The sequence below is a fragment of the Ranitomeya imitator genome, chromosome 4 (assembly GCF_032444005.1).
Source record: "Ranitomeya imitator isolate aRanImi1 chromosome 4, aRanImi1.pri, whole genome shotgun sequence".
Classification (NCBI taxonomy): domain Eukaryota; kingdom Metazoa; phylum Chordata; class Amphibia; order Anura; family Dendrobatidae; genus Ranitomeya; species Ranitomeya imitator.
Window position 1 is genome coordinate 66413935 of NC_091285.1, and position 144179 is coordinate 66558113.

Consider the following 144179-nt stretch of genomic DNA (forward strand, 5'->3'; position numbering starts at 1 on the left):
GAAGGGGTACTGAAGGTTAGATTCACTAACCTCCCCAGCAACATCTTCCTGTGGGGTCTCCTCTAGGGACTCGGGACCTCCAGATGGCATGGGAGAAGATTCACGGGTACAGCTACCGTGAAGGAGTAACTGATTCTCCCACAACTGCCAGAAATAGGGAAAATCCCTGCCCAGGATTACATCATGTAACAATGCGGGAACGAGTCCCACTTTGTGCTGCACTGACCCATAGGGAGTAGAAATCCATATGACCGCTGTTAAGTACGAGCGGGTGTCACCATGCACACACGTCACAGAAAACTTGTCAGACGGACCAGATGGAAGTGCCACCAGACTAGCTTTCACCAGAGTCACCACACTTCCAGAGTCTAGTAATGCCACAACATTTTTCCCATCAACAGATAATTCACACAGGTGTTTCACTGTATCATTTTGACCCGCATTCACACTCACTAGCTGTGTAACCAAAGACATGCGTTTTCTAGAGTCTATAACGTCGCACTGCATGGGTTCAGCGGTAACAGCACAGTTCGCAGAAACATGACCCTTCTCATGGCAGCGGAAACATCTAACAGGTCCCCTACTGAGACCACCGTCCAATACTCTTGGTCTCGGAGTGCGAGCAGTCCCGGACTCCTCCCCCACAGTTTTAAGCGATTTTCCTTCACACGCGGTCCCTGGAACAGTCTTACCGGTTCCACGAGGAGGAGGCACAGTCCGGGGTTTGGCGGTGTCGTCGGGAAGTCCTTCTGCCACGGAATAACGCTCGACCAACTCCACAAGTTGATCCGCTGTCGTGGGATTTCCTTGGCTTACCCACCTTTTCAGCGCTGGGGGTAGTACTCTCAGGTACTTGTCCAGGACAACCCGCTGGATTATTTCGGGTAGTGTCAGTACCTCGGGTTGCAGCCATTTCTTTGTCAAGTAGATCAGGTCGAACATCTGAGACCGTGCTGGTTTATCTTGCTGGTATGTCCACTGATGTACCCTCTGTGCACGGACAGCCGTCGTCACACCCAGCCGGGCCAGGATCTCAGCTTTCAGCTTCTCAAAGTCCTGAGCGACCTCCGGGTCCAAATCATGGTAAGCTTTTTGGGCCTCGCCGGAGAGAAACGGGGCAATCAAATCGGCCCATCGTGCCTTCGGCCACTTCTCTCTCAATGCCGTCCGCTCAAAAGTTGTCAGATATGCCTCGACGTCATCTTCTGCAGTCAGCTTTTGCCAGTATCGACTCACATGGATCCTTCTGGACTCTGCTTCCGGGTCAGCGTCAGGCATGCTCACCAGGCGCTGCGCCACCTGTTGGAGAAGTTGGCGGTCTGCAACCATCATGTCCAGTAACTCCTTCAGCTGTGCGGCCATCAAGCGATTAGCTTCGTGCTGTGCGGCAGTGGCCTGCTGCTGTATGGCAGTGGACTGTACTAAGGCTTTCACCACGTCTTCCATGCTGTCGCCTGTGCCACGGTATGCCCGCATTCTCCACCACAATGTGACAAAACACTCTGGTATCGCCTTTGCTGGGGTCAAAGGACACGTGGTTTGTGCATTGAATCTGAGGCGTACAGCAGGTTTCTGAGCAGGCTGACCTCAGGTCAGATTTATTAACGTGAAAGCAACACAAAAAAACAAAACATAAAAATAAACCCTAGCCTGTCCGGCACTAACTAAACAAATACGTTGCTATCTCAACAACTGGGGGGGCTTCTCCCACCCAGCTAACATCATACAGATCTTGAGCAGAGCTCTTCACTCACGTTTGTCTCACACAGGCAGGCAATCTGTGTGCCCCAGGCAGACACTGGAAACACCCAGCTGGTCATCTTTTATTCCTGCAATCATTAACCCATTAGCACCCTGAAGATACTGAGTGGCCTAATTCACATAGGACAAACACCTGGGCGAGATATACCTGCCTCCATCTACCACACCAGCATGAGTCTTACAATATATATATATATATATATATATATATATATATATATATATATATATACTAGATGGCAGCCCGATTCTAAAGAATCGGGAGTCTAGAATCCATATATACTTTATTTATTCAAATGTAAGAATAATACAATTAATAAATAATAGTAAGAAAGAACAAAAATAATAGGCAGTATATGGAGAAAACACCAAACAAAAGTTCAAAATTGGTGTGAAAATGTCACTGAACCACTTCACAACTAAATATATATAGTTTTGGTAAATGGTATTATCATTTTTTTGACGAAATTCGGCAGGAGCTTGAAGAGCAACGTCACTGGGCCCGCCTCCACGCAGTAGAAACTTGCTGTGAGGTAAAAATTCAAAAATCACACCAAAATGGCGGGCGGAGTGTGTCACAGTACGGCACGTTTCTGATTGGTCGCTCGCAGCAGGCGGCAACCAATCAGACACTGGACACTGTTGACGTCACTTATCTCCGGACATTAGCTCCGGACATTAGCTCCGGACATTAGCTCCGGACAAAGCCACGGAAGTTGGCACAAATTGCAGGAAGTAGTATTCTAGGCAATTATATATTAGATATATATATATATATATATATCTATATATACACACACACACACACACACACACACACACACGGCATACATGTTTACATACAATTCTCACATCCACCATATACTCATGCATGCACCTTACACCATCAATGTGGAGATTTCACACTTGTATACACACAATTACACATACATTGACCACATGAAATAAAAAAACCTCTTATTTTCTAGCACATAGCTTCTTTCAGCAGTTAGTTTCTCTTGCTGGCTCCTGTCAGCCTGCTTGTGCTTGTGGAGACAGTGGGGAAGGTGCACCATCACTACTCCGGCAGGCTACAGAATCTCAGTGCTGGATGGTGTGAGCAAGGGAAACAAGCAGAGCTTTTCCTCCAGAAAGTGGGATGAAGGAGGAAACCCAAGGGTAGCCCACTAGGACTACCCTGGAGGAACCTTCAGCTGAAGACGGCTCATTTAAATGAGAGGCTGGTGCCAAGAAAAGGAGCTTTTCTCTCACTTGGTATTTGCCTTGTTAATAATTTTTTGGTCAAATTTTATTACATCTGCAGTTAATCTAAATAATAAAACCTTTGGTGATAGGTTCTCTCAGAGACAAGGGACTTGGAGTCTTCTTTAGTGGGGATGAGACCAAGATATCCTTCCAGGAATTTATTTCCTGAGGTAAAGCCCATGCCGGCTGATCCAGCATCAGATGTGGAGTCTTGGGAGCTGCCCTCAGTATCCTGAGGCAGGCAATGATGGTGTTGCTTCCAATTCCATGTCTGCACCTTTTTTTTTTACCAATTCTTCCCTGTGAACTGATTGCCGTTGTGACTTTGGTGGCCTAACATCTCCGCTAATGTGGGCTCCCGTTACAAGATACTGGTCCAGTGATATTAGATGGGCCGTGGTTCTCCGAGCCCTCCGTAATGATTCAGCTTATCTCTCCTCCTTCGCTTTGACCTGTGTGTTGTACACAGATATTGGATTATTTTCTCTCTGGTGACGTTGAGGTCTGGAACAGCACTTTTATGTGGCCATCAGGCATTTCTTGGCCCAACCTCTAGATCCAAGTAAACTAATATTTGGGCAGGTGAAGCCTTCTGGAGATTGAATTTTGATTCAGTGAGAAAGGTGAATATTTATATCTGGGGGTTAAAAGTCAATAGTTTGATTACAATAAAGGCCACAAGTTGGCAGGAGAGCTCAGCAAATATTATTATTTATTATTATAGTGCCATTTATTCCATTTACATGTGAAAAGGGATATACATAATAAAGACGAGTAAAATCAGTTTTCCTTAGGGATTGTCTGCAGGCTTATTTCACCTCACTATTATGTAAATGAGGTCCTGTTTCTATTTCTTATCTTATTTCCTCTATTGTTTTCATTATGTGGAGGAGAAGGAGGTGGATGGTGAGGTTGAGGCCCCCAGACAGGCTGTTCTAGCTTGAGTCTACTAAGATGATGTCTTGTAAGATGGCGTCTTTGGCGCCAAAACCAGCAGTTGTGTGGAGAGGAGATTGTGTAGAGTGCCCGGGTCGTATATCTCACACCCTGCTCCTGCACAGAGATGTCCGATGTTCTGCACTGAGACTCCGGTATTCGGGGGTCTCAGGCATTATCTGTTGTGCATTCATGGTTTGTGTCAGGCTCAGGAGTCACGGGAGGCTGGTGGGAAATCTCACCTCCGTATTCAGGCACCGTGGGTTATGTCACTTCTCTCTGTGAGGGGCCGGGACAGGATCGGTCCTGTGTGCAGGGGAAGGGGCGCTTTAGTCTCTGTCCCTCCGTCAGTGGTCAGGTCTCAGAGAGACCCCCTGCGGATATTCTTGGCTGTTGGTACGCTGGTAAGACCACAAGGTCACAGGGGTCCGTGTGGGTGGTTTAGGGCACTTTTATCTGGGGAAAAATACTTTTAGAAAGGGTTAAGCAAGGGAGCTGTGCTCATGCACTTCTTCCCTACTTGGAGCCTAGGCCACGCTCCTCGTTTTTCTTTTTTTTTTACATTTCTCTATTGTTAAATGAGATGATAGGAGAGGTGATTCAAATTTGTTTTTGTTTTTTTTAACTTTTTACTTTATTTGTTAATATATTTAGCAGAGTATCATCTGATCACTTGTAACAGTCTTCTATGATGCCCAGCCACGGTCAACGTCACAGTCGAGTTCACATGGCAGGCACGGGAGTCTTCAGCTGGCCCCCGGCTTTCACAGGAAACCATCAGCTCCCTACGATCAAGTCACAGAGGGACGATGGGCACCTAACCTACTGTCTGCCAGATTGTGGCGCTTAAATGCCACTGTCAGCGATTGATAGTGGCATTTAAGAGGTTAACAGCAGATCGGTGTATTCAAATTATGCCCCATAGTTCGGAGGGTTTAGTTGAGATGATAGAGAAGCGTTCTAATATCAATATTATATTCTGATCTTTTTCTGTATACATATTTTTATTTCCAATGATATGCCTGTTTGCATAGTCTTTCTGCAGACTTGCATGTTTGAGCCTAGTGAATTGTTGGGATGATATGTTTTATTTTTTGGCTCCTCCACTCTTTTTTTTCTGCTGTATTTATTTCCTTTGGTACTTTTCTTTGTACAGACATAATATATTTGTATATATTTTTTTCTCCATGCGTATATTTAGTTCCATTCTGATCCTTGAATATATTCACAGTCTGTATTTTTACATTGTGGTACATATATTTTTTAATGTGGAACGCAGATGTAATGGGGAATGATCATGTGACTAGGACGTCACCATTATGTGTTATATTGTAGTAGTTTGGGATTTGTTCTTTGTGCCAGTCATTGCACTAGTTACCTATCCACTCCAGAATTCAATATAAACTTATTACCCTCACCCACAAAGCGCTCCATGGCTCAGCACCACTGTACATCTCCTCCCTGGTCTCAGCCTACCACCCTACCCGTACTCTCCATTCTGCTAATGACCTGAGGTTAACATCCTCATTAATCAGAACCTCCCACTCCCGTCTCCAAGACTTCTCACGTGCTGCACCAGTTCTTTGGAATGCACTACCCAGGATAATTCAATTAATTCCCAATACCCACAGTTTTAAGCGTGTCCTAAAAACGCATTTATTGGCCTACCACCTCAATGCATTTACCTAACTATCCCTGTGTTGCCCATTCAAAATGTTCTTCATAACCAGGACCCTTGTATCATGTTCTCACACGCTTTATGCATCTAACAGCCCTCTGTGTCAGAACTTTTACACATTCTGGTTGGTAACTGGTTCAAGCAGCTTTACATGAAGACCTGATCCTTACACTATGGCTGGTCAGAACAATGAAAGCAATTGTTACCATCCACCTCTCGTGTCTCCCCTTTCTCCTCATAGATTGTAAGCTTGTCAGCAGGGCTCTCATTCCTCTTGGTATCTGTTGATTATGTGATTATTTTTATGCTGTAATGCCTATTGTCTGTACAAGTCCCCTCTGAAATGTAAAGTGCTGTGGAATATGTTTGTGGTACAGAAATAAAATTATTATTTAAATTATTAAAGTTATACCTGATGAAGAAGTCAGACTGATTTCGAAACGCGTTGTCTGGAATAAAGATTCTTTAGTTTTTCTACCATCATGCCATTTTATTATCTTTATGTAACACTGACAGCATCCAGTTTCTTACTGCTATTTTCTCTATGAATTTTTGGTATATTCTCTCCCCAGGAGTCTGTTTCCAGCTTGGTGGGTGCGGCAGCAGTCAGGAGAGTCTACATTCCTATGCCAATCACAAAGTTGTGTCTGGTCCTGCACAACCAAAACAGATGAGCACACTGTGCACTTCATAAGAATCATATAGTGTCAGGGTATGTGCCGATGATCAAGAAGTGGCAGTGCTTTGGACACCGTGCATGTTCGCTGCGTCCAAAGTGCTGCCATCTATTGAATGGAGGTGAATCCACATGTGATCACTGAACCATCCAATAGATTGTACTGGTGAAACTTCTCTTGCACAGACTCGTGTCTACACAAGAGAAATTGACATGCTGCAGTTTGGAGAGACGCGGCGCATGTCCGTCTCCGCGGGTGAGCCATGGGGTCTCTGAAAGCATAGTGGACATGGGATTTCTTGAAATCCTATCCACTCTGCTGTAACATCTGGACGCTGAACAAGTACGCAGCATCCAACCCGCAGTGTTTACTGATCGTATGCACATCCCCTTAGAGTTGGAAGGGACCTCAAGAGTCATCGTGTCGAACCCCCTGCTCAATGCAGGGGGTTGTTAACCGCCTACATGTTTGCAATAGGGCTTTACACTATGGAGCGCCCCTTTCCTTGTTGTGTAGGATGCTGATCATGTCATTGGAGAAACCTTTTGTACGGTGGAGCCAGCAAGGATTACACATCCAGAAACTAGGACATATAGAAAGGGTTTCCTGCGATCCCCTGCCATGACTCACTCAGGAGCGAACTATATAAAGCCTTTGGGATCGTTATAGCCCCAAGATAACATCACGCACCGTGACTGCACTTCATTAGGTCACCTACATATTTGTGAAATCAGACCCTGGTGACTCCATTTCCTGCTGTCACGTATGTCTAATTTTATATGACCTAGTATCACTGGATCCAGAGGGAGGAAGGATGAAGTAACATACCTGCCTGTGGGCCTATTGCTGATGAATAAATGCTCACATACTATAGACAAAATCATTTTAATATGCACACAATACAATTCACAATGTTGTCTATTACAGCAATACATACTGAAAATGTTACAAACCATCAACTTACACATTGCCATACGATTTCTCAGTATTGGCTACCCTGCTCTACATGTATGTAGCCTCATCGGCATCTACTGAGCATGCCACCGCGTGTCTGTAAGAAATATACAGTATTTCCTGTAAGCTGAAAAGAAACTTGATTTCTCAGCTTTAAAGGGAATCTGCCAGCAGCTCTTTGCTCTCCCATCTGAGAGCAGCATGATGCAGAGGCAGAGACCCTGATTCCAGCGACGTACGGTATCACTTGGCTGGTTGCTGTTAAGTATTCTCTGCTGCACATCTAGCAGTTCTCTGAATGCTGAGCTCTGTATAACTCCGCCCAGCCCACTGATTGGCTGCTTTCTGCTCACATTGTACACAGACAGCTACCAATCGGTGGTGGGGGCGGGGTTATGCAGAATACGTGAATATGCTTGACGACCTGGTAGTAGATTTACTAGTCCTCTAAGGATAATCTCCTGCTAATAAAACAGTCATTTTAGCAAAACAACAGTAAGCAGCCCAGTAAGTAACACATTGCTGGAATCAGGGTCTCTTCCATTCAGTTATGCTGCTCTCAGATTAGGTGACACAAACCTGGTAACACATTCCCTTTTAAGTGGTTGTCCACTACTTAGATATTGGTGACCTGTCCTTAGAATGGGTCGTCACTCATACAGCACTGAGAGCGGCGGCTATAAGCACATGACAGAACTTTGATGGACAGGTGCCCTGCACCGCAATATAAATCTATTTACACCAAGCACAAAAAGCAAATGCAACGGAGAAGAAATAAAAAAAAACAAAGGTGCTGATTTTCTATAAAAATATTACTATTACTGCACATTCTTTATAAGTGCCTCCATTGCACCTACAGAAAATTCACTGCAGATTTATTCTGCTCCTCTATATACAGACCTGGACTTACACTAGATTTTAGAGTGCAGCTCCAGACATAGCTGAATGTCAGGGTTTGTCTAGCGTTACCGGACCACCCGAAAACCCTGCCGCTCAATGCAGCTAAAAATGCACAAAAGTTATCACTATTCCCTCAGGGAGTATTTTATATGCAGATTTGCAGGCTACGTATGGTAATATTGCTCAAGAGTTTTCTTATAATGATGCCTATTGTCTGGTTTTCTGATAGTTTTTTACAGCCTCTGTGTATCACAGTACATAGCCAAGCTGACTTCACAGTTTACAAGCCTTATTTTTAATCTCCTGAACTATCTTCTAAGTTGATTTATCACTAGAGTTGAGCAAATATGTTCAGAATCGGTCGCCGAATCTGTATTTGACATACTCGTGCCATATTGGTACCCTATTCGGGCCAAATTTATGTTTGATGATCGGTTGTGAACATATTCGGTCATTTCTACTCCCATTGACTCCAATGATCTGTTCGCCGAATATTGCAAAAACAATATTCGCCGCCGATCGTAATCGGAACCGAAGTTTGAAAAATTGGCTCAACTCTATTTAAGACCACATTCATTTGAAATTTCAACAGGTCATAAATGCGCTTAGACGATCTTTAGGACGAGCGACAGATCCTGGCCTGAAGAAGCTCAGTGACAGATTCACTGTTTACTAATCTATGCACAGTGATTCACAGAGGCTGTAGAAGCCAAACAATCCAACATTTTTTTTTAAACCCTCTAGCCCAAAATACATTCTTTTTGTTAAAAAAAAGTGGTCTAAAATGTCCACTAGAAAAAAAAATTAATATACCTTAGACTGCAGTCTGGTTTGATAGAGAATTTCTTCCACCCACTTATTAGCATTCCCAAGCATTACACAAATGGCTCACTGACTTCAATTGAATACTTAAAGGGACTCTGTCAGCATAGAATGACCAACCGAACCAAATATCATGGCATGACCAAACATTTAAGTGCGCCTTACCACCAACTTGTTTCCCCCTATCTACACAGCTAGAGCTTTTAATTAAGGCAGCCTCATGGGGATTTTTCTAAATAGCACTTATTAGCGAATGTGACCAGAAAGGCCCCTAATGCTCCCCTAAAGTACCCAACTTTCTATGGTTCTGAACATCTGGGTTTTGGGTATCTGCAAATCTTCATGGCCCTCTACACTGTGAAAGAGTAAGATTTCACGTTATCGAAATTTTTTGTTCTTTGGGCGAATTCAGGGCTGCTGCAAACCTCGCTATGAGGCCACCGAAAAGTTACAGCTTAGGCCTCTTTCACACTTCCGTCTTTGAGCTCCCGTCGAGATACGTCGTTTTTTGAGAAAACAGGACCCTGCACTTTCTCATAGACTTGTATTAGCGACACATGGCCACACGTTTCGTCCGTCGTGCACTGGATCCTGCGGAATTTAACGGCCCGTCGTTTGGAAAAAACCTTCAAAGGAACGTTTTTTTTGTCTGCAGTGGAAAAACATGCCTCTCTCTCTCTCTTCCCCAGAAATGTCTCCATTGAAATTCAGGCAAGAACACAAATGACGCATCCGTCAAAACACTGGATGCGTTACACAGGTTTTGCACTATTTTCAAAACGAACGTCGATCCGTCGCAACAACGCATTACGACGTCCGCCAGAAGACGGAAGTGTGAAACAAGCCTTAGTGAGCGAGGAGGGCCGTGGAGAGTTGTGATATTCCGCTGTGCAATCCCACCACCAAAATTGGGGATAGGTACTCATTAATGTCTACTTTCCTAATAGATTACAGATGATGATAGGGAGTTCCAGAGGGACAAACTGCCATTAGTTTATCATCAAGGAATGAAGAAGAAGATGATTAAAAGGGATTTTACAACGTGGGCTACAACTGCAAGGTTAAAGGGAGTCTGTCACCTGTTTTTTTTGCTATGTAATCTGAGAGTACCATGATGTAGACGAAGAGACCCTGATTCAGGGATGTGATACTTAGGCTATGTTCACATGTCCAGTAATGATCCGTTAGAACGGATCCAGCAGAAATATGTTAGGAAAAAAGTTGTGCAGACACAATTTTTTAGTCCGTTATTTACTTACTGATCTCTGCTGGATCCATTAAAAGTAGACGAGAGCACATGCCGCATTAACAGATCCGTTGCCCATTGACTCCAAAGTTACAAAAACGGATCCAACAGATAGCGGTTAGTGAATAACGGACTAAAAAGTTGTATCAGCATAACTTTTTTACTAATGGATTTCTGTTGGATTCTCTCCTAACAGATCATTACTGGACATGTGAAAATAGCCTAACTGCGCTGCGTTTTGTGTTTTCAATACAACCAGTGTTTTATTAACAGGAGATTTTCACTACAGGACAAGTAGCCTCATGCCTCCTAGTCCAACCACGCTCCCAGCATTAGCTCTCCGTCACCATACAATGTACACAGAAAGCTGCCCATCAGTAATGCTGGAGGGGATTATACACAGCTCAACATATGAGCTCTGTTAAATGTAGCTGAGAACACTATGATTCAATCATAATGCTGCACCTGGATATATCACTGGAATCAGGGTCTCTGTCCCTACCTCATGCTGTTGTCAGACTAAAAAGAAAAAAAATCTGCTAACAGATTCCCTTTAAGGTCCATTTACACCGCACAGTTATTGTGAACAAGCATGTATCATTTCCTGATAATTATAAGTCTCAACAGGCTGCTGATCATGCATGGGAAAAACAAAATGCTTGTTCATCTGGTTGAATAAACTTTTGGCTTGTACAAAAGATCATTGTTCGCAAGCGTGTAATCCTGTATAAACAGAACCTGTGCTGCTGAGAACACTGACAGACTAAGCGCACAGGATGCGCATCTAAAGCGGACATCGATCGCTAAATATCAGAGGTTAATTAACACTGCAAAGTTGGATAATGTATGGGCACCTTTAAAGTGCAGGTATACTTCAAGCATTTCTATCTAAAGCTGCAGAGACCATTGGGGGCTGCAAAACCTCCGTTGCCAAAATTATATATGGTACATGCCCTAAAAAATGTATTTTACATTTAAAAGAAACAGTAACCTTAACTATGGTAATTATGAAACACAGAGATGAAAATTACTAGCATTCAAGAACATTAAAAGAAATTGCTGTTAAATAGCCCAAGACATGGAGTATGTCTTCCAGACAAGTTACACTGAGTGTTTCACAAGAGCATTATTGATTGTACTCTCCTATTGAATTTACGCATTCCACCTGAGACAAAGCAACAATTAAAGACGTTTTCTGGTTTTCAATGATTATCATTAGTGATAAGCGAGTATACGCGTTACTCGAGATTTCCTGAGCAGGCTCGGGGTCCTCCAAGTATTTGTTAGTGCTCAAACAGTTAGTTTTCATCGCTGCAGCTGACTGATTTACATCTGTTAGCCAGCATAAGTACATGCGGGGGTTCCCTAGCAACCAGGCAACCCCCACACATGTACTCAGCCTGGCTAGTAGCTGTAAATCATTCAGCTGCGGCGACGAAAACGAAATCTCCGAGCACTAAAAAATACTCGGAGACCACCCGAGCGTGCTCGGGAAATCTCGAGCAACGAGTATATTCGCTCGTCACTAATCATCATCCATAGCTTAGCAGAGGTGATCAAACAGAATAAACTGAGCTGACAAACGTCCACCCGGCTCCAGAACTGCCTCTCATGATGAGATCACTGCAGCCACCCGCTGGGCTGAACAGCTTGTACCGCTGGGAAACAATCACCGGAGCGGCGGTGGAGAGGCAGCCCTCGGGAGCTTCGTTTCCTAGCCTATGGATGATAACAATTCCACACCTGTAAGTACCCCAGCGGGGCGCTCCAGAAGCCCTTTGAGCAGTAAATGACAACATTCCTTAGTATATGCGTAGCCATGAGGTGATGAGTCTGGTCATTACTTTTAATTTAGGATCTTGAGGCTTCAGGCTATAGATTCATGCACTATGGAATTTTGTAATGAAAAATTTGACATAAAGCCTGTTCCTGCTAAAATGATTCTCGGACCCTACATTAAACACGAATAATTAACTGATTCGTAATACTAGACACTAAACCAATCTATCAATAGCAGCTGTATAATTATAAACCATATATTAATTGCTGTATATCTGATGCAGAGGGTTAAATTATAATGTTGGTTTTGAAATGACTTCACTTGGTTTGTTAAGACGACATTTTATCTACCATATGTAACTTATAATTGCATAGCAAGCAAAAGTAAGACGCATCCTAGGTCGTGGACTTCATTAGTCTACCAAGTCGGCATCATATCCGGGAACCACATTCTTCCAAGGTGCTTGGAAACCTCACAATGAATTTGCTCCAGGTTGTACTTGTTGTCTGGAATCAGTACTTCCTCCATAATAGACAGCTGTGTCAGTCTTCTCCCACACATTTTGACAAACTCCACAAACGCACTGCAAGTCACTTCACACTCTCCCAGGCCAATGGCAGTCAGGTTTTTACAACGGTCAGCAATACGAATCAGCTCATCATCCAAAGGCTGAAGTCCATTTGCGCAAACCACCAACTCAATCAACCGAGGGCAGTTCATGCCTATACGACCCAGCATTGCCTTGCTCACGGCCCGGCCAAAGTACAAATGGGTAACTGGTGTCTCCTCTCGGAAAAATGCATCAAATTCCTCTTCGTACAAGAAGAAGTACATCACAATATTGACTTTTGGAGAGTGCTTGATAAGGGCATCCCAGCTTTTTTTCTTTATGGTGTGAAATTGTGTTTGACCTGGATTTTCACTGACTACATCAATGCGTAGATGTTCAAGGCGGACATGTTTTTCAGTCGAGAGGGCCAAGAGTAATTCATCGCTCAGAAGATGGTAATTCAGGGCAAGTTCTCTAAGCCCATGACACTGGTCAGCCACGCATAAAATTCCTAATGAGGATAAATCAAGATGTACAATTTTGTTAGTATTTTAATCAGCATTGGTTAATATTACTGCTTAAAGAGACTGTCTTGCCTCAGGCTACAAGTCTGCAGTCACTCTATATGGCTGCAGACTTGTGAATTCACCCATCACACACTACACACTGTGAGGATTATCTGATGCAAGAAGTGGGCGGTCATGTGACCGCAGGTATATTATTTGCATACTTCCAGCCACATTCCGACTAGACATGTTCAGTTTTGCTCAATATACTTGCACTGAGCGAGGCAGCGCACGTCTAGTCAGCATGTGATCGCATGTATGCAAATCACATAGTCGCAGTCATGGAGGAAAATCCTCACTGCGATGCAGTGACCTCAATATGGTACATTTCAAAGTAATTTTCAATCAAACATTCAAAAGGGGAAATGCAAAAACCTGGAACTTTAGGACAGGTGATTTCAACAAATTAAGGGAAGAGCTTAATCATGTAGACTGGGGCCATCTCATGGTAACTGGAGATACCCACCATAAATGGGGAATGTTTAAGGATATACTACTAGAATCCTGCAGAAAACTTATACCATCTGGTAATAAAATGTCCAGGAATAAAAAGAAACCATTATGGATAAATAAGATACTACAAAGTTTAATCAGACTAAAACAAAGGGCATTCAAAATCCTGAAGGCTGAAAATACAGAAATAGCATTTCAGGAGTATAAAGATTTGAGTAAGAAATGAAAGAAAAAAAAAAGAAATTAAGCTAGCAAAGTTATCCGCAGAAAAACAAATTGTCAGTGACATTAAAATAAATCCCCCAAATTGTTATAAAGACATCAATGCCAAAAAGAACAAAAAGATAGTATAAGCCCCTTAAGAGACTATAATAACAAAATAATAATAGAGGACAAAGAAAAGGCTGAGATATTAAACACATACTTTTCATCCGTGTTAACCAATGAAATAACTGTTCCAGAGATCATTCAACAAGGCAAAAATCAAAGTTCACCACCTGATATAATTATTTTAAACACAAGAAGTACTCCCGTGTCTGAGCAAATTAAATATTGACAAATCGCTTGGCCCAGATGGCATTCATCCACGAATACTGAGGGAACTGAGCTCAGTAATTGACAGACCGCTGTATCTCATATTCTTAGACTCTACTTTGTAACAGGGGTGGTGCCACAGGATTGGATGATGGCTGATGTGGTAGCAATAGTAAGAAAGGTAAGAAGGTGGAGCCAGGCAACTACCGTCCAATAAGCCTGACATCAGTAGTGTGTAACATTTTTGAGGGCATTATAAGAGATGGCCATCAGAGATAAATTGCAGAGAATAATATAACTGACAACCAGCACAGATTAATGAAAGATAGTTTGTGTCTAACTAACACGTTGAAAACTGGAGAATTGACGCGGTCTAATGGGAGCGCTGAAGACAGAGGCCACTGGGGCCGTCTTCTTCAGGCGGCTACCTGCCGTCAAAACGCGTTGTGAATAAAGCATTCATCTTTAACATTGCTGCCCCAGTAGCCTCTGTCTTTAGCGCTCCCATCAGAACGCATCAATTCTCAGTTTTCAGTGCTCATCCCTCCGTTAAGGGTATGCGGCGGGAACTGCAGCAGACAAGCCACCTCATGTCTAACGAAGCAGCAGATGACTGATCAAAGGATCGAGGATGAGAAACATAAGAAGCCTATAGAAGCAGACCAGAGAAGCATTGATACCGCAAGGTAACTGTGAAGGAGTGATGTTAAAAGCGCTTGTTTCCTAAATGTTTTGCTGTGTAAACAAGGTTCCAATACGCTTATTCATCGGGAGAAATGGTCTTTTATGAAGCACAAGAGATCATTGTTCTCGGCGGTGCATCATTCTGTTAACAGGAATCGCGCTGCCAAGAACAATGGCCGCTTATATGCACTGAATCAGGTGGTATATATCTCTAAGTGCTGATCGTCTACTGAGGAAGCCTGTGTAACCAGGCATTTATACGACAGCTGTAACAACTCTGCTGGCATTACGTCATGGCCTCACATCTCTCACAAATTCTTACCCACTGCTCCAGGCCATGATGTGGTTTCTGTTTCATGCCAGCTCCATGTTCTGTGTCTCTGCTCTCTGCATGCTTCATGGCTATGTGTATAGGGGGCCGGCGCCTGAACTCTCTGGTTCTTATAGGAATCAGGTGCATCTGTCTAATCAGTTCCTGACCAATTACAAGAGGCCTCCTGTATATAGTGCAGCTCCACCCTGTGCTCTGGGCCTGTGCAATGTGTTAGCTCAGTTTGTTTCTTGCTTCTGAGTTTGCCAGGTCCTGTTCTGAGTTTCTCCCTCGCTGGAGGCTTTTCTCTGTGCTATTGCCTTGATCTTGTTGTCCGCCCTCCAGGAGGCAGTATATCCTGGTCCCTGTGTCTTTGTCCCTGTGTCTTTGTCCTTGTGTCTTGTTCCTTTGCCTTGTCTGTACTTAGTCTTATCTCGGTCTCCTTTTCCCTGCTGTGTCTTTCCTTGTGTTCTCAGTCTGTTTACACTCCACACTCTTGCGGCTCTGCCTGCTCTGTATCTTGGTAGCTTTACCGCTGCTCCGCACTCCTGCGGTTCTGCTCCGTTCTACTCTGCTCCGCTCCCGTTGCAGCAGAAACCTCTTTCTGCAGCTCCTCTCTGCAATTCTTGCGGTTCCACTCTGCTTAGCTTCTGCAGTATCTCTTGCTGCAGCTTCTCTCCACATTCTTTGTGGCTCTGCTCAGCTTTTGTTGCTACGCTATCTCTTGCTGCTTTTCCACTCCTATCTGCAGTCTTCCACTCCTCTCCTGTGTGAACAGGTCCCTACCTGTTTCTTCATACCTCATTCCTTTCTGCTTGTTTCCTTTCCTGCACCTCCTGTGTGAACAGGTCCCTACCTGTTCCTTCATATTTCATATCTGTTCCTGCACCTCCAGTGTGAACAGGTCCCTACCTGTTCCTCCAAACTACATATCTGTACCTGCACCTCCAGTGTGAACAGGCCCCTACCTGTTCCTCCAAACAACATATCTGTACCTGCACCTCCAGTGTGAACAGGCCCCTACCTGTTCCTTCATATACCACATCAACCAATCCTGTGTTCCTGCCAGTCCTGCCGTTCCTGCCCTGCCTTCCAGTCCTGTGTTCTCTGCAGTGCCTCCCAATCCTGTGTTCCTGCCAGTCCTGCCGTTCCTGCCCTGCCTTCCAGTCCTGTGTTCCTGCTGTCCTAGCCAGTCCTGTGTTCTCTGCCGTGTCTCTGCCAGCCTACTCGTCTGTGTTCCAGCTGTGCTCTTCTGCCAGTCCTGCCTAATGCCCGCACCAATCCTGGTGTTCCTGTCTCCCAAGTGGGATCAGCAGCCACAGCCAGACACCACCCTGGAGTAGCACCTGGCAGCTGCCTGCTGCACAAGCCTGACCTCACCATCAGAGGCTCCAGTGAAGACCAAGGCAGCTGTCATAGTCACGCCCCTTCCAGGGTAGTCTGGTTTGTGGCACAGTGGGGCCACAAACCCCCCGAGCTCACGCCCACCAGTCAGGGCGTGAGCGTGACAACAGCCAAATGGAAAAAATTTACCAAATGGCATTCCTATTGTGCCGCTGGTCAGTCAGTGTAATTGGACCCTAAGGCCACGTGTTTAGTGTTTGTTGAGGTTTTTTTACCTCAGTATTTGCAAGGCAAATCAGGTGAGGAACAGTCAGAGGAGAAGTATAATAGAAACACCTCAACCATGTCTGCATTTCTTACTTACTCCTGGTTTTCACTTCTGGTTTTACTTCCTGGTTTAACTCTAGATCGTAACGAGTTAATTCAGCGATCTTTGCTCACATGTGGTGGAGTAACCAAAGCAGGACCTATTCTGGAGTCTGCTGACTAGTTGGGGGACATGTTGATTTTATAGTTTTGTCTACTTCTGTCCAGATTGGAATTATTGCCAAACATAGCCAATAGGTATGTGTCATGGAGTTCACTGTAACTATCAGATGTCTGAAGAATGTTTTCTAACAGGATGCCTTAATAACAAATGATGGCAGACTATGCTTCATCAAAGCCTGCCGAAGGAAAAATATCACATCAGCTCATCCTGCCCAGGTATCGTTCAGTCTAATAAGGGTGAAGTGCATGGACAGAGACCATGGCCAACTCCGGGGCGAAAACGATCAGGTAGACATCCAGCAACCACAATGAAAAGAAACAGAAAAACATTGTTCATAAGTAACTTTTAAAACATGAAAAGGGAAAAAATAAAAATAAACACCCTAGGTCTACGCGTTTCGACCATGAAAACTTACTGCCTGAAATGCGTAGGCCTAGTGTGTTTATTTTAATTTTTTCCCTGTTTATTTTTAATAGCTACTAATACGTAATCTTTTTATAGTCGTTTCCATTGTGCTTGCTGGATGTCTCCTTGCCATCTACCTATGCATACCTGCCTAAGAGTGACATATAGCACAATAACACTATCAAATCAGTACAGTACAATATATAGACATTGACATATGCATCAGGAGCTGAACTTAGTGTCAAATTACGATATTAACTGAGTCTTAAGGTTATGTGCACACAAAAAATATTCACTGCGCACATTTTTGCACCATAAATGTGTCTCTTGCCTTTTTTGTTGCATTTTTTATGCATTTATTTGAATGGGTGAAAAACGTTGCAAAGAGCGGAAAGAACTGACATGCTGCAGATTTGAAACTGCTTGAAATTGGCAAGGGAAAAATAATCTGTGCGTGCATGAGACTTCTGGATACTTGTTCACTTTGCTAGTACAGAAAAGTGTTGTGTTTTTCGTGGAATAAAACGCAACATGTGATTAAACCCTTATTCTGTTATTCACATTTCCCAAAAAGGGTAAGTACGCTTCAAGATAAAAAAGACCGCAAAATACTAACAGCTAAGATGGAAAGAGTATAATGGTAAGAAATGATATTGAGACGATACAGCTATGATGTAGGAAATGGTCAGACTCCCAGATTTGGGGATTAATCTAACCAGATGTACACTACTTTAACTTACCGGCCGGTGACACATGAGGGCAGCTGCTCATTTTTAATAGCTTCAAGGTGTCGCTGTTGTTTGCAACCAAAACCTTTAATGAAGGGTCGTCCACGGGAGTATCATCAATCTTTATTGAAGACAATGACTTTGAGTTGACAAAGACTACAGTGAGGGCAGATACGAAATGAGACTGAAAAAGAGAAGACATTGATACTGATTATAGAATGTCAGATTGTTTTAGGCATGGGTGAACCATGTGACCACATAGGTAAATTTATGGATTAGTTGGAACTTCACCCATCTAAGTCTCAAAGAACGATGAAAACAATGTGCACGTACAGGATATGCAGAGTCCTCTAGAATCAGATGCTGTAGGTGTGTATAGGGGGAGACCAAGCACTCAAGTGGAGTGTGGCAGGGAGAGACCACTGTGGACCCGCTTCGCTAGTCACCCGAGCGGCATAGTTCCTCTGACAGCTTTTAGATGTATATATACGGTAACGGTTATACAGTGGCATGTAAAAGTCTGGGCACCTCTGGTCAAAACTACTATTATTGCGAACAGTTAAGCAAGTTGAAGATGAAATGGTCTCTAAAATGGGCTAAAGTTAAAGATTACATATTTCCTTTGTATTTTTGACAAAAAAAAAAATATATATATATAATATATATATATATATATATATATATATATATATATATATATATATATATATTTATATATACATATAAATATAGTCATTTTTACATTTTAAAAATTACAAAAAGGAAGATGGTCTCCTGCAAAAATTTGGGCACTATTGGAGATTTACGTGCTCACATAACTTTGACCAAGATTTCAGACCTTAATTAGCCTGTCAGGGTTATGGCTTGTTCTGTATCATCGTTAGGAAAGGCCAGGTGAAGCTAATTTCCCAGCTTTATAAAAACCCAGCCTCCTCTAAACTTGCGCCAAAAAACTGCACCCATGGGTTCTGCTAAGCTGCTGCCTAGCACTTTGAAAATAGTGGAGGTCCACAAAACAGGAGAAGGCTATAAGAAGATAGCAACGCAATATCAAATTGCCCTTTCCTCAGTTTGAAATGTAATTGAGATATGACAGTTAACATGAACAGTAGAGGCCAAGATAAGGTCTGGGAGACCAAGCAAAATTTCAGTGAGAGCTGCTTGTAGGATTGTTAGAGAGGCAAATCAGAACCCCCACTTAACTGCAAAAGACTTTAAGAAAGATTTTGTAGACTCTGGAGTTATGGTACGTTGTTCTACTGTTCAGAGACACCTGCACAAATATGGCCTTCATGTAACAGTCATCAGAAGAAGACCTCTCTTGCGTTCTCACCATAGAATTCAGCTTCAGAAGTATGCAAAAGAACATCTGAACAAGCCTGATACATTTTGGAAACAAGTCCTGTGGACAGGTGAGGTTAAAAGAGTACTCTCTGGTCACAATGATCAAAAGTATGAGTGGAGAGAAAAAAGCACAGAATTTCAGGAAAAGAACATCTCGCCAACCCTTATGCATGGGGGTGGATCATGTTTTGTGGTTGTCTTGCAGAAAATGGCACGTGGAAAATTTCATGGGTAGAGGAAAGAATGGATTCAATAACATTTCAACAAATTGTTGATGCAAACATAACATCATCTGTGAAAAAGATGAAGTTGAAAAGAGGATGACTTATACAAATGGATAATGATCCTTAACACATAACCAAATCCACAATAGACTACCTCTAAAGGTGCAAGCTGAAGGTTTTACAATGGCCCTCACAGTCTCCTGATTTGAACATTCATTGAAAATCTGTGGCTAGACCTCAAAATAGCAGTGCATGCAAGACGACCCAGGAATCTCACAGAACTGGAAGAATTTTCCAAGGAAAAAAGATTGAAAATCCCTCAAACAAACAATGAAAGACTCTTGTCTGGCTAGAAAAAGCGATTACAAGCTGTGATACTTTCAAAAGGGGGTGTTACTAGGAACTAACCATGAAGGGTGCCCAAAGATTTGCATTGGCCCATTTTCATTTTTGTAATTTTTAAAATGTAAACAATGACTATATATATATAATATATAAATTATATATAATTTTTTTCCCCCTAAAATACAAAGGACATGTGGAAATGAAGGGTTATTGATAAATACAAAAATACTTGGTTGTCCAAAATGTACCATAGATGAATTAGATTTTTATCTGGGCAATCCAACCAAAAATAGTGGTAATGTTTTGGTCCTAAGGTGAGGCTTTTCATCAGACATCGATTGCTAATGTGATGCAGGGAGGTAAAGTATAGATGGAGACATTGCTGAAGAAATGCAATCTCGATCACAAGGTGCACTGCACCTTACGATCAAGACCAAAACATTGGGACCGAAATGTTACTACTATTTTTTGTTGGATTGTCAAAATAAAAATCCAATCTACCTACATTTTGGAGTGCCAGGTATCTTTGTATTTTTGACTTTTAAATGTGTGTTTTCTTTGAAACGCTGCGGTATTTCAGATTAATCATACATGGCTGACATGATGGAGCCAGTGTCTTCTTCATGCTTCCTGTGGTTAATCAACTTTAGAAGTGATGATCAAATGAGGCTGGAAGTGTTATGAACAGGTCTTAGCACTTCCACAGCCTCAGCTCCCAGCTTCAGTCTGAGCCTAATTGTGCCCTTTACTATATTATTGACAATTAAACAGCATGTCAATCATCTACTGGAGGGCGGAGTTAGGCTGTAAATGGAGCTGGGAGCTGAGGCAATGGAAGTGCTCCCTCCCACCCTGAGCACTTCCAGCCTGATTTGAATATCACTCCTAAAGTTAATTCCTCTGTAACAGAGCAGTGCCTTTGTTTAGTGAAGGTATGGATTCACTTGCATTCCTCTAAGGCTAAGTTCACATTAGCGTTGCGCCGCTGTTGCGTCGGCGACGCAGCGGCGACGCGCCCCTATGTTTAACATAGGGGACGCGTGCGTCTTTTTGTTTGCGTTTTTCGCCGTGTGCGTCGTTTCCGACGCTGGCGTCGGACGCACGAAAACGCTACAAGTTGCATTTTCTGTGCGTCCGATTTTGGTCAAAAACGACGCACGCGTCGCAAAACGCGCGCGTTTTTGCGCGCGTTTTTCGATGCGTTGCGTCGCCGACGCAGGGCGGCGCAACGCTAGTGTGAACGTACCCTAACCTACACACATATAATTGGATTAGGGGGTAGAATGAGCAAACGGATTCCTTTTAACAATCAGTTTTTTAATAGGGTTTTTGAAGGTATGTTGTCTAAAGGAGACAACCCTTTTCTTCATGACAGTGCTGGGTAACAACCAAAATGCCATTGGCACTAGTTGTAATGTTCCTAAACTTGAACTTTCTTTGACTTTAACTAGCTCTGGGAAGATCTGGATGCGCGATCCGTTGTGTGATGGATAACACCAGGGGTCCCCAACTCCAGGCCTCGAGGGCCGCCAACAGTGCAGGTTTTCAGGATTTCTTTAGTATTGCATCGGTGGCAATGTGATCATCTGCACAGGTGATGATTCCAACCCCTGTGCAATACTAAGGAAATCCTGAAAACCTGCACTGTTGGCGGCCCTCGAGGCCTGGAGTTGGGGACCACTGGATAACACTGATGCCCAAGGGGCCATACTAACTTATAGTAGGATCCATCTGGCTCTCTGAGAGCTTGTCATTTTGATGGATGGAAAAAACAGTGCAGCCTGCAATGCTATTTCTTCCATAAAAAGTACCAAGACTGCAGAATGAGCCCCTGACAGCAGTGTGAACACAGGCTTATATCGCGCTTACCAACATTTGCTAACCCTATCATGTCTAACAAAGCGCTTAAAGAGAAAGATGGGTATAAACGGCACCGAATGACGTGGAGATATATAGGTATACTAGATCCTTTGAAGATCAGGACGTTCCGAGGCTAGCTACAGACATGGGTGGTGTACCACTATGGCCTATCATGTCTAATACGATGGTAGCTGCTTTCTGGGGGAAACTGTGTCTCTGAGATTTGGGGAATTGATGTCAGTTAGTCAAAACCACATACATTCACTTGTTGCAGAAACGTATTACTCTGTAATTTGACGTGTTTTCTAAACTTACTTACTGGCTCAAGGAGGACATTGCTAGCCTGCAAACACTTACTGGGATGGCACCCTCTGATTATAAGGACAGGAGCCAGTATAGAAGTGGAGAAGGAGAGGGGTGCATGAGCATGGACAGCCACCTCCATGTATTGCATGGAACGGTTTTCGAGGCACTGTGGTTGACTCTTTTGATGGGGTGCTTTATTACTGCGTTCAGGTATCTAATAAAAGGGCTCCGTTATAGGGTCCACGTGGCCCAATGCAATGGGATGGTAACAGCTTTTCCTCATACGCATCCCCAGAATTTGGGAGATATGAGTGTACACAAATGTCCTTCCTGAAAGGCCATTGTATTGTTCTCCTTGGATACACAGAACTCTTGTGCACTTAAAGCAAATCTACAAACTGAAACTCCATTGATAATCCTGTTATTTTTACCTTGGAAACATTCATGAAACTGGGCTTTGCTGTTGATATTAAGCCAAGTGTTTTAATGGAACAGTTTACGAGCTGAGAGAGGATGTCACAGGCTGCTTCTGCCGATTCTGTGCAGCTATCCACCTGAAAAATAAGGAGAAATAAAAGGAACAGTCAGATTTCACTGATAATAATTCGCAAATTTGACTAAAGTGTGCTCCTGTTGCTAAATTTGGTGGATTTCACTCCTGTGAACTTCAGTTTAAAGGGAACCTGTCGCCAGGATTTCTAGATCTAAACTGCTGCCACCTCCTGCTGTGTCACGTAATTACAACCCGACTTTATACATCACCCACACCATTTGCCTTTGATTGATGGGGTGGGTTAACAGGCTCACTGCAGGTGCCAAGGGGGGTCTCCTACAGGGAGAGTGATGTATAAGTTCATTTCTCCAGAAGAGCTGTAAGGATCGGATCGCTAAAACAATTTTCTTTCTTACTTAATTGTATGCAGTTGGGACTGATCATCAGGACCCGTAGAAGCGCGGCAGCGCGAAACGGCCGTCGTCCTTTCTGTCCACGTTCTCCCTGTTGTCACCTGCACATGTTCTAAATAAAGGACTGGCGTTTTTCAGGACCGGTGAGTGCACTTCTGTTTTTTCTTCTTTTTGATTTTGTGACTCTGACCATTATACAGGTATGACAGGTTCTCCTGCTCCTGTTAGTGCATCTTTCCTCACAGACTGCACAGTTCTCCACTTCATAAAATGGCCGCCAGTGGAGGAGCGTGTGACCAGAGCTGTCTTCAGCCTTGTCCAATTGGAAACCTCATATGAGAAAACTGCTTTTTCTATTGGAGGAGACTGATGGACATTGCATGAAGCCATTGACATGACATGACAGCCGTTGTATGAAGTGGAGAACTGTGCAGCCTGTGAGGAAAGCTACAGCAACAAGAGCAGGAGGAGAACCTGTCACACCTATATAATGGTAAGGGCCACAAAATCATGTCCACAACATATACTGCTGCCAGCAATAGATGGGGTAATAGAGGCTGTTGGTCTAGATCTAGGACATCTGATGTGGGGACAGGTTCCCTTTAAGACTGGGATAGGAGTTAAACACAGAAATTCCAGTTGCCAGCAGCCAACATTTGAGGCAACTTTGCAGTTTAGTGCATATTGCTTTATTAAAGGGAACCTGTCACCTGAATAAACGCTATTAACCTGCAAATATGGGGTTAATGTGCAGGTTAATAGTGTGATTAACCCCCCTGAGGCCGGCACTTAGCCAAACACTGCGGGGAGAAAATGAACTTTATTCCTCCCGGCAGTGTTTGGGTTTCAGTCACGGGGGCGAGGGTTCAGTCATGGCGCTGAGAATACAGAGAGGCGTCTGTAACCGCGCCCCCGACTCTGACTGACAGTCGGCCCCAGTGCAGAGTGAGAGTCAGTCCGGGCCGGGGGCGCTGTTACAGTGGCTGCTCTGTATACTCAGCTCAGAGCGATGGCTGGACCCGCCGCCCCGTGACTGAAACCCAAACGCTGCCAGGGGGGATAAAGTTCATTTTCTCCCTGAAGCATTCGGTTGATTGCAGATTAACACTATTAACCTGCAGATTAACCCCATATCTGCAGGTTTATAGCGTTTTTATCTGGTGACAGGTTCCCTTTAATGAGCTACATATATAAAAAAAAGATATGCAGAATTTTACTATTTAACTCTGTGCAGCGAATTTACAGATCTGCATCAGAAATATGGAACATCAGGTATAGTAAGAAATACATCAGAACAGAATGTTGGACCTATTTAGGTTTTAAAAGCAAACTATGAGGGTGGTCAATCCCTTTAAAGGTAATTTTTCGACAGGTTTATAGTGAACTACCTAAGGCCAGTTCTTAAAAAAAGGTTTTTGCTAATGTATCTGAGCGCAGCATGACGTAGGGTCGGAAACCCTAATTCCAGGGATGTGTCACTTACTGGGCTGCTTGCCTCTGTTTTGATAAAATCCCCGTTTTATCTGCTGTAGATCAAACAGTGCCCTGAATGCTGAGCTCTGTATAACCCCATCCAAACCACTGATTAACATCTCTCTGGGAACACTGTGCTGCTAATCAGTGGTGGGTGCAAGTTTACACAAAGTTTATGAATATGGAGGACTACATGGCAGCAGGTTTACTAGTCCTCCTGTGATAATCTCCTGCTGATAAAACTGTGATTTTATCAAAATTACAGCAAGCATACTAGCAAGAGACACATCACTGTAATCAGGGTCTCTGACCCTACATTATGCTGCTCTCAGATTAGGTGGTAAAAAAATGGTGAGAGATTCTCTTTAAAGGGTTGTTAGTTTTATGAACAATACCTTGAAACTAACATACTGAAGATGGTCAGCATGTTTTTTAATAATTTGCTGGATGAGGTCAGGGTGAGTAGATTTTAGGTATGATGTAGCCGGCTGATTTAGTTCAAACTCAAACTTTCTCCATAACTCAGGGATATGGAAAACTTCATTCCAACGTCGGCAAACCGATGAGGCACGAGCCCTGTCCACAAGTGTGAGGTACTGAAAGACGTGCAAGACTACGTGGTGCGGCAGACTCCCCCAGTCCAGCATGCAGGACTGCATTTGAGACGTCTGGAGCGTAGGTGACGCAGAGTCCGTTTTTTGCTTCTTCAACCGTTTTGGTCCCTCAACAACTTGGCTGTCAATAGTCACAGTCAGTCTACCTCGTTTCATTCTGGAGGGAAATAAGAATGGGATAAAAGTAAAAATTAGGAAAACACAAACAAAATTGTAAAGTACTCGTATGTCGACACATTCTGTAGGACACCAGCCATTATTCCTGTTATTACTACTGAAAAAAATCAAGTTGACTTCCAGAAACCATGCCTTGAATCCATGCATGTGTATGAGGAGATAGTCCTAGGGGTGGCTCCACTTTTGCTTTTTCCTGGCTGTCAGGTATGGACTGAAGGTATCCAGCTATCCTTGGTGTCCTATCTACCATGCCCAACTGCACACTACTCCCCAACCTTTCTATACTTCACCCATGAAGACTAGGACAACTAGAACCTACCTACTCTCTGCCACCTGGACAGCAGCTACATGCCTACACGTCCAACCTAGTCTCACTGGACTATAGATGCTTCCCTTCCCACTGATCACTAGTCCTAACAAAGCTAAACACTGGACACAAAGGGCCCGATTCACCATGGCATGTCCGACAGTTTTTTTTGGCATGACTACTAGTGATGAGCGAGAATACTCGTTGCTCGTGTTTTTCCGAGCACGCTCGGGTGGTGTCCGAGTGTTTGTGACTGCTCGGAGATTTAGTTTTTATAGACGCACCTGCATGATTTGCGGTTGCTTGACAGGCTGAATACATGTGGGAATTCCCTAGCAACCAGACAACCCCCACATGTACTCAGGCTGGCTAGCAGCCGTAAATCATGCAGCTGCGTCAACAAAAACTAAATCTCCGAGCAGTCACAAATACTCGTTCCCCACCCGAGCGTGCTCGGAAAAACCTGAGCAACGAGTATACTCGCTCATCACTAATGACTACCTCTCAATCAATAGCTTTGTGATTTGTGACAAACTCATCAAACGATTTGCGCCTTTTTTCGAGTTGTCTTTTGTGGTTATGTTAGTTTTACGATGTCAATGTCAAAGTGGCTTTTCCAGATATTTTAGAAACTTTTTAAAAAGTCGCAAAATTTTGCGCAACCGCACTCCGTTTTCTCACTGGAGTGACTTTATTGTATGGCAATTAATTTGACGTCACTTTCACAACTTTTTGCAAAATATGCAAATGTTTGTTCTAACAAGTTGCACATTTTATTTTTTGACAGAATAAAGTAAAATTTTGTCTTTGCGCAATATTCATGAACCACAAGTGTCATTTTCGTTAATTTGGCACAAAAAAACATCATCAAATACCTCAAGTCAGAAGTGAAAAGTGATGTAAAAAAACGCAAATGATGAATCGGGGCTAAAGTAGCTCCTCTAACAGCGACCAGTAATCAGTGGACATCAGACCCATCTAGTTTTCCAAAGGATGTTAGGTCACGACCTATCACTGGGAACCCTCCCTATCAATAATCCAAGAAAATAAACCAACTTAACCCGCAGGATAATTTATAGAGGATGTGAATGTGTTGCAGTTAAGTGGATCCAGTAAGGGCGTGCTTTCAGACACCCACATAAATTGGACCAAAATCGGACCACAATGTACAGATTGGCCTGCGGATCTCCTGACCCAAGCGTGACAGCATACAAGCTGTCACGCTCAGGTCGAGAAGCACGCCAGCCAGTCCATGCAGTGCGGCTGTCACGCTCAGGTCAGGAAGCGCACCAGCCAGTCCATGCAGTGCGGCTGTCACGCTCAGGTCAGGAAGCGCACCAGCCAGTCCATGCAGTGCGGCTGTCACGCTCAGATCGGAAAGCCCGCCAGCCAGTCCATGCAGTGCGGCTGTCACGCTCGGATCGGGAAGCCCGCCAGACAGTCCGTGCAGTGCGGATGTCACGCTTAGGTTGGGAAGCCCGCCTGCCAGTCCGTGCAGTGCGGCTGCCACTCTCAAGTCGGGAAGCCCGCCAGTCAGTCCATGCAGTGCGACTGTCGCGCTCAGGTCGGGAAGCCCACCAGCCAGTCCGTGCAGTGCTGCTGTCACGCTCAGATCGGGAAGCCCGCCAGCCAGTCAATGCAGTGCGGTTGTCACGCTCAGGTCAGGAAGCCTGCCAGCCAGTCCGTGCAGTGCGAATGTCACGCTTAGGTCGGGAAGCCCACCTGCCAGTCTGTGCAGTGCGGCTGTCACGCTCAGATCGGAAAGCCCGCCAGCCAGTCCATGCAGTGCGGCTGTCACGCTCGGATCGGGAAGCCCGCCAGCCAGTCCATGCAGTGCAGCTGTCACGCTCAGGTCGGGAAGCCCGCCAGCCAGTCCGTGCAGTGCGGATGTCACGCTTAGGTCGGGAAGCCCGCCTGCCAGTCCGTGCAGTGCGGCTGCCACGCCCAAGTCGGGAAGCCCGCCAGTCAGTCCATGCAGTGCGACTGTCACGCTCAGGTCGGGAAGCCCACCAGCCAGTCCGTGCAGTGCTGCTGTCACGCTCAGATCGGGAAGCCCGCCAGCCAGTCAATGCAGTGCGGCTGTCATGCTCAGGTCAGGAAGCCCGCCAGCCAGTCCGTGCAGTGCGAATGTCACGCTTAGGTCGGGAAGCCAACCTGCCAGTCTGTGCAGTGCGGCTGTCACGCTCAGGTCGGAAAGCCCGCCAGCCAGTCAATGCAGTGCGGCTGTCACGCTCAAGTTGGGAAGCCTGCCAGTCAGTCCATGCAGTGGGACTGTCGCGCTCAGGTCGGGAAGCCCACCAGCCAATCCGTGCAGTGCTGCTGTCACGCTCAGATCGGGAAGCCCGCCAGCCAGTCAATGCAGTGCGGCTGTCACGCTCAGGTCAGGAAGCCCGCCAGCCAGTCCGTGCAGTGTGAATGTCACGCTTAGGTCGGGAAGCCCGCCTGCCAGTCCGTGCAGTGCGGCTGTCACGCTCAAGTGGGGAAGCTCGCCAGTCAGTCCGTGCAGTGCGGCTGTCACGCTCAGGTCAGGAAGCCCGCCATTCAGTCCGTGCAGGGCGGCTGTCACGATTAGGTCATGAAGCGCACCGGCCAGTCCGTACAGTGCAGCTGTCACGCTCAGATCGGGAAGCCCGCCAGCCAGTCCATGCAGTACGGCTGTCACGCTCAGGTCGGGAAGCCTGCCAGCCAGTCCGTGCAGTGCGGATGTCACGCTCAGGTCGGGAAGCCCGCCTGCCAGTCCATGCAGTGTGGCTGTCACGCTCAGGTCAGGAAGCCCGCCAGCCAGTCCATGCAGTGCGGCCTGATCGGGGTCAGATTTGTACAGTCGTCTGATTGCACCCTTCCACCTCATTCCTCCACATAATCTGGGAAATAGTTACCAGTCTTCCCTAAATTGAACGCTGCAGCTTTAATTGAACCAATGTTGTTTCATTTATACGGCTGTACTGAGGATCTATATATTGAAAGGTTATTCTCAGCTGGGCGAGTTTTCACATAGATCAGTAGAGCTCTTAACAATTCCATCAAGGCTATAACCAATACATGGAAAGGCAGCATCCACCACTTCATTCTAATGGAGCAGGCCTGTTTCCTTGAGATTGCTGGGGATCAGAGAGGTCAGAGGGGAAGTCATTACCTATCTTGTGAATTGGTTTATACCATGCCAGATTGGGAATGGCCCCATCCTAACACTGGACGACTAGACTAGTATGTCCTATATCGGGTCCCCATATAAGAGGCAGCCTCAGGAGTCAATCAAACAATTGCAAGTTTAAGTCCCCAAATGGGACTACAATTAAGAAAAAAATGGGAAAAAAATTTGAATCATCCCTCTTCTCCCCCAGTGAATTTAAAAAAAAAAAACATCATATTTGGTATCTCTGCTTCCATAGATGTCTGATCTCTCATATAAAATCAATAAACGTAAAAGGTTATTATCAAACTGTTGCATTAACCCCAAAATAGTGTGAATAAAACTGTCAGTTCGCCTTGCAAAAAAACAAGCCCCAACACATCTCTACCAAAACAAAAACTTTTAGAGCATTGGAATATGGCGACACACGCAATTTTTTTTTTTTTTTTTTTTTACAAATTTGCATATTTTTTTCACCACTTATAATAAAAATTATGCACGTTTAGTATCAGCAAAATCAGACTGGCCTTGAGAATCACATTGCCAGGTCATTTTTACAGCAAAATGAATGGCGTAAAAATAAGACCCAAAAAAACAATTGAGGAATTGCATTTTTTTTTTTGCAATTTTATAGCAATTTTTTTCATAGTTTCCAGTACATTGAATTGTAAAACGAGTGGTGTCATCTCAGAACTACAACTCGTCCTGCACAATGCAAGATGTCTATGTTGACAAATAAAAAGTTAAGGCTCTCGGTAGAAGGGGAGGGAAAAACAAAAACGCAAAATCGCCCAGACGGAAAGGGGTTAATAGGTTGAGTATATACACTTTCTGTATGTAACCTATATTCACTATTAAAAATATATTATATGTCATTTTATGACCCATTTCCACAAAACATTTTGTTTAAATCAATTTACACTTAAAGGGGTTGTCCCATGAACGAAAGTTAATTTTTATGTGGTATGATCAGACCATGTTCCTGTACGGTCAGACACAGCCATTTCACAGTACACAGCAGGGCACATTTATAAGATTATCTCAGCACAGGAACATTTTTTTATAAACACATGCAATTGTGGAAACTTGTTATTCCAAGATCTATTGAGTAAAATTAACTTTTTTACATAAAACCCCCCAGAAGAATCTAAGTAGATTTCACAGACATACCCGACTACTATACTGTGTTGTGATCTGTAAATCTTTTTATGGGAATTGGATGAAGAAAAGATTGAAATCGATGGCTATAATACAGATCAGCGGAGTCAATAGCAGTTTTAAAATGGAAGTTAAATAACATTTTTAAATAGCAGCGGTATTTTTATTGTAACGTGGTAATTTATTACGGTATGTTTTTAAAGGCGATTTCAGGCTGCAATGTTTTTTGTTTAATTCTGAACATTTTTTTTGCAGATATTCCTATGGGAAAAATTCCCATAAAAAAACATCATATGGTACCTAAAAAATACCACTAGAGAGCTACAAACAAAAACATTACAGAGCAGAGATATGAAAATGTCTACAGTAAAATGTTGTCACCAAAAGCAACCAATCACCGCACAGCTTCATTTTTGAAAAGAAGAATATAAAATGAAAGCTGCACTGTGATTGGTTGGGGCAGTAAAAACCGTTTATCTTTTAGACAATTTCTACATTGGGAGCCTATCAGGCCCAATATGCTGTTAACCCCACATCTGAAGGTTAATCTGCAGGTTAACAGCGTTCCAAAGCTGCCTGGCCGCTACATTGAAAGCCTGGCTGTCGGAAGGAAATGAACAGAATGCGAGGGCTTTCAGTCATAAAGGCGCAGCTTCAGTCACTGCTCAGTACATAGTGAGGGGCAGCTGTGACCATGGCCCTGGCACTGACAGTCGGCTCAGCAACGCTTCAGTACAGAGCCAGCAGTCAGTCAGAATTAGGTTGTGTTTACAGCTAAAGCTCACTATGTACTGATCGGTGACTGAGCTCCACCCTCTATGACTGAAAGCCGGAGGACACAAGAATAAACTTCATTAGAAGTTATCCAGCACAACACTTTTAAAGCTGCGCTCCCATTAAGTTTTTTATTTCTTCTACTAAATCTGTGTATGTAGTGTAGTGTCAGTGCGTTAACATACTCACCTACCACTGCCTTCTCTAGCATCCAGCATCGTTCTTCTCCTCTTCTCAGTGACGTCACCACTCTTCAGATGACACTGAGCTCTATGTGTGAGCAATGTAGGCCCATGGATCCTCCTTTTGGCGCACCATAGATTTACATTGTAAAAGATGCTTCCGGGTCACGCATAGAGCATAGAGTGAGCCGGAGGGTCTGAAGGACGGTGACGTCGCTGAGAGGTGGAGCGGAATGGCTGCTAGATCACGGAGAAAGCGGTAGCATGAGAGTATATTAACGCACTCTACATTACATACACAATCACAGGTTTAGTTAAAAAAAAAACTTAAAGGGTCTCTGTCACCTGAATTTGGCGGGCTATGTAAATGCCCTGTTTTCGGTCCGATGGACAGTGTTTTTTCTTTTTTGCCTCCAGCTCATCCTTCCCCGCTGTCTGCAATATTTTCCGGAATTGGAGTAGGTTTCCTCCATAGTTAGCGCGTGCGCAATGCAATCTTGTCTTGCTCACGTGCAGTATGCTTGGTCCATCTTGAGGGCAAAGCCGAAAAGCATGCCGGCGCACTATGTCCCGGAACACAGATGGGCAAAGCATACTGCGCGTGCGCGAGACAAGATTGCATTGCGCAGGCGCAAACTATGGAGGACACCTACTCCAATTCCGGAAAATATTGCGGACAGCGGGGAAGGATGGGGTGGAGGCATAAAGAAGGAACAACGCCCATCGGACCGGACACAGGGCATTTACATAGCCCCCCAAATTCAGGTGACAGGGTCTCTTTAAGAGGGATTCTTTAACTTACCTAAAAAAAACAAATGCTGTAGTTCATGTTAAACTACAATAAAACAAGTGACAAACCTTGTAGTCACATCTTCCCCTATTTTCCTAGAGTAAGAAGTGCATTTCCATAATGGGAAACAAATTTCTTACCTAAAAAATGCTTCCAAGTTATAGCTTGTACTTGATGGATGAACTGAGGTAGCCGCTGCCATGGGGCATTCACCAGCATCCGTCCACTTTGACCTCCTACCTCAGCAGAATACCATAAAAACAAGCCAATCAGAATATATTAAGACTGGGACAAGACACATTTAACAGAGGCCACAACCATGCTATTAAATGCACACAAATGTCCAGGAATGGTCGCGAGGAGACAATTCAGAAATTACAAACATAAAAATGGTTAAAACAAGTAAAATAAAAAAGTGAAAAGATTTTCAATTGAATCAACGAACCAACCATTAAAGATCATATTAAATGTTGTTACAATATGTTCTGTACGATGAAGTGAATTGTGTGAGAAGAGCCTTATTCTAAACCAAGGGCCCCATTCCTTATTACAATTGTGCTTTTTGTCTAGATGTTGGTATTTTTCACCTGTTTTTTATTTGTGCCTTATTTTTCTTTTAATTTGCTCCTTTTTAACCATTTTTTGTTGTTGATTTTCCATCTACATTCGCCACTATGGGCCAAGTTTAAAGGGACGCTGTCACCTGAATTTGGAGGGAACAATCTTCAGCCAAGGCAAGATTGCCTTGTGCAGGCATGTACTACGGAGGACAGAGAATGAACTTCAATCCAATATTGCAGCCAGCATGCAGCCAGCGGGTAAGGAAAGGGTGAATCAAAAACCCCAAAACCCCGCCTCCATGGCTGAAGATTGTTCCCTCCAAATTCAGGTGACAGAGTCCCTTTAATATGCTTGGATACAACACTCTGTGAACAGCCAGCTTCTTTAGCAATGACCTTTTGTGGCTTATCCTCCTTGTAGCGGGTATCAATGACTGCCTTCTGGACATCTGTCAAATCAGCAGTCTTCCCCATGATTGTGGAGCCTACTGAAACGGACTAAGGGACCTTTTTTTTTAAAGCTTAGGAAGCCTTTGCAGGTTTTTTTGGAAATTATTCTTATTTACTATAATGACTTTTGGGTTTTCATTGGCTGTAAGCGATAATCATCAACATTAAGAGAAATAAACAATTGGAATAGATCACTCTGTCTGTAATGACCCTATATGATATATGAGTTTCACTTTTTGTGTTGAACAACTGAAATAAATTAACTTTTTGATGATATTCTAATTTAGTGAGAAGAACCTGAATCTGTTCGTAAGAAATACAGTGGGGCAAAAAAGTATTTAGTCAGTCAGCAATAGTGCAAGTTCCACCACTTAAAAAGATGAGAGGCGTCTGTAATTTACATCATAGGTAGACCTCAACTATGGGAGACAAACTGAGAAAAAAAAATCCAGAAAATCACATTGTCTGTTTTTTTAACATTTTATTTGCATATTATGGTGGAAAATAAGTATTTGGTCAGAAACAAACAATCAAGATTTCTGGCTCTCACAGACCTGTAACTTCTTCTTTAAGAGTCTCCTCTTTCCTTCACTCATTACCTGTAGTAATGGCACCTGTTTAAACTTGTTATCAGTATAAAAAGACACCTGTGCACACCCTCAAACAGTCTGACTCCAAACTCCACTATGGTGAAGACCAAAGAGCTGTCAAAGGACACCAGAAACAAAATTGTAGCCCTGCACCAGGCTGGGAAGACTGAATCTGCAATAGCCAACCAGCTTGGAGTGAAGAAATCAACAGCGGGAGCAATAATTAGAAAATGGAAGACATACAAGACCACTGATAATCTCCCTCGATCTGGGGCTCCACGCAAAATCCCACTACGTGGGGTCAGAATGATCACAAGAACGGTGAGCAAAAATCCCAGAACCACGCGGGGGGACCTAGTGAATGAACTGCAGAGATCTGGGACCAATGTAACAAGGCCTACCATAAGTAACACACTACGCCACCATGGACTCAGATCCTGCAGTGCCAGACGTGTCCCACTGCTTAAGCCAGTACATGTCCGGGCCCGTCTGAAGTTTGCTAGAGAGCATTTGCATGATCCGGAGGAGTTTTGGGAGAATGTCCTAAGGTCTGATGAAACCAAACTGGAACTGTTTGGTAGAAACACAACTTGTCGTGTTTGGAGGAAAAAGAATATTGAGGTGCATCCATCAAACACCATACCTACTGTAAAGCATGGTGGTGGAAACATCATGCTTTGGGGCTGTTTCTCTGCAAAGGGGCCAGGACGACTGATCCGGGTACATGAAAGAATGAATGGGGCCATGTATCGTGAGATTTTGAGTTTTGAGTGCAAACCTCCTTCCATCAGCAAGGGCATTGAAGATGAAACGTGGCTGGGTCTTTCAACATGACAATGATCCAAAGCACACCGCCAGGGCAACGAAGGAGTGGCTTCGTAAGAAGCATTTCAAGGTCCTGGAGTGGCCTAGCCAGTCCCCAGATCTCAACCCTATAGAAAACCTTTGGAGGGAGTTGAAAGTTCGTGTTGCCAAGCGAAAAGCCAAAAACATCACTGCTCTAGAGGAGATCTGCATGGAGGAATGGGCCAACATACCAACAACAGTGTGTGGCAACCTTGTGAAGACTTACAGAAAACGTTTGACCTCTGTCATTGCCAACAAAGGATATATTACAAAGTATTGAGATGAAATTTTGTTTCTGACCAAATACTTATTTTCCACCATAATATGCAAATAAAACGTTAAAAAAAACAGACAATGTGATTTTCTGGATTTTTTTTCTCAGTTTGTCTCCCATAGTTGAGGTCTACCTATGATGTAAATTATAGACGCCTCTCATCTTTTTAAGTGGTGGAACTTGCACTATTGCTGACTGACTAAATACTTTTTTGCCCCACTGTATCTGCATTTAGGTGACAATTTTGCTTTCTATTTTTCAATGAAGTCGACGACTCAATACAAAATAATACTATAGTAGAAATAGCAATCACCGGTGCTTGTAGAATTAGGACTCCAAGCTATTTTTATCTCAAAAGGTTGCATTATTAACCCCAAAAAAGCCTTTTCTAACTGAGTGTCCCAATTAGACTTTGGCATTGTGTGTCTATAAAAAATAATGTGAAGGAGAAGCAGACATTGAAAAATGAATCACGACCTCGACCTAATTACCAAGCACAAGACCTGGCATGTAAAATTTCACTTGCTCATGATGCAAAGAGAATGAGCAAGTCTCTCATGGCTTTCATTATTACCATGTATCTGACAAAATGGTTTAAATCTGAAGATTAATGTCTCTCATGAAATTGTTCTTTGTATTAAATCAAATGGGCTTATAATAAAATGACCTATTACATAAAACTGATGTCATCATTTCAAACATTTATCTACTGTGAGCTAAAAAAAATGCAAGTCGTCTGTTACATGAAAACGATGCAGACCAGATCCCAAACTAGACCCCATAAATTGACAACTGACCTTCTTTAAAAATATAGATCCTTCCTAACATAGACTTGATGTTCACCTAATACGGACACTATCCCACCACCTTTAATACAGACCCGGGCTTGAAATATAGAACCAGAGCCTTCTCCATATACTGTCATCCCAGTCCATATGCGTGTACAGGCTTATGTGTATGGGGGCCTTTGACAGTTGATTATCGTCGGAGGATTCAGAATGTCTGATTTCAGACTGCCAATCCTTTTGTTTTCGTAGACATATGCCACCATGTCTGGTTGTGGCTCTTAAAGAACTCAGTTGAGCAAGTGCTCCTGTGTATGGAAGAACTAGACCAAACGACTAGCGGCCATACAATCAACCAAACCAATGTTCGGCCCTAGATGGATTTTGGCCGAACAGTGGTTTGGTCAAATGTTTGGCCACTAGTCGTTTCGTCCTAGATGGTGTATGGGGGCTTTACATTCCACATTCAGTAACAACTTTGACCCTGATGGAACTAGGAAGGGTACTGTATTCTCTAAATTGGGTGCTCTGGAAAGAAGGTGTTAAAACAACCTTTTATAGATTGTAGTAATGCTATCAACAGCCCCGACTGCAGAGTTTAGAACCTTTAACTCTATCTTTTCTAGTTTTCAAAGTTTAGATGAAACATTGGGGACAGGTCTCTTCTATCAGCCCTCACACTTCGATCATGGCGGTCCAATGCTTTACTATGGCAGCCAGGGACCTAACCAAGTCTACAATTAGGCAAACCCTATAGTTTGTCAGCCAGTCCCCCATTCCAATACTATATATTTCAATGATTTATCTAATCAATCACATGATCACTGTAGAAGTGTCTTAAGGGCAGACAAAAAAAGTTTAACAAAGAATAAAAAAAATCTTACTCAAGTCAAAAACCTTTAAACAAATGTTAAAATAGTTCACTGTAAAAACAGATATATGCCACTGCCACAATCATAATGTAATGCAAAATAAAATTACAATTTCTTATTTGACTGCAAGGCTGATCAAGAGAATGAAGAGTATTTTTAAAACGAGCTACATTACAAAGTTGCTTGTCTTTACAAGAATTTCAGTTTTATCTATTTGTGAGTGTGAGAAAGTCACTTTAACATGACATTTTAACCCCACGGTGAAATACCAAACACTCCTCAGCAGAAAAATGTAATAAAAAATAATAAACCCAACCCCAATAGTACCATTGAATATACCACTCATTCTGCATCAAATATGCTTGATCACACCTATATCAATGAAAAGAAAAAAAAATTGTGTCTTGAAAAGTGACAATGAAAAAAAAAATGTTTTGGTCATTAAGATTTAAAACATGTGTGGGTAAAGGGATTTTACTCTATTTTGAAAGTTACTTTGTATCAAATCCATGTTTGATAGTTAATATAAAATTAAACCTGCACTCACCTCCCGGACCGGTGATGATTCTCCTCACTGGCCACCGTGTCTCCTGACGTAAACAATGTCACCTGATGGCTGCAGCCTTCACATTCCATGTAAACAGGAGTTTCCTGTTCCGATGAAATGCAAAGATTGCAACTGTCACAGCTGCTGGGCGGTAATGTGACATTGTTTATGCAGGAGACTGGTGGGGGATATTGGGCCCAGAGAAGTCGGGCAGCGTTGGTCCAGTACATGAGTACAGTTTGGGATCATACATCATAACGTTTAAAGTGAAAATCTTTTGAGCTACCACCACCACCCAGCCTTTGTAACCCACGAGTTACCGTGGTCAGAAAGTAGCCACTGTGGAATATAAGGAATCTGACAGAGAGAGCCCTCACTTTGTCACCTAATTAGACCCACCACAATGCAAATGTGAGGTGCCGACAGGTTGCCATGGCAACACAAGCTTAATAATTAGTGATGAGCGAAAGGGCTCAGATAAGGTGTTATCCAAGAATGCTCCTGTGCTATCCGAGTGTCTTCGGTGTGCTCGAATAATATATTCGAGTCCCCGTGGCTGTTCGACAGCCACAACACATGCCTAACAAGCAGGGAATTATTATTCGAGCACGCCGAAGACACTCTGTTAGCTCAGAAAACACCCTATCAGAGCATGTTCAATGATCACTATTAAAGGGAATCTGTCACCCCAAAATTGGCCTATAAACTAAGGCCACCGCCATCAAGGGCTTAGCTACAGCATTCTGTAATGCTGTAGAAAACCCCCCGATGTAACCTGAAAGATAAGAAAAACAGGTTATATTATACTCACCCAGGGGCGGTCCCTGTTCATTTCAGGTCCAATGGGCTTTGCGGTCCGGGTCCGGCGCCTCCTATCTTCATACAATGTCGTCCTCTTCTTGTCTTTCTGCAGCGGCTCTGGCGCAGGCGTACTTTATCTGCTCTGTTGAGGGCAGAGCAAAGTACTGCAGTGCGCAGGCGCCGGACCTCTCTGACCTTTCCCGGCGCCTGCGCACTGCAGTACTTTGCTCTGCCCTCAACAGGGCAGACAAAGTACGCCTGCGCAGGAGCCGCGGTAGGAAGAAAAGAAGAGGACGACATCGTATGAAGATGAGAGGCGCCGAACCCACACTAACTTGTTTTTCTTATCTTTCAGGATACATCAGGGGCTTATCTACAGCATTACAGAATGCTGTAGATAAGCCCCTGATGTCGGTGGCCTAAAGGTACATTTACACTAAACGACTTACCAACGATCACGACCAGCGATACGACCTGGCCGTGATCGTTGGTAAGTCGTTGTGTGGTCGCTGGAGAGCTGTCACACAGACAGCTCTCCAGCGACCAACGATCAGGGGAACGACTTCGGCATCGTTGAAACTGTCTTCAACGATGTTGAAGTCCCCCTGCAGCACCCGGGTAACCAGGGTAAACATCGGGTTACTAAAAAACACTACATACTCATATTCTGATGTCTGTCACGTCCCCTGCCGGCGTCCACAGGGTTAAAACTGTTTTCAGCAAGAGCGCTGCTAATGCACGCGCTGCTGCCAAGAGTTTCCCTGCACTGAGTGTGTCAGCGCCGGCCATAAAGCAGAGCACAGCGCTGTGCTCTGCTTTACGGCCGGCGCTGACACAGTGGACGCCGGGGGACGTGACAGACATCAGAATGTGAGTATGTAGTGTTCTTTTTTAACTTTTACAATGGTAACCAGGGTAAATATCGGGTTACTAAGCGCGGCCCTGCGCTTAGTAACCCGATATTTACCCTGGTTACAAGTGAACACATCGCTGGATCGGCGTCACACGCGCCGATCCAGCGATAACAGCGGGTGATCAGCGACCAAAAAATGGTCCTGATCATTCCCCAAGGACCAACGATCTCCCAGCAGGGGCCTGATCGTTGGTCGCTGTCACACATAATGAGATCGTTAGCGGGATCGTTGCTACGTCACCAAAAGCGTGACGTTGTAACGATATCGTTGACGATATCGTTATGTGTGACGGTACTCTTAGTTTATAGGCCAATTTTGGGGTGACAGATTCCCTTTAATAATGTCTTCTGGGTCTGCCAAATTCAGAAGCATATTATATCCTGCCACATGTGGGGTAGAATAGGCTACCAGCCAGTATTATACCGACAGGCAAAGATAGTACTCTGAACTACAATATAGTGCAGTGTATTAGAAAAGAAATAAACAGATTGCAGGTACAGATCTCTTGTGGGACTAAAAAAATCTAAACAGTTTTTTTAGTTTAAAAATAATCCCTTTTTAATAAATAAATGGTTTTTTTGGTGAAAAAACTATAAAAGTACTCTTGCATGGAGAGTAGTGTGAAAAAAAACAGACCCAGAATCGTTGTTTTTTTTTACTCTTGCCTCAAAAATATTTACACAAAATGTGATCAAAAACTAAAATGCATCTAAAAAAATAGTAGCAATAAAACTACTGCTTGTTCAGCAAAAAACAAGCCCAAAGGCCCAGTTCACACGTTCAGTATTTCACATCAGAACTTATAAGCCAAAACCAGGAGTGGGTGATAAATACAAAATACTTTTCCTGTGATTGTTCTTCTGATTTTGGCTTATAAATACTAATCAAATACTGAATGTGTGAATGTGGCCTTATGTAGCTTTGTAAACTGCAAAGAGAAATCAAACTGTAACTCTAATAAAAATGTGGTGACCAAAAAAATAAAAATAAAAAAAAGTCATGTCAATTATATCTCTATAATTATATTGACCAGTAGAATTCTGTTAGTTTGTCAAGTATACAGCACAGAGAATGATGCAAAAAACAAACAATTTAAGATTTTTTAAATAATCCATACTCCCAAAAATGGAATAAAAAGTAATAAAAAAATTCATAAGTACCCCAAAATAGTAATACAAATTCCAGCTTGTCTCAGTACCCCCCCAAAAAAACAAGCCCTTACATAGCTTCATTGACAGAAAAAAAATCAATAGGTCTGAGAATAGCATGACATAAAACAAAATAAACCTACATAAATTTGGTATCACCATAATCGTACTGACCTAAAATGAAAACACTTTATTTTTCTAGCACAGTGAATAACGTGAAATTTAAAATGTTAAAAAATGGCAGAATTGCTGTTTTTTCTATTCCTCTTACTATTATTTCACTTTTGTGCACTCAAAGTGAATCTTAAGGCAAACTTCAAACTTTCCAGCTCGATCTGACATCGGGGATGGAGAGAGGTACCTGAACTGTAGGCTAGCTAGAGCGAAACACCCCTTTAAGGCTTCTTTCACACTTCCGTCAGTACGCGGCCGTTACAAAGCGTCGGCGTGACGTACCGATGGACGTTGTGAAAATTCGGCACAACGTGGGCAATGGATGCAGTTTTTCAACTTCTAAAGTCCTGGAGAGGAGGGGGTGGAGTTCCGGCCGCGCATGCGCGGTAGGAATTGCAGGATCCGACGTACGAAAAAACGTTCCCTTGAATGTTTTTTCGATACGACGGTCCGCCAAAAGACGAAGCATCCAGTGCACGACGGACGCGATGTATGGCCATACGTCGCAATCTGTCGGCAATACAAGTCTAAGGGCAAAAAAACGCATCCTGCGGGCATCTTTGCAGGATGCATTTTTTGCACAGAATGACGCATTGCGACGGACAGCAAAAGACTGAAGTGTGAAAGAGGCCTAAGCCACCTCCGTGTGCAGGGTGTCCGATAGTTCTCACCTCAGTATTGCCCAGTGCCTCCATCCGAATCTTGCTGGAAGGTGCCACTTATAAACATTCATCATGTAAAAAATGCCCTGGTGTTGTGAGTGTGTATAGATGATGGACAGGGGCTTCCCGAGAAGACACCCCTACATTCCCTTCGGTCATGTGCACACGTTTAGTATTTTGGTCAGTTTTTTACCTCAGTATTACCTCATGGGGCAAAATGTACTCTGTTCCTGTTGTTTTTATGAAATATCTGTCTTTTCAAACAGGCACATACACATTTTCAGAAAACACTGTCATTGTAGTCCTTTGTTAAGGTTTGTCTGAATGCTATTTTTATAGTGTGAACAAGGCCTTAGTAACTGCACTGCAAGATAGAACTGACAGCCTATAAATCCAGTGAAATGAACCATAAGACAGACCTCCCCACCAGAAAAAAATATAGAATATTATTTTCATTAATAAACATACTCTACGTTACAACCCACAACGTAATCATAGACTTGGAAAAAAAAAATATGGCGCAGAGTCCAGCTGTATCCCTCACAACTGCTTATAGATGAACTTACCGGTAAGCCAAGTTCTCACTCTCTTTCTGTAAGAGATCACCGGTGGATTCTGGAAGATAAAATGGCACACCAATAAACTGTAGCAAATAGATATATTATGTTTTTTTTCTGTATACGGTAATTTAGGACATAGAAGTGCTGGAGAATTCCCCAAAAATCAGAATTCGGGAAAAATCTACATTACTCCGCATGCAAAATATTTGTCATTAATATTGGTATATACGCTGCTCAAAAAAATAAAGGGAACACTTAAACAGCAGAATATAACTCCAACTAAATCAAACTTCTGTGAAATCAAACTGCCCACTTAGGAAGCAACACTGTTTGACAATCAGTTTCACATGCTGTTGTGCAAATGTAATAGACAACAGATCGAAATTATTGGCAATTATCAAGAAACCCTCAATAAAGGAGTGGTTCTGCAGGTGGGGACCACAGACTACATATCAGTACCAATGCTTTCTGGCTGATGTTTTGGTCACTTTTGAATGTTGGTTGTGCTTTCACACTTGTGGTATCATGTGACGGACTCTACAACCCACACAAGTGGCTCAGGTAGTGCAGCTCATCCGGGATGGCACATCAATGCGAGCTGTGGCAAGAAGGTTTGCTGTGTCTGTCAGCATAGTGTCCAGAGGCTGGAGATGCTACCAGGAGACAGGCCAGTACACCAGGAGATGTGGAGGGGGCCGATGGAGGGCAACAACCCAGAAGCAGGACCGCTACCTCAGCCTTTGTGCAAGGAGGAACAGGAGGAGCCCTGCAAAATGACCTCCAGCAGGCCACAAATGTGCATGTGTCTGCACAAACGGTTAGAAACCGACTCCATGAGGACGGTCTGAGTGCCCGACGTCCACAGATGGGGGTTGTGCTTACAGCCGAACACCATGCAAATCTGATTTTCCACTTTGATTTTGAGTATCATTCCAAATCCAGACCTCCATGGAATATTCATTTTCATTTACATTAATCATTTTTATATTTAATTGTTCTCAACACATTCCACTATGTAATGAATAAAGATTTGCAACTGACATATTTCATTCAGTGATATCTAGGATGTGGGATTTTAGTTTTCTCTTTATTTTTTTTAGCAGTGTGTAATATCTATTCATCCATCCATCCATACACTTACGGTATATCTCATGATTACCAACAGTATAACATAAAGAGAAACTGTCATTGTCATTTTTACTTAATAAATCAAATAAAAAATGACCTATCTAGGAAAAGTAATCCTCTTTAAAACAATCATTTACCAATAAGCCAACTCTAAGGCTATGTGCACACGTTGCGGATTTGCCTGCGGATTCTCAGCAGTTTTCCATCCGGTTTACAGTACCATGTAAACCTATGGAAAACAAAATCCGCAGTGCACATGGTGCGGAAAATACCATGCGGAAACGCTGCGGTTATTTTCCGCAGCATGTAAATTCTTTGTGCGGATTCCGCAGCGTTTTACACCTGCTCCTCAATACGAATCTGCAGGTGTTAAAACGCAGGTGAAATCCGCACAAAAAAAACGCTGGAAATCTGTGGTAAATCCGAGGGTAATTCGCAGGTATTTACCTGCGGATTTTTCAAAAAACTGAGCGTAAAAATCCGGACAGAAATCCACAACATGGGCACATAGCCTTAGGGTAGGTTTACACAATTGTAAGAAAAATCAACATGTCCAATAATATCTAGGGCACTTCATCAAAATGTGACAACATATCCCACATCATTAAATGTATGGGACAAAGAAGAGATCCCAATCCATATAGAGAAATTCATCAATTTTTATTAATCAAACCAAAAAGCAATAAACAACCATAAAAAAACAATAACAAAAAAAATAATAAAAAGCAAAAGCAGGCGTCGAAACGCGCGTCGGGGTGAGGGGACGCCAGGACCATCCACACCTCAGGTAATTATTAACCTCCATATTCTGCCACATATTTCTATATTATCAGGGCATACTAGGTAAAAACATTGGTGTGCATACTGATGGAGATTATGTGATTATCCTTAGAGATAGATCTCCCACGTCCCTGGTTGATATTTAAGCCTGATTACTTATTATTTTTTGGTGAGGAGGCAGAATAGGTTGCGGTTTTGGAAAGAAATATAACATTTATAAAGGTCTTTCATATGAATAATTATGTATTAACACTATATACCACCAATCTGTGGATATAAAAATTGTCTGTAAAAATTGTCTGTATTTATTATTGTTGACCTTTTTGTGTGTGGGGAATAATCTGACGTCCCCTAGATGGCATTTTGCTTTTTTATTATTGTTTTTTATGGTTGTTTATTGTTTTTTGGCTTGATTAATAAAAATTGATGAATTTCTCTATATGGATTGGGATCTCTTCTTTGTCCCATACATTCAATTGTAAGAAAAAGTCATTATCATACAGAAATCTCTAAAGTTTTTTTTCTCCCTTGACATCCGTGTATAGTCCATATGTAATCCAGTAATCTGCACTAACCCATTAAATAACATTGGTCCTTGTGCTGTTTGTTTCTTTACGAACAGCACACGGACTGAAAATACACTTGCGTAAACGAGTCCTCAAAAGAACACAAGGTTTAAAGGGAACCTGTCACCCCGTTTTTTGAGATTGAGCTATAAATACTGTTAAATAGGGCCTGCGCTGTGTGTTACTATAGTGTATGTAGTGTACCCCGATTCCCCACCTATGCTGAGAAATAACTTACCAAAGTCGCCGTTTTCGCCTGTCAATCAGGCTGGTCAGGTCGGGAGGGCGTGTTCACAGCGCTGGTTCTTCCTCAGCTTTACGTTGGTGGCGTAGTGGCGTAGTGGTGAACAAGCAGCGCGCGATCTGCGCTGTCATCCCTTTCGTCGGTGGGGGCGGCCATCTTCCTGGGGCCGCGCGTGCGCAGATCGAGTGCTCTGCTGCACGGGGCTTCAGGAAAATGGCCGCGGCATGCCGCGCGTGCGCATTAGAGATCGCGGCGGCCATTTTCCCAAAGCCGAGTTTGCATCTCGGCTTTGGGAAAATGGCCGCCGCGATCTCTAATGCGCACGCGCGGCATCCCGCGGCCATTTTCCTGAAGCCCCGTGCAGCAGAGCACTCGATCTGCGCACGCGCGGCCCCAGGAAGATGGCCGCCCCCACCGACGAAAGGGATGACAGCGCAGATCGCGCACTGCTTGTTCACCACTACGCCACTACGCCACCAACGTAAAGCTGAGGAAGAACCAGCGCTGTGAACACGCCCTCCCGACCTGACCAGCCTGATTGACAGGCGAAAACGGCGACTTTGGTAAGTTATTTCTCAGCATAGGTGGGGAATCGGGGTACACTACATACACTATAGTAACACACAGCGCAGGCCCTATTTAACAGTATTTATAGCTCAATCTCAAAAAACGGGGTGACAGGTTCCCTTTAATTAACGAAGCGAAAATGAAACTGAGACTTCCTAAAGGCTCATTCTCGCTACTTCAATTGACCACAGAGGGCAGCACTTGTATGCAGGGATGTAGCGCGTTTTGAGAATTTGTGCCATTTTTCAGTATGCTCGCTGCAGTTTTCAAATTTACCATAGAGGGCAAAGGCTTATGTCGGGTGGGTGGCCACTGGGACATGTGAAAGTCGACAGTTCTTTGAGCTGGCTGTCAAGCTGACAGCCGGCTCAGTGAAGCTGCAGCACGCTGTCTCCCAGAATTCAATTGTACTCGCGTCTGAAAGAAGTTCTGACCGCTGGGTTAGAGTGAAGTCAGCAGCGTGATCAGGCCATGTGATCACATTGCTGACATCACTCGCCGATGCAGAGACCATTGGTGGTAAGTGCTTCGCCAGTCGTTACACTGGCTGCCCATTCATTACAGGATACAATTCAAAGTACTTGTTCTCACCCACAAAGCTCTCCACAGTGCAGCACCCCCTTACATCTCCTCCCTCATTTCTGTCTATCGGCCTAGCCGACCACTGCGCTCTGCAAACGACTTTCGACTAACCTCTGCACTAATCCGTATCTCCCACTCCCGACTACAAGACTTCTCCCGTGCTGCACCAATCCTCTGGAATGCTCTACCCCAAGATATTAGGACCATCCACAACTTGCATAGTTTTAGGCGCTCCCTCAAAACTCATTTGTTCAGAGCGGCCTATCACGTTCCCTAATCAAACTCATTTTATGTTTGTGTGTGTGTAGCCCATTCAGTATCTCCATCTACCCCCACCCCCTGAAGATGGCTGGACCATCATTGTAAATACATCATTGTAAATACACACCTGTACTTTGTATCTCCCCCACCTCATTGTAGATTGTAAGCTCTCACGAGCAGGGTTGTCTTATTTTGTCTTATTTTGCTTTATTACTGTATTGTTAACATTGTTACCTATGACTGTTGTGTTTGAAACTGTTAAACTGTAAAGCGCTGCGGAATATGTTGGCGCTATATAAATAAAGATTATTATTTGTTCTGTCTCCGCCATCTAATATTGTTACCCTGATTATTTGCTTGCATAATTGCAGTTTCCTCAGTATACAGTATTGATATATTCATGCCTTTATTCATCTGTGATGCTTTGGCTCCCTCTAGCGGTCAGAGTTATGTTGGCAGTTCAATCTTGTTTTTGTATTATCCATGTCTGATTCTCCTCCTCCTTTGCAATGCATTATGGTAGCTCAGCCTCCATTTCCCTCCATTTTTCCTTTCACTTTCTTCGGTTTGCCTTCAAGGAAAGACGCTTCACTTCATCCCCCTTGCGATTGCATTGCCGGTATGTCTTTATGCTTCCTATAGATATTTCTGCTCTATATTAGCTTAGTTTAACCAGTTGTACTCCTAGTTTAGTCACTAGCTTTCTAAATGTTATGCATAATGTATATCATGTGTATTATGTATCTTCTATGCCATGCACTGATTCTATGTATATCATTGTTCACAGTTTCACCGCATCAATATAGCACTACGTTTAATAAAGCACAGACTCAACCACAGTCTCCTTATTGGACCCCGGTATAGCGGTTTAGCTGACTGTATAGCTACGTATGAGCCTGCCTCAGCTAGTGAGGACAGAACAGTGAAACGGCAATCATCCAACTAGTGGGATTCATCAGTGAAACGGCAGCCATCCAGCTAGTGGGATTCAAGTCACCGGCTACTCAGAGACTAAATACAGCTGCAGCAATCTCTGCACAGCCAAGCACTTTCCCAAGACACCATGTCTCACAAATCACATAGGACAAGATCTGTTACTTCCGTCTCCTCAAAGACAACATCCATCAGCAGCGCAGTCGCCATTGCCCGCGCAAATGCTGAAGCCGCCAAAATACGAGCGAGCTTTGCTGACCAAGAGATGCAACTTAAATTAGAAAAAGCACACCTAGATGACGAAGAGAGAAGGTCACTCTTAGAGAGATACGAGCAAGAGAGAAGGTCGCGCTTAGAGAGAGACGAGCAAGAGAGAAGGTCGCGCTTAGAGAGAGATGAGCAAGAGAGAAGAATGCAGTTAGAGAGAGCCGACCAAGAGAGAAGAATGCAGTTAGAGAGAGCCGACCAAGAGAGAAGAACGCAGTTAGAGAAGGCACGTGTGGATGCCGCCTTAGAAAGCCTAGCAGCAAAAAGGGAAGCTGCCGCAGCCCTCGCCAAAGCAGTACGTCGAGTCTGGAGTTTCCACTGCAAGACTCACCACAACGCACATCTCAGTATGTTAATGACCTTCCTGATCCAAACTATAACCCTGAACCAGTACCAAAACCAGAATACGACACCTCCAGCGAAGTGAGCGAGAGTCGTCACGAGGCTCAGGACAGAAACAAACTTGAAAATGTGAGGCAAAACAACTCTGCTAATGACTACCTTGCCCCTCATCAGGTAACCAACGTGGATCACCCTGCTGACACACCGTACATCAAACCGAAGCATTACGATACCGGCTGGCGCCACCATGAGGACACTAACAGGTACGAACGCACCTCACATCACTATCAGGGCGACCCATCACGAGTATACTCTGCTGACAACCGATTCACGACAGAATTTGCCAAGTTCTTCACACGACGTGAACTGGTTGCCAAGGGACTCATGAAATTCACTGACCGAGCTGAAGGTTACAGAGCTTGGAAAGCTTCCTTCCAAAATGTCATTAGAGACTTGGGGCTACAACACAGGGATGAGATAGACCTGTTAGTCAAATACCTGGGAGAAGAGTCAGTCAAACACGCAGTAAGGATCAGAGACATTAATATAAACCGCCCTGAGACTGGCCTCAAAAGATCTGGAAAAGGCTGGATGAGTGTTACGGCTCAGCAGAAGTAATAGAAAGAGCCTTGTTCAAAAGAATAGATGACTTTCCTAAAATATCTATCAAAGGTCTCCAGAAACTTAGAGAGCTAAGCGACTTGCTAAAGGAAGTCCAAGTTGCCAAATACGAGGACGACCTACAGGGACTTGCATTTCTCGACACAGCCAGAGGTATTAATCCTATAGTCCAGAAGTTGCCCTACAATCTACAGGAGAGGTGGCTCACACATGGTTCCACGTACAAATACAAACACAGCCTTCCATTCCCTCCCTTCTCCGTTTTTGTAGACTTCATACACCAACAAGCGAGAATTAGAAACGATCCCAGCTTTGACTTTGCAATACCATATGCCACACCATCACCACCTGCAAATCCACGCAGAACATCTGTAGCAGTACACAAGACTTATGTTTCTTCTTCAGATTCTAATTACAGGTCTGCTGGCTGCTCCCAATCAGAGACAAAGGTGCAGGACCCTGACAAACAGTGCCCACTTCATCAGAAGCCTCATCCTCTCCTGAAATGCAGAGCCTTCAGAGGAAAATCTATGCCAGATCGCAGAAGCTTCCTGAAAGAAAACGGTATCTGCTACAAGTGCTGCTCGTCCACAGCTCATCTCGCCAAGGATTGCAAGGTCAGTGTAAAATGCACAGAATGTGGCACCACAGATCATAACACCGCTCTACACCCTCGCCCAGCTCCATGGAGTACACAAAACACGCCAGCTGACAGTGAGCATGGCGGGGAGGAAAGGAACACTGATACAGCTACGCCAGAGATCACTTCACAATGTACCAAGGTCTGCAAAGGGACAATAGACAGTAGGTCCTGTTCAAAAATATGCCTCGTCAAAGTATACCCGAAGGGCCATAGAGACCAAGCTGTAAGACTGTATGCTATCTTGGATGATCAAAGTAATCGATCCTTGGCTAGATCAACGTTCTTTGACCTATTCAACATCAAAGGGCCAAGCACTCCCTACTCCTTAAAGACGTGTGCAGGTACTGTGACAACAGCAGGCAGGAAAGCTACTGACTACCAGATCGAGTCTTTAGACGGACAATTCTGCCTACCACTACCTACGATCATCGAATGTAACCAGATCCCAGACAACAGATCTGAAATCCCTACGCCAGATGTAGCAATCCATCACGCTCACTTAAAACAAATAGCACACCTCATACCGGAACTCGACCATCAGGCCCAGATAATTCTGCTGTTGGGGAGAGATGTCCTGCAGGTTCATAAAGTGAGACGTCATATCAATGGACTCCACAATGCTCCCTATGCCCAAAGGCTAGACCTAGGATGGGTCATAATTGGCAATGTATGCTTGGGACGCATGCACGCCCCATCTTCTGTGACAAGCATGCTGACAAATACATTGGAGAAAGGACGTCCATCTCTGTTTCAACCTTGTAACAATGAGTTCCATGTCAGGGAACTGCCACACAGCATCCAACTACCTGATCGTTTAATAGACTTTACTCACGACAGCAGTATAGTGTCAGGAAGCTATGAGGATCAGTTAGGGTGCACAGTCTTCCAGAGAACTAAGCAGGACAACCAAGTGGCAATGTCGGTAGAGGACAAGTTGTTCTTTGAGGTAATGGACAAGGGACTCGTTAAAGATGAGACCAACAGCTGGGTCGCACCTCTTCCCTTCAAAACCCACAGACCACGTCTACCGAACAACAGAAATCAGGCATTACAACGTTTCTCCTCTTTCAAACGTAATCTGCAAAAGAAACTAGAGATGAAAGATCACTTTTTCTCCTTCATGTCAAAGATTTTTGAAAACTGTCACGCAGAACTAGCTCCCACTCTCAAAGACTCTGAAGAATGCTGGTTCCTACCCATGTTCGGAGTATACCACCCTAAGAAACCAGGCCAGATCAGAGTCGTGTTTGATTCCAGTACTAAATTTAATGATGTCTCCCTGAATGACGTTCTACTGACAGGACCAGACCTCAATAACAAACTACTGGGTGTACTTATGCGCTTCCGTAAGGATTCCATTGCCTTCATCGCTGACATCCAGCAAATGTTCCATTGTTTCCTTGTGAGAGAGAGAGACAGGAACTTCCTAAGATTCTTCTGGTACAGAGACAATGATCCTACTAAAGAAGTCACAGAGTATCGCATGAGAGTGCACATCTTTGGCAACAGTCCTTCACCTGCAGTCGCCATTTACGGACTCAAAAGGTCAGCTCAGGAAGGAGAACCAGAATACGGAGCAGATGTCAGACAATTCATAGAAAAGGACTTTTATGTCGACGACTGTCTAAAAGCCATGCCTTCAAATGAGACTGCCATCAGTCTTCTCAGGAGAGCCCAGGACATGCTTGCCTGCTCAAACCTTAGGCTTCATAAAATAGCCTCAAACAGCCAAGAACTCATGCAAGCGTTCCCTTCTCAAGACCTATGTAATGGTCTCAGAGACCTAGACCTGGGGTCAGACCCCGCACCAATGCAACGCAGCCTTGGGCTTCTCTGGAATCTACAATCAGACACTTTCACCTTTCAGGTCAGCCAGGAAGAAAGGCCTTTCACACGTAGAGGCGTCCTGTCTACCATCAACAGTCTGTATGATCCCTTGGGTTTCGCAGCTCCTGTTACTATACAAGGCAAGGCCCTACTAAGAGACTTAACTAGGGAAACATCTGACTGGGATGCACCTCTGCCACCTGACAAGAGGATCCAGTGGGAAGAGTGGAAGAACTCGTTAGCGGCACTCACCAACCTGCATGTGCCAAGACCATACACCCCTGTGCCATCTACTGAGATACAGAGCCAAAGACTGTACGTATTTGCAGATGCTTCTGTCAAAGCAATTGCCGCTGTTGCCTACCTCAAAACTGTAGACTCCAAATGTCAGTGCCACATTGGTTTCATTATGGGAAAGGCCAAACTCGCACCACAACCAGAGCACACTATACCCAGGTTAGAGCTTTGTGCCGCAGTCTTAGCCGTTGAGTTAGCGGAGTTCATCGCATCCGAAATGGATATCGACCTGACACAGGCCAAGTTCTACTCAGACAGCAAAGTAGTCCTGGGATATATCCACAACGAAACCAGGCGATTATCCAAAGCAGTGGCATTACATACCCACAGACCAGAATCCCGCAGATCATGCAACTAGAGCAGTTGACGCAAGTCGACTAGGAAGCACAACGTGGCTCTCGGGACTAAAACTATTGTACATTGAGGAATGTTTTCCAGACACCTTTGAACTAGTAGGAGAGGACTCAGATGCTGAAATCCGCCCTCAGGTGTCTACCCTTCATACAGTGACCTCTGTTATCCAGCTTGGATCTTGCAGGTTCGACAGATTCTCAAGTTGGAAGTCACTTACTCAAGCCATTACCTGCCTGACTCATATAGCTCGCTCATTCAGGACCACCAGAACTCGTGACATGGAAAAATGTAAAGGAGCAGCGAGGCTTACCCACGAAAGCCTAATCACCTTCTTGGCTGAAGCTGCAGCTATAATCAATGCAAGACCCCTGGTTCCAGTTTCTAACGACCCTGAGGAGCCCTTGTTATTGACTCCAGCTACTCTACTTACCCAGAAAACGGGACTGTTCAGTGCCCCTCCAGGAGGATTCGACGCTAAGGACCTCTACAAGCGCCAATGGAGACAGGTACAAAGTCTTGCAATTACTTTCTGGGACAGGTGGCGCAAGCAATATTTGTCTACCCTGCAGCCATGTACGAAGTGGCAATCTGCTAAACCTAATCTGAACATAGGTGACCTTGTTCTGGTGAAAGACTGTCAGATTCACCGGAACCAGTGGCCACTTGGTCTAGTTACCGCAACGTTCCCGAGCAAGGACGGCAACGTCCGCAAAGTTGAGCTAAGGATGACCAAAGGGAATGAACCTAAGACATTTTCCAGACTGGTATCTGAACTGGTCCTATTGTTGCCTTCGGAAGAAAGGAAGAAAGGAGTAGTGACATCCGTTGATGCCAGACGGGGAGTGTTCTGTCTCCGCCATCTAATATTGTTACCCTGATTATTTGCTTGCATAATTGCAGTTTCCTCAGTATACAGTATTGATATATTCATGCCTTTATTCATCTGTGATGCTTTGGCTCCCTCTAGCGGTCAGAGTTATGTTGGCAGTTCAATCTTGTTTTTGTATTATCCATGTCTGATTCTCCTCCTCCTTTGCAATGCATTATGGTAGCTCAGCCTCGATTTCCCTCCATTTTTCCTTTCACTTTCTTCGGTTTGCCTTCAAGGAAAGACGCTTCACTTCATCCCCCTTGCGATTGCATTGCCGGTATGTCTTTATGCTTCCTATAGATATTTCTGCTCTATATTAGCTTAGTTTAACCAGTTGTACTCCTAGTTTAGTCACTAGCTTTCTAAATGTTATGCATAATGTATATCATGTGTATTATGTATCTTCTATGCCATGCACTGATTCTATGTATATCATTGTTCACAGTTTCACCGCATCAATATACCACTACGTTTAATAAAGCACAGACTCAACCACAGTCTCCTTATTGGACCCCGGTATAGCGGTTTAGCTGACTGTATAGCTACGTATGAGCCTGCCTCAGCTAGTGAGGACAGAACATTATTATTATTATTATTAAGTGCTTCACGTTAGTGGAGCTGAAGACACCGAAGATTAGGGGGTATTTACTGACACTGAGGAGGGATTACTGGCATTACTGTGTGTCTGAGGGTATTTACTGCCGGGAGGGGGTGGGGGGTATTACTGCGTGGGGGAGGTATTTACTGTGTATATTGGGGGTATTTACTGTGTGGGGGGTATTAGTGTGTGTGTGGATGAATTTACTGGTGGGAGTATTTACTGTGTATATTGGGGGAATTTTCTGTGTGTGTGTGGGAGGTATTTACTGCCATCACGGAGGTGTTTACTGTGTGGGGGAGGTATTTACTGTGTGTATGGAGGGTATTTACTGCCATGGGGGTTATTTGTTGTATGGGGGTATTTACTGTGTGTGTGAGTGGGTGTATTTACTGTGTAGGGGAGCTATTGATTGTGTGGGGTAATTTACAGTGTGTGTGGGGGAGATGTTTACTGTGGGGGTGTCTTTGTCTGTGTGTGGGGGGTATTTTCTGTGTGTGGAGGTGTAGTGACAGTGTATAGGAGGGGGTATTTACTGTGTGTGGGGTCGAATTTAAAGTGTGTGGGGAAGATTTACTGTAACGGGCCTGGGGAGGATTTACTGTGATGAGGGTATTTAGTATAACGGGGGATGATTTGAGAACACAAGTTTGGAAAGCAAAGAAGTGACAGGAGCAGGCAAAATATGTGAGCAGAAGAAATTTGAAGACAACATATAGGGAGGAAGGGGTGAAATGAGGGGCATATATGGGGGGATGGGTGCAGACACAGTATAGTGAGTGGGGGTATGGGTGCACAAAATATGTACAAAACGAAGAAGAAAAGAAAGAGAACGACTCCAGCGACAACATCATCTATGAGGTACCAGGATGTAATTTTTTTTGTGATACTAATTCTTGTATTTTTATTTATGTTAGGAGTATTAAAGGGGTTGTCCAAGTTTGTGATGAGTCATTCTATGTGAGTGCAGACTTCTGTATTCTCACAGTGTACAGCATGCTGTCAGGATTTTCCAGCGTTGGCTATTTGTATACGTGCTGACTATACATGCGTATGCTCACTCAATGAAAATGAATTGAGCGAGGCTGGACACGTCTAGTCTAAATGTGGCCAGAAGTATACAATTCGCATACTTGTGATAGGGAGAATCCTAAAAGTGTCCAGTGCATGTGCTGTGAGAATTCAGAAGCTGCAGCCACCTATAGTGACTGGAGACTTTCATCTCAAACCTCCATGAACCCTTTAATTGCCCTGTAGCCAATCCTAACAGTGTGTAATATCCCCACTGGCAGGATTCCCAGCAGTCAGGGCCGGCGTCAGCACCCGGCGCACCCGGGCAAATGCCGGGGCCCTGGCGAGACGGGGGGACCCACTCGCGCTGGGACACTGCTGCACACACACACTGTTCAGCAGGGCCGCCGTCAGGGCATTACTGCCCTGACTGGCGTATGGGGCCCGATGAACAGAGGGGACCTGCATCGGGCCCTGTCTCTTCGGTCACATCCTGACCTTATGGACCCGCCATTAACTTCTCCCTCCTCAGAGTCCTCACTATTCCCCTCAGCGGGGGGAGGAGCGCACTCAGCGCATGGTGTGGCAGGGGAGCGGGAAAGGAACAGGAACAGCCCCTGGGAGAGAGGAGAGCTGGGCAGGGAACTGGTGGCTGTGTCCGCATCTAGCTCCGGTATGTTCCTCATCCAACAGTGGATGCCCAGCCGTGCACTATGGCGGCGGCTGTGGAAGTCACCGGGAGCAGCAGCTGCAAAGATAGGTTTACCTGAGCTCTTTTTCAAGACTTTATTCTTGCTGGACTTTTTTCTTTGAGGCAGGAGCGACTGACATTTTATGGACTTTAAAAAAAAATCTTTACAACGAATAAGAAAACAGTAGCTTTTTTTTTTTTTTAAAAGCCGTCACTCAAAGCACTGTGTTCTACATTACAAGCATAGTGGATGAGATTTATAGAAATCCCATGCCGACTGTGCTTCTATTTACCGCTGCGTAAACTCACTTCACTGAACACATGCGGATTTACCTGCATGATTAGAACACAGCATTTTGGATGCAGCGAAAATACTCTGTGTCCAAAACATTGCTATATCCTGATCGTGGGGACATAGCCTAACCTGTGGATTAACCCCATATCTGCCTACTATTAGAGTTTGGGGACATGACAAGTTCCGTCTATTGAGTATATCTGTGCATCATGAATTGTGGTATGTGTTAAAGGGGGAGGCCCACTGAGACTCTTTCGCCCGGGGCCCTCAAAAACCTGGAGCCGGCCCTGCCAGCAGTCATCACATGGCCGCTTCACTCATATGTGATTTTCATACTTGCGCTGTTACGTGACAACGAGCTTCTCTTCTGCTTCTCTCAGTTGTTCACTCAACACTGAATTAGGAAGAGCAGCTCAATGAGATGTAACTAAGTGTGCAAATCACATATGTGCTTGGGGGGGCGCCAAACTGAATTCTTGCCCCGGGTGCCAGAAAACCTAGACACACCTCTCATGGAGGGCAACACATCAATTTTTATGGAGTTCGGATACATTGTGTGACTGCAGACTTATGAAACTGTGCCCTGCGGGGATTTGCTGGTTTCTGACCTGGAACTAGATGATATGCATCATACATACTCCTGACCAGGGCTGTCAATACAATAGTCCAGTGGGTGTGGCCAACTAGAGGGCTTTCCTTGCTCCAAACAAGCATATGGGAACGAGGCCACTGGCCGGGAGTAATTAGTCTATAGAGAGCACCACACCGTAACACAGGGATGCGCCTGTGCTCAACATGACATGTACAGGAAAATGACAAAAGAAAAAGCTGTTCAAAGAACGGGCCTAAACAATTAATGGGGGCTTCAATGTGGAAGGAAACCCTTTATCTCCAATAGAACAAGACCCCTGAAAAGAGAGTCATAGCCCACAATAAATGAGTGGGCAGGGTACCAAAATGTCAAGAGAAGCAGACCCATAGACCATCGAACAGAACCCGGTGTAGCGATACTTAAACAGCCATATGGTGGGGGAGCCTGTGGAGATGCCCGATGCGTGTCGCCACCGCTAGGTAGCTTCTTCAGGGGCTGAATTTCTAGTCTGTTAGGTAACCATTATATATATATATAAATCAATCAAAATAGATAAGACACAGCTGTGGTAATGTTACCTGTTAGGCAAGGATATAGGCTTCCGGAATGCCAGGACAGGCTGCATGGACTGCATGCGATTACGTCACACACGGTGGACAAAAAGGGGAAGTTGCACAGCGTAAAAATGCGCATGCGCGTAAAAGGAGTAGCAAGTCGCGTTTGCGTAGTACAAGTTACCATTGCCATGACGAGAGGGCATGCTTCCTGAATACCAGACGGCTGCACTGATGTACAAAACTAAGTTTAGTCTGCGCATGCGCATAAAAGAATGTGAAACACAGCGTCTGTGCAGTAAAGGTTGCCATATTCACAGCCAGAAGGTAAACTTCCGAAACGCCGAGGAAGCAGAAATGCACAAACATACAAAACCCATAATAAGGACATAAAAGATTACTAGTATGACTGCGCGTGCGCATAAGAGAATGTAAAACACAGCGTCTGTGCAGTAAAGGTTGCCATAGTCACAGCCGGAAGGTAAACTTCCGAAACGCCGAGGAAGCAGAAATGCACAAACAAACAAAACCCATAATAAGGACATAATAGATTACTAGTATGTAGTTGTACGGGCGCATGGACAGGTATTTTGGATCACACTTACATAATGAAAGCCACCGTCGCCCTAGCAACCCCCACGGCGCCATACCACAATAGTGGCTGCAAGACTACGCATGCACATGAATAAGTGCTCAGGATCACGTTTCCCTGGTGAAGAAAGCCATCACCATAGGAACATGAGCACAAAATGTCACATAGACAGAGAAGCAGAAATGCATGAACGTGCAAAACCCATAATAGGGACATAGTAAACTGCTGGTGTATGATTGTACGGACACATAGACAGGTATTATAGATCGCACTTACATAATGAATGATCCCTGGTATTGGTCAGCAGCCTTTTCTTTTGTCATTTCACTGGCCGGGAGTATGTATAACTTATACATACCCTCCGATCCTGACTCAGAAACTTGCGAATCCCCCCAGCTCACAGTGCGTGCAGTGGGGGGATTCATAAGTTTGCAGTCACACAGAGTGACTGCAGATTTATCGCTCTGAACTGGACAACCCCTTTAAGCTTCTTCTACAATGATAGCATTATCAGATTTGCACTGCCCTTATTGTCTGGTATTGACCATGCAGTTACTGTTGCGTTCTTTATATACTGTCCTATTAAAATATAATTTTTAAATTGAATCTCTCAGCAGGTTGTTGCTATGTAATCTAAGAGCAGCATTATGTATGGGGCAGAGACCCTGATTCCAGCAATATGTCACTTACTACACTGCTTGGTATAGTTTTGATAGAATCCCTGTTTTCTCTATTGGAGATGTAGTCGTGGTCAGAATGCTGAGCAGTGTATAACTCGCTCATACCCCTGATAAGCAGCTGCCTGTGTACACTGCGCATTGTCAACTAGCTGTCAATCAGTTGTGTGGGGCTCCACAGATTAGCCTGACAGGCCTGCATGTGAGGCCAGGAGGAGGCTAGTGATGGCCTCCTGCTGATAAAACACTCATATTGAAACTACAACACACAGCCTTATAAGTGACACATACCCTGAATTAGTGTATTTTTCTGTATATTATGCTTCTCTCAGATTAAATAGCAAAAATCTGCTGTCAGATCACCTTTACCCTATACTGTAAATGCTGATGTACCAGAATTGCCATAACAATGCAATAAAAGACTTCAAAACATTGTGTCTAAAATTGCAATAAAATCTGCAGCTTATCATGCAAAAAATAAGCCCGCACACAACTCTATTGATTGAAAACTGTAAAAGTTACAAGTGTCAGAAAATGTGGACTCAAATTGGAGACAGATTTTTTTGTAACCACTAATTCATATGCAGCGGGTGAAATAAGTATTAAACACATCAACAGTTTTCCAAATAAATATATTTGTAAAGGTGCTATTGACATGCAATTCTAACCAGATGTCGGTAACAACCAGTGCAGTCCAACCAGGCAAATAACTCAAACCATAGCTGTCCATAAATTAAGGTATGTGTAATAAAGAGAAAAAGTATTGAACACATGAAGAAAGAGGTGCAAAACACCATGTATAGTCATGACACCAGGTAAAATCTGTCAGTAATTATAGTGCAATCCCGCCACTTAGTGAAAAATAATATCTGCTGGTTCAACTGATGGCATATAAAAAGGCGTCTCATTACCACGGTGCCACACAAGAAACATCTCATGATGATGGGTAAAACAAATGAGTTGTCTCAAGACCTTTACAACCTTATTGTGGGAAACCATACTGATGGAATTGGTTATAGAAGGATTTTGAACTACTGAATGTTCCAGTGAGCACTGTTAGTGACATAATCCAGAAGTGGAAAGAACATAATTTCAACATGAGCCAGCCACGACCAGGTGCTTCACGCAAGATTTCAGACAGAGGAGTAAAAATAATTAACAGAAGAGTTGTCAAAGAGTCAAGGACCACCTGTAGAGTGTGAGAGGGTGTCCCCCTCAAAAAGACGTTGAGGTAAGTAACCAAGAACTGATGTTTGATTATGTTGTTTTTGCATATTTGATATAAAGTGTATATTTAATCCTTTTGGCCGTTTTGTGTTCGGTTTTCTTGAGGCATCGCCTCATGGCTGTCCCTGGGGATTGGGGAGGTCTGTCAACTAGGCGAACAATTACAGACAGTAGCGTAGCTACCAGGGGGGCAGAGGGTGCGGTCGCCCCAGGCCCAGAGCTCAGAGGGGCCCACCTGGAGCTACGCTACCCTCAACTATATTAGCCTGCTGTGCACGCCACATAGTTGAGCTCTGCGGTAGAGCAGGGACAGAATCTCCCTGCACTGCCGCGGTCTGTTCTGTAGAGGAGCATGTGTCCGGGGACGCTGGGTGCCGGCACTGTACCTGCTGCCTCCAGCAGAGCATACTGCAGACACACACACACACATTTCCGGCTGTGTGGTGTCTGCTGAAGAGACTTCAGAATGCTGTTTCTTCCTTCCCTGAGCCCTGCATACAGGAGCAGCCGGACAGGAGATAGGATGACTTAGGAGCTCAGGCTGCAGGGAACTGGAGGTGACTGCACTGTGCAGTAAGGAGGCAGGACACTGGTCCCCTCCTGACATGTCCTTGAGGTTTCTTGCTCTGTCTCTGTCAGTCTCCCTCGCTCTCTGTCTCTCTGTCAGTCTCTCAGTCTGGCTCACAGTCTTGCTCTCTCAATCTCGCTCACTCTGTCTCGCTCTCTCTCTCTGTCTCGCTCACTCTCTGTCTCGCTCTCTCTCAGTCTCTCTCTGAGTATCTGCCTCTCAGGGTCAGTCTCTGTCTCTCTCTGTCTCAGTCTTTGTCTTGCTCTCTCTGTTTGTCTCTCTCTCAGTCTCTGTCTCTGTCTCACTCTCTGGCAGTCTGTCTCAGTCTTTGTCTTGCGCTCTCTCAGTCTCTGTCTCTCTCTGTCACTCTCTGGCAGTCTCTCTCTGGCTCAGTCTTTGTCTCGCTCTCAGTTTGTCTCTGTCTTAGTCTCTCTCGGTCTCGCTCTCTGTCTCACTCTGTCTCGCTCTCTGTCTCGCTCTCTGTCTCACTCTCTGTCTCACTCTCAGTCTCAATCTGTCAGTCTCTCTGTCAGTCTCTCTGTCAGTCTCTGTCTCTGTCTCTCAGTCTCTGTCTCTCAGTCTCTGTCTCTCAGTCTCTGTCTCTCAGTCTCTGTCTCTCAGTCTCTGTCTGTCTTTCTCACTCAAGGTCTCGCTCTCTGTCTCAGTCTCGTTCTCTGTGTCTTTCTCTCTGTGTCAGTCTCTCTCTGAGTCTCTGTGTCAGTCTCTCTCTGTCTCTCTCACTCTCTGGCAGTCTCTCTGTCTTTGTCTTGCGCTCTCTCAGTCTCTGTCTCTCTCAGTCTCTGTCTCTCTCTGTCACTCTCTGGCAGTCTCTCTCTGGCTCAGTCTTTGTCTCGCTCTCAGTTTGTCTCTGTCTTAGTCTCTCTCGGTCTCTCTCTCTCTCTGTCTCGCTCTCAGTCTCTGTCAGTCTCAATCTGTCTGTCTCTCTGTCAGTCTCTCCCTCTGTCAGTCTCTCTTCAGTTCCTGTCTCTTTGTCTCTCAGTCTGTCTGTCTTTCTCACTCAAGGTCTCGCTCTCTGTCTCAGTCTCGTTCTCTGTGTCTTTCTCTCTGTCTCAGTCTCTCTCTAAGTCTCTGTGTCAGTCTCTCTGTCTCTGTCTCTCTCAGTCTCTGTCTCACTCTCTCTCTGTTTGTCTGTCTCGCTCTCTCTCTGTCAGTCTCTCTCTGTCTCGCTCTCAGTCTCTGTCAGTCTCTCTCTGTCTCTCTTTCTCTCAGTCTCTTTGTCTCTCAGTCTCTTAGTCTCTTTGTCTCTCAGTCTCGGTCTCTGTCTCGCTCTCTCTGTCTGTCTCTCAGTCTCTCTCTCAGCATCTCTCTCTATCTCTTGTAATGTGGTCCTGTAGCCGTGGTCAGGGTCCTATCAGTCCAGTGTGTGTCATCTCATATCAGTAAATACAAGGTAACGAACATGAAAATGCCATTTATATAAACAATAAAAATCCCCATAAAGTTGAGGATAAATATATATGATGAAGAGCCAAATAGAATAAAAATGGAAACAGCCTATAGGTGAGTATAGATAATCACAATCACATATAGATGCATATGTATACTCTGAATAACAAGGCCCACAAATGGGGAGAAGGGAAAAAAAGAAGAGATGACATACAGGGGGGCGCACTTTCTTCTTTCATTGTGTGATGTTTTACCTCCCCCCCCCCCCCTTTCTTCTGCTTTCCTCTTTCTTTCCATTCACCTCTTTAGGGTCTTGTCCAGACAAGAGTATTCTTTTTAGGGTTACCTGGATTCATTCAGGGACCTATTCCCATATGATGGACTCTATACCCATTTACTGGTTGTTTTTATTTTCTGCAATTTGCAGCCCACAGAAAGGGACAGAGACCAGAATCCAAGGGAGATACAACGTGGGGGCTAATGCGGGGGCCATTATATATTTTCGATTACAGCAGGATCATCTGCTGAGGTTCCCCCTATACCCATGATTAAAGTGTGCCAACATAGTTGTAATCAAGGGTTAGGGGCCCACTCAGATGGTTCGCCCCCCCTGAGCTGAACCCTTAGCTGTGCCTCTGATTACAGAACATAGGGATATAGGTTACACATCACTCAGGAGGAGTAAATAGCTAGCACGTGGGTTATAGCTCAAAAGTTGGGAGGGGTAGAGCAGTTAGGAGGAAAAGCACCTCCCGTTTTGAGACAGTGTGCGTCAGTGGGTAGAGTGTGGAGAGAAGATGGAGAAAGCAGAACACAGGTTTAGTGTGTGGAATTACAAGGCTCAGCATGTAAGAAGATAGTTACAGAGGCGGCAAGACAGCACAGACATTTGGGGACTGCTGCGTCAAGAAAAGCTTAGAAGTCTGGGAAAAGCGCGGTCCGGCGGAAAAGGAGGACCTTAGGAAGACGGTAGCGTCCTGCTGTGAGCACTAAAACAGGAAGCTTAGTCTCAACGAGCGGCACTTTACATCATTGACTTGTATTGGTCAGTGTGCTGTCCGTATGGCATGCTTTTTGCCTATGGGTGTATAATGTGCTAGTCTTTTTTTTTTTCTTTAATTCCTCATGATCTGTAAGCAATGTATTGTATGGTGGTGTGTACTATGCACAATAATAATGCGTGAATGGGTGTGTGCATATTTCATTATATTGTGCTTAATATACTTATTACGGCTCGCTCACACTGCAGTTTACTCTATGAGACAATCGGGCCGAGTATGCCAATGACACTGTCATGAGTTTGAGCACACTGTCATCTGAGTGTAATCCCATTCTCTTGCCTGATAGAATCGCAGCACAGGTGCAGAGAAGACAGAAAACATCAATTCCCCATCTTCTCCACTGTCTCTGTGCGTGTGCATCAGACTGCACACTAAAAAATTCCTAAATCTGTGTGTTATATGGGGGGTGGCTTGATAGGGGGGCCCGGACACAAATTCTGCACAGGAGTTCTGCACTGTCAGTGTCCGCCAGTGAATGACTTGTATGCATGCCCACCACACAAGACTCCTTAGTTGCCTTGGCTGTGTGTTTCAGTTCACTGTCATACTGGAAGTCCCAGCAACGACCCATTTTTCAATGATATTACTGAGGGAAGGCGGTTGTTGGCCAAAATCTTGTGATACATGACCCCATCCATCCTCACTTCAATACAGTGCAGTCATGCTGTTCCCCTGGCAGAAAAGCACCTGAAAAACTATGATGTTTCCCCCACCATGCTTCATGGTTGGGATGGTGTTCTTAAAGTTGTACTCATCCTTCTTCTTCCTCCAAGCACAGTGAGTGGCGTTGATACCAAAAAGTTCTGATTTGGTCTCATCTGACCATATGACCTTCTCCCTTGCCTCCTCTGGATCAGCAGTTTTCCATGCGGCGTACAATACCATGTAAACCTATGAAAAACCAAATTTGCTGTGCACATGCTGCGGAAAATTCCACGCAGATTATTTTCTGCAGCATGTCAATTCTTTGTGCGGAATCCGAGGCGTTTTACACCTACTCCATTATAGGAAACCGCAGGTGTAAAAACCCAGGCGAAATCCGCACAAAATCTGCAGAAAACCCGCAGGTAAAACGCAGGTCATTTTACCTGCGGATTCTGCAGAATCAGTGTTGAAAAATCCGCAATGGAATCCGCAACGTGTGCACAAACCCTTAATGAAAAATTAACAGGTCTTTGAGAGCCTGAATCCTTGCTGGTTGATAGGTGATCAAAGACTTAGTTCATGCAATAAAATGCAATTTATTTATGTAAAAATCATACAAAAATAAAAATGTCATGGTAGCTGGAAGAAGAGGAGAAAAAAGTCCAAAAATGAAAAGAAACCTTTGTAGGAAGGACTTAAGTACCGTAATACCCCATTGTAGAACAATGCTAAGCACTGACATCACCCTCAACATACCTAGCCTTCCTTTAATGGATACTAAGCGCCTCTTGTATTGACATCACTTTCTACACCAGGTATTTAGTCGTTAGCGTCACAAGTTTACAATTCTATTTCAGCATCTTCAGGCTGTAATTTTGCACCATGTTTTCTTCCATGGAGCAGTCTTATAATAAATCCTCCTTGTCCTCTTGAGCTGCAGTCACCATGCTCCAGATACTTGGAGGGAAGGGTATCTTTATTAATCCATGCACCTTCTCCACGTGCGTCATATGTGACCCCAAACACATGGCCTGGTGAGTTTAATTGCTGGTGCGAATATGCTGTGGACGCTCCTCACGTCTGCACATGGAAAGCTTAACACATTAAGAAGCTCTGACAGATCTGAAGTGACAAGCTATAGCGTAGCACTCACTGCTCAATGCTCACACATATATACTGGGCATGTTTATATACATATATTTATTAATGTGTGCATATATGAAAATATAGATATCTGTGTACCTGTATATTAGATAGTATATGTATAAAGTATTAGAAGAAAACACATTATGATAAATGTATGAAAGTGTTTTACAAAACTTTGGACATATACTGTATGTACATATTTATAGGCAATAATATACGGGGAGGAAAACATTCAGCTATATACATAAACTTATCAAGTGAGTTTTCTTATCAAATTTAATACATATACTATAATAAAACTCAATTGATAATGGATATATAAATAATGTAATGAATGTGTTTTCTTACAAGACTTTAAACATATACGATGCACGTATATATACATACATATATACGTATAAATATATATGTAGAGATACATACACATATATAGATATATATAAATATAAACATACTGTATATATACACATCTTAATGAACGTGTTTTCTTACACGACTTTAAACATATATGATGTGTATATATATATATATATATATATATATATATATATATATATATATATACAGTATATATATATATATATATACTAGATGGTGGCCTCATTCTAAGGCATCGGGTATTCTAGAATATGTATTTATGTATGTATATAGCAGCCACATAGTATATAGCACAGGCCACGTAGTATAAAGGAGCCATGTAGTATATAGCAAATACTACGTGGCCTGTGCTATATACTATGTGGCTGCTATATAAATACATATAGTAGAATACCCAATGCGTTAATACAGGCCACGCAATATATAACAGTGGCCATGCAGTATATAACACAACCACGTACTATATAACACAGCCCACGCAGTATATAGCAGCCACGCAGTATATAACACAGGCGACATAGTATATCACACAGGCCACGCAGTATATAACACTGGCCACGTAATAAATAGCACAGTCCACGCAGTATATAGCAGCCACGTAGTATATAACACTGCCCACGCAGTATATATCAGCCACATAGTATATAGCACAGGCCACGTAGTATATAGGAGCCATGTAGTATATAGCAGACAAATACTACATGGCCTGTGCTATATACTATGTGGCTGCTATATACATTCATATAGTAGAATACCCGATGCGTTAATACAGGCCACGCAATATATAACAGTGGCCACGCAGTATATAATATAGCCACGTACTATATAACACAGCCCACGCAGTATATAGCAGCCATGCAGTATATAACACAGGCCACGCAGTATATAACACTGGCCACGTAAAAAATAGCACAGCCCACGCAGTATATAGCAGCCACGTAGTATATAACACAGGCGATGTAGTATATAACACAGGCCACGCAGTATATAACACTGGCCACGTAAAAAATAGCACAGCCCACGCAGTATATAGCAGCCACGTAATATATAACACTGCCCACGCAGTATATAGCAGCCACATAGTATATAACACAGCCCACGCAGTATATAGCAGCCACGTAGTATATAACACAGTCCACGCAGTATATAGCAGCCACGTAGTATATAACACTGCCCATGCAGTATATAGCAGCCACATAATATATAACACTGGCCACGCAGTATATAGCAGCCACGTAGTATATAACACTGCCTACGCAGTATATAACAGTGGCCACGTAATATACAGCACAGCCCACGCAGTATATAGCACAGCCCACGGAGTATATCACACAGCCCACATAGTATATAACACTGCCTATGTAGTATATAGCAGCCACGCGGTATCTAACACAGCCCACGTAGTATACAGCAGGGTGGGCACCATATCCCTGTTAAAAAAAATAATTAAAATAAAAAATAGTTATATACTCACCCCTGGGATCCACCAAAGCTCCGGCGATATGCGCGCGGCTGCCACCGTCTTCCGTTCCCAGGATGCATTGCGAAATTACCCAGATGACTTAGCGGTTTTGCGAGACCGCTAAGTCTTCTGGGTAATTTCGCAATGCATCGCCGGGAAGGGAAGATGGCGGCAGGAGCGAGCAGCTCGGCGGACTACGGAGGGTGAGTATAGCAGGTTTGTTTTTTTTAATTATTTTTAACATTACATTTTTTAACTAGTGATGCCACATAGGCAGCATCAATAGTAAAAAAGTTGGTCATACAGGGTTAATAGCAGCGGTTACGGAGTGCGTTACCCGCGGCATAACACGGTCCGTTACTGCCGGCATTAACCCTGTGTGAGCGGTGACTGGAGAGGAGTATGCGGGCTCCGGGCACTGACTGCGGGCAGTAAGGAGCGGCCATTTTCTTCCGGACTTTGCTCATCGCTGATTGGTCGTGGCTGTTTTGCCGCGACCAATCAGGGACTTGGATTTCCATGACAGACAGAGGCCGTGACCAATGAATAACCGTGACAGAAAGAAGGAAAGCCAGAAAGACGGAAGTGACCCTTAGACAATTATATAGTAGATATATACGCAAATTATATAGTAGATATATACGCATACACACACACACACACACACACACATATACATATATATATACACACACACATATAGACACATATATACATCTTAATGAATGTGTTTTCTTACAAGACTTTAAACATATATGAAGTATATATATATATATATACAGTGGGGCAAGAAAGTATTTAGTCAGTCAGCAATAGTGCAAGTTCCACCACTTAAAAAGATGAGAGGCGTCTGTAATTTACATCATAGGTAGACCTCAACTATGGGAGACAAACTGAGAAAAAAAAATCCAGAAAATCACATTGTCTGTTTTTTTAACAATTTATTTGCATATTATGGTGGAAAATAAGTATTTGGTCAGAAACAAAATTTCATCTCAATACTTTGTAATATATCCTTTGTTGGCAATGACAGAGGTCAAACGTTTTCTGTAAGTCTTCACAAGGTTGCCACACACTGTTATTGGTATGTTGGCCCTTTCCTCCATGCAGATCTCCTCTAGAGCAGTGATGTTTTTGGCTTTTCGCTTGGCAACACGGACTTTCAACTCCCTCCAAAGGTTTTCTATAGGGTTGAGATCTGGAGACTGGCTAGGCCACTCCAGGACCTTGAAATGCTTCTTACGAAGCCACTCCTTCGTTGCCCTGGCGGTGTGCTTTGGGTCATTGTCATGTTGAAAGACCCAGCCACGTTTCATCTTCAATGGCCTTGCTGATGGAAGGAGGTTTGCACTCAAAATCTCACGATACATGGCCCCATTCATTCTTTCATGTACCCGGATCAGTCGTCCTGGCCCCTTTGCAGAGAAACAGCCACAAAGCATGATGTTTCCACCACCATGCCTTACAGTAGGTATGGTGTTTGATGGATGCAACTCAGTATTCTTTTTCCTCCAAACACGACAAGTTGTGTTTCTACCAAACAGTTCCAGTTTGGTTTCATCAGACCATAGGACATTCTCCCAAAACTCCTCTGGATCATCCAAATGCTCTCTAGCAAACTTCAGACGGGCCCGGACATGTACTGGCTTAAGCAGTGGGACACGTCTGGCACTGCAGGATCTGAGTCCATGGTGGCGTAGTGTGTTACTTATGGTAGGCCTTGTTACATTGGTCCCAGCTCTCTGCAGTTCATTCACTAGGTCCCCTCGCGTGGTTCTGGTATTTTTGCTCACCATTCTTGTGATCATTCTGACCCCACGGGGTGGGATTTTGCGTGGAGCCCCAGATCGAGGGAGATTATCAGTGGTCTTGTATGTCTTCCATTTTCTAATTATTGCTCCCACTGTTGATTTCTTCACTCCAAGCTGGTTGGCTATTGCAGATTCAGTCTTCCCAGCCTGGTGCAGGGCTACAATTTTGTTTCTGGTGTCCTTTGACAGCTCTTTGGTCTTCACCATAGTGGAGTTTGGAGTCAGACTGTTTGAGGGTGTGCACAGGTGTCTTTTTATACAGATAACAAGTTTAAACAGGTGCCATTACTACAGGTAATGAGTGGAGGAAAGAGGAGACTCTTAAAGAAGAAGTTACAGGTCTGTGAGAGCCAGAAATCTTGATTGTTTGTTTCTGACCAAATACTTATTTTCCACCATAATATGCAAATAAATTGTTAAAAAAACAGACAATGTGATTTTCTGGATTTTTTTTTCTCAGTTTGTCTCCCATAGTTGAGGTCTACCTATGATGTAAATTACAGACGCCTCTCATCTTTTTAAGTGGTGGAACTTGCACTATTGCTGACTGACTAAATACTTTTTTGCCCCACTGTATATATATACACATACACATATACAAATAAATAGACATATATATACGGTATATATATACTAGCTATTGAACCCGTTCTATGCCCAGGTGGCGAGCATTTATATTGGTATATGGTCTCCATTCTGATATGTGTTGCTTCCATCCTGCGCCCTAATCTTGTCATGTGCTGCTCCCATCCTGCGCCCCCATCCTGTCATGTGCTGCTCCCATCCTGCGCCCCCATCCTGTCATGTGCTGCTCCCATCCTGCGCCCTAATCTTGTCATGTGCTGCTCCCATCCTGCGCCCCCGTTCTGTCATGTGCTGCTCCCATCCTGCGCCACCGTTTTGTCATGTGCTGCTTCCATCCTGCACCCCCATTCTGTCATGTGCTGCCCTATTCTGTCATGTGCTGCTCCCATCCTGCGCCACCGTTCTGTAATTTGCTTCTCCCATCCATATGCCCCATACGCTGCTCCATAAAGGTTGATCGCCCCCATAAGATGCTCCATATTATATGCCCCGTACACTGCTCCATAAAGGTTTATGGCCCCCATAAGATGCTCCATAGTATATGCCTCATATGCTGCTCCATTATGGTTGATGGCCTTCATAAGATGCTCCATAGTATATGCCCCGTATACTGCTCCATAAATGTTGATGGCCCCCATAAGATGCTCCATAGTATATGCCTCATATGCTGCTCCATTATGGTTGATGGCCCCCATAAGATGCCCCATAGTATATGCCTCATATGCTGCTCCATTATGGTTGATGGCCCCATAAGATGCTCCATAGTATATGCCTCATATGCTGCTCCATTATGGTTGATGGCCCCCATAAGATGCCCCATAGTATATGCCCCGTATGCTGCTCCATTATGGTTGATGGCCCCCATAAGATGCTCCATAGTATATGCCCCGTATGCTGCTCCATTATGGTTGATGGCCCCCATAAGATGCTCCATAGTATATGCCCCCGTACACTGCTCCATTATGGTTGATGGCCCCCATAAGATGCTCCATAGTATATGCCCCATATGCTGCTCCATTATGGTTGATGGCCCCCATAAGATGCTCCATAGTATATGCCTCATATGCTGCTCCATTATGGTTGATGGCCCCCATAAGATGCTCCATAGTATATGCCTCATATGCTGCTCCATTATGGTTCATGGCCCCCATAAGATGCTCCAGTATATCCCCTGTATGCTGCTCCATTATGGTTGATGGCCCCCATAAGATGCTCCATAGTATATGCCCCGTATACTGCTGCGATATATAAATAAAAAATAACATACTCACCTATCGTCGCTGGGCGCCGAGTGCTGGGGGCCCTGAGCAGGCGGGGACACCAGCGCGCTGTGGGGGTCAGGTGCCGGAGTCGCCGCTAGCTCAGGCCCCCGACACTTGCTATATTCACCTGTCCCGTTCCAGTATATCCCCTGTATGCTGCTCCATTATGGTTGATGGCCCCCATAAGATGCTCCATAGTATATGCCCCGTATACTGCTCCATAAATGTTGATGGCCCCCATAAGATGCTCCATAGTATATGCTCCGTACACTGCTTTATAAATGTTGATGGCCCCCATAAGATGCTCCATAGTATATGCCCCGTATACTGCTGCGATATATAAATAAAAAATAACATACTCACCTATCGTCGCTGGGCGCCGATTGCTGGGGAGCCTGAGCAGGCGGGGACACCAGCGCGCTGTGGGGGTCAGGTGCCGGAGTCGCCGCTAGCTCAGGCCCCCGACACTTGCTATATTCACCTGTCCCGTTCCAGTGCTGCACGCCGCTCCATCTTCCGGGTCCTCTGGCTGTGACTGTTCAGTTGAGGGCAGTGCGCATTAAGCGCGTCATCACGCCCTCTGAAATGGAAAACGTCACAGGCAGAGGACCCGGAAGATGGGGCGGCACACAGCGCTGGAACGGGACAGGTGAATATAGCATACTCACCCTCCTGGCACGTCCCTGCTTCTCCGTTGGAGACTGCGGTGTGCGTTCAGTGCTTACGCATACCGCGATCTCCTGGGCTGCGTCACTCTGTGGGGGCCAGACTGCGCCGGCGCTTGCGCTTGTGCAGTCTATAAGGGCTTCGGACAGAGTGACGCTCCCAGCGTTATATTATAGATATATACAGTACACACACATATATATATATATATATATACACACACACATGTTGTCTTGTAAGAAGTTAGACATGTAATATATGTATATAGGTATACAAACACACATACATAGATACACACACAGATACACATTAAACGCAGTAAATATTACCAGAGCACATAGTGGAGGAATATGCAGGTCTGCACTGGTATAAAGGTAGCAGAGCCAGTGAGAAAGCAGAGCTTGTGACCCGGGAATAGTTCTTGGTTCTTCTTCCAGCTTCTACATAAAGTGAGCTCGCAGCCCCAGTGGCCATATATCAGTGCCAGTGGCCATATATCAGTGCCAGTGGCCAAATATCAGTGCCAGTGGCCATATATCAGTGCCAGTGGCCATATATCAGTGCCAGTCGCCATACATCAGTGCCAGAGGCCATATATCAGGGCCAGTCGCCATATATCAGTGCCAGTGGCCATATATCAGTGCCAATCGCCATATATCAGTGCCAGTGGCCATATATCAGCGCCAGTGGCCATATATCAGCGCCAGTGGCCATATATCAGCGCCAGTGGCCATATATCAGCGCCAGTGGCCATATATCAGTGCCAATCGCCATATATCAGTGCCAGTCGCCATATATCAGTGCCAGTCGCCATATATCAGTGCCAGTCGCCATATATCAGTGCCAATCGCCATATATCAGTGCCAGTCGCCATATATCAGTGCCAGTCGCCATATATCAGTGCCAGTGGCCATATATCAGTGCCAGTCGCCATATATCAGTGCCAGTCGCCATATATCAGCGCCAGTGGCCATATATCAGTGCCAGTCGCCATACATCAGTGCCAGTGGCCATATATCAGTGCCAATCGCCATATATCAGTGCCAGTGGCCATATATCAGCGCCAGTGGCCATATATCAGTGCCAGTCGCCATATATCAGCGCCAGTGGCCATATATCAGCGCCAGTGGCCATATATCAGTGCCAGTCGCCATATATCAGTGCCAGTGGCCATATATCAGTGCCAGTCGCCATATATCAGTGCCAGTGGCCATATATCAGTGCCAATCGCCATATATCAGTGCCAGTGGCCATATATCAGTGCCAGTCGCCATATATCAGTGCCAGTGGCCATATATCAGTGCCAGTGGCCATATATCAGCGCCAGAGGTCATATATCAGTGCCAGTGGCCATATATCAGTGCCAGTCGCCATACATCAGTGCCAGAGGCCATATATCAGGGCCAGTCGCCATATATCAGCGCCAGTGGCCATATATCAGTGCCAATCGCCATATATCAGTGCCAGTGGCCATATATCAGCGCCAGTGGCCATATATCAGCGCCAGTGGCCATATATCAGCGCCAGTGGCCATATATCAGTGCCAATCGCCATATATCAGTGCCAGTGGCCATATATCAGTGCCAGTCGCCATATATCAGCGCCAGTGGCCATATATCAGTGCCAGTCGCCATATATCAGTGCCAGTCGCCATACATCAGCGCCAGTGGCCATATATCAGTGCCAGTCGCCATACATCAGTGCCAGTGGCCATATATCAGTGCCAGTCGCCATATATCAGTGCCAGTGGCCATATATCAGTGCCAATCGCCATATATCAGTGCCAGTGGCCATATATCAGGGCCAGTGGCCATATATCAGTGCCAGTGGCCATATATCAGTGCGAGTCCCAGTCGCCATATATCAGTGCCAGTCGCCATATATCAGGGCCAGTGGCCATATATCAGGGCCAGTCGCCATATATCAGTGCCAGTCGCCATATATCAGGAACAGTGGCCATATATCAGTGCCAGTCGCCATATATCAGTGCCAGTGGCCATATATCAGGGCCAGTGGCCATATATCAGTGCCAGTGGCCATATATCAGTGCCAGTCACAATATATCAGTGCCAGTGGCCATATTTCAGTGCCAGTCGCCATATATCAGTGCCAGTCGCCATATATCAGTGTCAGTGGCCATATATCAGGGCCATTGGCCATATATCAGTGCCAGTCGCCATATATCAGTGCCAGTCGCCATATATCAGTGCCAGTGGCCATGTATCAGTGCCAATCGATATATATCAGTGCCAGTGGCCATATATCAGTGCCAGTGGCCATATATCAGCGCCAGAGGTCATATATCAGTGCCAGTGGCCATATATCAGTGCCAGTCGCCATACATCAGTGCCAGAGGCCATATATCAGGGCCAGTCGCCATATATCAGCGCCAGTGGCCATATATCAGTGCCAGTGGCCATATATCAGTGCCAGTGGCCATATATCAGCGCCAGTGGCCATATATCAGCGCCAGTGGCCATATATCAGTGCCAATCGCCATATATCAGTGCCAGTGGCCATATATCAGTGCCAGTCGCCATATATCAGTGCCAGTCGCCATATATCAGTGCCAGTCGCCATACATCAGCGCCAGTGGCCATATATCAGTGCCAGTCGCCATACATCAGTGCCAGTGGCCATATATCAGTGCCAGTCGCCATATATCAGTGCCAGTGGCCATATATCAGTGCCAATCGCCATATATCAGTGCCAGTGGCCATATATCAGTGCCAGTCGCCATATATCAGCGCCAGTGGCCATATATCAGCGCCAGTGGCCATATCAGTGCCAATCGCCATATATCAGTGCCAGTGGCCATATATCAGTGCCAGTCGCCATATATCAGTGCCAGTCGCCATATATCAGGGCCAGTGGCCATATATCAGTGCCAGTCGCTGTTGTGAATTCTGTGGCTGAATTCACTCCTGTGGTCACAAGTGGTACTGCAGCTTCTGAGCTTCCTTCCTCAGGTGTTCTGGTGAGCTCGTTAACTGCTTCATTACTTAACTCCACCTGATGCTGCTATCCTTGCTCCTTGTCAATGTTTCAGTGTTGGATCTGAGCTTCTCCTGATTGTTCCTGTGACCTGCTGCTCTGTATAGCTAAGTGCCTTTTGCTTTTTTGGTTGCTTTTTTTCTGTCCAGCTTGTCTTTTGTTTTGCTGGAAGCTCTGAGACGCAAAGGGTGTACCGCCGTGCCGTTAGTTCGGCACGGTGGTTTTTTTTTGCCCCCTTTGCGTGGTTTTGCTTTAGGGTTTTTTGTAGACTGCAAAGTTCGCTTTACTGTCCTCGCTCTGTCCTAGAATATCGGGCCCCACTTTGCTGAATCTATTTCATCCCTACGTTTTGTCTTTTCATCTTACTCACAGTCATTATATGTGGGGGGCTGCCTTTTCCTTTGGGGAATTTCTCTGGGGCAAGTCAGGCCTATTTTTCTATCTTCAGGCTAGCTAGTTTCTTAGGCTGTGCCGAGTTGCCTAGGTAGTTGTTAGGCGCAATCCACAGCCGCTTTTAGTTGTGTTTAGGATAGGATCAGGTGTGCAGTCTACAGAGTTTCCACGTCTCAGAGCTCGTTCTTGTATTTTTGGGTATTTGTCAGATCACTGTGTGCGCTCTGATCGCTAAGCACACTGTGTTTCTGGATTGCCTTCATAACACCTGTCATTAGCAAACATAACAGTACAAGGAGCCAAACTAATGATTCTCAATAGAGGGAAAGAAAAAGTTCTGACATCATTTTTTTTTTTTTTCTGCTCTGTGTTCACTTTTTTTTTTTTCCCCTAGACATTTGGGTGATTCTGGACACAGGTGTGGACATGGATATTCAGGGTCTGTGCTCTTCAATGGATAATCTCGTTATAAATGTACAAAAAATTCAAGATACTATTGATCAGAAATCTATGTTAGAACCAAGAATTCCTATTCCTGATTTGTTTTTTGGAGATAGAACTAAGTTTCTAAGTTTCAAAAATAATTGTAAGCTATTTCTGGCCTTGAAACCTCATTCTTCTGGTAATCCTATTCAACAGGTTTTGATTATTATTTCTTTTTTGCGCGGCGACCCTCAAGACTGGGCATTTTCTCTTGCGCCAGGAGACGCTGCATTGAGTAGTGTCGATGCGTTTTTCCTGGCGCTCGGATTGCTGTACGATGAGCCTAATTCAGTGGATCAGGCTGAGAAAAATTTGCTGGCTTTGTGCCAGGGTCAGGATGATATAGAAGTATATTGTCAGAAATTTAGGAAATGGTCAGTACTCACTCAGTGGAATGAATCTGCGCTGGCAGCTTTGTTCAGAAAGGGTCTCTCTGAGGCTCTTAAGGATGTCATGGTGGGATTTCCTATGCCTGCTGGTTTGAATGAGTCTTTGTCTTTGGCCATTCAGATCGGTCGACGCTTGCGCGAGCGTAAATCTGTGCACCATTTGGCAGTACTGCCTGAGGTTAAACCTGAGCCTATGCAGTGCGATAGGACTATGACTAGAGTTGAACGGCAGGAATACAGACGTCTGAATGGTCTGTGTTTCTACTGTGGTGATTCCACTCATGCTATTTCTGATTGTCCTAAGCGCACTAAGCGGTCCGCTAGGTCTGCCGTCATTGGTACTGTACAGTCCAAATTCCTTCTGTCCATTACCTTGATATGCTCTTTGTCGTCGTTTTCTGTCATGGCGTTTGTGGATTCGGGCGCTGCCCTGAATCTGATGGATTTGGATTATGCTAAACGTTGTGGGTTTTTCTTGGAGCCTTTGCGGTGTCCTATTCCATTGAGAGGAATTGATGCTACACCTTTGGCCAAGAATAAACCTCAATACTGGGCCCAGCTGACCATGTACATGGCTCCTGCACATCAGGAAGTTATTCGCTTTCTGGTGTTGCATAATCTGCATGATGTGGTCGTGTTGGGGTTGCCATGGCTACAAACCCATAATCCAGTATTGGATTGGAATTCCATGTCGGTATCCAGCTGGGGTTGTCAGGGGGTACATGGTGATGTTCCATTTTTGTCGATTTTGTCATCCACCCCTTCTGAGGTCCCAGAGTTCTTGTCTGATTATCAGGATGTATTTGAAGAGCCCAAGTCCGATGCTCTACCTCCGCATAGGGATTGTGATTGTGCTATCAATTTGATTCCTGGTAGTAAATTCCCTAAAGGTCGATTATTTAATTTATCCGTGCCCGAACACGCCGCTATGCGCAGTTATGTGAAGGAATCCCTGGAGAAGGGACATATTCGCCCATCGTCATCACCACTGGGAGCAGGGTTCTTCTTTGTAGCCAAGAAGGATGGTTCGCTGAGACCGTGTATTGATTACCGCCTTCTTAATAAGATCACTGTTAAATTTCAGTATCCCTTGCCATTGTTATCTGACTTGTTTGCTCGGATTAAGGGGGCTAGTTGGTTCACTAAGATAGATCTTCGTGGTGCGTATAATCTAGTGAGAATCAGGCAAGGAGATGAATGGAAAACTGCATTCAATACGCCCGAGGGTCATTTTGAGTATCTAGTGATGCCGTTCGGACTTGCCAATGCTCCATCTGTGTTTCAGTCTTTTATGCATGACATCTTCCGTGAGTATCTGGATAAATTCCTGATTGTTTACTTGGATGACATTTTGATCTTCTCAGATGATTGGGAGTCTCATGTGAAGCAGGTCAGAATGGTTTTTCAGGTCCTGCGTGCTAACTCTTTGTTTGTGAAGGGATCAAAGTGTCTCTTCGGTGTGCAGAAAGTTTCATTTTTGGGGTTCATCTTTACCCCTTCTACTATCGAGATGGATCCAGTTAAGGTCCAAGCCATCCAGGATTGGATTCAGCCGACATCTCTGAAAAGTCTGCAAAAGTTCCTGGGCTTTGCTAATTTTTATCGTCGCTTCATCTGTAATTTTTCTAGCATTGCCAAACCATTGACCGATTTGACCAAGAAGGGTGCTGATTTGGTTAATTGGTCTTCTGCTGCTGTGGAAGCTTTTCAGGAGTTGAAGCGTCGTTTTTGTTCTGCCCCTGTGTTGTGTCAGCCAGATGTTTCTCTTCCGTTTCAGGTCGAGGTTGATGCTTCTGAGATTGGAGCAGGGGCGGTTTTGTCACAGAGAGGTTCTGATTGCTCAGTGATGAAACCATGTGCTTTCTTTTCCAGGAAGTTTTCGCCCGCTGAGCGTAATTATGATGTGGGCAATCGAGAGTTGCTGGCCATGAAGTGGGCATTCGAGGAGTGGCGTCATTGGCTTGAAGGAGCTAAGCATCGCGTGGTGGTATTGACTGATCATAAGAACTTGACTTATCTCGAGTCTGCCAAGCGCTTGAATCCTAGACAGGCCCGTTGGTCGTTATTTTTTGCCCGCTTCGACTTTGTGATTTCGTACCTTCCGGGCTCTAAAAATGTGAAGGCGGATGCTCTGTCTAGGAGTTTTGTGCCCGACTCTCCGGGTTTATCTGAGCCAGCGGGTATCCTCAAGGAAGGAGTCATTGTGTCTGCCATCTCCCCTGATTTGCGGCGGGTGCTGCAAAAATTTCAGGCGAATAAACCTGATCTTTGTCCAGCAGAGAAACTGTTCGTCCCTGATAGGTGGACTAATAAACTTATCTCTGAACTTCATTGTTCGGTGTTGGCTGGTCATCCTGGAATCTTTGGTACCAGAGAGTTAGTGGCTAGATCCTTCTGGTGGCCATCTCTGTCACGGGATGTACGTACTTTTGTGCAGTCCTGTGGGATTTGTGCTAGGGCTAAGCCCTGCTGTTCTCGTGCCAGTGGGTTGCTTTTGCCCTTGCCGGTCCCAAAGAGGCCTTGGACACATATTTCGATGGATTTCATTTCTGACCTTCCCGTTTCTCAAAAGATGTCAGTCATTTGGGTGGTCTGTGATCGCTTTTCTAAAATGGTCCATTTGGTGCCCTTGGCTAAATTGCCTTCCTCCTCTGATTTGGTACCTTTGTTCTTTCAGCATGTGGTTCGGTTGCATGGCATTCCTGAGAATATTGTTTCTGACAGAGGTTCCCAGTTTGTTTCAAGGTTTTGGCGAGCCTTTTGTGGTAGGATGGGCATTGACCTATCCTTTTCCTCGGCTTTCCATCCTCAGACTAATGGCCAGACCGAACGAACCAATCAGACCTTGGAAACATATCTGAGATGTTTTGTTTCTGCAGACCAGGATGATTGGGTGTCCTTTTTGCCGTTGGCTGAGTTCGCCCTTAATAATCGGGCCAGCTCGGCTACCTTGGTTTCTCCATTTTTTTGCAATTCTGGGTTCCATCCTCGTTTCTCTTCAGGACAGGTTGAGTCTTCGGACTGTCCTGGTGTGGATTCTGTGGTGGATAGGTTGCAGCAGATCTGGACTCAGGTAGTGGACAATTTGATCTTGTCCCAGGAGAAAGCTCAACTTTTCGCTAATCGCAGACGCCGTGTGGGTCCCCGACTTCGTGTTGGGGATCTGGTTTGGTTATCTTCTCGTCATATTCCTATGAAGGTTTCCTCTCCTAAATTTAAACCTCGTTTTATTGGTCCGTATAGGATTTCTGAGGTTCTCAATCCTGTGTCTTTTCGTTTGACCCTCCCAGACTCCTTTTCCATACATAATGTATTCCATAGGTCGTTGTTGCGGAGATACGTGGCACCTATGGTTCCATCTGTTGAGCCTCCTGCCCCGGTTTTGGTGGAGGGGGAATTGGAGTATATTGTGGAGAAGATTTTGGATTCTCGTGTTCCTAGACGGAAACTCCAGTATCTGGTTAAATGGAAGGGTTATGCTCAGGAAGATAATTCCTGGGTTTTTGCCTCTGATGTTCATGCTTCCGATCTTGTTCGTGCCTTTCATGCGGCTCATCCTGGTCGGCCTGGGGGCTCTGGTGAGGGTTCGGTGACCCCTCCTCAAGGGGGGGGGTACTGTTGTGAATTCTGTGGCTGAATTCACTCCTGTGGTCACAAGTGGTACTGCAGCTTCTGAGCTTCCTTCCTCAGGTGTTCTGGTGAGCTCGTTAACTGCTTCATTACTTAACTCCGCCTGATGCTGCTATCCTTGCTCCTTGTCAATGTTTCAGTGTTGGATCTGAGCTTCTCCTGATTGTTCCTGTGACCTGCTGCTCTGTATAGCTAAGTGCCTTTTGCTTTTTTGGTTGCTTTTTTTCTGTCCAGCTTGTCTTTTGTTTTGCTGGAAGCTCTGAGACGCAAAGGGTGTACCGCCGTGCCGTTAGTTCGGCACGGTGGTTTTTTTTTGCCCCCTTTGCGTGGTTTTGCTTTAGGGTTTTTTGTAGACTGCAAAGTTCGCTTTACTGTCCTCGCTCTGTCCTAGAATATCGGGCCCCACTTTGCTGAATCTATTTCATCCCTACGTTTTGTCTTTTCATCTTACTCACAGTCATTATATGTGGGGGGCTGCCTTTTCCTTTGGGGAATTTCTCTGGGGCAAGTCAGGCCTATTTTTCTATCTTCAGGCTAGCTAGTTTCTTAGGCTGTGCCGAGTTGCCTAGGTAGTTGTTAGGCGCAATCCACAGCCGCTTTTAGTTGTGTTTAGGATAGGATCAGGTGTGCAGTCTACAGAGTTTCCACGTCTCAGAGCTCGTTCTTGTATTTTTGGGTATTTGTCAGATCACTGTGTGCGCTCTGATCGCTAAGCACACTGTGTTTCTGGATTGCCTTCATAACACCTGTCATTAGCAAACATAACAAGTCGCCATATATCAGTGCCAGTCGCCACATATCAGGGCCAGTGGCCATATATCAGTGCCAGTCGCCATATATCAGTGCCAGTGGCCATATATCAGTGCGAGTCACCATATATCAGTGCCAGTCGTGATATATCAGTGCCAGTCACAATATATCAGTGCCAGTGGCCATATATCAGTGCCAGTCGCCATATATCAGTGCCAGTCGCCATATATCAGTGCCAGTGGCCATATATCAGGGCCAGTGGCCATATATCAGTGCCAGTCGCCATATATCAGTGCCAGTCGCCATATATCAGTGCCAGTCGCCATATATCAGTGCCAGTCGCCATATATCAGTGCCAGTGGCCATATATTAGTGCCAGTCGCCATATATAAGTGCCAGTCGCCATATATCAGTGCCAGTCGTCATATATCAGTGCCAGTCGTCATATATCAGTGCCAGTCGCCATATATCAGTGCCAGTCGTCATATATCAGTGCCAGTCGCCATATATCAGTGCCAGTGGCCATAAATCAGTGCCAGTCGCCATATATCAGTGCCAGTGGCCATATATCAGTGCAAGTCGCCATATATCAGTGCCAGTCGTCATATATCAGTGCCAGTGGCCATATATCAGCGCCAGTGGCCATATATCAGCGCCAGTGGCCATATATCAGCGCCAGTGGCCATATATCAGTGCCAATCGCCATATATCAGCGCCAGTGGCCATATATCAGTGCCAATCGCCATATATCAGTGCCAGTGGCCATATATCAGTGCCAGTCGCCATATATCAGGGCCAGTGGCCATATATCAGTGCCAGTCGCCATATATCAGTGCCAGTGGCCATATATCAGGGCCAGTGGCCATATATCAGTGCCAGTGGCCATATATCAGTGCGAGTCGCCATATATCAGTGCCAGTCGTCATATATCAGTGCCAGTCACAATATATCAGTGCCAGTGGCCATATATCAGTGCCAGTCGCCATATATCAGTGCCAGTCGCCATATATCAGTGCCAGTCGTCATATATCAGTGCCAGTCGCCATATATCAGTGCCAGTGGCCATATATCAGTGCCAGTGGCCATATATCAGTGCCAGTCGCCATATATCAGTGCCAGTGGCCATATAACAGTGCCAGACACCATATATCAGTGCTAGTGGCCATACATCAGTGCCAGTCGTCATATATCAGTGCCAGTCGCCATATATCAGTGCCAGTCGCCATATATCAGTGCCAGTCGCCATATATCAGTGCCAGTGGCCATATATCAGTGCCAGTGGCCATATATCAGTGCCAGTGGCCATATATCAGTGCCAGTGGCCATATAACAGTGCCAGTGGCCATATATCAGTGCCAGTGGCCATATATCAGTGCCAGTCGTCATATATCAGTGCCAGTCGCCATATATCAGTGCCAGTCGCCATATATCAGTGCCAGTGGCCATATATCAGTGCCAGTGGCCATATATCAGTGCCAGTGGCGATATATCAGTGCCAGTCGCCATATATCAGTGCCAGTCGCCATATGTCAGTGCCAGTCGCCATATATCAGTGCCAGTCGCCATATATCAGTGCCAGTCGCCATATATCAGTGCCATTGGCCATGTATCAGTGCCAGTGGCCATGTATCAGTGCCAGTCGATATATATCAGTGCCAGTGGCCATGTATCAGTGCCAGTCGTCATACCTCAGTGCCAGTGGCCATATATTAGTGCCAGTCGCCATATATCAGTGCCAGTCGCCATATATCAGTGCCAGTCGCCATATATCAGTGCCAGTGGCCATATATTAGTGCCAGTCGCCATATATAAGTGCCAGTCGCCATATATCAGTGCCAGTCGTCATATATCAGTGCCAGTCGTGATATATCAGTGCCAGTCGCCATATATCAGTGCCAGTCGTCATATATCAGTGCCAGTCGCCATGTATCAGTGCCAGTGGCCATATATCAGTGCCAGTCGCCATATATCAGTGCCAGTGGCCATATATCAGTGCCAGTGGCCATATATCAGTGCCAGTCGCCATATATCAGTGCCAGTGGCCATATAACAGTGCCAGTCGCCATATATCAGTGCCAGTCGCCATATATCAGTGCCAGTGGCCATATATCAGTGCCAGTGGCCATATATCAGTGCCAGTGGCCATATATCAGTGCCAGTCGTCATATATCAGTGCCAGTCGCCATATATCAGTGCCAGTCGCCATATATCAGTGCCAGTGGCCATATATCAGTGCCAGTCGCCATATATCAGTGCCAGTGGCCATATATCAGTGCCAGTCGCCATATATCAGTGCCAGTCGCCATATATCAGTGCCAGTGGCCATATATCAGTGCCAGTGGCCATATATCAGTGCCAGTCGCCATATATCAGTGCCAGTCGCCATATATCAGTGCCAGTGGCCATATATCAGTGCCAGTCACCATATGTCAGTGCCAGTGGCCACAATGGCCGGACCTACCTCGGCTGTGTGTCTCCGGCTCTGGCTGTCTGCAGGGTGTGAGCTCAGGCTGCCACATCCAGGCTCCTCACTCCCTCCCTGCCCGTGTGTTTCTCTCTGTAAAGTAGGTCAGTGTGTCGGTGAGGTCAGTGGAAGGAGGGGACCTGGCAGAGCCCCAGCACAGAGCCGCACAGTACTGGGGCAGGACACTTTATTTATAGTGTTGTCTATAGGCTGCTCTACCTATGTTCCTATACACTGTGCGGTATCTTTAGCTGAGAGCCACATATCTGCATATTATGTTTTTTCCAACAATTAAAATATTAGAGATTTGTACCAAAACCAATAAAATTAGAGCCCACAAGGCAGGGATGTAGTTTCTCACCTTTTTCTGTTTAATGTTATGTGCACACGTATAGAGCTCTGAAAATCCGCTGCGATTTTTACTGCGGATTTATCGCGTTTTCTATTGCGGATTCCGCTGCGGATTTACATCTGCAGTTTTCTATTGGAGCAGAAGTAAAAACGCTGCGGATTCCGCACAAAGAATTGACATGCTGCAGAAAATAAAACGCTGCGTTTCCGCACATTTTTTTCTGCAGCATGGGCACAGCGTTTTTTGTTTCCCATAGGTTTACATTGTACTGTAAACTCATGGGAAACTGCTGCGGATCCGCAGCAAAATCTGCATCGTGTGCACATAGCCTTAAGGACATAACATTTATGTTGTATCTAAAGGAGATGAGAATACAAGGAAAGGATATGCCATAAATGTGTGGCCGAAATGGCTCCTCCAATGGGACGTGCATGTATCCTTAGAATGGGCCCGTGGTGGCCTGCTGGGCATGGATTGCAGGGCAATTGGGAATTCTCTGGCTATACAATCATTAGACTTAAAGCATCTAGAAGTGAATTAAGGAGCTGCGTTACTTCACTATCTTCCACATCTACTTGGGGTTTCATACAGCTAGAACGTCATTCTACTTCTGTAATTTGCAAGATGAAATAGAAATGATGTAAATCTGTAGATTGTCCCTTTTCCCTCCAGGTTACTGCTATCCGATCATGAGCATTCCATCTTGATTGCTGATAATAATGTCTGCTGGCTGTGTATGTTTTTCTAAAACTTGTAGCTGTTAGGCCGGCGTCACACACAGCGTATGAAAATACGGTCCGTATATTACGGCCGTAATACGCTGAAAAGTCCCGAAAATAGTGGTCCGTAGCTCCTCCGTAGGCAGGGTGTTTCAGCGTTTTTTGCGCATGGCATCCTCCGTATGTAATCCGTATGTCATCCGTACTGCGTGTTTTTATCGCAGGCTTGCAAAACTGACATACGCCTATACAAGGGTATGAATTGGCTCGAGTTCATATGAGGACAACCAGCAGAGGGCGCCTCTTATGATCTCGAGCCTGGGAGCTTTCTAGGAAAGTTCCCACGATCTAGGAACAGCCAGCAGAGGGCGCCTCACCGCAAATGCAGGTAAATATAGGTCAATGACCTACTTTACCTTCATTCTCCGGGGTTTTGCAGACATGAGCAACGTTGCATTAGCAAAGCTCGTGGCTGCAAAATATTTTAACCCCTTCAGATGGATTTACATCGTTGGACGTGACAGATCCTCGGAAGGTATGTATATTGTTGGTTTATTTTATTTTTTTTAATTACAGATCGAGGGTCTTCAGTGAGTGGATTGAGAGTAGAATAAATTAATACAACAACCTTTGTGATTTTTTCATTAAATTAATTTTTAATTATGTGTGTGTGTGTTTTTTTTAACCCTTTACTAGTATTGGATTAATAATGGATAGGTGTCATAATTGACGCTTCTCCATTATTAATTTGGCTTAATGTCACCTTACAATAGCAAGGTGACATTAACCCTTCATTACCCCATATCCCACCGCTACACGGGAATGGGAAGAGAGTGGCCAAGTGCCAGAATAGGCGCATCTTCCAGATGTGCCTTTTCTGGGGTGGCTGGGGGCAGGTGTTTTTAGCCAGGGGGGGGGGCCAATAACCATGGACCCTCTCCAGGCTATTAATATCTGCCCTCAGTCACTGGCTTTACTACTCTGGCGGAGAAAATTGTGCGGGAGCCCACGCCAATTTTTTCCACCATTTGACCCTTTAATTTACTAGCTAGAACGGACAAATTTTGCATATACACACTACTAACATTAGTAGTGTGGAATATGCAAAAAAAATGGGGATATGAGATGGTTTACTGTATGTAAACCATGTCTCATATCATGTCGGGTTTAGGAAGGAGAAAGCAAAAGCCGGTAATTGAATTACCGGCTTTCTGCTATATCGCGCTGGATGAAATATTAATATATATATATATATGTGTCTCACTGACATATATATATATATATATACCTATTCTATGTGTACACATTTATTCTACCTATTCTACTGTAAGCTGTCAGTGTGATTTTACTGTACACCGCACTGAATTGCCGGCTTTTCTCTCTAACAGCGCTGCGTATTCCTCGCACGTCACACTGCTGGTCCGTGTGTAATCCGTATTTTCCTCGCCCCCACAGACTTTCATTGACGTTTTATTTGCGCAATACGGTGACAAACGCAGCATGCTGCGATTTTCTATGGCCGTAGAAAGCCGTATAATACTGATCAGTTTAATACGGCAGATAGGAGCAGGGGCATAGAGAATAATTGTGCCGTATGTTTTGCGAGTTTTACGGACGTAGTTTCTGCGCTCTTACGTCCGTAAAACTCGCAAGTGTGACACCGGCCTTATAGTCAAGGATATATATAAGGTGGGGTTGACAAACCTGTATTAGTCTGAGGCCTCATAGGAGCGGGACTGCTATTAGACAAAGTGGGGCCCTGGGCCAAGGTTTAAAGTGGGGCCCCAAATGCTCACATATTGCTCCATCATACAGAACCATTTCTGTTGTATTTACACACGTGGTCATAATTGTTGGTACCCCTCGTTTAATGACAGAAAAACAATGGTCACAGAAATAACTTGAATCTGACAAAAGTAATAATAAATAAAAGATGTATGAAAGTGAACAAATGAAAGTCAGACATTGCTTTTCAACCATGCTTCCACAGAATAAAAAAATAAATAAAATAAAACTCAAGGAATAGGCCTGGACAGAAATGATGGTACCCAGGAAAATAATGTGACAAAAGGGACATGTTAAATCAAGGTGTGTCCACTACCTAGCATCACAGGTGTCTACAATCTTGGAGTCAATGAGTGGGCCTGTATATAGGGGCCACAGATACTCACTGTGCTGTTTGGTGACATGGTGTGTATCACACTCAACATGGACCAGAAGAAGCGAAGGAAAGAGTTGTCTCAGGAGATTAGAAAGAAAATTATAGACAAACATGTTAAAGGTAAAAGTTATAAGACCATCTCCAAGCAGATTGATGTTCCTGTGACTACAGTTGCACATGTTATTCAGAAATTTAAGATCCATGGGACTGTAGCCAACCTCCCTGCGTGTGGCCGCAGGAGGAAAATTGATGACAAATCAAAGAGACGGATAATACGAATAGTAGCAAAAAAGCCCAGAAAAACTTCTAAACAGATTAAAGGTGAACTTCAATCTCAAGGAACATCAGTGTCAGATCACATTATCCATCGTTGTATGAGCCAAAGTGAACTTCATGGGAGACGACCAAGGAGGACACCATTGTTGAAAAAAATTATTAAACAGCCAGAACGGAATTTGCCAAACTACATGTTGACAAGCCACAAAGCTTCTGGGAAAATGTCCTACGGACAGATGACAGATGTAACTTTTTGGCGAGGCACATCAGCTCTATGTTCACACCATGTTCCAAATTATTATGCAAATTGGATTTAAGTGTCATAAAGACTTAATTGTTTTGTTTTTCAAATAAACTCATGGATGGTATTGTGTCTCAGGGCTCAATGGATCACAGAAATAAATCTTAAACACATGTGATAATTAGTTCTCCAGGTGATTCTAATTAAAGGAAAACTACTTAAAAATGCTCCACATTACTAAGCAGGCCACAGTTTTCAAGTAACATGGGAAAGAAAAAGGATCTCTCTGCTGCCGAAAAGCATCAAATAGTACAATGCCTTGGTCAAGGGATGAAAACATTAGATATTTCCCGAAAACTTAAGCGTGATCATCGTACTGTTAAGAGATTTGTGACTGAATCTGAGCACAGACGTGTTCGTGCAGATAAAGGCACAATGAGGAAGGTTTCTGCCAGGCAAGTTCATTGGATTAAGAGAGCAGCTGCTAAAAAGACATTACAAACCTGCAAACAGATATTTGAAGCTGCTGGTGCCTCTGGAGTCCCTCGAACCTCAAGGTGTAGGATCCTTCAAAGGCTTGCTGTGGTGCATAAACCTACTATTCGGCCACCCCTAAACAGTGCTCACAAGCAGAAATGGTTGTAGTGGACACATACATACATGAAGACTAATTTTCAAACAGTCTTGTTTACTGATGAGTGTCGAGCAACCCTAGATGGTCCAGATGGATGGATTAGTGGATGTTTGGTGGATGGCCACCATGTCCCATCAAGGCTGCGACGTCAGCAAGGTGGAGGAGTCATGTTTTGGGCCAAAATCATGGGGAAACTGCTGGTAGGGCTCTTTAAGGTTCCTGAAGGTGTGAAAATGACCTCTGCAAAGTATATAGAGTTTCTGACTGACAACTTTCTTCCATGTTATAAAAAGCAGAAAGGTGCCTTCAGGAGCAAAATCATCTTCATGCATGACAATGCACCATTTGCAAAGAATACGTCTGAGTCATTGGCTGCTCTGGGCATAAAAGGAGATAAACTCATGGTGTGGCCACCATCTTTCCCTGACCTCAACCCTATAGAGAACCTTTGGAGTATCATCAAGCAAAAGATCTATGAGGGTGGGAGGCAGTTCACATCAAAACAGCAGCTCTGGGAGGCTATTCTGACTTCATGCAAAGAAATACAAGCAGAAGCTCTCCAAAAACTCACAAGTTCAATGGATGCAAGACTTGTGAAGGTGATATCAAAGAAGGGGTCCTATGTTAACATGTAACTTGGCCTGTTAGGGTGTTTTGGAGCTAAATAGCTTTTTGTTCAGTGAATGTGACCTCCTAATGCTGCAAATTCCACAAATGAGCATTTTCAGTTCTTTAAAACATATCAAATGTTTAAAAATTCTACTGTGCCTAATAGTAGACAGCTCATTTTGATTTTTTTTTCATTTTGGAGATTATACTGTTACCATTGGGAGGTTTCTTCAATAAAATTCGATGTATACTCTAGCGGGTGATCACTTTTATTAGACTGACTGTCATTTGCACCGACCATTTAGGAAAATACGAGAAAAATATCATTTGCATAATAATTTGGAACATGGTATAAAGATGGAAAAATGAAGCATATCAAGAAAAGAACATTGTCCCTACTGTGAAACATGGAGGAGGTTCTGTTATGTTCTGGGGCTGCTTTGCTGCATCTGGCACAGAGTGTCTAGAATCTGTGCAGGGTACAATGAAATCTCAAGACTATCAAGGTATTCTAGAGAGAAATGTGCTGCCCAGTGTCAGAAAGCTTGGTCTCAGTCGCAGGTCATGGGTCTTGCAACAGGATAATGACCCAAAGCACAAAGCTAAAAACACCTAAGAATGGCTAAGAGGAAAACTTTGCACTATTCCGAAGTGGCCCCTTCATAGAGTATAATGTAGTCCTATCATAAATCATAATGCAGCCCCCCTCAGAGTATAATGTAGCCCCTTCAGAGTATAATGCACCCCCGAGTATAATGCAGCCCCCTCAGAGTATAATGCAGCACCCCACATACACATAATGCAGTCCTTTCAGAGTATAATGTAGCCCCTTCAGAGTACAATGCACCCCCCGAGTTTAATGCAGCCCCCTCAGAGTATAATGTAGCCCCCTCAGAGTATAGCAATAAAGAAGAAAAAGCATGCCTATAAAATTGGGAACACCCAAGCTGAATAGCAGTAGTTAAAAACATTTAAAAACACAATGTGGACCGCTCTATAATCATGCCGTATGGTATAAACAATGACAAACCACAACTAATTTCTCAGGCTTGAAGCGACGTCATCACAGGGCCTGCGCGAGAAGGACCTGCCATGACTTCACGGTCATGTGACTGTGACGTCATCACACCCTGGGACCGGGAGCTGGCGACAGAACTGCAAGGGGCCCTCAGATCGGAAGGAGAGTATATGTTTATTTTTTAACCTGTGACATACGTAGCTGGGCAATATACTACGTGACTGGGCAATATACTACATGGTTCTGTGCTGTATACTATGTCGCTGTGCAATATACTACGTGGCTCTGTGCTGTATACTACGTCACTGGACAATATACCACGTAACTGGGCAATATACTACATGGCTGGGCAATATGCTCTGTGCTGTATACTACGTCGCTGGGCAATATACTACGTGGCTGGGCAATATACTACGTGGCCTGTGCAAAATACTACGTGACTGGGCAATATACTACGTGGCCTGTGCAATATACTACGTGACTGGGCAATATACTACGTGGCTGGGCAATATACTATGTGGGCTGTGCAATATACTACGTGACTGGGCAATATACTACGTGGCCTGTGCAATATACTACGTGACTGGGCAATATACTACATGACTGAGCAATATACTACGTGACAGGGCAATATACTACATGGGCTGTGCAATATACTACGTGACTGGGCAATATACTACGTGGCCTGTGAAATATACTACGTGACTGGGCAATATACTACGTGACTGGGCAATATACTACGTGATTGGGCAGTATACTACGTAACTGGGCAACATACTACGTGGCTGGGCAATATACTACGTGGCCTGTGCAATATACTACATAGCTGTGCAATATACTACGTGACTGGGCAATATACTACGTGACTGGGCAACATACTACGTGGCTGGACAATATACTACGTGACTGGGCAATATACTACGTGACTGGGCAATATACTACGTGGCTGGACAATATACTACGTGGCTGGACAATATACTACGTGGCTGGACAATATACTACGTGGCTGGACAATATACTACGTGACTGGGCAATATACTACGTGGCCGGTGCAAAATACTACGTGACTGGGCAATATACTACATGGCCTGTGCAATATACTACGTGACTGGGCAATATACTACGTGACTGGGCAATATACTACGTGGGCTGTGCAATATACTACGTGACTGGGCAATACTACGTGGCCTGTGCAATATACTACGTGACTGGGCAATATACTACGTGACTGGGCAATATACTACGTGGCCGGTTCAAAATACTACGTGACTGGGCAATATACTACGTGGCCTGTGCAATATACTACTTGACTGGGCAATATACTACGTGACTGGGCAATATACTACTGGTATAAGAGAGATGCCGTAAAGGGGCTACCAGGTACACATAAATGTGGCCATTTTTATGCGCTAAACGCTCTCATTTTTCATATTTCTAGTGCAGTAATGCAGTCTAATTTTCGTGTTTCATATTTGCATGTTTCAGCGCTGCAGTGTGCCGCCTTATTTATTTAACTATATACGAGTTAGTGACTCTAGGTTCAGCACCTGTTCACACTGAGTCTATGTTTGGATGTGCCGGTCAGGTTTTTGAAATGTATTCTCTAGCCTTCTGATCGTGCACTCCGCCTCCTAGCCACAGGTGTTTTAATTACATCAGGTCCAATACCCCTCCACAGAGAGTGAGAATTTTAGTCTAAGAAGAGGTTTCACATGTACCCATTCAGATGGAGACGTTTATTCTCAGCGAGGTAAGGCAAGCGTAGGACCTGGTATGAGAGAGATGCCGTAAAGGGGCTACCAGGTACACATAAATTTGGCCATTTTTATGCGCTAAACGCTCTTATTTTTCATATTTCTAGTGCAGTAATGCAGTTTAATTTTCGTGTTTCATATTTGCATGTTTCAGCGCTGCAGTGTGCTGCCTTATTTATTTAACTATATACGAGTTGGCGACTCTAGGTTCAGCACCTGTTCACACTGAGTCTATGTTTGGATGTGCCGGTCAGGTTTTTGAAATGTATGGGCAATATACTACGTGACTGGGCAATATACTATGTAGCTGGGCATAAAGAGCAAAAATTGCCCCTAAAATATAACTTTTATTGTATTGGGTAAAAAATGACCTATTAAAGGGTCAGGAGACTATAGTTAACCTTAACAATATAAACTTAACTCTAAAAAAGGATAGAGGTATAACAGGTGAGGGGGTGCTCTCTCCCTACCTTACCCTACCTTACCGCGGAGGTTGGCACCCTAAATTTGACATGGCGCCCCCACTCGACGATGGCTCTCCTTTAAGACCCTAAGGGAGACTAACAAAGAAACACCACCACCCACACCAGTATATTTAAAGTGCTAATGTGCTTTTAAAAGTTAAGCTTAACCCTGCTGTTCTGTTGGTCAAAAATGACCGACTTTGAACTTCAATATTCTTTAAAATATTCAAGATGCGGCTCTGAAACCCGTGGCCGACCGACCCATCCTCATTTAAGTCAATCAACCACAAGTTTCAGAACCGCATCTTGAACACCCCAAAAAATACCAAAGTTCAAAATAGGTCTCCCCAGACCGAACAGAACAGCAGGGTTAAATAACACCTGCATAGGTATATACCAATTTTTCATATACAAGTTTTTTTTTTTTTCAGGATTCCTATTTAAATGAGTCCTGATACCTTATAACTAAGGTGCAGCTGTGAGCAGAGATATAGAATAATCTTATAACAATACGTTTGCTAGTTGTGCCATATCATATATCAATAATACATCTAATACCTCTCACTATAGTCAAGGAGGCACTAAAAATACACTGTTTCTGGTAGATTAAATGGTCAGATTACCAGATATCATGAGTCACAGTATACCCACAAATATAAGGGCACAAAAATGTTCACAGAAAAAGTATTAATACAGATGGTACTTATCAGTTTGTTGCCCATCCCAAACTGATACTGTAAGTACCATCTGTACTAATACTTTTTCTGTGACCATGATCTAACTATGGATCAAATATATCCCTACATTTTTTTCTAAATGTGGTATATAACTAGGGAATTGATGACTCACTAAGCATCTGTGAACATTTTTGTGTATTTGGTATTGGTGGTGTTTCTTTGTTAGTCCCCCTTAGGGTCTTAAGGGAGAGCCGTCGTCGAGTGGGGGCGCCATGTCGAACTTAGGGTGCCAACCTCCGCGGTAAGGTAGGGTAAGGTAGGGAGAGAGCACCCCCTCACCTGTTATACCTCTATCCTTTTTTAGAGTTAAGTTTATATTGTTAAGGTTAACTTGTCTCCTGACCCTTTAATAGGTCATTTTTTACCCAATACAATAAAAGTTATATTTTAGGGGCAATTTTTGCTCTTTATGGTCGTTAATAATATTTTTTTGCTCTGTCCCTATTAGTTTTTGGTTTATTACATAACTGGGCAATATACAGGTCCTTCTCAAAAAATTAGCATATAGTGTTAAATTTCATTATTTACCATAATGTAATGATTACAATTAAACTTTCATATATTATAGATTCATTATCCACCAACTGAAATTTGTCAGGTCTTTTATTGTTTTAATACTGATGATTTTGGCATACAACTCCTGATAACCCAAAAAACCTGTCTCAATAAATTAGCATATTTCACCCATCCAATCAAATAAAAGTGTTTTTTAATAACAAACAAAAAAACCAACAAATAATAATGTTCAGTTATGCACTCAATACTTGGTCGGGAATCCTTTGGCAGAAATGACTGCTTCAATGCGGCGTGGCATGGAGGCAATCAGCCTGTGACACTGCTGAGATGTTATGGAGGCCCAGGATGCTTCAATAGCCGCCTTAAGCTCATCCAGAGTGTTGGGTCTTGCGTCTCTCAACTTTCTCTTCACAATATCCCACAGATTCTCTATGGGGTTCAGGTCAGGAGAGTTGGCAGGCCAATTGAGCACAGTAATACCATGGTCAGTAAACCATTTACCAGTGGTTTTGGCACTGTGAGCAGGTGCCAGGTCGTGCTGAAAAATGAAATCTTCATCTCCATAAAGCATTTCAGCTGATGGAAGCATGAAGTGCTCCAAAATCTCCTGATAGCTAGCTGCATTGACCCTGCCCTTGATGAAACACAGTGGACCAACACCAGCAGCTGACATGGCACCCCACACCATCACTGACTGTGGGTACTTGACACTGGACTTCAGGCATTTTGGCATTTCCTTCTCCCCAGTCTTCTTCCAGACTCTGGCACCTTGATTTCCGAATGACATGCAAAATTTGCTTTCATCAGAAAAAAGTACTTGGGACCACTTAGCAACAGTCCAGTGCTGCTTCTCTGTAGCCCAGGTCAGGCGCCTCTGCCGCTGTTTATGGTTCAAAAGTGGCTTTACCTGGGGAATGCGGCACCTGTAGCCCATTTCCTGCACACGCCTGTGCACGGTGGCTCTGGATGTTTCCACACCAGACTCAGTCCACTGCTTCCTCAGGTTCCCCAAGGTCTGGAATCGGTCCTTCTCCACAATCTTCCTCATGGTCCGGTCTCCTCTTCTCGTTGTACAGCGTTTTCTGCCACATTGTTTCCTTCCAACAGACTTACCATTGAGGTGCCTTGATACAGCACTCTGGGAACAGCCTATTTGTTGAGAAATTTCTTTCTGGGTCTTACCCTCTTGCTTGAGGTCTGTCAGGTCGCTAGTCTTACCCATGATGGGGGTTTTGAGTAATGAACCAGGCAGGGAGTTTATAAAAGCCTCAGGTATCTTTTGCATGTGTTTAGAGTTAATTAGTTGATTCAGAAGATTAGGGTAATAGGTCGTTTAGAGAACCTTTTCTTGATATGCTAATTTATTGAGACAGGTTTTTTGGGTTATCAGGAGTTGTATGCCAAAATCATCAGTATTAAAACAATAAAAGACCTGACAAATTTCAGTTGGTGGATAATGAATCTATAATATATGAAAGTTTAATTGTAATCATTACATTATGGTAAATAATGAAATTTAACACTATATGCTAATTTTTTGAGAAGGACCTGTAGTACGTGACTGGGCAATATACTACGTGGGCTGTGCAATATACTACGTGGCTCTGTGCTGTATACTACGTCACTAGGCAATATACTACGTCGCTGGGCAATATACTACATGGCTGGGCAATATACTACGAGGACATGCATATTCTAGAATACCCGATGCGTTAGAATCGGGCCACCATCTAGTATATATATATATATTGTGGGAATATAGCTCATCAGGGATCTCTGCTTTGGCCCAAGCAGGTGGCTATGGAGTCACAACGAACAATAGCAGGCTAGCGAGTTCCACACAGGTATGTGTCAGGTGTATTTATTGTACACATTTGCCGTACAATGTTACACGTGCCAAACATGAAATAAAATGTCTAAGGCCGTCTGGCCACTAACTAACAACAAGATACTAACTACAAAATAAACCTATACAACAAGAAAGAAGTTTGTGCAACCTTACTGTGTCAGCTCCCAGACCAGCAGATGAGAGACTGAGATCCCAGCAGTTCCTTGATTATATCAGCTGAAGCAAAAGCTGGATCGTATGTGGAAGGGAAGCACCAGAGCTTTCAGGCTGATCACTAAAGAAACCAGGACTGGATTACAGAGAAATAAACAGCTTCACAATCAATACCGTGATACATATGAAATGAAACGGGGAGAAACATATCTGTTTTCTAGTACTTCTCCCCTTGGCACCTCACATACCCCCTTCCTTTGTTCGAGCCTGTAGGGTCGGACACGATGAGTCACTAAGCAGTGTGTTCTGGATAACGCATCTGCATTCCCGTGCGCTGCGCCTGCCCTGTGCTCAACGGAAAAGTTAAAAGGTTGTAATGCCAAGAACCAGCGTGTCACCCTCGCATTGCCCTCTTTTGCGCGGGACATCCATGTTAGGGGTGAATGGTCCGTTACTAGCCTAAATTGGCGACCTAGTAAATAATAGCGTAAGATGAATAGGGCCCATTTCACAGCCAGGGCTTTGCGCTCAACCACCCTATAATTCTTTTCTGCCCTGGTAAGCTTCCTACTCAGATAGCTTACTGGGTGTTCCTCGCCATTCACTTCCTGTGACAACACTGCACCGAGGCCGACACCAGAGGCGTCCGTTTGGACAATAAACTCCCGTTTAAAGTCAGGGGCAACCAACACTGGTTGGTCACAGAGGACCGTTTTCAAATACTGAAAGGCCTTCTCTGCTTCTGCGTTCCACTTTATTGTGATAGATTTTGAGCCCTTGGTAAGCTCTGTGAGAGGGGCCGCGATGGTGGCAAAATTTTTAATGAAGCGCCTATAATAGCCAACGATCCCTAAAAAGGCTCCGACCTGTTTTTTGTTTACCGGTCGTGGCCAATTCTGAATAGCGTCCACTTTATTGGTCTGTGGCTTTACGACTCCTCGCCCTATGCTATATCCCAGATAGCTAGCCTCTTCCAATCCCAAGGTACATTTCTTAGGATTGGCAGTTAACCCAGCAGTTTTTATCGAGTCTAAGACGGCTTGTACTTTTGACAAATGTGTGTCCCAGTCATCACTAAAGACAATGATATCGTCCAAGTATGCGGACGCATACCGGACGTGGGGTTTAAGGACAATATCTATTAGACGTTGGAAGGTGGCTGCAGCACCATGCAACCCAAATGGCATATCACGGTACTGGAACAGTCCCTGGGGCGTTACAAAGGCCGTTTTCTCTTTGGCTGAATCCGTGAGGGGAATCTGCCAATAACCTTTTGTTAAGTCGATAGTAGATATGTACCTGGCCGAACCCAGTCTCTCTATAAGTTCATCAACTCTCGGCATCGGGTAGGCATCGAATTTTGATACCTCATTTAATTTCCGAAAATCATTACAAAACCTAATAGTCCCATCGGGTTTGGGCACTAGCACGATTGGGCTAGCCCAATCACTCCGGGACTCTTCAATGACTCCAAGTTCTAACATTTTCTCGACTTCCTGGGCAATGGCTTGTCTCCGAGCCTCCGGAATTCGATATGGTTTTAGTCGTACACGGACCTGTGGATCAGTAACAATGTCGTGTTTAATTAAGTGAGTACGACCAGGAAGCTCTGAAAAAACCTCTGCGTTTTTCTGTATAAATTCCTTAGTCTCTCGTTTCTGACTTTCGGATAGTGTCTCTGCAATACCCACCTCTGGCAATGCTACCTGGGAGTCATTTACCACAGATGGGGGTGCCCTACGAGGTCCATCATTAAGGGTGGCTTTTGTCATTAGACTCTCCCTATCCCGCCAGGCCTTAAGCAAGTTTATGTGGTAGATTTGTTCGGTTTTCCTCTTGTCTGGTTGATATATCTTATAATTCACTTCACCTATTCTCTCCAACACCTCGTATGGGCCCTGCCACTTCGCAAGAAATTTATTTTCTACAGTGGGTACTAATACTAACACCCTGTCTCCGGGTTGAAAGACTCGTGTTTTAGCCGCTCGGTTATATACCGTGCTTTGGGCCTGTTGCGCACGTTCTAAACATTCTTTAACTATTGGCATGACCGCCTCAATTCTATCTTGCATAAGCATTACGTGTTCAATTACACTGCGATAAGGAGTCACCTCTTGTTCCCAAGTCTCTTTAGCAATATCTAACAGGCCTCTAGGACATCGCCCGTAAACTAACTCAAAAGGCGAAAAGCCTGTGGAGGATTGGGGTACTTCCCGTATAGCGAACAGGAGATATGGTAGGAGAGCATCCCAATCCCTCCCGTCCTTATCTACCACCCTTTTCAACATTCCCTTCAGGGTTTTATTAAATCGCTCCACCAACCCGTCAGTCTGAGGGTGATATACTGAAGTACGCAAGTGGGAGATTTTTAGTAGCTTACACAAGTCCTTAAGTATTCGAGACATAAAGGGGGTTCCCTGATCTGTTAGTCTTTCTTTCGGAATGCCGGTGCGAGAAAACATATTAACAAGCTCCTTTGAAATTGCTTTCGCATTGGCATTCCGCAGAGGCACTGCTTCAGGGTAACGAGTGGCATAATCTAGTACTACCAAAATGTACTGATGTCCCCTGGCAGATTTAACTAATGGACCCACTATATCCATTGCTATCCTCTCGAAGGGCACCTCTATTATTGGTAAGGGCACAAGGGGGCTTCTAAAATGTGATATAGGTGTGGTCAATTGACACGTAGGACAGGACTGACAATACCGGGTCACGTCCCCCCCTAGACCCGGCCAAAAGAAACGCTGCAGAATACGGTGTTTTGTTTTTTCTCCGGCCAGGTGTCCCCCCAAGGGATGTTTATGTGCCAGTTCCAAAACTACCTGGCGAAAGGACTTGGGCACTACTAGTTGCTCTACCGCCACCACCCGCACTTTGTCTATATGATACAGCATACCCTGTTGCACAGCTAGGTGTGGGAACTCATTTTGAGCCCCTGGGTACAATGGTCTTCCCTCAGAGACCTTTACATTTTCCCATGCCCTTGCCAGAGTAGGGTCCTGGTGTTGAGCGGTCCCGAACTTACCACGGGCCACCTCAAGACCTGGCATTTCTATAGCCTCCTCTAGTTCACTTGCGTCGCCTGCATATACAGCCAGAGGTGAGTCTACAGATTCTGGAGTTACCTCTGAGATGGACTCCCCCCCCTCTTGCTGCAATAGCTCAGGGGTTAGCCCCACGGCACCCTCCTCAACTAGAGTGCTCATGCCATTTTTAAGGTTCCACAAGTCCCAAAATAAGGGAAAGTCTCTCCCCAATATTAAATCATGTCCCATAGACTTTAGGACTGCCGCTTGATGTCTTTTGGTTCCTACTGGCGTGGCAAGGGTGACCCAGGCAGTGGGGTAGTTTTTTATATCGCCATGGATGCAACTAATGCCCAGGGTTGAGTTCGTTAGGGCTCTAGGGTCCACCAAACTGGCATGTACCAGAGTTACTTGACTGCCGGAATCCAAGACGGCATTCACACTATGGCCGTCGACCTCGAGGCAACACACGTGTCGTTCATTTCCTGTGAGGACCTCTGCAACACAGACTGACTGTACATATAACGAAAGGCATCTCATAGCGTTACAGTCCATTGGCTCTGTAGTCATTGGGCAGTTAGCTGCTACATGGCCAAGCCCGCGACATCGCCAACATTGTATAGGTCCTTGCTTCCTCGCCGGAGACGCCTGATAGGGTCTGCTGAATTGCTGCGAGACTGTACCGCCTCCATAGTTCTTTGTGGGTCTGCTACCCTTTATTGCAACGTTCTCTTCTTTTGAAGATGAAGTAGGTCTCGCAGTATTTTCTGGCGATTTCTTGGGAGCCCAGCGAGGTGATAACGTCCCTTGGAGTAGGCTTTCGGAAGCATTGTAGCGTTCGACCATATTCACCAACTGGTCGGCTGTATATGGGTCACCTTGTCCAACCCACCTCTGTAACTTAGGGGGCAAGGACCGCAGGTACTTGTCTAGAACAACACGTTCCACCATCTCTGCAGATGTCAAAATCTCTGGTTGCAGCCATTTTTTTACTAGATGGATAAGATCATGCATTTGTGAGCGGGCTGGCTGATCTTCCACAAAAGTCCATAAATGTACCCTCTGTGCTCGTACATATGTGTTTACTCCCAGCCTTGCCAGGATTTCGCTTTTTAATTTGGTATAGTCCATAGCATCCACTCCACTTAAATCGTAATAGGCCTTTTGTGGATCTCCACTCAGAAATGGCGCAACCACTTCAGCCCACGTGTCCACCGGTAAATGCTCACGTTCTGCAATACGTTCAAATACGGTGAGATACGCTTCTACATCATCGTCAGCAGTCATTTTAACCCCTTTACCCCCAAGGGTGGTTTGCACGTTAATGACCAGGCCAATTTTTACAATTCTGACCACTGTCCCTTTATGAGGTTATAACTCCGAAACGCTTCAACGGATCCTGGTGATTCTGACATTGTTTTCTCGTGACATATTGTACTTCATGATAGTGGTAAAATTTCTTTGATAGTACCTGCGTTTATTTGTGAAAAAAACGGAAATTTGGCGAAAATTTTGAAAATTTCGCAATTTTCAAACTTTGAATTTTTATGCAATTAAATCACAGAGATATGTCACACAAAATACTTAATAAGTAACATTTCCCACATGTCTCCTTTACATCAGCATAATTTTGGAACCAATTTTTTTTTTTGTTAGGGAGTTATAAGGGTTAAAAGTTGACCAGCAATTTCTCATTTTTACAACACCATTTTTTTTTAGGGACCACGTCTCATTTGAAGTCATTTTGAGGGGTCTATATGATAGAAAATGCCCAAGTGTGACACCATTCTAAAAACTGCACCCCTCAAGGTGCTCAAAACCACATTCAAGAAGTTTATTAACCCTTCAGGTGTTTAATAGGAATTTTTGGAATGTTTAAATAAAAATGAACATTTAACTTTTTTACACAAAAAATTTACTTCAGCTCCAATTTGTTTTATTTTACCAAGGGTAACAGGAGAAATTGGACCCAAAAAGTTGTTGTCCAATTTGTCCTGAGTACGCTGATACCCCATATGTGGCAGTAAACCACTGTTTGGGCGCATGGGAGAGCTCGGAAGGGAAGGAGCGCTATTTGACTTTTCAATGCAAAATTGACAGGAATTGAGATGGGACGCCATGTTGCGTTTGGAGAGCCACTGATGTGCCTAAACATTGAAACCCCCCACAAGTGACACCATTTTGGAAAGTAGACCCCCTAAGGAACTTATCTGGATGTGTGGTGAGCACTTTGACCCACCAAGTGCTTCACAGAAGTTTATAATGCAGAACCGTAAAAATAAAAAATCATATTTTTTCACAAAAATTATATTTTTGCCCCCAATTTTTTATTTTTCCAAGGGTAAGAGAAGAAATTGGACCTCAAAAGTTGTTGTCCAATTTGTCCTGAGTACGCTGATACCCCATATGTGGCTGTAAACCACTGTTTGGGCGCATGGGAGAGCTCGGAAGGGAAGGAGCGCAGTTTGACTTTTCAATGCAAAATTGACAGAAATTGAGATGGGACGCCATGTTGCGTTTGGAGAGCCACTGATGTGCCTAAACATTGAAACCCCCCACAAGTGACACCATTTTGGAAAGTAGACCCCCTAAGGAACTTATCTAGAGGTGTGGTGAGCACTTTGACCCACCAAGTGCTTCACAGAAGTTTATAATGCAGAACCGTAAAAATAAAAAATCATATTTTTTCACAAAAATTATATTTTTGCCCCCAATTTTTTATTTTTCCAAGGGTAAGAGAAGAAATTGGACCTCAAAAGTTGTTGTCCAATTTGTCCCGAGTACGCTGATACCCCATATGTGGCAGTAAACCACTGTTTGGGCGCATGGGAGAGCTCGGAAGGGAAGGAGCGCCATTTGACTTTTCAATGCAAAATTGACAGGAATTGAGATGGGACGCCATGTTGCGTTTGGAGAGCCACTGATGTGCCTAAACATTGAAACCCCCCACAAGTGACACCATTTTGGAAAGTAGACCCCCTAAGGAACTTATCTGGATGTGTGGTGAGCACTTTGACCCACCAAGGGCTTCACAGAAGTTTATAATGCAGAGCCATAAAAATAAAACAAAATTTTTTTCCCACAAAAATTATTTTTTAGCCCCCAGTTTTGTATTTTCCCTAGGGTAACAGGAGAAATTGGACCCCAAAAGTTGTTGTCCAATTTGTCCTGAGTACGCTGATACCCCATATGTGGGGGGGAACCACCGTTTGGGCGCATGGGAGGGTTCGGAAGGGAAGGAGCGCCATTTGGAATGCAGACTTAGATGGAATGGTCTGCAGGCGTCACATTGCGTTTGCAGAGCCCCTAATGTACCTAAACAGTAGAAACCCCCCACAAGTGACACCATTTTGGAAAGTAGACCCCCTAAGGAACTCATCTTGATGTGTTGTGAGAGCTTTGAACCCCCAAGTATTTCACTACAGTTTATAACGCAGAGCCATGCAAATAAAAAATATTTTTTTTTCCACAAAAATAATATTTTAGCCCCCAGTTTTGTATTTTTCCAAGGTTAGCAGGAGAAATTGGACCCTAAATGTTGTTGTCCAATTTGTCCTGAGTACGCTGATACCCGATATGTGGGGGGGAACCACCGTTTGGGCGCATGGGAGGGCTCGGAAGGGAAGGAGCATCATTTGGAATGCAGACTTAGATGGATTGGTCTGCAGGCGTCACATTGCGTTTGCAGAGCCCCTAATGTACCTAAACAGTAGAAACCCCCCACAAGTGACCCCATATTGGAAACTAGACCCCTCAATGAACTTATCTAGATGTGTTGTGAGAACTTTGAACCCCCAAGTGTTTCACTACAGTTTATAACGCAGAGCCGTGAAAATAAAAAATCTTTTTGTTTTCCCACAAAAATTATTTTTTAGCCCCCAGTTTTGTATTTTCCCAAGGGTAACAGGAGAAATTGGTCCACAAAAGTTGTTGTCCAATTTGTCCTGAGTACGCTGATACCCCATATGTTGGGGTAAACCCCTGTTTGGGCACACAGGAGAGCTCGGAAGGGAAGGAGCACTGTTTTACTTTTTCAACGCAGAATTGGCTGGAATTGAGATCGGACGCCATGTCGTGTTTGGAGAGCCCCTGATGTGCCGAAACAGTGGAAACCCCCCAATTATAACTGAAACCCTAATCTAAACACACCCCTAACCCTAATTCCAACGGTAACCCTAACCACACCTCTAACCCTGACACACCCCTAACCCTAATCCCAACCCTATTCCCAACTGTAAATGTAATCTAAACCCTAACCCTAACTTTAGCCCCAACCCTAACTGTAGCCCCAACCCTAACCCTAACCCTAGCCCTAACCCTAGCCCTAACCCTAGCCCTAACCCTAACCCTAACCCTAGCCCTAACCCTAGCCCTAACCCTAGCCCTAACCCTAGCCCTAACCCTAGCCCTAACCCTAGCTCTAGCCCTAACCCTAGCCCTAATGGGAAAATGGAAATAAATACATTTTTTTTTATTTTTCCCTAACTAAGGGGGTGATGAAGGGGGGTTTGATTTACTTTTATAGCGAGTTTTTTAGCGGATTTTTATGATTGGCAGCCGTCACACACTGAAAGACCCTTTTTATTGCAAAAAATATTTTTTGCAATACCACATTTTGAGAGCTATAATTTTTCCATATTTTGGTCCACAGAGTCATGTGAGGTCTTGTTTTTTGCGGGACGAGTTGACGTTTTTATTGAAAACATTTTTGGGCACGTGACATTTTTTTATCGCTTTTTATTCCGATTTTTGTGAGGAAGAATGACCAAAAGCCAGCTATTCATGAATTTCTATTGGGGGAGGCGTTTATACCGTTCCGCGTTTGGTAAAATTGATAAATCAGTTTTATTCTTCGGGTCAGTACGATTACAGCGATACCTCATTTATATCATTTTTTTATGGTTTGGTGCTTTTATACGATAAAAACTATTTTACAGAAAAAATAATTATTTTTGCATCGCTTTATTCTCAGGACTATAACTTTTTTATTTTTTTGCTGATGATGCTGTATGGCGGCTCTTTTTTTGCGGGACAATATGACGCTTTCAGCGGTACCATGGTTATTTATATCTGTCCTTTTGATCGCGTGTTATTCCACTTTTTGTTCGGCGGTATGATAATAAAGCGTTGTTTTTTGCCTCGTTTTTTTTTTTTTTTCTTACGGTGTTTACTGAAGGGGTTAACTAGTGGGACAGTTTTATAGGTCGGGTCGTTACGGACGCGGCGATACTAAATATGTGTACTTTTATTGGTTTTTTTTTTTTATTTAGATGAAGAAATGTATTTATGGGAATAATATTTTTTTTTTTTTTTCATTATTTTGGAATTTTTTTATTTATTTTTTTTTACACATTTGGAAAATTTTTTTTTTACTTTTTTACTTTGTCCCAGGGGGGGACATCACAGATCAGTGATCTGACAGTTTGCACAGCACTCTGTCAGATCACTGATCTGACATGCAGCGCTGCAGCCTTCACAGTGCCTGCTCTAAGCAGGCTCTGTGAAGCCACCTCCCTCCCTGCAGGACCCGGATCCGCGGCCATCTTGGATCCGGGGCTCGAGCAGGGAGGGAGGTGAGGAGACCCTCGCAGCAACGCGATCACATCGCGTTGCTGCGGGGGGCTCAGGGAAGCCCGCAGGGAGCCCCCTCCCTGCGCGGTGCTTCCCTGCACCGCCGGCACATCGCGATCATCTTTGATCGCGGTGTGCCAGGGGTTAATGTGCCGGGGGGCGGTCCGTGACCGCTCCTGGCACATAGTGCCGGATGTCAGCTGCGATAAGCAGCTGACACCCGGCCGCGATCGGCCGCGCTCCCCCCGTGAGCGCGGCCGATCGGCTATGACGTACTATCCCGTCCAGGGTCAGATAAGCCCAGGGCACCTCGACAGGATAGTACGTCTAAGGTCACAGAGGGGTTAAGCAGGGTTTTTTGTACGGCTTTCCGTGCACCAGCAACACTTTGTGCATGATCCCTCTCATCTCGGGGCTGCCGAATCAAAGCCTGCTTTATTGCATTCAACTGCTCTTGCTGAATCTGGTTTTGATGGTCCAGGGCTTGCTGGAAGTAAGTATTGGTCTGCTGTTGTTGCACATTTGCCTGCAATAACTGTTTCACTAGTTCCTCCATATCACTGGACTCTTGGCTCTTCAAAAGCACATGAGCTTTCAGCCAGGACATACACAGAGCACTTTATCTGCAGTCACAGTCCAACAGCCAGTATGCCCGCATTCTCAAAACCATTTGTGGGAATATAGCTCATCAGGGATCTCTGCTTTGGCCCAAGCAGGTGGCTATGGAGTCACAACGAACAATAGCAGGCTAGCGAGTTCCACACAGGTATGTGTCAGGTGTATTTATTGTACACATTTGCCGTACAATGTTACACGTGCCAAACATGAAATAAAATGTCTAAGGCCGTCTGGCCACTAACTAACAACAAGATACTAACTACAAAATAAACCTACACAACAAGAAAGAAGTTTGTGCAACCTTACTGTGTCAGCTTCCCAGACCAGCAGATGAGAGACTGAGATCCCAGCAGTTCCTTGATTATATCAGCTGAAGCAAAAGCTGGATTGAATGTATGGAAGGGAAGCACCAGAGCTTTCAGGCTGATCACTAAAGAAACCAGGACCGGATTACAGAGAAATAAACAGCTTCACAATCAATACCGTGATACATATGAAATGAAACGGGGAGAAACATATCTGTTTTCTAGTACTTCTCCCCTTGGCACCTCACAATATATATATATATATATATATATTCATATATATATGAATATATATATATATATGTATATGTATATATATATATATATATACAGTATATGTAAACACTGCACATGTGACATGTGTGCACATATACTAGTCTACCTATTCACAGTACCATATAAGCCATTTAATGAAATAGGAAAAAACTTTGACATCAGAGATCAATAAAAAAAATATAGAAAAAGAGAAATATATGTATGTATGCACATGAACTCAGTGGCATAGAGAATGAACTTAGCCACTGACAAATGGCGTATGGAAAATCATGAACAAAGTTTTTTGGGGGTCCATGCAATTCTAAGACCCTGGAAAGAGCATACAAAACACAATATGGTCAGCGGTATGCAAATATACAAAACCTGTATCCACCAGATGGCAAGGAAAGGAAGACCAGAACTCAGACCTAGCAATAGGGGAGAGGATGTATCCAGTGAAAAGCCATGCGGGCTGAGAAAAATAGGAGTGGGTGAGCACTTCTTTTTTGTTGCCCATCAGAGTATAATGCAGCCCTGCACACACACACACACACACACACACAGTATAATGCAGCCCTCTAAAGTATAATGCAGCCCCCTCAGAGTATGGCGCCCCATACACAAAGTATAATCCAGCCCCCAGAGTATAAAACAGCCTCCTCAGAGTATAATGCAGCTCCCTCAGCGGATAATGCAGCCCCTCACAAGTATAATTCATCCCCCCACAAACACACACCGTATAGTGCAGCCTCCCACACAGTATAATGCAGCTTACCCATACACACAGTGTAATGCAGCACCCCCCATATACACACAGTATAACGCAGCCCTTTTAGAGTATAATGCAGCCACCCCACACACAGTAATGCAGCTCTGAGTATAAGACACCCCTCAGTATAATGCAGCCCCCTCAGAATATAATGCAGCCCCACACACTGTATAATGCAGCCCCCTCAGAGTATATTGCAGCCCCCCACCCACAGTATAATGCAGCCCCCCTACACACAGTATCATGCAGACCTCCCCCCACACAATATAGTGCAGTCCCCCACACAGTATAGTGCAGCCCCCACACAGTATAGTGCAGCCCCCACATACAGTATAATTCATCCCCCCACAAACACACACCATATATTGCAGCCTCCCACACAGTATAATGCAGCCTACCCATACACACAGTGTAATGCAGCATCCCCCACATACACACAGTATAGCTCAGCCCTTTCAGAGTATAATGCAGCCACCCCACACACAGTAATGCAGCTCCGAGTATAAGACAGCCCTCAGTATAATGCAGCCCCCTCAGAATATAATGCAGCCCCACACACTGTATAATGCAGCCCCCTCAGAGTATATTGCAGCCCCCCACCCACAGTATAATGCAGCCTTTCCCCCCCACACACACACATAGTATCATGCAGACCTCCCACACACAATATAGTGCAGTCCCCCACACAGTATAGTGCAGCCCCCACACACAGTATAGTGCAGCCCCCACACACAGTATAGTGCAGCCCCCACACACACAGTATAATGCAGCCCCCCACATACACAGTATAGTGCAGTCCCCCCACACAAAGTAAAATGCAGCTCCCCTACAAACACAGTATAATGCAGTCCCCCACTCACAGTATAATGCAGTTTGCCTCGCAAAAATACAAGCTTTACTATCCTTACTACCAGTATGTGACTCGAGCAGTAGCATTAGTAGCGGGCGTTCATTACTGTTCGCGCCACTCTGGTAGTCTCTTCCCATGCTGGCACGCCCTTCTTCTCCAGCGCTCCTCGTGGCACTGTAATGGCAGCGACTTTGGCGGCAATTTTGGCGATATTTCACGGTGCATAGTCTCTTATAAATCACAGTTAGGTACAGTCTTTTAGGCGCACATGACCCGATTTGCTGGGTCAGTCCATTCTGTTCGTGATGTAAAAGATGAGTCGCCCTGCCAGGGCCGTTGTGCTGTTCACAGGGGGATGTCACAGTGGCTGGGACCCAGTCCGTGGCCCTGGGCCCCCATGTAAAAAGGAAAGGTCTTTAAAAGTGATAAAGTTTATGTTCGTGACGCCACCTGTGGTATTCGGTCAGGGTAACCGACGCTGCTGTAAGGGGTACGCTGGGGTGATGTTATGGCAGCTAGATGATATACCTTCCCACAGGTGAAGTATATCCCCAGGGCTTCCCAGTGTGTAGATGGTAGCATGGTGAGAGGTGTAATGAAGAACGAGGACACCGGATTGCAGTCTCTTTACCTTGTTTACTGTTGGTTTCAGCAGCCACAGTCCAGGGCACCAGATCACAGGGCAGGTAGGGTCTGGCCGGTTTGGAGGCAAGTCCAGAGTCCCCCTTGTCCAGGTGTAAATCAATAGCATTCCCTGGCGCTGTAGTGGTGTACTGCTAAGCCTCTCGTAAGATCCTCACAGATGTGGTGTCTCTCTCTCTGTCCCCCATAAAGGATAATGACAATAATAATAATAATTTTATTTATATAGCGCCAACATATTCTACAGCGCTTTACAAATTATAGAGGGGACTTGTACAGACAATAGACATTTCAGCATAACAGAAATCACAGTTCAAAATAGAAACCAAGAAGAATGAGGGCCCTGCTCGCAAGCTTACAAACTATGAGGAAAAGGGGGAGACACGAGAGGTGGACTAGGATAGGACAAAACCCGTATGACTGGTGATTTGAGCCTGTTTATAGGCTCTCTTAGAAAACCCGGCTCTATGGGGTGTCACCGTGACTCCTGGGTGTAGGTGCGGACTGTTAACGTGCAATTAGCTGTCCTGCCGATCTCTGAAGTAAGGTGTAGAGGTCCTTACTACCTCGGTGTTCCGGCTACCGGCTCTCTCCGCCTGAGAAGGAGGCAGCTTGCTCAGGGCTGGTCCCCTTCTGGTATCCTCTCCCATGCTTTGCTTTCCTGCACGCTCACTGCAACGTATTCGGCTTCCTATGTGTCTCTTTCTGGGAGCTGCAGCTCTTAGGGCATGCACAGCTCCGTGAAACAACTATCCTCCTCAAACGGCTGTCTGGAACTGAATTCCGTCTGGAACTAACTGACTCTCCCTACAGACTGCCAGTTATATATATATGGGGAGTCACCTAGTAAATAGGATCAAAAGCTCCCCCTGGTGTCCTGGAGTATGAATGTGTTGCATGCTTGTGGTACCTGGATGCAGTTATCTTTCCTTGCCTCCGTATGTAGCATCAATCTCCCCTGGAGAAAAGCAATGCCACTGTGAGGACCAGGACCCTGGGGCGCCACACATGCCTAGTATGGTCTCCCAGCTCTCTGCCGTCCTTTGTTGCGCTCCTTTGCCAGCTCAGCACTGCATGTTAATGTTGTAGATTTCATTCCAATGCATGCTCAGTATGGTCTCCCAGCTCTCTGTGGTCCTTTTTTGCGCTCCTTTGCCAGCTCATCAGTGCATGTTCATGTTGTAGATTTCATTCCAACGCTTGCTCAGTATGGTCTCCCAGCTCTCTGCGGTCCTTTGTTGCGCTCCTTTGCCAGCTCAGCAGTGCATGTTCATGTTGTAGCCTTCATTCCATAGCATGCTCAGTATGGTCTCCCAGCTCTCTGCCATCCTTTGTTGTGCTCCTTTGCCAGCTCATCAGTGCATGTTTATGTCGTAGATTTCATTCCAACGCTTGCTCAGTATGGTCTCCCAGCTCTCTGCGGTCCTTTGTTGCGCTCCTTTGCCAGCTCAGCAGTGCATGTTCATGTTGCAGTCTTCATTCCATAGCATGCTCAGTATGGTCTCCCAGCTCTCTACCGTCCTTTGTTGCGCTCCTTTACCAGCTCAGCAGTGCATGTTCATGTTGTAGATTTCATTCCAACACTTTCTCAGTATGGTCTCCCAGCTCTCTGCTGTCCTTTGTTGCGCTCCTTTGTAAGGAGGTGAAGCACAAGAAGAGTCCGGGGGCGGTTACCTTCTTGGCTCTATGCCTGGAACCATTGAGCTGTGCTACAGGTTCCCCAGGGGGCAGACTTAGAGACTGGGACAGGAAGGAAGCTGGGCAGAGAGCGATAAAGGCATGCGCGCAAGGAACAGAGCAGCGTGAGCAGTGTGAGCAGCGGTCAGAGCAGGGTGCAGCTGCGCTCCGGGAGAGAGAGAGAGCTGCCGGTCAGAGGACAAATACAGGGAGATTGCCCAGAAAGACTGCATCTTGTGAGTACATGAAAGCAGACTCTGCTGTGACTGGAGAGGGGCGCTTTGAGACCCGTGTAAAAACTGCGACCCCCTGGTACCCGCGGTATCAGTACAGAGACTATGACCCCTGGTCCCCACGGTATCAGTGCAGAGCCCCTGATTCCTGGTGAGAGACTTAATAATAGACTGACCATCGTTTTCCCGGGATAAGCTGTGCTGTAAAAGCTAAAGACTCAGAGCCTGTGCATATCACATTAACTCCTGAAACCCCAGGCAGCGGGCTCCTAGAGACTACTCAGCCCACGGACAACAGAGGGACGACAAGTGCCGCTGTTTCTCGGCGCCTACGTTTGAGAAGATGACCTTTCAAGCAAGTCCTTATCAGACTGATAAGTGTTCTTTTCTCAAGAAATCCTGCTTAATTCTGTTACACTGTTTGACTCCCATATTTTTGCACTGTTTTATTGCTAGTTATATTCCATTGCTTCCATTCCTGTTATTAAACCCCTCAACTGTTTGTCTGTCTTTTCCGTGGTGACATACTCAGTACCTGCATACTATTACACCTTTGCCAGCTCATCAGTGCATGTTCATGTTGTAGATTTCATTCCATCGCATGCTCAGTATGGTCTCCCAGCTCTCTGCCGTCCTTTGTTGCTCTCCTTTGCCAGCTCAGCAGTGCATGTTCATGTTGTAGATTTCATTCCAAAGCTTGCTCAGTTCCTTCTTGCTCATCACCATGTGCATAGTCATGGGAATTGGTGATCTGGTGAAGGAGCGCAACACTGGAACGTGGAGTGCAGGGAGACATAAGGCTAGGTTCACATAGTGTTAATGCAGCCCGTTCAACAGATGCGTTAAACGGGCTGCGTTAACGCAAGAGCCGAAATTTGATTGCGCTAGCGCAGATAGAGCTAGCAGATGCTCTATCTGCGCTAGCAGTGACGGACCCGGAAGCGCTGTAGCCCGCGTCCCAGGGTCCGTCACTCGATGACGGCACATCGCTAGCGCACGCCCATTTTGTGCGTGCGCTAGCGATGCGCCTGAAATAGAGTTTAATGGCAGCGTTAACGGACTGCGTTACACCGGGTTATGCCGCGGTGTACCGCAGTCCGTCTAACGGACTGCCCGGACGTAATGTGAACCTGGCGTAACTGAGCACGCCTCGGAATTGACAACTGGCACGTGTTCAATAGTAAAGGCACAGCATGACTTATGAAAAGTACATTCCTGATAAAATGCCGTTTCAGCCCAGGTAAGGAAATTGTGGGGAGAGATCACAGCACCGTCCCCTGATGGAGGAAAAGGATGATGTGACGTGTGAGTGACAGCGGACCCTACACCCTGATGACAATCCGTTTGAGGATCACCAGTGCATGCTGGGAGACTCAAACAAATCATCATCAGGAGTAAAAAGCAACAACAAAAAAACACTAACGCGAAGTAAGAGTAGAATTTGTAAATGTATAAATAGTACAGTACATTAGAAGTGATTAGATTAGTAATTAAAATGGGCAGATGTATAGTATGCAATTCACTCTCAGAGTCGGTCCACCCCTAGAACTTATCCTGGTAGTTTCAACATGCTTTCATTTTAATAAACAAGGAAAGGAATCTGGAGTTTAGTGCCAATGAAATGTGTTGTTTTCAGCAGCAGGCCTGCCCACAGCCCATGACGGGCGCAGTTAATCTAGTGGAGCAGATCAAGCTGCCAGGCTGGGGAATGAATTTCAGTAGGCCACTGTAAGTAGGTCAGTGTGTCAGGTGTCGCTGAGATCTGCATGTGACAACAGGACAGCGGCTGTCATATTGTAAAGAGCCATATTGTACTTCATCATCAATTCAAAATATACATTATAATTAGTTTCTCATAAATTAGTGAGCAAGCTAGTCAGGATTGGCAAGTTGATGCACACAGTTAAGACGACACAATGAATGGATCCAAAAAGAGGCTTCTAGTTTTGTATGTAGAAGCTGACAGCTCCTGTAAGGGGCACGTGGTGGTAGATTGGTTCCCATTCAGTGATGGTCAGAGGATGTATACAAAAAAAGAGGCAGCTGACAGCACTCACTAGGGTGGTCGCTCGCTCAAAATTCCAAGGAAACCACTTGGAGGAGCAATAGCATAAATGTAACTAGACGGAGTCCAATCCAGGGTGATTCGCTCCAAATAGACAAAGTTTATTCCGCAATCACATAACGTTTCAACATATTATAGGTCTTTATCAAGTGTCATCTAAGGATGTAGTGACAAACAGGTGGCTGCTGCTTCATTAACTGCCCGCAATGGATGGCAACAAGCTTGGTGGTTACAGTTTCACAAGAGGTCACGAGTTGACTTGATCAGGGCTGGATGAATAGTATTTGCAATAGTGGACTGACAGGTGTGACAATTTTCTGGCAATCTGCAATTTTTTCATTGGTTCCTCCATAACTTCATCACAGGCTCCGTATCACTCTCCATGTAGCTCAGCACACACCTTGATTAGCAGTCTTTCTCACAGTCAACACTCTTTGGCAGCAGTGTCCTGCACTAACTTGTTTGGGATTGGTACATACCCTCACCTCACAATTACTGTGTGACCGTGGCCCTCACACCCAGGCACCAGTCTCCTGACTGCATAGTGGTCTATACCAGCTCTACACAGCTGCTCTGTAGACTAAATAAGTGAATACATTTAAATTACATCCGGAGGCTCATAGACAATATCTTCTCTGATTGGAGTCCTTCATTCCTCTTTTTCTTTTGTCATAGTGTTCCAGACAGCAACAGTGCCTTCTACTTTAATTATGGTGGGTTTCAAAAGTATTCACCCCACATGGCATTTTTCATGTTTTGCTATCTCACAACCTGGAATGTCACTGTTTTTTGAGGGTTTGCATCAGTTCATGTACATAACATGCCTACAACGGGGAACATTTGGTTTTCTTTTTATTGTGAAGCAAACAACAAATAGGACAAAATAACTGAACATTTTAGTGTGTACTCACCAAAGTCATTGCTTTGTAGAGCCTCCTTTTTGTGGCAATCTCAGCTGCTGGTCGCTTTGGATAAGTCTCTATGAGCTTTCCACATCTTGTCACTGGAATTTTTGCCCAGTCCTCAAGGCAAAACTGCTCCAGCTCCTCCAAGTTAGAGCAAAGTACTGCAGTGCGCAGGCGCCGGGCCTCTCTGACCTTTCCGGCGCCTGCGCACTGCAGTACTTTGTTCTGCCCTCAACAGGGCAGACAAAGTACGCCTGCGCCGGAGCCGTGGCTGAAGATCAGAAGAGGACATCTTGGAATGAAGATGGGAGGCGCCGCAGCGGACCGGAGACGCCCATCCGACCGGACCAGCAGCGGGACCGCCCCTGGGTGAGTATAATCTAACCTCTTTTTCTCCTCTTTCAGGTAACATCGGGGGCTTATCTACAGCATTACAGAATGCTGTAGATAAGCCCCTGATGCCGGGGGTCTTACCTCACCCGCGATTTTCGGGGTGACAGGTTCCCTTTAAGTCAACAGCAATTGTCAAGTCTGACCACAGATTCTCCATTGGATTAAGTTTTGCGCTTTTACTAGGCCACTCCAAAACATTTACACATTTCCTCTTAAACCACTTGATTGTTGCTTTAGCAGTATGCTTTGGGTTATATTGTTTTGTTGGAAGGTGAACTTCTATTCCAGTTTGACTCTCAGAGGATTGCAAATAGTTTCTGTTTTTATTACAACATGAAAGTCATTCACCATAGTATTCCAATATTACAATAAGAGATGATTGGTAAAGTGATAGTTTGTTTGTGTGGCACCCCAGGAGTTCAAGTAGCACAGTGCTATTGCCTTCTTCTCGGGGAGGGTAATGCCATGCCTGGAAGCAAGGAGGATCCCTTTAACAGGTAGCACATACATGCAACATGTTCTTACTCCAGGCTAGAAGGGGGAGCTCTAGACCCGGTTCCAGGGGAGCTTCCCTATATATATGTTCTGGCTTGGAGTTAGTTGAGTTTGCAGAGAGTGTGAAGGAGGAAGGAGTACAGGAGAAGTGAGGAGCTGGAGGGGAGCTGCGATTGAGCTCCCTCCACACTGAAGCGCAGGAACCGGACATCGGTAGTCCGAGGCTGTATGGGACTGTATGCCCCACAGCAGAAACCGGAGGGCAGGAGATAAAAAGTCGCTTGTCCACAACTACACCCGAAGGCACAGCAGCATACAGAGCCCGGATTTGCCGCAAGTAGGGACACCTGTAAAAAGGCTTGCGATGCCTGCCATGCGGGTACTGTCCTAGGACAGAGCGAGAGAGAGGACCTTACGAGAAGCCTCAGGCAGCAAGGACGCACATTACAGCGCAGTAAGGAAGGCCCCCAATCCCACCTGGCTAAGGGGTTTCCTAATCGGGTCCAGCCTGCCCAGACCTCACCATCACCTGTGATCCGTGACCTGGAATGTGGCTGTATACCACCAGTAAAAGGTAAAGAGACTTCAACTTTGTATCCTCTATTTGTTTCTGGCACTACACCGTCTGTCATTTTTACCCACTTTACCCACTACACCGGGAGCCCTGGGGATCAAGCTTCACCTGTGGGAAGCCATACCATCCCTGCTGCAGTGCCATCATTCCCAGTGGACCCATTTAATCAGCGTCGGTCACCCCTGATCGAATACCAGCGGTGGTGTCACGAACATTCTTTATGCAAAATAACCCCTTTATAGACTTTCCCTTTAACTTGGATGCCTGGGGCCACGGAAAGGGTCTCTGCCACATGACTTCCCCTTTAATGACCACCGGACCTAGAACCGAGTACCCCTAGGCCCTAGCGGGCGCTCAATTTGGTCCCAACCTTGGTCATTTTCAAAACAAACATATACAGAGTATATACAGCACAATAACTCTATATATGTTTCCATTTTACTCCATTGGTTAAGAATACCCGTTCCTTTATTTTAGACACAGGACACTTCCTACAGATCATCAGGCAAATATCGGATATATCTCCTAACAGCCTATTAGTCACCTTAGAGGTGAACAGCCTATATGCATCCATCAAACATGACCTAGGCCTTATAGCAGTTAAAAGTATACTAGATACCACCAACATCTCTCACAATTCTTGGCTAATCTAGAATACGTGAACATTTTTTTCTGTTTGGTGACCAATTCTTCCTATGAATTTGTGGGACTGCCATGGGTTCGAATGTGGTACCAGGTTACGCCAATTGTTACATGAACAAGAGTTCATATTTACCAATAACACCCTTAAGAGATATTCTAAATGCTGGCTGAGATCTATAGATGACATATTATGCATATGGAACGGCACACCGGAGTCTTTACTCATGTTTTTCAATAACCAAAATTCTGCCTGACCCAAATTACAATTCAACCTCAATTTTGACACAACCAGGATTTCTTTTTTAGACACACTTGTCCAAAAAGACAGAGAGAGCAAACTTGCCACTGATCTCTACACTAAAACCAATGATTGCTATAACCTTTTAAACTACTGCATTTGTCTCCCCAGGACTACCAAAAATAGTTTGCCCTGCTCCCAGTTTCATCGTGTTTCAATAATAGTCTCTGATAAAAAAAACTATTGCTCTCCCATCTTGATGAGATGTCTCAAAAATTCTCTGAGGGAAACTATCCAGCACGGATTCTTGCACAGGAAAAACTCAGAATTCTCAATAGTGAACAGACACCCTCGCCAACATTTAAAAAGAAACGTATTCCCTATATACATACACACCATCGCATAATGCCCAAAATCTTTAACATCATCAAAAAACATTGGTCACTTCTAACAAACACATATCCACAGATTGAGGCCTTTAAAACCCCAGCTTTGATGTGCACAAGGAGATCTCGAAATATTAGGGACCAGTTAGTGAGAGCAGATGTTGGATGCCTATGTAAACAATCCACACAGAGTTCCTCAGGACAAAAAGAATGGGGACATTTCCATGCTTGGGGTGTGACACCTGCTCAAATGTTATCAAATCTAGTGAGGTCATCCATCCGCATACAGGGAAACGTTACCCCATCAAGGTAATTACTCAACAAACCTGATATAACAGGATAAAATTTAGTACCATGATACTTCACTGATGCCCTTTACTATCATCTATTTCCATACCCTCTAACCTCTTATCTTTAAACATATTGTTTCACCAATACCTTCCTGATTTGAAGTGTGCATAATATTGTGCTCTAGTCCCTAGATGCCTAATGCTCATTTTGCTCCAATAACTATTGCTTCAGGATATGACTTTATTATCAATGATTGTATATTTTAGTGCAGCGCCCCCAGAGATCTGGTCGTTGCAGTAACGTCGCTCTGCCACTAAGGGGAGTGATGGTACGTCTGATGGCACTAAAGGAGTACTTCTGACCAGGTATCACCAGCACACATTACACTTCACACTCCGGCCACTAGGGGGAGAAAAAGGCTTTATTTATTGGGCCACTCCTCACACTGGTAAAACTAGGGGTTGGATAGGAAGTTAGTCAGAAGCTGACTGGGTTGGATTCAGGCAACATCCCGTGGCAGGGGGTGTTGCAGGAAGAAGATTCAGAGGGGTCCCTCTCAGGCGTGGGAACCTGGCAGGTACCTAGCGACTAGAACAGAACGTTACGGAACCGCGCCTGCACACCCCGCAGCGGTATCCTAAGAAAGAGACACGAAGCAAAGGATATTGTGGAACAGTGAGAAACGAGATCAAGCACAAAGGAGAGCCAGTAGGAGTCGTGCCCGGTGAACGGCAACATCCTACTGAGGCGCGTAGCCGGTGGCCGGAACACCGAGGAAGTAACTGACTCTATGCCTTACTTCAAACTCCGCAGGACAGTTAATTATAGGTTGGCTGTCTACCTTACATCACCTACGCAGACATAGGGGGCAACGCATGGAGAGGGGCATCTCTAGGGTCCCGGAAGAGCTCCGAGCCTACCCGTCAAACGGGTGCGTCCTAGCCATAACATACCTGGGGGACAGAGAACTAGAAAGATCTGGAACGAATTAGAAAGAACGAACGAACGAGAATAGAAGTTGTAAGGACTATTCCGAATGCTCAGCAGGGTAGCGCTACAACACACAGGCGCTATTGGTAGGCAACGATTTCCACCTGCAAAGGGAACTCTGGATGTGCCATCGGACCGGCCGGTCTCAGACAGCCCTGTTAACTGTGCTCTGGATTGAGGATTCTGAAGTCACCAGTAAAGAGGTAAAGAGACTGCAACCCTGTGTCCTCGTTATTGTCTGCACCTCACACCATCACCATCCACCTTACTGGGAAGCCCTGGGGACACACTTCACCTGTGGGAAGTTACACCATCTAGCTGCCATTCCATCACCCCAGTGGACCCCAAGCAGCGTCGGTCATCCTGACCGAATACCACAGGTGGCGTCACGAAACCTTGACAAACTATCATCACCCTTTTTATTGGACGCCCCTTAGCAGGGTAACGGACTGGGTCCAGCCACCATGACAACCCCAGAACTGAGACAGAAAGGACCGGTACTGAGTAACCTGTGGCCCTGTGTCTGGGGGCGCTCCAACTTGGCGTCACGAACAGGATTGTACTTAAGCCTGAAGAATCAGGTCATGTGTGCCTTGGAACTGTGATAGAATTGTGCTTGAACCATGATTTATTGCAAAGACTGTGTATTGCTGATTGTCGCATGATTCCCGCCAAAACCACTGCCATTGCTGTGCCACGAGGAGCGCAGGAGAAGAAGGAGGGCGTGTCATGGGAGGAGATCGTGAAAGCGGTGCCAAAAGTAGCGACCGCCCCCTCCCACTCTGGCTGCAGGATGATGAGTGTTATGAAAGGCAATTCAGTACCACAATGGACATAGCGGTCAGAGCACATACAGTGATCTGACAATAACCCAAAATCATAGAACGAGCTCTGAGACGTGGGAACTCTGCAGACCGCAATCCCTAATCCTCTCCAAACAACACTAGAGGCAGCCGTGGATTGCGCCTAACTCTGCCTATGCAACTCGGCACAGCCTGAGAAACTAACTAGCCTGAAGATAGAAAATAAGCCTACCTTGCCTCAGAGAAATACCCCAAAGGAAAAGGCAGCCCCCCACATATAATGACTGTGAGTTAAGATGAAAAGACAAACGTAGAGATGAAATAGATTCAGCAAAGTGAGGCCCGACTTTCTAAACAGAGCGAGGATAGAAAAGGTAACTTTGCGGTCTACACAAAACCCTAAAGAAAACCACGCAAAGGGGGCAAAAAGACCCTCCGTACCGAACTAACGGCACGGAGGTACACCCTTTGCGTCCCAGAGCTTCCAGCAACAAATTAGACAAGCTGGGCAGAAAAAATAGCAAACAAATAGCAAAGAAGAACTTAGCTATGCAGAGCAGCAGGCCACAGGAATGATCCAGGGAAAAGCAAGTCCAACACTGGAACATTGACAGGAAGCCAGGATCAAAGCATTAGGTGGAGTTAAGTAGAGAAGCACCTAACGACCTCACCAGATCACCTGAGGGAGGAAACTCAGAAGCCGCAGTACCACTTCCCTCCACCAACAGAAGCTCACAGAGAGAATCAGCCGAAGTACCACTTGTGACCACAGGAGGGAGCTCTGCCACAGAATTCACAACAGATGAGCTCAGGAATGCAGGGACTTACACCCCAGGAAATGGAGGAGCCTCGTGTGTGTGCCACCGTAGATCAAGGAGCCGAGATGCCGACCAGCGGGTGCCTGCCCGACGACGAGGTGACCCATGATCACTGCAACCCAGCGAGGCCGAACCAGGGCTTGTCACCGCAGGAGGATCCGGACTTCTTGGAGCTGCCGGAGGAGGCATTGAACCACCCGACTCCAGACGTGGGGTCGGCGACGGCGAAGAAATGGAAGTCGGAGCTGTGCCGGAAGATCACACAGGAAGAGCCGTGGTCAGACCTGCAGCAGACTCCAGCGTCCTCGTCAGCGGAGCCGATCGACATCGGTGGAACCACATCAGACACAGGTACCAAAAGTGACCCTGCCCCTCCGACCGATCCAGCTCCAGTGACCGCTCCCCATCCCAGCTGTGACCAGCCTTCCGTAACGAGATCGGGGTGACAACCCTTTATGCCATGAAGGGGATACTGCCCCTGCTACCGATATCTATGGGCGAACCGTTAGACGTGAGTCCCGAGGGGGTGATCTTTGAGTGGGATGCGCCGATGATCCAGTCAGACGGGTCCAGACAGGAGGGCTCTTACGTCGTTGGGCTCACCTGGGAGCAGTACAGACAATGCTTAGTTGCACAATGGGAAGACCGAGAACAAACGAAACAGACTGCCCAAAAAGTACCGAAATCTAAGACCAAACGTGGCAAAAAGGATCCGGTGAGACGAGGGACGGTGTTAGCCTTTCACCCGAAGAGGGGTTGGGGCTTCATACTGGAGCCGGGACTGCCGACTGAAGTTTTTGTGAATAGCTGTAACGTGGAGGCCCAGTTCCACAGCGTACCCCCTACTCGACTCTTGTACAGGGGGGACCATGTGACCTACACCCGCCACTGGAGTGAGCGGGGATGGTATGCCAAGAGAGTCAGACGATGTGAGCCTGTGGTAGCGCCACCTACTGTCACGACTGAAACTAGTGACGGTATCCCGCCGATCACTGAACCCGTGGGACCCAGTACCACTACTCCTGCGTGTAGCGTCCTGCTAGCGGAGGCTGCCACTGACCCTGCCGTCCGTACCCAGACCACTAATGACTTGATTGTGCCTAAGAGACAACTCAAAGATGTCCACACGGCATCAGATGAGAGCGCGGATCCAGACCTTCCCCGGCCAGGAAGTGTTCACTTCCGACTGATGTCGTGTCACCTATTATAGTAACAAACCTCGGAAACCTGAAACTGTAAATAGTTAACTAACTGTCTCTTGCTCTTTTTCTACTTAAAACCCGTCTAGGGTTATTTCTTAAAGGGATCCCTTCGTTTACCCGGGATCCCTCTTCCTTTTGGTTTATTTGTTCATCAGTGTTCTAAAAGACTGCCGGATCATGAAGAGTGAATGATTCCAAAACTGTGTTGTATATAGTTCGCGCCTTATTAAAGGCGCCCTCTTCTGGTTTTACACAGAAAGAAGGCTTTGCGAAGAAACTGCTTTTGAACACAGCGCAGAAGGTCTTGCTTTCAAACAGACTTGCAGACAGAGAGAACCTGCACTACCTTAAAGAGACTTGGTTCCCTCTTAAAGGGAATGTTCACATGTTGCATTAAAGTAAAATGTTGCCTTAGGAAAGCTAGAATTGTAATAATGTTGAGATTTAGAAACTGTTGATAATGTTACTAGAGATTGAGGACAGGAAAGATTGAAAGTGAACCCGTAGGGGTTAGAGAGAGAGTCCTCCTGAGAACCGTAGAACGATAGTTGGTTGCTGATAGAAAGACAATGACAGTAGGCCCAGCCAAGGAGCTAGGCGATCCAGCATTGGTGAAGCTAGAAAGAGAAGAAAAGTTGAGTTTGTATTGTAGTACTTTATAGTAGGCCTTTAGTGGGTTCAGCTTATACGCCCTTAAAGGAAAAGTTAAATTATTGTTCAGAATTTGCACTTAGTAGAATACCCGTCAGGGTACCAGAAGTTATTTATAGTCAAAATGTTATTTAAAAATATTTAACCTTGTTTTGTTTGTAACGTTCAAGTGTCCTCACCTCCCATAAAGGGAAGTTTTGTTATATTTACTTGTTTCAAGCATTCCAGAATTTTGTATGTCTTTTGCTAACATGTATTGTTGTTCTTCTTCCCAGTCCAGGAGTACTGGATTATACCGGGGGGGGAGTGCAGCGCCCCAGAGATCTGGTCGTTGCAGTAACGTCGCTCTGCCACTAAGGGGAGTGATGGTACGTCTGATGGCACTAAAGGAGTTCTTCTGACCAGGTATCACCAGAACACATTACACTTCGCACTCCGGCCACTAGGGGGAGAAAAAGGCTTTATTTATTGGGCCACTCCTCACACTGGTAAAACTAGGGGTTGGATAGGAAGTTAGTCAGAAGCTGACTGGGTTGGATTCAGGCAACATCCCGTGGCAGGGGGTGTTGCAGGGAGAAGATTCAGGGGGGTCTGGCACTAGAACAGCAGGGCTTAGCCCGAGCACAAATCCCACAGGACTGCACAAAAGAACGCACATCCCGCGACAGAGACGGCCACCAAAAGGATCTAGCCACCAAATCTCTAGTACCAAAGATTCCAGGATGACCAGCCAACACCGAACAATGAACCTCAGAGATAACTTTATTCATCCACCTATCAGGGACAAACAGTTTCTCCGCTGGGCAACGGTCAGGTCTATTAGCCTGAAATTTTTGCAGCACCCGCCGCAAATCAGGGGAGATGGCAGACAAAATTACCCCCTCTTTGAGAATACCCGCCGGCTCAGACAAACCCGGAGAATCGGGCACAAAACTCCTAGACAGGGCATCCGCCTTCACATTTTTAGAGCCCGGAAGGTACGAAACCACAAAGTCAAAACGGGAGAAAAACAGCGACCAACGAGCCTGTCTAGGATTCAACCGTTTGGCAGACTCGAGATAAGTCAAGTTTTTGTGATCAGTCAAGACCACCACGCGATGCTTAGCTCCTTCAAGCCAATGACGCCACTCCTCGAATGCCCACTTCATGGCTAGCAACTCTCGATTGCCAACATCATAATTTCGCTCAGCAGGCGAAAATTTCCTGGAAAAGAAGGCGCATGGTTTCATCACCGAGCAATCAGAACTTCTCTGCGACAAAACAGCTCCTGCTCCAATTTCGGAAGCATCAACCTCGACCTGGAACGGAAGCGAAACATCTGGTTGGCACAACATAGGGGCAGAAGAAAAACGACGCTTCAACTCCTGAAAAGCTTCCACAGCAGCAGAAGACCAATTGACCACATCAGCACCCTTCTTGGTTAAATCAGTCAACGGTTTAGCAATGCTAGAAAAATTAGCGATGAAGCGACGATAAAAATTAGCAAAGCCCAGGAACTTCTGCAGACTCTTCAGAGATGTTGGCTGAGTCCAATCATAAATGGCCTGAACTTTAACAGGGTCCATCTCGATAGTAGAAGGAGAAAAAATGAACCCCAAAAATGAAATCTTCTGAACACCAAAGAGACACTTTGACCCCTTCACAAACAAAGAATTAGCACGCAGGACCTGGAACACCATTCTGACCTGCTTCACATGAGACTCCCAATCATCCGAGAAGACCAAAATATCATCCAAGTATACAATCAGGAATTTATCTAGGTACTCTCGGAAGATGTCATGCATAAAGGACTGAAACACTGATGGAGCATTAGAAAGTCCGAATGGCATAACCAGGTACTCAAAATGGCCTTCGGGCGTATTAAATGCTGTTTTCCATTCATCGCCCCGTTTGATACGCACAAGATAATACGCACCACGAAGATCTATCTTGGTGAACCAACTAGCCCCCTTAATCCGAGCAAACAAATCAGACAGCAGCGGCAAGGGGTACTGAAATTTGACCGTAATTTTATTTAGAAGGCGGTAATCAATACAAGGTCTCAGCGAACCATCCTTCTTGGCCACAAAAAAGAACCCTGCTCCCAATGGCGACGATGACGGGCGAATATGACCCTTCTCCAAAGACTCCTTCACGTAACTCCGCATAGCAGCGTGCTCAGGTACAGATAAATTAAACAGTCGACCCTTAGGAAACTTACTATCAGGAATCAAATCGATAGCACAATCACAATCCCTATGCGGAGGTAGGGCATTGGACTTGGGCTCATCGAATACATCCCGGTAATCAGACAAGAACTCTGGGACCTCAGAAGGGGTGGATGATGAGATAGACAGAGATGGAACATCACCATGTACCCCCTGACAACCCCAGCTGGACACAGACATTGATTTCCAATCTAATACTGGGTTATGGACTTGTAGCCATGGCAACCCCAACACGACCACATCATGCAGATTATGCAACACCAGAAAGCGAATATCCTCCTGGTGCGCAGGAGCCATGCACATGGTCAGCTGGGTCCAATACTGAGGCTTATTCTTGGCCAAAGGCGTAGCATCAATTCCTCTCAATGGAATAGGACACTACAAGGGCTCCAAGACAAACCCACAGCGCCTAGCAAACTCCAAGTCCATCAAATTCAGGGCAGCGCCTGAATCCACAAATGCCATGACAGAATAGGAAGACAAAGAGCAGATCAAAGTAACGGACAAAAGAAATTTCGACTGTACTGTACCAATGGTGGCAGACCTAGCGAACCGCTTAGTGCACTTAGGACAATCGGAGATAGCATGAGTGGAATCACCACAGTAGAAACACAGCCCATTCTGACGTCTGTGTTCTTGCCTTTCAGCTCTGGTCAAAGTCCTATCGCACTGCATAGGCTCAGGTTCATGCTCAGATAATACCGCCAAATGGTGCACAGATTTACGCTCGCGCAAGCGTCGACCGATCTGAATGGCCAAAGACATAGACTCATTCAGACCAGCAGGCATAGGAAATCCCACAATGACATCCTTAAGGGCTTCAGAGAGACCTTTTCTGAAAATAGCTGCCAGCGCACATTCATTCCATTGAGTGAGCACGGACCACTTTCTAAACTTCTGACAATAAATCTCAATCTCATCCTGACCCTGACACAGAGCCAGCAAATTTTTCTCTGCCTGATCCACTGAATTAGGTTCATCGTACAGCAATCCGAGCACCAGGAAAAACGCATCAATATTACATAATGCAGGATCTCCTGGCGCAAGGGAAAATGCCCAGTCTTGAGGGTCGCCACGTAATAAAGAAATAATGATCTTAACTTGTTGTACTGGGTCACCAGAGGAGCGGGGTTTCAAAGCCAGAAATAGTTTACAATTATTTTTAAAATTCAAAAACTTTGCTCTATCTCCAGAAAATAACTCAGGAATAGGAATCTTAGGTTCTAACATAGGATTCTGAACCACTAAATCTTGAATATTCTGTACATTTATAGCGAGATTATCCATCAAAGAGAACAGACCTTGAATGTCCATGTCCACACCTGTGTTCTGAACCACCCTGATGTAAAGGGGAAAAGAAAGACAGAACACAGTGCAAAGAAAAAAAAATGGTCTCAGAACTTCTCTTTTCCCTCTATTGAGAAGCATTAGTACTTTGGGCCTCCAGTACTGTTATGAACAGGTAATTCAGAACCACAATGGACATTGAAGTTCAGAGCACACAAAGTGACCTGACAATTACCAAAAATAAAGGACGAGCTCTGAGACGTGGGAACTCTGCTGACCGCAATTCCTAATCCTAACACACCACACTAGAGGTAGCCGTGGATTGCGCCTAACGCTCCCTATGCAACTCGGCACAGCCTGAGAAACTAACTAGCCCTGAAGATAGAAAAATAAGCCTAGCTTGCCTCAGAGAAATTCCCCAAAGGAAAAGGCAGCCCCCCACATATAATGACTGTGAGAAAGATGAAAATACAAACACAGAGATGAAATAGATATAGCAAAGTGAGGCCCGACTTACTGAATAGAACGAGGATAGGAAAGATAGCTTTGCGGTCAACACAAAAACCTACAAACAACCACGCAGAGGGGCAAAAAGACCCTCCGCACCGACTAACGGTACGGAGGTGCTCCCTTTGCGTCTCAGAGCTTCCAGCAAGCAAGAAAAACCAATAAAGCAAGCTGGACAGAAAAAATAGCAAGCAAAAATAACACAAGCAAAACTTAGCTTATGCAGGATAGACAGGCCACAGGAACGATCCAGGAGGAAGCAAGACCAATACTAGAACATTAACTGGAGGCCAGGATCAAAGCACCAGGTGGAGTTAAATAGAGCAGCACCTAACGACTTAACCTCATCACCTGAGGAAGGAAACTCAGAAGCCGCAGTACCACTCTCATCCACCAAAGAAAGCTTATAGACAGAACCAGCCGAAGTACCACTCTTGACCACAGGAGGGAGCTTGGCCACAGAATTCACAACAGGGGTCCCTGTCAGGCGTGGGAACCTGGCAGGTACCTAGCGACTAGAACAAAACGTTACGGAACCGCGCCTGCACACCCCGCGGCGGTATCCTAAGAAAGAGACACGAAGCAAAGGATATTGTGGAACAGTGAGAAACGAGATCAAGCACAAAGGAGAGCCAGTAGGAGTCATGCCCGGAGAATGGCAACATCTAACTGAGGCGCGTAGCCGGTGGCCGGAACACCGAGGAAGTAACTAACTCTATGCCTTACTTCAAACTCCGCAGGACAGTTAATTATAGGTTGGCTGTCTACCTTACATCACCTACGCAGACATAGGGGGAAACGCGTGGAGAGGGGCATCTCTAGGGTCCCGGAAGAGCTCCGAGCCTACCCGTCAAACGGGTGCGTCCTAGCCATAACATACCTGGGGGACGGAGAACTAGAAAGATCTGGAACGAATTAGAAAGAACGAACGAACGAGAATAGAAGTTGTGAGAACTATTCCGAATGCTCAGCAGGGTAGCACTACAACACACAGGCGCTATTGGTAGGCAACGATTTCCACCTGCAAAGGGAACTCTGGATGTGCCATCGGACCGGCCGGTCTCAGACAGCCCTGTTAACTGTGCTCTGGATTGAGGATTCTGAAGTCACCAGTAAAGAGGTAAAGAGACTGCAACCCTGCGTCCTCGTTATTGTCTGCACCTCACACCATCACCATCCACCTTACTGGGAAGCCCTGGGGACACACTTCACCTGTGGGAAGTTACACCATCTAGCTGCCATTCCATCACCCCAGTGGACCCCAAGCAGCGTCGGTCATCCTGACCGAATACCACAGGTGGCGTCACGAAACCTTGATAAACTATCATCACCCCTTTTATTGGACGCTCCTTAGCAGGGTCACGGACCGGGTCCAGCCACCGTGACAACCCCAGAACTGAGACAGAAAGGACCGGTACTGAGTAACCTGTGGCCCTGTGTCTGGGGGCGCTCCATTAGTATTACATTTCTGTCCTTTTATTTCTATTTTTATATTTATATCTTGTTTGGCATATGTTCATGTACCATATTCCAGTTACACTAGAGTGGTCATTATTTTATTTCTCAATATATCGTTTTTTTATGTCCATGGACATTAATTACCACATGTATATTTATACTGCACAATAACTCTGTATATGTTTCCCTTTTAACAATGTTTTGAAAAAGACCCAGGTTGGGTCAAAACATAAACCTATCACTTTATTCATCATCTCTTATTGTAATATTGAACACTATGGTGAATGATTTTCATGTTGTAGTAAAAACAGACAGTATTTGCAATCCTCTGAGAGTGCTGCTTCTTATCTTCTACTTGATTACGTGGACATCTACCCATTAAGATGAGTGTGCACCTTATCTATTGCCAAATCACTGACAGACTGAAATAGGTTTTTCTCAAGAATATCCCTATATTTCACACCATCCATTTTCTCCTCGACTCTGACCAATTCCCTTGTCCTTGATGTTGAAAAACAACTCTACGGCAAGCTGATGCTACCCCCATGTTTCATTGTGGGGATGGTGTTCTTGGGGTGATGAGCTGTGTTCGTTGGTGCCAGACATAACGTTAACCTTCTTGCCAATAAGTTCAATTTTGATCTCCATTGTTTTTTGTGTAAGGGGGATATCTTATCCTTGAAAGCTGGACCACTTGAAGGGCTGGGAGCAACTAGAGTTACTACCTAGTGTAAATCACTATATAAGGCCAGAGAAACATGACTAAGACAGATGGCGAAACTGGGGTACCTGTACATGTACAGTGTGCTGATACCTGCATAATTGGGGACACCCATGCAGCGTAAATAATTTCCCAGGGGTTCTCTGTCTTTGTGTTGCTTCTCTGATATTCCAGACAGATGATGTTTAAAAGCCTTTTGTGGATGATGTAAGTTTACTGTATGTAGTTAATCTTTAAATATACGTAATCACTATATGTATTTAATCCTTATATGTACTTATTAACCTATGTTAACATATACAAAAGAGTATGCACTCACAATATTCAATCATACTATTCCTTGAATTTTGTAGTTTGCAATAAAATTGCCTTGTATTGCAAGTATTACCCCTATTTAAAGCCGTATCTGAACCTTAGTGTTAAAAACATGTCAAATAAAATTGTCAAATTCTCCAGTAAATAATTCTGCAAAGAGGGAACCATCATACCATTAAAAAATACAAGTGTATTTTCATGGGCCCATCCAGTATGTGGGTTCCAAGGTCTAATGGGGTGCATATGACTGACTGTGCAGCAGGGCTGGCCTTGCTGCCAATGTGTAAAACAAAGGAGTATGGGAGTACAAAATGAATATTGTGAAGTGGATTTTCATGAGCCCGTCCAGTATGTGGGTTCAAAGGCTTATTGGGGTGCATATGAATTGGTAGCGGGGCAGGCCTTGCATTCAATGCAACATTTTTTCAGGAGGCCCTCATGGACATCTTATGAAAGGGGTATTGTGGTGTGTTGTAATTCTTGGCAGCCCATCCACTCACAGCATAGGTTACAACAGCTTAGGAGACCCACTGTTTCATAATGGCCCTTTAAGAAGATTAATGCCGCCTGATGCACCAGTAAATATAAGCTCTGTGACTTTAAGAGTCCCTCCTTCGTACATGAAACAAGATGGGTCTCCTTATGTGTCACACACCACATGGCCAGCTAGGGGTGTTAAATGTTACAATGACATTTCCCAGTGAATGCATTTGTGGTGGTTGAAAGCAATGCTAAAGTTGAATAACGCTTCAAAAAACGCAGCGTCTGAACTAAGCCTAAGTGGGGGAGGACATTTTCGGTTTGGGGTTAAATATTTGGCCTTACAGGCAAGTCATTAACCTGCAAAGGATGTACCTTGACATATTTCCCAGCAAAATCCGTTTTGGTTTTGTTTTAGTGTGTTTTTGTTGCACTGGGAAAAATGGCATGAATCTCGGAAAAAAATGTTTACAGCTGTGAACTAGGAGTCAGGAATGCTTCCAGGTGCGATCCCCATGAGGCTCCTGTGTAATTTGAGCAGTGTTTCCATCATTTTCAAATGTTTTTAAAACGACCCCCGGGGGATCGCGGTAAAAATACTCGGGTCTCCCATAGGCTTACATTGGGCTCATTGTTCTTGCCGAATACCCGAGTATTCCAATTTGCTCGACCCGAGCAACGAGCACCCGAGCATTTTAGTGCTCGGTCATCACTAAGGTTGAGCGGAACGTGTCGGCCAGATTCAGAAGTCGCCGACTTTTGGCAAAGTCGGGTTTCATGAAACCCGACCCGACCCTTGTGTGGGGTCGGCCATGAGGTCGGCGATCTTCTGAATCTCGAATCGGAATTCCGATACCGATTCCCGATATGTTTAAGATATCGGGAATCGGTATCGGAATTCAGATTTAAGTGGAAAATAAAGAATAAAAATAAAAAATATTGCTATACTCACTCTCGGACGCTCCCTGGTTGTAACCGGGAGCCTTCCTTCCTAAGAATGAGCGCCTGAAGGACCTTTCGATGACGTCGCGGCTTGTGATTGGTCGCGTGAGCGGTCACATGGGCGTCACGCGACCAATCACAAGCCGCGACGTCATCGAAAGGTCCTTCAAGCGCTGATTCTTAGGAAGGAAGGCTGCGGGTTAGAACCAGGACGCGTCCGAGGGTGAGGAATATACTCACCCTCGGACGTGCCCCGGTTCTAACCCGCAGCCTTCCTTCCTAAGAATCAGCGCTTGAAGGACCTTTCGATGACGTCGCGGCTTGTCATTGGTCGCGTGACGCCCATGTGACCACTCACGCGACCAATCACAAGCCGTGACGTCATCGAAAGGTCCTCCAGGCGCTGATTCTTAGGAAGGAAGGCTCCCAGTTACAACCAGGGCGCGTCCGAGGGTGAGTATAGCAATATTTTTTATTTTTATTCTTTATTTTACACAATAATATGGATCGCAGGGCCTGAAGGAGAGTTTCCTCTCCTTCAGACCCTGGGAACCATTAGAAACCCAATGCACTGCATTGGGTTTCGTGTTTCGGCCGACCCCGACTTTTCTATAGGATCGTCCGATTTTACTCAACCCGACTTTTGAAAAAGTCGGGTTTCGTGAAATCCGACCCAATCCTATAAAACAAAAGTCACTCAACCCTAGTCATCACTACTCAAGATCCTTTGCTGGCAGCTCTCTTTATAATTGCCGACCAGTAACAGTCGAGATTTGCTCAATGGGAGACAAGTCCAGAGAAGCTGAAGGCCATGGTAGCATGTTGAGACCATCAAGCTGCTCACAGTAACATGAGCAACAGGCACCCTGGCATTGTCATGTTGAAAAACAGCTCGTGGAATGCTTTGGAGAATGTACTGCTGGTTCCACGACCAAATCAATGTAATGCTTAACTATTCGTGTACCTGGTATGGAAACTGGAGGATCCGAATATCATACTTCATCCCTCCGCACCTCATAAAAACAGTCAAAATTCCTTATTGTCAGGAGTACTTTTTGAGATAAGCAGCATAACCTCAAGATATTTGCATATTAGGCAAAACATTTTAATATTAAAAAAAAACACATTTTACAAAGGAAAATATTGTGTAAATTAATATTTCAAAATAGCTTTTTACCCTGATGTTTCTTCTTATGAAGTAAACTATTTTAATATTACAAAAATATTTCAGATAGAAAATAAATAATGAATAAATTAATTAAAAATATAGATAATCATTTAAACTTTCTTAAGCTTTGCTGTAGCTTATTTTTGGCTGTTTATGTTTCGAAAAGCTTCTTGAAGCGTTTCCCAGAACTTGCTTGCATTTACCTTTTTCATTTCGTCACATGGATGTCTGAAACATGGAGTCTAAAAAGAAACACATATTACTTATACATTATTTACCTATTAATTAAATTCAATATTTGTACTATTCTAAAAAAAAAAACTTGTGAAAAAATTGAGGAATAAAGCCCTGCTTGTTGTGTATTTTATAGATAACTGACATACAGACAGCATCATTTGACTACAGCACCCTGGTGCATGCTGGGATGCTCAATGGAGACGTCATCAGGGGCAGAGGCTGCTGTTCTCCAGCAAGAGAGCGCACTGTCAGTGCACACTATATGGAGAGAATGTGGCAAACAAAGAGAGCAGAGACCAGCCTCGCCCCCCAAAACAGACATCACGTTTGAAGATGAGGCTGGTTCCTGCTTGCTGCATTCTCTACTTACAATGGGCACTGACAGTGCACTCTCCTGCCGACTCCTCGCTCCTCATTAGCCAGGGATCAGCTGCAGCCTGGACTTTCTCTTCATGTTCAGTTTGTCCAAAGGCAGGGACAGCGACCCCAGTGCTGATTGGGCGCCAGGCATCACGTGTCACAACACAGCCCTGAGGATAGCGAGTGCCAACTCCGCGAGAACGACGCCTGCATGAGAGGTGAGGATAGGTTTCATTATTTTATCGGGGCCGAACATTTAGTTTAAGAACAGTTTGTCCTTGTAGTGGACAACCTCTTTAAGAGGATAAAAACGTTGATGGGAGGACTTCAAAGCAGAAGTAATGGAACTAAAATGAAAGAGATATTATATGTGTATTGCATTATATTGTATATGGATACCCTGGAAATGCAAGGTTTGGAGAACATGACACATGCAAATAAGTTTGATTTTCCTATGTCTTAAGTCCGATTACTGCCCTCTGGATTTAGATGCATAGACAGATTCACCCCACTAATGCATGTGTAATATTTACCTGATTGATTCAAGTCTTCTAACGAGCAATAAAACACTTACATTATTACAAGCTTTAACACGGATCTCAAAGGTTCTCTCAAAAAATATTTTAATTTTTTTCGATTTCAATTTAGCAATTTCTTCTTTATTTCCATTATATACGTTGATCCCATCTTGAAAGCAGGACAAATTGCAATTTTGTGACTAAAACAGAAAAAAGATTTCTTAGCATCAAAAAATTCAGGTAATCTAAAATTGCAAGCCAGAAGGACATTTATTGGATAATGCAAAAAATACTGCTACCACTACAACCACCACCACTACTACTACCACTGCTACTATTACTACTACTACTACGACTACTACTAATACTACTACGATTACTACCACTACAATTACTACCACTACTACTACCACTACTATTACTACCACTACCACTAATGCTACTAACAGTACTACTACTACCACTAATGCTACTAACAGTACTACTACTACCATTACTATTACCGTCACTACTACTTCTACTACTACTGCGACTACTACTACCACTACTACTATTACCACTACCACTAACACTACTACTATCGGTACTGCTACTACTACCACTACTAGTACCGCCACTACTACTTCTACTACTACTGCGACTACTACTACCACTACTACTACTATTACTACTACCACTACTACTTCCACCACTAACACAAATACAGTACTACTACTACTACCAGTGCTACTGCTACTACTACCACTACTATTACTACCACTACCATTAATGCTACTAACAGTACTACTACTACCACTACTATTACCGCCACTACCACTTCTACTACTACTGCGACTACTACTACCACTACTACTACTACCACTACCACTAACACTACTACTATCGGTACTGCTACTACTACCACTACTACTACCGCCACTACCACTTCTACTACTACTGCGACTACTACTACCACTACTACTATTACTACTACCACTAACACTACTACTATCGGTACTGCTACTACTACCACTACTACTACCGCCACTACCACTTCTACTACTACTGCGACTACTACTACCACTACCACTAACACTACTACTATCGGTACTGCTACTACTACCACTACTACTATCGCCGCTACCACTTCTACTACTACTGCGACTACTACTACCACTACCACTAACACTACTACTATCGGTACTGCTACTACTACCACTACTACTACCGCCACTACCACTTCTACTACTACTGCGACTACTACTACCACTACCACTAACACTACTACTATCGGTACTGCTACTACTACCACTACTACTACCGCCACTACCACTTCTACTACTACTGCGACTACTACTACCACTACTACTACTACCACTACCACTAACACTACTACTATCGGTACTGCTACTACTACCACTACTACTACCGCCACTACCACTTCTACTACCACTACCACTAACACTACTACTATCGGTACTGCTACTACTACCACTACTACTATCGCCGCTACCACTTCTACTACTACTGCGACTACTACTACCACTACTACTATTACTACTACCACTACTACTACCACCACTAACACAAATACTACTACTACCAGTGCTACTGCTACTACTACCACTACTACTACAACTACTACCACTATTACTACTGTTACTACCACTTTTTCTACTACTGTAACTACTACTACCACTACTACTACTACTACTACAACTACTGCTACCACTACTACTACCACTACAACTACTACCAATACTACTACTACTATTACTACTACACTACTACTTCCACCACTTCTACTACTACTGCTATTACTACTACTTCCACTACTGCTGCTGCTACTATTACTACTACTACTACTTATATATATAGTGTCATTTTTTCACACTTATCTAGCAGCAATTAAAAGGTTTCAATTTATCCCATCTTGATATAATATCTGAGACATAGAGGCTTGTGCAGTACATAGTATAAGTGGTCAGATTATTGCAGGTTCTGAAAAAAAACATCAAAGCTATAGCAACAAAGAAACAAATAAAAAAAAAATTCTAAAAGTATAAAAAAATAAAAAAATTGGAACCACATCACTATTCACCCTTTAAAACAAAATCTGCATACTAAGCATAACCATATTTGGTCTATCACAATATGACAGCAAACACAAAAAAAGAAAAAACTAATCCAAATGCAATAATTGTGTCTTTATAGTTACCACACATCCCTAAAAAATGTTGAATTGGCATCAGTGAAACAGTCTGCCTGCTGTGCAAAAAAAACAAGCCCTCACACATCTACTGATGGAAAAATAAAAATGTTACTGGTCTCAGATAATGGCATCAAAAACCTAAACTTTTATTTACAAAGTTTAGTTTTTTTGCCACCATTTAAATAAAAAAAACTATTTAACTTTATTTGGTATTGCTGTAATTGGACTGTCCTGGAAAAAAACATGCTTCCAGGTCATTTTTAGCATGCAATAAATACCATAAAAAGAATTCTGTAATTGCAATTTTTTAATTATTTCATTCCACTTGCAAATTTGTTTCACTTTTGCCCTGCAAAGAATACAATCTCTTATAGACCTCTTATCTCTTATATGTTGATGCGAAAATAAATAAATTGTGGATCCTGTAATAAAAAGGTAAAAATGCAAACGTAAACATGAAAATTGGCTGGGGATGCAAAGGGATAATGTAAAACAATTACTAAATAGCAATGTAAACTTTTTATTTCTATTTTTTCCTTGCTTTCGACTTAATTATTATCGTAAATGTTGCCCTAACCCTAAACCTTGTCCTAGATTATTATGTTTTGTAATTTATTTTTTGCAGGGTCCTTTTTACACTCTATATTGCTCTCCCAGCAGGTATTTGTCACTTCTCTCGCAAAACTACCAGTTAGAGGAGAGACGAGGAGCCTCGAGGAGTGTTGCCCGGCTATTCCCTGCCAATCGGGCTGTGACCGCCGTGATGGGGTGCACATTATTAGCAGGGGCATGGTGATTTTACTGCTGGTTGCACTGCAACCTAAAAAAGGCATCGTTGTAGAGTCTAAAAAGCATCTCACCCCCATGGACCTAGGTGGTTGTGTCTGATCTACAAAAAAAGACCAATAACATGCTGTAGGTTTATATTGTCGTGGGCCAAGTCTGGACTGGTAGTCTGGCAGACCGGGCAGATTTCCAGTAGGACTGTCTCCATTCACAAAGCATGAACTGCACTGATATTAGCAGCCCTGTGTTGTCAATGCACTTCTCATTGAGGACAGGAAAAAGACCTGGGTGACTGCGTGCAGTGGTCACTTGACCAAAGGTCCTTGGCTCACAGCAGAATGGAGGAACCGTGGAGGAGTGGCAGGGAGAGCTATCCCTATATTCTTTCTCCATTTCCAGAATCACCAACTCCTGGATAGGTGATAATTTCAAAGTTTTAGTGACAAGAATGGGTTGGGGCAAAAAAATAGTAGGGGAGGGTAGGAAGAGGCACCATGCTGGTATCAATGGGTTTGGGCATAATGGCTACAACAGTGCTGCAGTGAGTAGGTGAAGATTTGGGGCACACATTGCAGCTGTTTGTGGAGGATTGATGGGGGCACACAGTTTTGATATCAGTGGGTGAGTGGTGGTCTGGGGGCCCACAGTGCATCTATCAGTGGGGAAAATATAGGGGAACACAATGTTACTGCCAGTAAGGGTGGGAAGGAAGCATGCAGTGCTGCTGACAGTGGGGGAGTGGTGGGGGCACACAGTGCTGCAGTGAGTGGTGGAGGAGTGGGTGTACAAAGTGTTGCTGTGAGTGAGGGAGCCGTGAGGCACAAAGTGCTGCTGTCAATGGGGGATAGATGGAGGCACAAAGTGCTGCTCTCAGTGGGGGAGAGATGGAGGCACAAAGTGCTGCTCTCAGTGGGGGAGGGAAAAGGGAGCACAGTGCTGTTGTCATAAGGGGAGTAGTGGAGACACAGTGCTACTGTGAGTGGTGGAGGTGTAAGGCACACAGTGCTGCAATCAGTGGGGGAGAGGAGAGGTCACACTGTGCTGCTGTGAGTGGTGGAGGTGCGAGGCACACAGTGCTGCAATCAGTGGGGGAGAGGAGAGGTCACACAGTGCTGCTGTGAATGATGGAGGTGTGAGGCACACAGTGCTGCAATCAGTGGGGGAGAGGAGAGGTCACACTGTGCTGCTGTGAGTGGTGGAGGTGTGAGGCACACAGTGCTGCTGTCAGTGGGGGAGAGGAGAGGTCACACAGTGCTGCTGTCAGTGGGGGAGAGGAGAGGTCACACAGTGCTGCTGTGAATGATGGAGGTGTGAGGCACACCGTGCTGCTGTCAGTGGGGGAGAGGAGAGGTCACACAGTGCTACTGTGAGTGGTGGAGGTGTGAGGCACACAGTGCTGCAATCAGTGGGGGAGAGGAGAGGGCAGACAGTGCTGCTGTGAGTGGTGGAGGTGCGAGGCACACAGTGCTGCAATCAGTGGGGGAGAGGCGAGGTCACACAGTGCTGCTGTGAATGATGGAGGTGCGAGGCACACAGTGCTGCAATCAGTGGGGGAGAGGAGAGGTCACACAGTGCTGCTGTCAGTGGTGGAGAGGATAGGGCACACAGTGCTGCTGTCAGTGGGGGAGAGGAGAAGTCACACAGTGCTGCTGTGAATGATGGAGGTGTGAGGCACACAGTGCTGCTGTCAGTGGGGGAGAGGAGAGGTCACACAGTGCTGCTGTGAATGATGGAGGTGCGAGGCACACAGTGCTGCAATCAGTGGGGGAGAGGAGAGGTCACACAGTGCTGCTGTCAGTGGTGGAGAGGATAGGGCACACAGTGCTGCTGTCAGTGGGGGAGAGGAGAGGGCACACAGTGCTGCTGTGAATGATGGAGGTGTGAGGCACACAGTGCTGCAATCAGTGGGGGAGAGGAGAGGTCACACAGTGCTGCTGTGAATGATGGAGGTGTGAGGCACACAGTGCTGCAATCAGTGGGGGAGAGGAGAGGTCACACAGTGCTGCTGTCAGTGGTGGAGAGGATAGGGCACACAGTGCTGCTGTCAGTGGGGGAGAGGAGAGGTCACACAGTGCTGCTGTGAATGATGGAGGTGTGAGGCACACAGTGCTGCTGTCAGTGGGGGAGAGGAGAGGTCACACAGTGCTGCTGTGAGTGGTGGAGGTGCGAGGCACACAGTGCTGCAATCAGTGGGGGAGAGGAGAGGGCACACAGTGCTGCTGTGAATGATGGAGGTGTGAGGCACACAGTGCTGCAATCAGTGGGGGAGAGGAGAGGGCGCACAGTGCTACTGTGAATGATGGAGGTGCGAGGCACACAGTGCTGCAATCAGTGGGGGAGAGGAGAGGGCACACAGTGCTGCTGTGAATGATGGAGGTGTGAGGCACACAGTGCTGCTGTCAGTGGGGGAGAGGAGAGGTCACAAAGTGCTGCTGTGAATGATGGAGGTGTGAGGCACACAGTGCTGCAATCAGTGGGGGAGAGGAGAGGGCGCACAGTGCTGCTGTGAATGATGGAGGTGTGAGGCACACAGTGCTGCAATCAGTGGGGGAGAGGAGAGGTCACACAGTGCTGCTGTGAATGAGGGAGGTGCAAGGCACACAGTGCTGCTGTCAGTGGGGGAGAGGAGAGGGCACACAGTGCTGCTGTGAATGATGGAGGTGTGAGGCACACAGTGCTGCAATCAATGGGGGAGGTGGAAGGGCGCACAGTGCTGCTGTGAATGATGGAGGTGCGAGGCACACAGTGCTGCTGTCAGTGGGGGAGAGGAGAGGGCACACAGTGCTGCTGTGAATGATGGAGGTGTGAGGCACACAGTGCTGCAATCAGTGGGGGAGGTGGAAGGGCGCACAGTGCTGCTGTGAATGATGGAGGTGCGAGGCACACAGTGCTGCTGTCAGTGGGAGAGAGGAGAGGGCACACAGTGCTACTGTGAGTGGTGGAGGTGTGAGGCACACAGTGCTGCAATCAGTGGGGGAGAGGAGAGGTCACACAGTGCTGCTGTGAATGATGGAGGTGCAAGGCACACAGTGCTGCTGTCAGTGGTGGAGAGGAGAGGGCGCACAGTGCTGCTGTGAATGATGGAGGTGTGAGGCACACAGTGCTGCTGTCAGTGGTGGAGAGGAGAGGTCACACAGGGCTGCTGTGAATGATGGAGGTGTGAGGCACACAGTGCTGCTGTAAGTGGTGGAGAGGATAAGGCACACAGTGCTGCTGTGAATGATGGAGGTGCAAGGCACACAGTGCTGCTGTCAGTGGGGGAGATCACTGCTTGCACAGTGAGAAAATGTCTCACGGTGCGGAGGCGAGTTCACCGCAGTTCACCAGGAGAATTTCACTGCTGTGAACTTGAACTACGGTGAACTCGCCTCTGCACCGTGAGACGTTTTCCGCTGTGCTAGTGGTGATCTCCCTAGAGCTGGGATAGATTTCAGCTACAATGTATGCCAGTTTTCTGAAATACATTATCGCAAATTTGTCACAATGAGTTAGGCCATGCCTCAAATCACTGCTAAGGTTGGACTGACTCAAAAGTACAAAAAGTAACAACATTTCACACAAATATTACTACAAAATTTGCTAGCAGAGAACTGGTGGTGATGGGATGATAAATACCCCCCAGTGAGTGTAGAAAGTGAAGCCCAGTAATAAATGCAATGATAAATGTTCACATTCATACTACTTTTCTGACGGATATCGGTATTAATTAATACTAACCTCTGCTGGAATTCGAAAACAGTTGCATTCATTTTTCTTGTGGTCAATCTAATAAAGTAAAAAAGATAGAGCCATTAAATGGGTTATCCTCTTGCAGAAAGCTTTTCTCTATCTGCACATGTCTATTTAAAAACAAACAAACTGGTTTTTACTTACCCATCTAGTTTCCAGCGCTGTGACTCCACCACTGATCTACTCTCCATTATTTGTCTGCATTGGTGACGCCACAACGTCATCGCCATAGACAATCACTGAGCTCAGTAGCTCTGCATGTGTACATGGTAGGAGCGAGTCGCTGAGCTCAGTGATTGGCTTCAGTCACTGCTGCAGTCAAGCAATGGAGATTGAGGTGGCAGCGTAGACGCTCTACTGCAGCCTAGGAGGAAAATGATATCTGAAAGGACACAACTCCTTTAACTTACAGAACATGTGTGTTATAGCATTTTTAAAATCAATTTATATATTATATTACATATAATAATATAGCGTTGGTCATTTCTTGGTTCACTTTGGTAACTCCTCCTTTCAATTACAATAAGCTCTGGAGGTGGATTCTCATTCGGATCAATGTTCTGCCCGCAGATATTAGCAGATCATTTAGATATAAGAACAATATGGATTTCTCTAGAATAAGACATTGGATAGCAAATATCAAGATATCATTTTATTCAACTTTCTATTATATATCCGCCAATGTAGATGGCCTATAAAGGTTAATGCAACCGACAGATTCCCTTTAAAGTAATCAGAGATTTTCCTCTTTTACAGAACTCCAATCACCTACTGTACATAGAGACAATTTTCTGTCTACCTGCCGCCACCACAAGAGGGAGCAAGGGAACTGTCTGTATACAGTTATAAAATGAACTGAATAGTAAGCTATTATGCAGAAAGCACTTAAGCTCGGCCTAGTGGTGTCTGTAGATAAAGATAGATTTAAAAGATAAAATGCTCTATGTCGAGGATTGGGTGCTCCAAATGAGAAAAAGCAAATATGTACATGGAAATGTTTTACAACTGTAATGTTTTTTATACCGCGGATATTAAAAAAACATGCAAAAACTGAACATTATGGAAGATAAATGTAATTTTCTGTGAAGATACTTTACTACAGGGCTCGCTCAGACCATCGTATTCAGAAGATGGCTCTCAGACCAACATTATTCCATGGGGCCATTTCACTTTGAAATCGTAAGACACTCACCCGTTCAAGTCTATATCTGTGAGAAGAAAAATAAGACTGCACTTGGATGACATCCGACTGCAGTTCGATTTCAGCAGACTCACACAAAGGAGAAGATAGAGATATAATGCTCTCCATCATCTTCTCATCCGAGAATTGGATCACACTTGGCGCCACCCTCCACTGGCTCTTCCCAGTGCTGCTGGAACTAACTGGCAGGTTTCTCACTTTGTACACGTAAATGAGAGAATAGTCTCCTCTCTAGCTATGGTCCCAGGCTGAATCTTCAAAGAATACATATTTTTTTAAAACTCTGGAATGATATACCTGGCTGAAATTTTACAGCCAGACTGCAGTTTATTCTGCCCAATGGTTTGGGCAGCATGAATCATTTATATGAAAGAATTACCCATACAAAAGGAAAAGAACTAATATGATATAATGACATGTTACACAAAAATGAGGGTCATAATAAACCCAGAGTGCATATATCCTTTAAAATAATTTCCATTTAAATACTTAATTAAAATAGTATTGCAAATGTCCAGGTATAATACACCTGTGTTTCAAAAGCCTATCCTATAGTAACGCAGTAATAGAAGGGGTTACATACTCTAGTGAATTTAGACAAGAAAGACCTGGATGCAGGTAATATACTTACAAGTATGTAGTGCCGCTTGTTGGAGTGTCCCAGCTGCCCCAACGCACGTTTCGTTATGTCTTCATATTGACAGGAGGTGACATAATGAAACGTGCGTTGGGGCGACGGGGACACTCCAACAAGCGGCACTATGAGTGATTATCCCTGCATCAGTCTTCAGAAGCCTTTGAGATACCACTGTCTATGCACCTATTTTAATTAAGTATTTAAATAAACATTATTTTACAGGATATATACTCTGTGGGTTTCTTAAGACCCTCACTTTTGTGCAGCATGAATCGCCTGACAGCTTTCCTTCATTTTTTCTTTCATAAATGAGTAGTATATGGTATATGGTCCCATCTATTCAAAGTATATTTACTCTGAAAGGCTGTGTATGGGAGGATGTTATACCTGGCTGCAATCATGCAGCCGGGCTGCCCTTCATTTGGGGAGCATGAATTACCTGCCAAGTACCCTTAACTGGCAGATACGTGGTGATATGTGAGGGAATGTTGGACCTAGCACATAGAGTGCTGGTAGAATGCTGATGAAAACAAAATTCGCCCAGAACAGAAGTGGATGCAAAGTTACAAAGCATGACAACTGCAACAGTTATTGGGCATATTACTAATAATAGATAATTAATAACAGAATTAGAAAAAAAAGATCTAATATTAAAGGTGACATGCAGAACAAGGATAATAGACAAGATGTAGGGGCCCCAAGTCTATCTGTCTGACCGCAACTCATGAATGCGATTTCTTTCTTAGGCTACGCAACGCACAACGCATGCAAAACGCATGCAAAAACGCATGGTTTTGTGACGCATGCGTCCATTTTTTGGCTTGCTTTTGGACGCAAAAAAAAATGCAACTTGCAGCGTCCTCTGCGCCCTGATGCTTGGGCCAAAAAAACGCATGCGTCACAAAACACAAGACAACGCATGTCCATGCGCCCCCATGTTAAATATAGGGGCGCATGACGCATGCGTCGCCGCGGCTGCGCCCGGCGCAACGCTAACGTGGACGTAGCCTTACTGAGCAAGATAAGTGATTGAGTAAAAGATGAACATCTCTACTCAGCACCGCACCATCTCTGGCCTTTTTTTTTTACTTTTTCATGGTGTCCTATATCATGTCACATACAGTACATGATAATATCTCCAGATTATCTGCGGAGAAACCTACCAATAACAGATGACATCACTGGAATAAGACACACAATGTTCTGGCTTTTTCTATTATCGTGTTTTCTAAGACGCGGGTGCAGTTAGATTGAAGAAGACAGTCACAGATCATTTTTTTGGTGATATACTTACATCTAACCCAGACGTTTCATTACACGGACATCTCATGTTAAGCTGAAAGAAGAAAAAGTAAAAATAAAAACTTGCACATAATTTACATTTTTTTGTACTTAAAAACTCCTAAACACCAGACAGACGACACGTTTCATTTTTTTACCTCCTTTATATTTCCTGCTAATGTAATGGCTTCAGTCACACTGCACGGATTGGCCGGTGCCCCTTCCAAACTAGAAAGTGCAAACAGTAAGACGTAAGCCAGCATCTTTACTTTGAAGATCTGCTGAAGTAATTGCTCCCTAACACGGCACCATGGCTTAAATTCACAGTATTATCTTATTTGCATAGTCCGCCTACAATTCCTGAAGACATCTTAAATTTTGGTTTTGTGTGGAAAAAAAAATGTCGTTATCACTGGAAAACATAAGAACATCTTTGTTCCTAGAGTATCTTTGCTGCATTAAAAAAAGGGGAAACCCTTATGACATTTTGTACACGGCTTAGTTTTAACCTGTAATTTTAGTCATATGTACAGACAATGCATCATTCTGGAAATTTGTAAATTTACATCCCCAACACATATGTAATGTACTTTAACCTCTTAGTGACCGAGCCAATTTTGACCTTAACAACCGGGACAAATTTTTGAAATCTGACCAGCGTCCCCTTTTATGAAGTAATGACGTTTGGAGCTCTTCAATTGATACCACTGATTCTGAGATTATTTTTTTTACGACATATTGTACTTCATAACAGTGGTAACATTTGTTCTTTGCGATGAGTTTATTCGTGAAAATATTAGAAATTGGATGAAAACTTAGAAAATTTCGCAATTTTCAGACTTTTATTTCTGATGCCCTTAAATCAGAAAGTTATGTTACGCAAAATAGTTAATAAATAACATTTCACACAAGGGTTAAAAGTTGATCAGCGTTTTCTTATTTTTCCAACAAAATTTACTAAACCTTTTTTTTTAAGGACCGCCTCACATTTGAAGTGACTTTGAGGGGCCTATATGAGAGAAAACACCCAAAATGACACCATTTTAAAAACTGCACCTCTCGAAGTCCTCAAGACCACATTCAAGAAGTTGATTAACAAGCTTCACAAGAACTAAATGTGGAATGAAAAATGTGGAAGGAAAAAAATGAACATTTAACTTTTTTCACAAAATTTTACCTTGGCTCCAAATTTGTGATTTTCACAAGGGTATCAGGAGAAAATTTACCCTAAAATTTTGTTGTGCAATTTCTTCTGAGTATGTGCATACCCCACATGTAGGGTAACCCACTGTTTGGGTGCACGGCAGGTCTCGGAAGGGAAGTAACACCTTTTCACTTTTTGAACACAAAAACGGTTGGGGTCGAGAGGGGACGCCATGTCGTGTTTAGAGAGCCTCTGATGTGCCTAAACAGTGGAAACCTTCCGCAGGTGACCCCATTTTGGAAACTAGACCTCTCAAGGAACTTAACTAGATGTGTCATGAGCACCTTGATCCCCCAGGTGCTTCACCGAAGTTTATAATGCAGATCTGTGAAAATAAGAAAAAAAATCACAATTTACCCACAAAAATGTAATTTTAACCCCAATTTTTTATTTTTACAAGGGTAACAGGAGAAAATGGGTCTAAAAATATGTTGCGCAATTTCTCCTTATCATGCTGATACCCAGTGTGTAGAGTAAAACCACTGTTTGGACGCACGGCAGGGCTTGTAAAGGAAAGAGTGACGTTTTGGAACACAGACTTTGATGGAATGGTCTGCCGGTGTCGTGTCGCATTTGGAGAGCCCATGATGTACGTAAGCAGTGAAAACCCAATGTAAGTAACCCCATTTTGGAAACCACACCCCTCAAGGATTTTATCCAGGGGAATAGTGAGCATTTTAAGCCCACAGGTAGTACACAGAATTTGATAACATCAGGTCCTCATTTTGAAAATTTACATTTTTTTCACGAAAATGTTTTAGCCCCAATTTTATAATTTTCATAATGGATAATAGGAGAAAACAGACCCCATAATTTGTTGCGCAATTTGTCCCAAATGCGACTATACCCCATATGTGGTCAAAAACTCCTGCTTGGGCACATGGCAGGGCTAAGAAAGGAAAAAGCGCTACTTGCCTGGGGTAGATTGTGAATGTCATGTCACATTTGAAGAGCCCCTCAAACAGTAGAAACATCCTATAAGTGACCCCCATTTTAGAAACTAGACCCCTCACAAAATTAATCTAGGAGTCTAGTGAGTATTTTGAACCCATAGGTTCCTCACAGAATTTTGTAATATTCAGATGTGGAACTATGACAATTTAGTGGTAAAAATGTAATTTTTGTATTAGGTGCAAATTTGACAGGCACACAAAGATTAATAGGTAAAACTAGACACCACAATATTGCTGCCCCACATGTTGTCAGAGATTAATGTTTGGCCACACGTCAGGGCTGAGAAGGAAGGAGCGCTATTTGGCTTTTGAAACACAGATTTTGCTAGAATAGTTTACGGGCAACATTTGAGGAGCACCAAGGGTGACAGAACAGCAAACAAACAAGCAAAACTGACTACATTGTAGAAACTGCGCCTCAATGAATTTATCTATGGCTGCAATGACTATTTTGTAACATCGCCAGACGTTATTTCTGGAGAATTGCAAATTTGATAGTCTAATACCCATCCATTATGTCCCCACAGAGTGTTGAGCCCTCATATATAGTAGCACCCCCATACATTGTACACAGCTTGTGCTTCTGGCGATATGAACCCGTAAGTTAAGTGCCTTCTCTCCACTACAATAATGACAATCATGTGACTGATTACTGTTGTTTAGGCGCAGAGGGACTCAGAAGGAAGGGGGCATTTGGATTTGAGAGCGGAGAATTCACTGGATTTTATTTGGGGGGAGAGGGGAGCCATGTTGCTTTTCCAGAGTCTTTGTTCTATCAGTGACAGATGACGAACCTGAGTGGGGGATGATTTTGTGCGGGATAAATTAGGGTTTCTATTGGTAACATTTTGGGGTACATAATAACGAACTTGGCACTCAGTATATGTAAAAATAGAGATTCCTTTTATTGTGCATCCAGACAAAAATTATTGGTGAACGTTTTCGGTCCCTCATAGGATCTTCACCAGAACATTCTTTAACATGAACTGGATGTGAAGCAAAGCTCTGTATGAGCAATTGAGCTTCCGTATAGTGGGAGCCTGCTGTAGTAGGTATATGCTGGAAGACTGCCGGATCCCGCAAGGCAAGAGGAGCGTTTCAGACAGGGGCAACTTAGTTGCAGGCAAATAGTGCTATATGTCCAGGTCCATAGAGCAGAAATACCGTCGAGCATAGTGCTTGTAATGGTGGGGGTGACATTTCTTTGGAGGGCCGCACAGCCCTCCATGTGCTCGCCAGAGGTAGCCTGACTGCCATTGGGTACCGAGATGAGATCCTCAGACCCCTTGTGAGACCATATGCTGGTGCGGTTGGCGCTGGGTTCCTCCTAATGCAGGACAATGCCAGACCTCATGTAGCTGGAGTGTGTCAGCAGTTCCTGCAAGATGAAGGCATTGAAGCTATGGACTGGCCCACCCATTCCCCAGACCTAAGTTCGATTGAACACATCAGGGACATCATATCTCGCACCATCCACCAATGTCACGTTGCACCACTGATTGTCCAGGAGTTGGCGGATGCTTTAGTCCAGGTCTGGCAGGAGATCCCTCATAAGACCATCCACTGCCTCATGAGGAGCATGCCCAGGCATTGTAGGGAGGTCATACAGGCATGTGGAGGCCACACACACAACAGAACATAATTTCCTTGTCTTGAGGCATTTCCACTGAAGTTGAATTAGCCTGTAATTTGATTTTCCACTTTGATTTTGAGTATCATTCCAAATCCAGACCTCCATGGGATATCAATTTTGATTTACATTGATAATTTTTATGTTTTATTGTTCTCAACACATTCCGCTATGTAATGAATAAAGATTTGCAACTGAAATACTTCATTCAGTGATATCTAGGATGTGGTATTTTAGTGTTCCCTTTATTTTTTTGAGCAGTGTATATAGATAGATAGATAGATAGATAGATCGAGTAGTTAGAATAAAAGCCGGCAATTCAGCAGCCACATAGGGTAAAACCACAGCAGGAGCCTACAGGATAGAAGAGATGGATTACATACTGTAAATTCACATAGAATAGATAGATTTACATATGTCTGTGACAAATACAATAAGTACAGTGTGTGTGCAGCATACCGTACATGTATTTAATTAATGAAAGATTATTTAAAAAAAAAATGACATAGGCTTCCGCACAATTTTTGGAACCAGAAGAGGGAAAGCCGATGGCTGGGGGCCAATGTTTATAGCCTGGAGAGGGGATAATACAAATGGAGCTTCCCAGGCTATGAATATCAGCTCACAACTGTATACTTAGTCTTTACTGGCTATTAAAATGAGGGACCCTAAAAAAACGATGTAGGCACTTAGCACTGGCACTTAGCCTTGCTCTTCTCACTTGCCCTGTAGCGGTGGCAAGTGATATCTAGGATGTGATATTTTAGTGTTCCCTTTATTTTTTTGAGTAGTGTAGATAGATAGATAGATAGATAGATAGATAGATAGATAGATAGATAGATAGATAGATAGATAGATAGATCGAGTAGTTAGAATAAAAGCCGGCAATTCAGCAGCCACGTAGGGTAAAACCACAGCAGGAGCCTACAGGATAGAAGAGATGGATTACATACTGTAAATGCACATAGAGTAGATAGATTTACATATGTCTGTGACAAATACAATAAGTACAGTGTGTGTGCACCATACTGTACATGTATTTAATTAATAAAAGATTTAAAAAAAAAATGACATGGGCTCCCACACAATTTTCGGAACCAGAAGAGGGAAAGCCGATGGCTGGGGGCCAATGTTTATAGCCTGGAGAGGGGGTAATACAAATGAAGCTTCCCAGGATATTAATATCAGCTCACAACTGTATACTTAGTCTTTAATGGCTATTAAAATGAGGGACTCTAAAAAAACGATGTAGGTTCCCCCTCAAAATTAATAACCAGCAAAGGCTATGCAGACAGCTGCGAGCTGATATTAATAGCCTAGGAAGGGGCCAGGGATAATATCCCTCGCAGGCTAATATCAGCTTTCCGCCACTCCCAGAAAAGGGACATCTCTAAGAGATGCACCAATTCTGGCACTTAAGGCCCCTTCACATTAAGCGACGCTGCAGCGATACCGACAACGATTCGGATCGCTGCAGCATCGCTGTTTGGTCGCTGGAGAGCTGTCACATAGACAGCTCTCCAGCGACCAACGATCCCGAAGTCCCCGGGTAACCAGGGTAAACATCGGGTTACTAAGCGCAGGGCCACGCTTAGTAACCCGATGTTTACCCTGGTTACCAGCGTAAAAGTAAAAAAAAAAAACCACTACATACTTACCTACCGCTGTCTGTCCCCGGCGCTCAGCTTCTCTGCACTCCTCCTGTACTGGCTGTGAGCACAGCGGCCGGAAAGCAGAGCGGTGACGTCACCGCTCTGCTTTCCGGCTGACCGGCGCTCACAGCCAGAGCAGAGAAGCTGAGCGCCGGGGACAGACAGCGGTAGGTAAGTATGTAGTGTTTGGTTTTTTTTACTTTTACGCTGGTAACCATGGTAAACATCGGGTTACTAAGCGCGGCCCTGTGCTTAGTTACCCGATGTTTACCCTGGTTACCAGTGAAGACATCGCTGGATCGGTGTCACACACGCCGATCCAGCAATGTCAGCGGGAAGTCCAGCGATGAAATAAAGTTCTGGACTTTCCTCAGCGACCAACGATCTCCCAGCAGGGGCCTGATCGTTGGTCGCTGTCACACATAACGATTTCCTTAACGATATCGTTGCTACGTCACAAAAAGCAACGATATCGTTAACGATATCGTTATGTGTGAAGGTACCTTTAGCCTTGCTCTTCTCACTTGCCCTGTAGTGGTGGCAAGTGGGATGATAGTTGCGGTGTTTGATGTTACCTTTGTATTGTCAGGTGACATCAAGCCCCGACATTAGTAATGGAGTGGCGTCAATAAGACACCCCCATTACAAATCCCATAACCACATTGTAATGAAAACACTGACACCCAGAATAAAGTCCTTTAATTGAAAGAATGATACAGACTCCTTTAATGAATCTTAATTAAACCATACTTATGTCCTCGCCCATTACACCAATGCAATTGTCATCTGTAAAAGAGTTAAAAATAAAAAACAATAATATTCCCCATCTTTCCATAGTGATGCTGCTAATCTGTTTGTCCGATGACGGGTCTAGCTCTGATACATCTATATGGCAAGATGCATGGTTGCATGATGTGACCATACAGCCTGTCATGCAATATGATAAAATGGGAATAAGGTGCACCTCCATATTCAAAACACCCTATACAGTACATATGGAGCAGTGTACATGAAAAGAGACAAGAAAGACCAAACACATAGATTGGTGTGCACACCTGATTCAATAATATAAATAGTATAAAATGTATGACTTTATATATGCGCCAACCTGTTACTGGGGCTGTGGGAGAGGGAACTATTCTCAACTGATGCCATGGATAGGGTCATTATTTTAGACCCGCTTTATAGTTGATATCTTTTTAATTTGGTGTGGCAATTCTAGTGAATTACAAGATTTTATGATGTTTTTGAATTTTAACCAATTCAACATCAGATTCATCATCATGATACACAAAAAGTTGATTTTTTAGATGTCATCAATAGGTGGGATAATTTTGAAGCCCTACAATCTGATATCTTGAAGCCCTACAATCTCAGTTAATTTCCTTCTACATGCCTCCTCTGCTCATGCTAGGCACGTGATTACAGCAATCCCTACTGGGCAATTTTTGAGACTTTGCCGGACATGTTCTACTTTGGATGATTTTATATTTCAGGCAAATGAAATGAAGCAAAGATTCTTGGAGCATGGCTATAGTCACAGATTAATTAAAAAAGCTTATAGCCCGGCTTTAAATATGGATCAACAAAGTCTTATATTTTCAACCCAGAAACCCAAGGTAGATGATAAGGTAAGACTAATCACCCAATATCTCTCGCAGTGGCAGCTTACGTGGGATATTGTGTCTAAACATTTCCCAATTTTAACCAATGATCCGATTTTAAAGCAATATCTTTCCACAAAACCAAGTATTATGGCCTGACGAACAACTAATTTGCAGGACCATTTGGTCAAAAGTCTTTACCCTTTCAATAATCAATCCATTTTATTCCCCACACTTATTCCTAAACCAATCTCTCGTTGGGGATGTTCCCTTTGCGGTAATTGTATTGCCAATTCAAATGTTGAACATGCCACTACATTCTGTGCATCTGATAACAAATCATTTAAAATTACTCAATCACTTGCACTACTAAGGCAGTGATTTATCATGCTACTTGTCCTTGCTCCAAAATTTATATTGGACTAACTACAACACCTTTGAAACTTTGAGTACGTGAACTTGTGAGGGATATTATTGGTGCAGAGAAAGAAATGATAGTTGAACATCTTAAGCCTATTCCTAGACATTTTAAAATTTATCATAATTGTTATCAATCTGGCCTGAGTTTGTATTGTATTGTAACTGATTTCCGTGGGGGTAATGTTAGTCGTCTCGTAGCGCAAAAGGAAGCCAGATGGATCTGGACTTTGCGCATATTACAACCTCTGGGTCTCAATGAAACACTTAATTACTCATCTTTTCTCTGATCATCTTAATATTTAGTGGTCAATATTTTTTTTCACTGTTGGTATTTGTTTTATTAATTTAATTATGTATTAATATGTATCTTTTACGTTTTAGTATTCCAAGTTTATTAAGTAATTGCCATACTATCTATATATCCTATTAATTGGATGGATGAATTTTCAAGTGTTAAGGAACTTCACTTTAATGAATTTTTTCGGCCTGCATTGTGTTTATTCACATATCAATATATATCATATATCAAGTTTTTGTATATAAATTATGTCTTTGCATATCTCATGGTTTATATGATCTTATTATATTTTTATATATGTATATTTTTCTGGTATTCACTTTTTTGATTTGAGGGTAATCATGTCATGTGAATCTTATATATTTTCATTATTGCACTTTCACATTTACTTACACATGGTCTACTTGATTTTACCATATTGTCATATAGCTTTTTGGTATATATATATATATCTTTATAAATATATATACATATATATATATATATATATTTTTTTTTTTTATCCACTTCAGCATCTTTATTTCTTTTTCCATGTTTTTTTGCCATATATACAATTCTCTCACAATCTCATTTTCACTATTTCTTTTTTTTTTTTTACTATCATTTTCTATATCTCCATCCATTATATTTTAGCTTGTACAGTGGGGCAAAAAAGTATTTAGTCAGTCAGCAATAGTGCAAGTTCCACCACTTAAAAAGATGAGAGGTGTCTGTAATTTACATCATAGGTAGACCTCAACTATGGGAGACAAACTGAGGAAAAAAAATCCAGAAAATCACATTGTCTGTTTTTTTTATCATTTTATTTGCATATTATGGTGGAAAATAAGTATTTGGTCAGAAACAAAATTTCATCACAATACTTTGTAATATATCCTTTGTTGGCAATGACAGAGGTCAAACGCTTTCTGTAAGTCTTCACAAGGTTGCCACACACTGCTGTTGGTATGTTGGCCCATTCCTCCATGCAGATCTCCTCTAGAGCAGTGATGTTTTTGGCTTTTCACTTGGCAACACGGACTTTCAACTCCCTCCAAAGGTTTTCTATAGGGTTG

General features: G+C 44.4%; 1 protein-coding gene across 4 annotated transcripts; it reads right to left on the reverse strand.

The window, feature by feature from the left end:
- Nucleotides 1–7167: 7167 nt before the first annotated feature.
- Nucleotides 7168–100540, reverse strand: LOC138675500 (F-box/LRR-repeat protein 21-like). 4 transcript variants are annotated; one of them, XM_069763797.1, is made up of 7 exons: nucleotides 79451–79538; nucleotides 40846–40894; nucleotides 31797–31892; nucleotides 24917–25292; nucleotides 22574–22696; nucleotides 18076–18247; nucleotides 7168–13060 (listed from the first exon to the last, which is right to left on the reverse strand). In XM_069763797.1, the coding sequence occupies exons 1-7, from the start codon at nucleotides 79506–79508 to the stop codon at nucleotides 12417–12419; spliced, it is 1518 nt and encodes a 505-aa protein (XP_069619898.1). In that variant the 5' UTR covers nucleotides 79509–79538; the 3' UTR covers nucleotides 7168–12416. The 4 variants fall into 4 exon arrangements, with proteins under 4 accessions (XP_069619898.1, XP_069619899.1, XP_069619901.1 ...); XM_069763798.1 differs by lacking the exon at nucleotides 31797–31892 and having other exon boundaries at nucleotides 79451–79523; XM_069763800.1 differs by lacking the exons at nucleotides 31797–31892; nucleotides 79451–79538 and adding an exon at nucleotides 100461–100540 and having other exon boundaries at nucleotides 12287–13060.
- Between the last annotated feature and the right edge of the window lie 43639 nt (nucleotides 100541–144179).

What these genes read in the sequence shown, in the direction of transcription:
- LOC138675500 (XM_069763797.1), bottom strand. Translation starts at nt 79,508, where the DNA reads ATGTGGCAGCCTGAGCTCACACCCTGCAGACAGCCAGAGCCGGAGACA. An exon ending in GCCGGAGACACACAGCCGAG is followed by an intron (nt 40,895 to 79,450) that starts GTAGGTCCGGCC and finishes TTTATCTTCCAG; the next exon opens with AATCCACCGGTGATCTCTTA. An exon ending in AACTTGGAAGCATTTTTTAG is followed by an intron (nt 25,293 to 31,796) that starts GTAAGAAATTTG and finishes ATTTCCCTCCAG; the next exon opens with AATGAAACGAGGTAGACTGA.